At 46.8% G+C, this 144,179-nt stretch overlaps 1 protein-coding gene and 1 pseudogene across 1 annotated transcript; one reads left to right on the top strand and one right to left on the bottom strand.

Annotated features, from left to right (window-relative positions):
* Positions 1-69,178: 69,178 nt before the first annotated feature.
* LOC144177860 (uncharacterized) lies at positions 69,179-124,354 on the top strand. The gene is made up of 9 exons (XM_077705440.1): positions 69,179-69,254; positions 74,670-74,792; positions 80,358-80,562; positions 82,360-82,513; positions 90,872-90,993; positions 92,356-92,476; positions 103,839-104,015; positions 112,267-112,383; positions 123,067-124,354. The coding sequence occupies exons 1-9, from the start codon at positions 69,179-69,181 to the stop codon at positions 123,208-123,210; spliced, it is 1,239 nt and encodes a 412-aa protein (XP_077561566.1). The 3' UTR covers positions 123,211-124,354.
* Positions 114,348-114,755, bottom strand: LOC144177891 (ras-related protein Rab-1A pseudogene; annotated as a pseudogene).
* Positions 124,355-144,179: the final 19,825 nt, after the last annotated feature.

Below are 144,179 nucleotides of genomic sequence, written 5' to 3'. Positions count from 1 at the left end.
GCACTAAACAATCTAGAAAAGTCTGAATAAATGACTTCGTTCAGGTCGACGTGCCAATAGCTAGAGTAAACATCCAGAAAGCTGTTGTCTTGCTCTGGGTGCATTCGAAACTATTTGGTGGCATGCGCAGCGCCCACAAATATAGAAGAATGAAGGAGTCAGCGCTATGGCAGATGCCAAAACTAGCCTCCTATCTGCAACCCCATACGAAAGGTGTCCGCTGCATGCCTTTCCCACCAGGGCTCCAAAAGACCTTGGTATAATTGCGCATACCCGAGCTGAAAGGCGGGAGCAGAATATAGCAACACCGGCTTTTTAAGTGCGAATGCACTTCTTAAGCGAGCCTGAATCGTCCGCCGCCGTCGTCCGCATAGCAACAGCTGCGGGTGCGCGCGCTCCTCGTCTTCCTCATCGTCTTCCCTAGCAACGGGGGGAGATGGGCGCGCGCTACTCTCCTCCACCTCTCTCCGCTCAGTGACTGCGGGTGTTGGGCGCCTCCTCTCCACTTCGGGCGGGAGAGCTCTCGCTCGCGTAGCGGGCGCTCCGCATTACGACGCGTGAGGGCGCTCGTGTAGCCCTCGCCGTAACGGCGGGCGCTACTCTCCTCCTCCTCTCTCCGCTCAGTGACTGCGGGTGTTGGGCGCCTCCTCTCCACTCCAAGATCACGATATCCGCCGTAATCGCGCAATCAACAACCGTGCATTCGCACTTACACACTCTCCCCCTCGGGGAAGTGCGAGAGAATTTTTTTCTTCATCTCTGCCTCTCTAAAAGACAGATGATGCTCTCCAGCATGCTTGTGCATGCCCCACAACGTGCGCCTTTCATATGCAATGGGCGAGTAATTACAAAGTAGCACTGAGAACCTCCGCACACTAGAGATGTTTTTTCTTCCCCTTCCACTCACACGCCCCTAAACATTCTCGCTCTTCCGGAGAAGTGGATTTTCCGCGTGCCTCTGCTATCCCTTGATGGGTGACACGCACGTGTCGCACCCACCTGGTGCAGACGAGCCCCTGCGCGCACTGTGCGTCGTGGCTGCAGGCGGCACCGAAGCCCGCGCCTCCTGTCATTTCCTTGGCGTCCATGGCGCCAAGCGGACGCTCGCCAGCATTGTACACAGGCCGGGGAGACGGGGGAGCCTGCTCCGTCAGCGGGTCCAGAAAGGGCCTGTGAGAAGGTAATGCACAATTACACAACTCGGGCGTGGCTTAAAAACACAAAATAAACGTTCGTTTCATTAAAAAGACAGCTTTCTCTCCATAACAATCCCACTCATTTTATTGCGCACGCGAAAACAATGAGTGAGCATAGCGATTACACAAACGCTTTCTAGCAACCCGTCTACGACGTCAAAGAACCTTTTATGTGTGACTGGCGGCTGCGCACAGAAGACACCGCCAACAAAGACTACACCAGGGTGGCTGCACACTACTCCCCTTTAATCGTGTCACTTGAATGAGAACGTGCAGTTAACACATTTAGCGTATTCGATTTGCAGGGCCCACGGTAGTCCATGGGAAGCCCGCGGACTTCCTTCCGATGGCAGTGCAGAGTTCTTTAGGGGCTCATCTTGTCGTCGTAGCTCGTTCGCTGTCACGCTGTTCGATGTCAAGCAATGGCCAGAATCAGGCGCAGCGAGATTACGGACTTACGTAGAGCCCCACGGCGTACCGTAACGGCGTAATAACGAGGCTTCGAAAAACAAGCGGTTTATTTGTCACAGTCGATGGAAACTGCTGAACTACTGGCGTTTGACATACATCTCCCCGTTGTTTAGCGCAGAGTAAACCGCAGCTACGTTTGAGGTAAAATCTCTGTATATAACCATCCGCCCGCGTGTCCATTTAGTTAGGAGCACCCGTTGGGTTGGTCTTTGTGATAGTAAGCGAAAAAAGTGGCCGCCAAAAATAACGTGTTCCAAACTGCGCAGTACGGCGCCGGCACGTAAAACATGAAAGGAAGGAAAAAAGGAACGGAACTCTCGCTCGCGCTGTTCCAGGCAGGGGCCGCAGGAGCACTGCGAAGGCGGGAAAATTGAATTGCATTGGACAAACATCCCCTCTATTCATCAAGAGAGGAATCGGACAGGCAGGCGAAAAGCGGGATTGGTGGTTGCTTTGAGCCGATAACTGCGCTACAGACCGTTATGGCGACTCACTGCTCTGCACTTCTGACCGTTTTCTCGTTGCGTGGAGAAAACCGCATCGCCTTCCTGCCAGTACGCGCAGTGTTGCACCTATAATCTGCAAGTTCCTATTGATGGCTATATTTTCAGTACTGGCCTATTTTACGTTATTCCTACCGCTATTGTGTCACTTCCGGCCAAAGTTTGAAAGTTTTGCGACATCCATCGTGTTCTTTTCGGTTAAAAACATCGTCGGTGGTTTGAATAGAGCTCAGCGCGGTTGCGCAAATTAGTCCTTCCAAATAGTACAAGGCTGAATTTTGTCCATGACCCCTTTAAGCTGAACAACCAGCGTGTAAGCTGAACAGCAGTCTATACAGCGCTAAATTCGGTTAAAATCATTGCCTTCGGCGTTGAGACAGCACGAAAAGCCATTTCCAAGGACTGCTATGTCCCTGCGAAAGTTGGTGTGGAGTCCGGGAACGGCTCATGGTGGTTTATGCCCCCATGACGAACTGACGAACAATTCAACGACGAACACATTAACAAGTGATTACTCGCTTTGATTTGGGCCACATTATGGTAACCAGAAATGCGCACCCACAAATGAAGTTTCGACTAACTCATTTCACTACGCCCCTGGAAAACCATGCATCTTTTATTAAGTTTACGATGATTAATTCTTGACACACGTCAAGAAAACGCAACTTCAATCTGCATTTCATGCATAGGGCAGCTTTAAAAAATTATGCACCCCTCCGTCTTACAACGAAGATAGTTGAACGCAAAGCTTTCTCGTAATGGATTCTTTAGTTGGCCAATCACACACAGCGAGTATGTGCTACTCTGGAGGAACGCGCCAGTGTTGTGCAATACCATCAGCAACTCTCTGGAGGGCACTCGGTAGGCTTAACGTTTAGGTCTGGGGTGTACGGCGTGAATTTCCCACACAGTACTCCGCGCTATGCAAGTTTTGTCCACAGCTAGGTACCCTCCAGCATATAATTGTGGAATGCGCTCACAACCCAGCCCTACCACCCCTCTCCACCTGTTCCTTTCCTGAGCTGTGGGAGACACTGTTGACCAGCTGTCAACCGGAGGACCAGACTCTCCTGGTGACACGGGCCAAGACGGCGAGGGCAACGCATGGATTCCCGGACTAGGGTTCCACTCTCACATTTGAGCTCATTAAAATGTTTTGTCTCTCTCTCTCGGTACCTGCTAATTGGCGTTCGCTTCGACCGCATTGACATGGAGCAATCGGATGCCGGATTCATAACGCGAGGGTCCCATGTTCGATTCCACATGAAGCGTTTATTTCTTTCAGTTCACCCCCGATCATTCATCATCAACAGATAAAGTTGGCTTTCCTGCCGGGCGTACTGGCGTACAACGGCATCAGTGAAAAGAATAAAGGCTCACTTTGAAAGGGAGAAGTACGTACGAGCGGGTTGCCGCCTGTTCTCGACTGCGACGTATACGTATAACCTACTACTGGTTCACTGAGCATTACGGACATTGAATATAGTCTCTGGCTACGACGCTTATGAACTCGGTTCTTGTTTTTTCAATTGTAACCTTCTTTCCCCGAACATGTTTCCATAAATTGATGCTATTTATTGTTTCCTTAAACGAGGGTTTCTAGATTTTTGTGACGATTTAAGGGCGGAACGGGAGTTCCAAATAGCTTCTGCTTATCGAAAACGAAATCTCATGGAGAGCTTGTGTTACACTGACAGGCTGACATCATATGAAAGGGCCCTTGCTTTCTCTCATTCGTCAAATATATAAATTGACCGATATACCGATTGGCAATCAGTGCTCCAGGAATGCAGAATCGTCACTCGTACCGACGATGCTGAAAAAGAGCCGCTGTGGTATCCATGCAACTAATGTCCGCAAACATCCGAATCCTCCAATGCGGGGTAAAGAGGGGGAGCAGGCGCCGAGCATGGCACTTACTCAAACACGCCATGCTGGGCGAAGGTTAAGGGTAGAAGGCTGACCAGGAGACGCGCCACAGCTTGCCAGGACATCATCCTTCTTCATCTACCTCTTTCTTGAGTGAGCTGCCATGCGCAATCTTTTGGTGCTGGTGCTGCTACTAGCCCAAGAGAATGCAAGCGCTCCATCTCGGGCAATGGCCACAGAGCCATCCCGTGCGGCTCTCGGCTTGTAGACCAAAAAAGGTCCTAGCAAAATGTATGCCCCCCTTGTTGATGTTCGGTATACCACGCATAAAAATATTTTTGGTTGTGCATGACATATTGTTTCAGCAATTTTTTCCTGTTCTTCAGCGAGTGCCCCACGCCTTCAATAATGCCAAGTTCTTGCTTCAATCACCTCGATATAAATCGAACTCGAAGGCGCGAAATGGCTCCCTTCGACGAACGAGTCCGTAATATAAAATAAAATTTTCAAAGCTTCGATCCTGTGCATACCAAACCACGGATGTTCCTGATAACTTCGGCAGTGTGCATGGCCATAATCGAGGTACTTGGCTACCTGCCTGCACTACAGTATGTCGTGTCAGGCCTGCTGGTCCAGACCTGCGCAAATTCAACGCTGCTTACCACCGACACTGCTTACCAACGACGTGTAAGATAGATCAGAAAAAAATCTTGTACCCTTCCGTCTAAAGGACGACGATGGTTGAACGCAACGCTTTCTCACGATGGATTCTCTGGTTGGCCAATCCCGCTTTGCGAGTATGGTGTACTCTGGAGGTGCGCACCACTTTTCTAGAATACCCACAGAAACTCTCTAGTGTGCACTCCGTGTACGACTAACGCTCGGGTTTGGGGTGTACGGCGCGAATCGGTACCTGCTACTTCGAGTTCGCTTCGACTGTGTCACAATGGAGCATTTCAAAAAGTGGAAATGGAGGAATCGTGCGTGCGTGCGTGTGGGCCAGAACAATAAAACACTGCCTTGTTTTATTTCGAAAAAATAGGATTGGGATTAGGGGGATAAGGCACTGAAGCTACGGTGACGAGCTCCAGGCCTTCTTGCTCGCCCATTTTAATGAACGATAACTCGGCTAATACCCAACGCTTTTAAACCATTTTTGCGGCAGGACGTTCCTTGGATAGTAATCCAGTGATTGCGCGCGTAAAAGTTTAACCTTTCAAACTCTGTTTAAGGCCCCTTTAAGTGCCAACTACCCTAGCCGCCTCCTAGCTGACGCGAACACTTGCACAACAATCGCGCGAGGGAAGCAACGAAGGTAACTAACGACATACGAATGCCCATGCGTAACCTTTGGGGCTGCAGCTCTGCACACTCGTATCTCGCTGTAAGCGTAAAATGTACTGACTAAAAAAATCATATCGCCCTAGCGTAATATAAATATTTTGATTTGTATAACAACTACTATCATTAGCGTACCTCGGCCAAGTTGGAGCGGCTAAACCAAAATGTATTTTAAGTGCGAATGCACTTTATAAGCGACCCTGAATTCCGGCGACCGCCGTCCGTCCACATAGCAACAGCTGCGGGTGCGCGCGCTCCTCGTCTTCCTTGGCAACGGGGGGAGATGGGCGCGCGCTGCCTGGCCGCTGACATGGCACATACCCACGTGGGGGATTGGCCAGGAATCTCCTCGTCTTCCTTGGCAACGGGGGGAGATGGGCGCGCACTGCCTGGCCGCTGACATGGCACATACCCACGTGGGGGATTGGCCAGGAATCGGGCATGAGAAGGGCTAATGCACCCGCTTAAAGGAGTACTGACACGAAATTTCAAAGCTGAGATCCGCTCTAGCAATCAAGTACAACGACAACACAAATAGGTGTCTGTGAATAAATGCATCTTTCTTTCTTTGTAGTTGTGTGTGTGTGTGTGATCTCTCTTTCGCGAACATTACCGAACCGCGCAAATTCAACTCGTGCATTCGCACTTTCACATTCTTCCCCTCGGGGAAATGCGGGGAAATTTTTCTCAAGCTCAAGCAGGTACGTTGCCGAGCAACACATTTACGCTACGCCAAACTCAAACTCAAAGCTGGCACAAAACTCAGAACTCATTTAGTTTTCCAACTCACTCGGGCTCAGAACTCAACTAGGTATTCCGACTCAAATGGACTCAGAACCTGAACGAACTGACTTGGTCTCATACCTCTAAATGGACTCTGAACTCCCTAAACTAAATATGTACTGAGAAGAAACTCGGGCTCGGAACTCAAAATGGACTGATAGGTCACTTTGGCTCAGAACTCAATAAATTGACCACATCTTTCCGCGGGGGGAAACCATGGGGTGATGCGACGCATCTGGGCGGTGCTTGTTACGGTTGCGCCGACCATCGCGATAGCAGACCTGTTAGTCTCCACTCAAATCATCGGTGGTCATCGGATGTCATCGGAGCGGCGCCTGTGGAGCGACTGCGCGGAGCGACTGAGCGGAGCGGCGCAGTTATCGGGTTTATATGCACCGCGCGTCAACGGTGAGGGGAATGAGAAAGAGTAGCGCATGCGCATGTGTTAACCGAGCGCTAACGCGCGCTGACGCACAACTGGCATGGCGAGGGGAGCGAGCGCTAACGCAAGATGGCGCTGCGGTGAGAGCGGCGTTACCGCGCAGCTGGCGTGGCAAGGAGAATAGGGGAGAGGCGTGCGGATGGACGCCGGATGCATGCATGGAGGGACAAGGCGAGTTAAAGAGCTGCGGCGCATCTAAAATGTACACAGAACTCACTCGGCCTCAGAACTCCAAAGGGACTTAGTACTCATTCGGGCTCAAAATTAAACCTGGACTCAGAACTCAACTCGGTCTCAGAACTCAAACTCGACTCAGCACTCACTCGTGCTGAGGAGTAGTGAAACTCAGTCGGACTCAAGGTCACTCGGGATCACTTCAGCTGAAACTCACTCGGGCACACTCGGGCTCAAAATCATGATACCACAGTAGCCTCACGCTCACTAAAACTCAAACGCACGTTTGAGTTTCAACCGAAATGAGTCTCAGTGAGTGGACTCATGAGCGAGTCCTGCGACCTCTGATTGGGTATATACGTATAACGATGTGAACTCGGCCTGTGCTCCAATCTGGAGAAAGGAACTAGTCTTTTGGAAATGTCAGTAAAATTCATTTGTTAATGGTTTTTTCTGGTGTGCCTAGCTGTGTCTTTACTTACCTCATTTTTTTTGGCCTCTATGTGAGTTGTATTTGTTTCTAGACACTATATATCATTCCCGGCCGCGGCGGCCGCTTTTCTGATGGAGGCGAAAAGCAAAAACGCCCGTGTGTACGAGATTTCGGCGCACGATAAAGATCCCCAGGTGGTCAAAATTAATCCGGAGCCCTCCACTACGGCGCGCCTCATCGCCTGCGTTGCGTCGGCGCGTTAAACCTCACAATCAATCGATCAATAAGACACTATATATCACACAGAAGCACGCAGGTTCAATGACCTGCTACGCGCGCATTGCGTCCGCAACATGGGCCTGTTCTACCTGGACCGCGGCCTTGAGTGGCTACCCTCGGCACTGTTATTTGCTGCAGACGGCATTCATGCAACTATGATGGCGTCGCCATTATGGCCAACCCCTTCACAGGACCTTCATTAGGAACTTTGCATGGAGACAGTCGACATGCTTCTACATGTTGCCAGTGATCCATCCGAACAGGTTCAAGGACTGTCCCCACGTCCACCTCCACCTTCACCAACAGCCGTTGCTTTTGCCGCCGCAAGCTCCCCAACGAGGCCCCGATTTTCGGATGTCGTCCAGGGATCACGTCGAGACTGATTTTTGCAGAGCCCGCAGCTGCAACCGGTACCCGTTCAGTGTTCCACGAATGTCTAAGGCTAAGACGAGTTGTTCAAAAAATATTTCGATGTCAACATCACGTTAAAACTTTAATTGTGTACACGAAATCTGGTATTGCCCCAAAATGTTTGAGAATTAACCTCAAACCAGCCACATCTCACCTTTCGCCTATGCATGTAATCCAATGATCAGCGTCAGTGAAGGAGTAAAAGTGCGATAACATGCGTTGGTGTGAGTTTCTTTTATTTTTGATAACTCGTGCCGCATCCACAAGGCACCCACATGCCGCGGCACGTGCCGTGGGTGGAGCGCACCGCGGCGCGAGAGGTCGCGTGACGCTATCATGTGGTATTTAGTAACAATGCTGGGGTAAACAAGCAGCTGTGCTCGGTGAGTACACCGTCGGTCTCCGCCGTCTCCACGTGCGCTCGTTATTTGGTAAGAATAGGTAAAACAACGGGCTCTCGCTCCGTTTCTCTATCCGGTCCAGGTTTGATTCTTGGCGGTTCCAGTAATTTTTTATTTGTTCGCGGGAATTTTCTGTTGACGACGACGGTCACGACAGAACCGTTGGTTGGTAGGGGTAGGAAGGTTCGCTTTAAAATTCGTTCTGGTCCAGGATTCGAGCGGGGGCCACCGTCTATCTAGGGCAGTCGCTCTACAAACTCAACTAATCAGGAGAATAGCGGTTTGTAGGGTGAGAGCAAACTGATCAACTTATTGAGTGAATTGATCAACAGCTTACTGATACAGAGTTTCAGTTCCTGGACAACAGCAAAAAATTCCTGTGTTCTTTTTTTCTGTATCCAACTTTACAAGTTGTGGCGCTGTTCGCCTCTTCTATAAAATGTGTGGGCGGGTTTTTAATAAATTACATTGGGGGTAAGCGTTCGTCCTGTCTGTCTCGTCTGCCGCGCTGTAATTAGATATAAACACCTACCAACTCGCCAAACTTGCAACTTTTCTGGCAATATCTGCCGGCCTTTCTGTGTAAATTAGACAACTGACCACTCGTGAAGAATTTAGTAAGAATTTAGTTGGGTGATGTTCTAAAGAAACGATGCGCATACTCTGAGAAACAACCACAGTGAGTTGTAATTTGGAATTTTGCATAATAACCCAAAGGCGCCAAACCGCCCATGAGCAGCTGGATTCCCGCCCCTGATAAGACGGCAATGGTTTCCTCCTGGCAGATCCGAGAGATTCGGTACGCAAATAATGTATGACAGCGAAGGTGCCTTGGTATCTACTTTTATGGCGCCGTCAGCACGTTTTCGATTCTTTCTCACTTTCCCGTGCGTAGCCGTTCATGCGTTTGCCTTGGTTTTTTTTTTTGTCTTTTGGTTCGAAATTTGCTTTTAACGTCCTCTTTTGTTCATTTGCTCTTCGTTGCACCAACCCAGGCCATCTGGTTGGTTGTGCAGCAGTGTTATCATAACTTTGGCGCCTCTAAATTTTTTATGTGGCGATGTGAGTTTTTTGCTACCACGTAGCTTAACCCTCGTGGCGAGATTGAGACGCCGAGTAAGGAAGGAAAAGGTGGCATGGTATAAGAAAGGATATGGTTAACTCGTGTAACTGTCGGTTACCACAAAAGACATGCTGCAGAAGAGATTAAGAAAAGTATAGGTTAGAGCGCAAAGGGGAAGGCCATGTGTATTTTTTACTCCGACGTGCGTTGAACTGACCAAATTTTAGCGAACAGCGTAAGCAAAGTGGTTTCTCGCAACTGTTCGAAAATCACTTCGGCGGCTGAACCAGCGCATCGTTCGACAAAATGCGTAAGTCACAATTATTTCATCATGATGTTCTACCGGTATTACGAGGCATACCCATGAAATTGCAGGGGCTCAATCTCTTAGTCACTAAAAACCCCTCAACAGCATCACGGATGCCTTCTTCAGTGACGCGCTCCAGTGTTTCACGGAATATCGTGTGGTCAAGTAAAGGCATGCTCTCAGCGAAAAGGGCTAAGAGGAGAGCGGAAAAGCGTCACTGAAAAAGCCAGAAATATAAGGAGCTTTTGGCACTCCTACGGGTACCTTGTTCACAATCAAGGTGCATAGGTAGTACGGAAACGTCCAACTCTTAAGTTATATTTTTTCCAGGTTTATTTTCTTTTGTCAAAGGATCCTAGCTTGTACCGATTCGAACAAAACATTAGATGAAAAATTGTAACAGCGCGAACAAAACGAAAAAAAGCTTTACAAAACAGCTAGGACAAAGATGAGCGTTCAATTCAAACAGTTGATTTTCGCGCGTTCAGTAAATGTATGTTGGAAATAACGCAACAAAAAATTGATATGAAGACGCGGTTGGCAAAAGTAGCGATTGTACACACTTTCAACCGCCTACGTATTTGATCTCTTGATCAAGTAGCGACAAATGATGGCACTTGAAAAAATGACTTTTCTCGTAGCAAAAGTTGCCGAAAACAAGCCTTATGTTGCAAAATAAAGAAAACGCGGCAGGGGGCCCTCAGGAGCACGCAACTCCTTCAACCGATTTCTTACGCACGTTGTGCTTACATAACCACACAGTTGCGGCAGTTCTTATACCGGAAAGACAGGCTGATGCTATGATGAAAGGGCGAGAGAACATCGACTTAAAATAAACAGTAAATGAGGCTATCACATGGGCAGCGATCGTAAAAGATACGGGTGTGAGCCGCAACTCAGAAAAACAAAGTTTCGGAAGCGGCCCTCAGGCACAACCTAGAGAGAGAGAATATAAAATCTAATTACATATAAAAGCCAGTACAAACTGCATAGACAACCGTCGTGGCCGCTGTTTGATGGAGAGATCAAACTTTTCGACGCATTTATAATCCTGAAGCTATGTACAATCGATGCTTTTACCATCTGGATCTTGATATCCTAGAAAGTTTTGTTCTTCTTGATTCGAAAGGACGTAGAATGGGGCTAGTTGGTGATGCTTCATACTGAATTGCGCTAAGTGTACAGACGAAAAGGGCGCTAACAGGACTGGGACGAGGCGCAAACTTGCAACTGTTTATTTAAAAAGAAGAGAGAAACGAAGGACACCAAAATATACACACAAGAGCGACACTCTGCGCTTGTGCAGTAGAACCGATAAAACCTAAACCCAAACAATAAACCAAACATGAAGGTGCAGAAACACATCTGCTCTGACGACCACGAAACACAAGAACACCGGCATTGAAGATCATTGAAGCATATCACATTATCACAGAAGAGGAAGAGTGCGTCACTCTGTCAATCCTGCTTACTGGTGAGGAACGAAAATTTGTTCTGAGAGAGCCACCATGATAATAAAGATAACATATTGCAAGCAGACACTCCCACATTTTCTTGCCGGTGTTCTTGCGTTTCGTGGTTGTCTGAGCAGATGTGTTTCTGCACCTTCACGCTTTGGGGTTACGTTTTATCGGTGTTACTACACGAGCACAGAGTGTCGCTCTTGTGTGTATATTTGGGTGTCCCCCGTTGCTGTCGTCTTTTTAAATAAACAGTTGCAAATTTGCTCCTCGTCCCAGCCCTGTTAGCGCCCTATTCGTCTGTACACTTAGCGGAATTCAGTATGAAGTTCTTCTTGACATCCATATTCTTGGACGCTCAAAAAATAACCCGTTGGTATTCCGTACCCGTCTTTTCCCAACGTGTTTTCTAGTTTTTTATCCGGTTTTGTTCGTGCTGCTGAGATTTTTCCAGAGCACGAGCCAAATAACGCCCTCCAGGGTCATGCTAACACATTTCCGTCTAACTTGCGCATCAGAACGCATGGTACCATTAAGTAGTTCTGATTTAATATTCGTCAAAAGACTCCTACAGTGCTGCCACGAGGAACTACACATTGAAGGATTCAGAATCGAAGTGGTAAACCTTTGCACCTAAAGCACTTTGGTGAGGACATCTCTTCATTTTGTCTTAAAACCCAGAGGTTCGGCGGTGCGTGGAAGCCGTGCCTCTTCCGGAGATTGTTTTTCTCGTTGCCCTAAAAGCGTTAAAACTCAGAAAGGAGCCGATCGATTCTCTTCATTTGCTTAAAAGTATGAAGTATTAGCGCAGTACCAGGACAAGAGAGCATTAACTCAAACAATTTTTTTTTCGATCCCCCTCCTTCCTAAGCCTGAACCAAACTTCAATATTTAGCACACGAGGCAAGTACGCAGAGAAAAGACAGGCGAAAGAATACAGAAGGTGGTCTATGGCTTTAGAATATAAGGCTGGATGGTGTCCAAGGACGAAGGTCAAAGTGGGGAAAATGCTATTTATTGTCCTTGTTCTGTGTGTCAAGTTCAGCATTTCAGACCTACAGCTTTGTCCACTTGTTCTCGATGTCATGGCCAACCTCAATGACCAGGAGTGTGTTGCAATAGCAGCTTTCGGAGACGCTTCAAAGCTTCTTGCACCTAAGCCCATCTGGCTGTGGACTCGATTTCACCAAATACATTTCACGCTACCGGACGGTGCCTTGGAGCAAGAAAGACGGCTTTCGAAAGTTATCATATTTTTCCTTGGCTGCTAAACATTCCAAAAGAGTTTCCCCATATTGTAGAAAATATTGCTACCAACGCCGTTCAAACACACTTTGTGATCTCAAAGGAAGTAAATAGTCGTTCGACAGGATTCCGAAATCGCAATTGGGTGCATGTTAGGTAGTTTTTGTTTCAGCCGTACGTACGTAGAAGAACCGGTGAACGAATTTGCCGATTGCAACCTCGCCCGCAGAAACACTTCAGTTGGCTCGGAATAACAATAATATTCTTTATTTCAAAGCACTGAATACATATTCGTGCCAGCCCAAGCCAAAAAAGGCTTGTGGGGCCGTGCCCGGCAGTTTCTGCCCATTACGGACACCGCAATACAAATATTGTAGTCTTAAAAAAAAAGGAAAAAGAAATACAGAAGAACAGAAGTAAAAAGCAGTAAAAAAAGAAAAAAAGGGAGTCTGGGAATAAAACAAGCACCAGAAAATACATTCAGAAGCTTCCACCATTCAACATTCAACCACGTAACACAAAAACGGCGTCTCTAACTTGAGCACGAGAGGTAAAGGAAAACAGTTCGGAGGGAAGGGAGTTGAGGATAGAAGGGACATAGAAAGTGCGCAGCCGCTCACCATATTTAGTGCGAACCCTCGGCACAACAAGGCGATCTCGTAAGCGCAGGTCACGTTGCGACGTGTACAATATACAGTGTTCGTGGGACCAAATATATTTTAACCCCACAGTTTGTTTAAACAACACTAAAAAATCGGGCATCCTTGACAATTCAAAAACGTCTGCATGCGAACCAAGCGGTGCACCGTACATTACAGACCTAAGAACGACCTAAGAATTCAGGCTTCGCGAAGGAGACGCCAAAAAGTACCCCAGGAACCCGAAGCTTAAGATTGTACGCTCTAGCCCACTCATCGACACTGTTCTGGAGGTGGCTGCATTAGTGGAGGCGTGCGCAGTTCTGCAACACTTCTCTAATCAAGCTAGATTACGGTATGCTACCCACGGGCGACTACGCTATCCTGAGCAGAGATGCCGATATTGGGGTTCTTCGATTTACAGTCTCGGACTCACCGCTGACTCCCCGAGAAGCAGTCCGGCATTCGATTTTCCCATGTATCCCTATGGCTTCGGGGGATCCTTGGACTACCCGCGGGCTATCCGCGGTGAGTCCGAGACGGTAAATCAAAGAGCCCCATTGACGTGGAACCAAAGCCATTCTTCTAAAGACGACCGTACAATTCTTTCTTTTACACAATGTACCCACCTTGTCATATATGCTTTTTTACACGCTTTGTGACTGGAAAGGGATCTTCGCTTCCGCAAGAGAGCGCAAATCTGGTTGTATTGATTTTCATGTTCTTCGTGCTCGCACTCGCCATCATTTTTGTTAGTCTTTGCGTTCCCAGCCACGTCCATCCTAACAGATTGCCAGCAATTATCCCGTTCTTATTCACATGTTCTGGTTTTCCCGAGGTGGCCTGCGGTGGGTACCCCGTGTAGTTTGTACAGGACTTTCGAACACAGGTGGCTGGAAACAGCGAGGATGAGGTCAGGACCATCAGAGCGGAAGTGACGGTGATATAAAACGTCATTTCGTAGGGGGAAGTTGTGCACAGGAGGGTCTTGTGACGCAGAGCTTACTCGTTGAATGACTGAATGGAGTGACGGATCACGGCGCTGCTCTTCACCGATGTTAAGAAAGTCAGATATTGCAAAGATGCAGGCGACATCGGCAAGTTGGGTTGTCTCAGGGTGGTCAACAGGGTAACGTAAGACGCTTTCGGCGTCTTTATGCATGTGACCCGATATTCCTGCAGGCGCAATTCCCAGCGACCAAGCCGTCCTGTTCGGTCGTTCAAGTTGGTACGTCAGCACAGCGCGTGGTGATCGGTGATGACTGTAAATGGCCAGGCGTACAAGTAGGGTCGAAATCTTGCGAGTGCCCAGGCAAGGGCAAGTCGCTTGCGCTCTGTAACTGAAGAATTGCGCTCTGACTTGGACAGAAATCGGTTAGCGTACGCAGTGACACCTTTGTGACCGGCTTTTGATTGGGCCAATACGACGCCGGCCCCATGGCCACTTGCTTCGGTACGCACTTCGGTAGGAGCGGAAGCGCCGAAGCGACCCAAAATTGAAGGTGAGGTTATGAGGGAAGTCAGAGCAATAAATGCGTTGGCTTGATCGGGACCCCACGTAAAGGGGGCACCGCTCTTCAAAACGTCTGTGACAGGACGAGCTACGTGGGCAAAATTTTCAAAAACAATGGCGGAAATAGGAGTAAAGTCCTGTAAAGTAGCCGACATCGTGAGTCGAGCGTGGCGTGGGGAAATCGGTAACGGCTCGTACTTTTTCGGGGTCGGGCTGAACTCCAGAGGCTTTGTCAAGGTGCCGAATAATTGTTATCCGGTGAGGGCCAAATCGACAAGTCTTTGAATTTAGTTGAAGGCGAGCGCGTCGAAATATATCAAATATATCCGACTGGTGCTCCAGATACGTCACAAAGGTTGGCGAGAAGACGATGACGTCGTCTAGATAACATAAGCATGTGGTCAACTTAAAACCACACAAAAGAGAGTGCATCATTCGTCCGAATGTGGCAGAGACAAAGTGGCATAACCGGGCATTTATAAAGGCCATCGGGAATCACGAATTCAGTCTTTTCGCAATCTTTCCCATGAACGGCTACGGCTATCTCCCAGAATCCAGATCTCAAGTCGATAGAGGAAGCGTATCTTGCACCACGCGGGCATTAAAGCGTACCGTCAATGAGCTGAAGCGGGTAGACATCTCTTTTCGTGATGTTTAAATGCCCCTAATCGGCGCAAAAACTCCGCGTGCCGTCTTTCTTCTTAACCAACACGACAGGCGACGCCCACAGACTAGAAGACGGGTGAACGATTTCTTTGCTGAGAATTTTCTCAATTTCTTGTTGCAGCACGAGGCGTTCAGCATGATATACGCGATAGGGCCGTCTGCGCGCAGGTGCTGCATTCCTAGTATTTACGCGGTGCCTCACAGCGTGTGTTGTACTCAGTGGACGGTTGCTTATATCAAAGATTCCTTTACAGGACGTCAATACAGTGTGAAGTGTTACGGCGTCCACTTGCGAAAGACGGGTTCTACCATCGCGTTTATTTCATTCGCTGGGAGAGACGACTGCATGGTGCGACCGCAGTAGTTACGTCATGTGCTTCCATAGGGCACAGAGTTGAAAGCGTCATTCTCTTTCGAACGACTTGAGTGGAGGAACCGAAGTTGACGAAAGGAAGAATGGTCTCGTTGTCAACAACAGTTGCTATATTATGAGACAGACTGACATCGCCTGTTAAAACTACATCCATAATAGGTGAGACGACGTAGTCACCGTTGGCAACATGGGGAGCTTGGTGATAAGGAGACGTAGCTTAGGGCATTTGGCGCAAACGAACGTGTTTGGTGTTGCATCGTCTGCGCTGGGGGGCGTGAGGGGAAGGTGGGAGAGGAAAGTAAAGGCAGAGGAGTCCACTGGAGCAGTCGATGAGAGCGGCATGTTCAGAGAGAAAATGAGTGACCAAAATAAGGTCATGAGGGCAGTGTTCGAGCATAGAAAACATAACAACTGATTCTTGGTAAACGATCCGCACGCGAGCGGTACACATTCCTACGGCCGGAGGCTTGCTGCCGTCGGCGACTGGAACTACACTGGACGTAGGCGGCGTAAGCACTTTGCGAAATGGCGTCGGAAATCTGGGCTACCGTGTCAATAACTTAATTGACAAGGACGTCAAGTAAATTATGCGTAATCGGCAGTCAGTAGAGGATTTACGGGTCGGGTCGTTGATGCAGTATCACCTCCTTAAGCTACATGACTGAGTTTTTCGAAGGTGGTCGGGAATAGTCGGGCACGGACGATGGGTGGCGGGCTGCGGTGATCGGGACTGGCGGTATTGGGGCGACGGTAATCGCTGAAATCTGGTGCGAGAACTGTTAGAGTTGGTCGAGTTGAGCTCAGTACGGGAAGAGAAGTGGTTCTGCCGGTCATCGGAGTAACCAAAGGGTGGTCGACGACTATTACCGGTGAGATGTTTGAGTAGCGCCCCCTCGCGCATCTGTCTCGCGCATCTGTCGTCTGCTACACTCCGCTTGTGTGCCTGTGCTCAGAATCGCCCGCTTTGATGCTTTAGTGCATTAAAAAGCGCATTTTTAATAATTCAATCATTTTTGAAAGCTTCTGACACATTTGAATAATTCTAAGCTGTATCGCCCACAAGTTTGCGACACACGATAAGAGAAAGAACAACTTTCTTCAGAGCATCGGTCTGAAGCTCGTGTTCGCTTTCCTACAGTATTTTCGAGATCCTCTTATGTCGACTCAACAGTCTAGTGCTACGTACCCGCGCATCGCACAGCAGGAAATAAATTGACTGTCTTCTATTATATCGTTGTTGTTCACTTGTATCAGATTATTTTTTTCTCTGTGCCCAACGCAATAATTGTAATATTAATTAACCGTCACAAACGTCGTATTAGTAGGTTAGGGGATGTTTGGGATGCTCACAAAGATCGTGAGGATACTTTGGTCAGGCTGTATGCATGGCATACATTCCCTTCACAAATTGGCTTTCGTTATGGCTACTTGCAAGAAAGTGAATATCCGCAGATGCGTTCTTTATTCACATGCAAATACAATGAAAAGGTTTTTGCTACGCTACCGCGATCGCGCCCCAGGCAACGTTGTCCACAGTGCTCGAAGGCGGCTTTTATGCTCCGAATTTCTATCTTAACCATTGTTATCATAACGAACCGACTCTCAACCCGAACAATTATGACATGGTTACGGTGTTTAAGGCTTGACATACCCGCTAACGAACGCAATAAATAGTATACGTGCATATATTGCAAGAATCGAAACCAATGAATATTTCCAAGGAGCTCTCTTCAACTCTTTTGAACGCAAATCTGAACACTCGGAAGACATGGCTGTGGGGAATGTACTGAAATATCCCACCAGGTCTGAACATAGTGTTACTGTATCTTTACCGTAGACGTGACTAGTTTTGCTCAAGAAACCTACATACTGGTTAGAAGCCTGGAATAAAACCAGCACAGTGGATTATTCGGAATCCAACCCACAGTTCTTGCAGCCGCATAACGTATGTCGGCATACTTTCATGACAACGTAAAGTTATGTGATACAATACTTTCGAATGTTCGGCAAGCTTGCAAAAACTATTACCCTACATACGATTAACGGGAATCGTAATGCCTTCTGCCAAAGCCGATGCCCCTAAAGGCCTGGTATTTGTTTTGGTCTTGCAATTTCGCTACTGTCGGTTGTTAGAAGCTGGCTGTTCCGTTTGTTCGAAAGGTTGCTTAATACGGAAGCTGAACCCTAGCTCCGACTCTTCGCGCTCCTCAAAGGACCGGCTTCGCAAAGAATGGGGCGACGCCGGCAACGTTTCTTCCGTAGCGGTATCCAAAAATACACTTTAACTCATGCCTTGAGCTAGTGTATGCGATTTTATGTCTATTATTATGATAAAAAATTACGCACATGCCAAAGCTGGTGCGGACAAGCATCACACTTCAACCGAGCGCAAAGAAACAGCACGGAGAGAAAGCCCGAGTGAAGCAGACGACAAATGCGAGAATCCCTAAGCCTACGTCACGGAGGGGCGCTTTGCAGCGCCGCCCGTGGTCGCGCTCACCGCCAATAGTCGGCATAGCTGTTTCCGAAGAACAACGCCCTGTGGCTTCGACAGTACCGGTCAATGTGGCCATTTGCGGAGAAATTGAAATAAATGGGATTATCATCAGGGGTACGCCACTCAGCGGGATTCGGGCGTGGGTAGCGTGGAAGGAGGAGGACCTAAACCTCTGTCGGAACGGAAAGCTAATCGTGCTCACGGGATAAAGGTTCAGGTTGGTTATTTCGTCGCGGACGACGCCTTGGATGACGGAAACGGGGTGGAGCTCTTTCCGATCGGGCACGTATGGCACCGCAGTAGTAGGGGCCATATCCTCCAGTTCTCGGCGCACGACTTTAATTATATCTGCTGACGACGGAACGCGTTTTCGTTTTCGTGGAACACGTGTGCTGGTAGGCTTCCATCTTCACGCGAATATGTCGCGGCTGTGTGCGGAAGTCTTGTGGAGTTGTGGGCTAGAGGCCGTCCTTTGGCCTCTTTGAAGCGCCGACATTCTTTAATGTTGGAATCCACAGTGGCCCAGTCTTTGCATATGAGAAGTGGAAAGCGTCTTCCGCAATGCCCTTCAGTATGTGGCCCACTTTGTCGCCCTCCGGCATGGTGCTGTCAGCGTTAGAGCAAAGCGGCAAGATGTGCTAGATATATGCGGCGTAAGATTCGTTAGACTCCTGGGCCCGCGATGCGAGCTCCTTGAGGGCAGGAAGATGGCGACCAAGAGGCTTTCCGAGCAAGTCTCGCAGCTTCGCTTTTAACACCTCCCAGCTGCTCAAGTCAGTTTCGTGCGTCTCGAACCACTTCCGTGCGGGACTTCCCTCCTTCAGGTAGAAAACGACATCCGCCAGATTGATGGCAGAGCCCTACCTGTTGTAAGCGCTGTCACGTTCAGAGAGATTGAGCCAGTCGTCAACATCAAAGTCGTCTGTTACAGTCAGCTCCCGGGGATAAGACAGGATGACGAAGGGTGTCATCGACGCGGTCGCTCCATCGGCCAGCATTGTTGCACAAGGAGTGGAGCGTTCACTCTGAAGCTCCGTGCTGAGAGGAGCATGCCTGGGCGAGCGGTACGGTATGAGGTGTTGACACCAACTGCGCAACCTCACCAAGGATGTTATGTGGCAAGGATACGAATATTTACAGCTATATTTCCAAGTCAGAATAAGCTGGGGAGCGTTGGGGTAAGGAGCACCGTGATTCCGGGGCCGAGCGTGGTTGTTCTCGTCTTCTCCCACCAGCGGCACAGCGCCGATGGCCTGTTCGTCTCTCGAAAGGATTTCCCCGTCACAATATGTACTGTAGTCTGAATGTGGGGCTCTTTTCCGGCAAGGAAAAAGAAGAACTGTGCATTTTCCCGCTTTTGTCCTCGGTTGGCAGTTTACTGGGAAGTTAAAGAAAACAGCGGTTATTACTTCCCCGTGCTCGAAAATATCCGATCACGAATGTTTTTAATATTTCCTACGGGTTCGAGTTCCGGCCGCGGCGGCCGCTTTTTTGATGGAGGGGAAAGCGAAAACGCCCGTGTGTTCGAGATATTGGCGGGCGTTTAATATCCCCAGGTGATAAAAATTAATACGCAGCCCTCCACCCTCCACCACAGCGCTCCTCCTTGCCTCTGTAGCGTCGGCACGTTAAACTTCGTAATCAATCAATCAATCAATCAATCAATCAATCAATCAATCAATCAATCAATCAATCAATCAATCAATCAATCAATCAATCAATCAATCAATCAATCAATTTTAATGTTTGCAAGTACAACGGCATTTATCTGTTATCTGTTGTTTGTATCGGGGAGCCCTAAGTCTAAGGATGGCCAGTGCCATCCCCGTAGTAATATCGACAATTGGACACAGGTTGTAACAATGTGTTTCTATGCAAGGGCTTTAGTACTATTATCATCACTGATAAGCAGCGATAGCAGATTTTTAGGAATGGTATTACGCCTCCTCACGGAAGGGTGCTAAATTAGAGCAATACCGGAGTTGCGCGCGCTTAAGCTTCCTTAGGCTACACGTTGCGGTGAAGTGAAAGCGCAGGATTAATTTAGATCCCCGAGGAACCTTTAAAGTGCACTGAAAAGTCCAAATGCCGGAGTCTCTGTTTTAAACGCAGAGCATTTCTTTAACTCACGATGTCACCCGGCGTTGTCGGCATGCCTCGGCGTCCGCAACAGCTGTTCCAGGTGCGCCCTCTCCTCCACCCCTCCTCTCCCGCATCCCGCTAACCTCCTTGCTCTCAACAACAGGTCCGCACCCCTCCCCCTACACTATATAAAAAAATAATACTTACCGACGCCTGGTTTCGATCCCACGACCCTGCGGGCGGAACGCAAGGTACATGGTGCTCTACCCACTGCGTCACAAAGCCGACACAGAATGGAAGGCTACGAACGCGCCTTATATCCTTGACTCATTCAAACTACGTCAAGAAGCTGCTGATACAACGCATTCACTACCTGTGGGCGGAACGCGAGGTACATGGTGCTCTTCCCACTGCGCCGCAAAACCGACACAGAATGAAAGGCTACGAACGCGCCTTATATCCTTGACTCATTCAAACTACGTCAAGAAGCTGCTGATACAACGCATTCACTACCACCAACTCCCCAAACACTAAACGTTAACGCAATACACCCACCCCCTATGCGACGCATTTACTCGAGTCCCCCTCGCGGGGAGATGGGCCCTTTCTTTTTTCCCTATCAGATAAAAACGGCCACCGCAGCCGGGATGGCACCTGCGGCGTTAAGCTCAGTGGTACAATGCATTCTTGGTGGCGGAGTCATAGCGGCAGGTACCTGTCGGGTTTCGGAAAGTGGCCATAAATGACGTTTTAATGCATATGTCGTAAAATAAGTGCTCTCACTTCTCCAAATGTGGTTTTAATGCATATGTCAATTGTAAAATAAGCGTTGTCACCTCTCTTCGTTATATTGAAAGTAACACCTAGCCAAGACGTATCAAGAAACTCCTCAATACTGGGGTTAAATAAATTTTATGACGTAATGTACTTAATATTTTGCACAAAATTGACTAACAACAGTGCAATGACGGTGGCCTTTCCTTTTCATCGGCCTCTCACGCAATACAAGTCAAGTCAAGTCAAGTTTATTCGACATCGAAATACAGATATTACTACGGACCATAAATTCAGATCTCAGGAGCGCGGACAAAAAGCCAACAGAAGCGGCTTGACGGGGTCCGTGCGCACTAATGTATTTATAAAACAATTGTGTATACTTATGCAAACAAAAATACATACATAACTCAATGTAGTAAAAACATAATTCACATTCCTTGGCAGCAATATAATAAATCCAAACTTAATACACACTGACACAAGATGCTTGCACAGAATCTATAAAGCTTGTCACGAACTACGAAATTCGAAAATACAAACACAACATTGTTCATTGATTATTGATTACGTGAATTCAACAGACATGGTAACGTGTAGCACAATATTTGTTTTCCGTAATTGGTACGTGGGCGTGGCACAAACCATGCTTCTGGATGACGTGTGTTATAAATGCTATGATGTGGAGTCAGGTTCGACAGTTTTCTAATAAAATTACAATTTGTTCTTGTTTCACTATTGTAGCTCTTAAAAAGTTTTTCATCATGCAGACCTTGTACGGGGCGAACCCCGAGGCTTACGAATATTGGTTGTGTGTGAGCATCATAAGCAGAATTAGAGACGGCTCGCACGGCTTTCTTTTGTAGTAGATATAGTTTAGCAATATTAGTAGCGGTCGTACGTCCCCAGACTAAGAGGCAGTAGTTAAGGTGAGAGAAAAAAGAGAATGGTAAATGAGCAATTTTATTTTCTGCGGGAGAAAGAACCGTACCTTGTGAGGACACCAACGACGCGTGCAAGTTTGCTGGAAATATTATCGACGTGTTTGTTTCATGTTAAGTGTTCGTCGAAAAAAACGCCGAGGATTTTCACTAAAGGGACAATTTCAATGCTGGAAGTACCAATGCATAGGCTGTTGCTAATACATGCTTTAGAATTTATTGGTTTAAAGAGAACTGCCTTTGTTCTGGAAGTGTTTATCGTTAAAGAATTAACTGTGCTCCAATTATCCAGTTTACGTAGCACATTGTTTGCATCATGCAGTAATTTAGTAGCATCTTTACCAGAAATAAGTAAGGTGGTGTCGTCTGCATAAATAACAAACCTGCAAGAGTTGTCGATATTTACCAAGTCATTATTATAAAGTAAGAATAATAGTGGCCCGAGGATGCTCCCCCGGGGTACCCCTAATTTAACTGCCTTATAATCAGATATGTCATTGTCTATCACTGCAGTCTGGCATCGGAATTTAAGGTAGCTTTCTAGCAAAGTGAGATATTCACCTCTAAACCCATAATGCTCGAGTTTTTTTAGTAATATGGCATGGTTAATTCGATCGAACGCCTTCGAAAAATCTACAAATACGTCTAGTGTTAGCAGTTTATTCTCAATTGCCTGCAGAATTATTTCTTTACAGGTTACAGGCTATCGAGCCCGGATATCTCGTTTTGATTTCCAGTTCGGGTAAACGAACCGCAGTGTGTGAAGAAGCTGCGCCGTAGACAGATCGTTTTTAGCACACAAAAGGAACTGAGGAGGCGACTGGTAGTTTAATACTCTTTAAAATAAATACCGTGTCTCAGGGACTCTGTCGGCGGTCGTGCAGCCGTTAAAAGTACCGTTAAACATGCAGTACTGAATCGTGTACCGAAATGGGACGGTGGCGATCTTGCGGTAGACGCATGGTTCCCCTGGGAGCCGCTCATAGTGATATCTTTAGTGAAAATTGACGTTGAATTTTAACACACCCTTTTATTGTATACAGCCTATTTATTTTATAGAGCCAATAAAAAGTAACCTAAAAACTCCTCCCTTATACACTGTGCTCGTTAGAAAAATCAAGAGACGTTTTTATTGCACATACGCAACCGACATTTAAGGGCTTCAGGACACTGAGTTTTAATACACTCCATTTTGCCGTTTTATTGAGTGAAACAAAACTCCCATCTAAAAAACTCCGGCCTATATTACATCAATTAACTTTTTAGTGCAAAAATGAACAAGCATTTTATTGCCTTCAATTTATTGAGTTTTAAGAGATTTTGTATTCCATTTATTAGGGTCCATTAAACTCCCAAATTGTGGACTGTTGGCATTAGGCAGCAACTTTGTTATTATGAACACGCGGAAAGTATCTTATTGCCTTCACTATGTGGAGTTTCAATAGACTCTGTATTGTGTTTCTACAGCCCAACCATGGAGGCCTGGTAGCTTATCGGTGCATCTACCTGGAGTGCTATTGTGCAGCGTGCTCCGCCACATGAACAGAAATCGCGCAATGGACGGCCCGTCACTTCGTCTTCATAGCACTTGAGAGCGGGGGCGCCTCGGATGACGTACATGACCGCCGGATAGTGCGAGTTTCTAAAGAGCGCCGCTGTTAAACCTTGCCAGAAAACCTGACTCACGGGCAGCAGGATATTAAGACTATACTCAACAAGCATTTTTTTAGAAATCTATTTGAGATAAATTTAATAAAAGCGCATCAGAAACTCTATTCAAACTTCGGCCATATGCAAAAGGATTCTAGGACTGGGCAAAAAAAGATTTTTATTGAAATCTATGTGAGATATATTTAATGAAAAGGCATCAAAAACTTTATGCAAACCAAAGCTCAACTAACACGACGTTGCGACCACACTCAATAACAATTTTAAGAAAGCAAATTCAGGTAAATTTAAGAAAAGCTCATCAAAAATCCTATTAAAACTTTATTCACACGCAACAGGATGTTATCACTATACTAAATAAAAATTTTATAAAAAACTAATTGCGATAAGTAATAAAAATATCTAAGAAACACTTCAAACTTCCCCCACTCGCAACAGGATGGTACGACGACACTAAGAATTGTATGGAAAGTTTATTGAACATGTTTTTTGAAAACCCTACGAGAACCTCATGAGAAACTAAATTCGGAAGTGGTAAGGCCCATTTACATGGCCGTATAGACTTTTCATTAAAACGTGGTGGCGAATTTGTATTGGAAACTTAATAGAAATATTCTATAAAATGTTAACAAAATGTTCATAGGATCCTTTTGAGAAGTTTATTAAATAAGAAGATAACCCTCTATATGAAGTTAAATAAATCTCGGTAAACATTTTTATGAGGTATAAAATGCCACGATCATCTGCATCACGTAGTTCTTCGATTTTTCTAGTGCGGCAGCTCGTGCCGTCTCTCTTGTGCACTTTTAGTCCGCGCATGATAAGAATACATGTAGATCCGGCATTTTCAGAGGCGATTTTTCCTCGCGTCAGGCGCCACGAGCGCACCGACGCATAGCGCGCATTTCTCTTACACTTCTCTTCAAATTCCGGGTAACAGGCCTAGGCGGAGCAGTGCAAGAATGAACGCGACCCAGAAATTGACCGGTGCACCAAGCGGTTCCAGGCTGTGGGCAGAACGTGGGCGAAATTCGCGGCTGGGAAGCACCATCGAAGGCTAACTGGCCGGGGATCATCACTGAATACTTTGAGGAGTACCGAAAATACTGGCCAGAATGGGTGACGGCATTCCCGGTTGTACAAGAGAAAAAGACAGCCACTTCAGGAAGGCCATTTAGGCCAAGACTCGCTATGTGGGCTGTGGCTTCACCAACTACTACACAATTAGATTTACGCCTGCAACTGCGCTCCATGTTGAAATGACGAAACAGGCCCTGGGTGCCAGCAATGCCTTACTGGCAACGCGTGTCCCGAATCCACTCTCTGCGCAGCGGCCACGGGACTCTGCGGGAAGCCGTCAACCAGCGGCGGTGGTGCTTATGGTGACAGCGGTACTCAAGGTGACGTTAGCGGTCATGGCGACAGCAGTGAAGGCGATAGCGGTGGTAGTGAGGCCACAGTCGCGCTACTGGTGCTTTCAAATCATGTTTGAAGCTTATGACCCCATTTTTTAAAGTGCGAATGCACTTCTTAAGCGAGCCTGAAGCGTCCGCCGCCGTCCGCATTCCGCCGCCGTCCGCATAGCAACAGCTGCGGGTGCGCGCGCTCCTCGTCTTCCTTGGCAACGGGGGGAGATGGGCGCGCGCTGCCTGGCCGCTGACATGGCACATACCCACGTGGGGGATTGGCCAGGAATCGGGCGTGAGAAGGGCTAATGCACCCGCTTAAAGGAGTACTGACACGAAATTTCAAAGCTGAGATCCGCTCTAGCAATCAAGTACAACGACAACACAAATAGGTGTCTGTGCATGGCACATACCCAAGTGGGGGATTGACCAGGAATCGGGCGTGAGAAGGGCTAATGCACCCGCTTAAAGGAGTACTGACACGAAATTTCAAAGCTGAGATACGCTCTAGCAATCAAGTACAACGACAACACAAATAGGTGTCTGTGAATAAATGCATCTTTTTTTCTTTGTAGTTGTGTGTGTGTGTGTGATCTCTCTTTCGCAAACATTACCGAACCGCGCAAATTCAACTCCTGCATTCGCATTTTCACATTCTTCCCCTCGGGTAAATGCGGGGAATTTTTTTCATGGCATGGTGATCGCCGTCGGAGGATTTGTTTCTGTTTGGTGGTTCTGCACAAGGCAATAGGGAGCTCCAGACGCCCAGGATGTTCCCGACACTGCCGCCTAGAAACCCCTAGGAGCAGCCAAACAACCTACGGCAACGTCGACCGTAACCTTGACAGCTACCCCGTAGGCCGACGTGTACACGTTATTTTCATAACTTGTTTCAATTAACACTAGTTAGTATTTTATGTGCTCCAAGAGTTGCATGGCTACCCTGCATATTTCGACCCTGCACTAAAATTTTGGAAAGAGAAACGCACTGGTTTAACACCAGTGTGCAAAGTCCAGGACGGCTGCTCATTTTTATTGCAATATCAGGCAGAACCGATCTCCGATGTATGTCAGTGTTACAGCTTTAGCTTGCTTTTGACTCTGTGAAAAAAGTTCTACTTAAAACTGAAACCGCTTAGTGAAATTACTCCTTGCCACCACCACTTAACTGGACGTTCATTTCTTCCCATCTGTGTGCACTCACTTCATCTTCGTAAGCTTTGATGGCGAACTCATTCCCAACGTGCCTGAAAGGGTCCCGGCCGCGGTGGCGGCTTTTCTAATACAGTAGGAAAGCTTAAAGCCCATGTGTCCAGATTACCGCGTACGATGACCATCCCCAGGTGGTCAAAGTTAATCCAGTTCAATCACCTACGGCGCGCCTCATAGCCGGTGCATTCATTGATTGTGTGGTTTTTGGTTTAATTTTTACCACCAGGGGATGTTTAACGGGCGCCGAAACCTCGTACACACGGGCTTTTTGGCTTTGTGGCTCCATCATGCAGAAAAGCGGCCGCCGCGGCCGGCAATTGAACCGCGTCCTTGTGATTTATAGCCTGTTTAGCTGCTTTGGCGCATTAGACCCCATAACCAACCAATCAAGCTATAACCGGGACAAATAATGCCTGTCCAACAACTATGTGTAGTAGCTGTGCATTGCTTATTACATTAAATCATCATCTACAAGTGACCGCAACCTGCGTGTCCATGGCGGTGAGTAGGTGATTGCTCATTAGCAAGGTTTCGTTTTAACACGATAAAAGGTCAATAAAGACGAATTAAAACATAATTTTGCACGAACAAGCCTTTTATGACTCACACAGATCCAATTTGGACACGAAAGATATTTTCAAGCGGAATAAAGCAAATAGCTTTTGAATGTTTTTCAAATTCCCCCCTCCCCCCCCCCAGGGACGTAAAATAGGCATTATAATCGTAACACGGGAAGGACAACAACAATTGTTCTTCGTGTGCTAACTGCACGTCAGAATTCAAGTCGTTACAATGAATTAGAACTAGAGGTCCCATTACAATTGCTGCGTGTTGTTCCTTGGCGGCGGCGCAAATCGACGGCCGCCAATCGCAAACAAAATTCGTGATGTCATAAAGAAATAACCTGAAAGTACTTGGGAATCACCACTGGCTCATTTGTTTTATTTGATATCGGGATAACTTGTGCAAAGGCTTCAATCAAATTGGAACCATATTTATTGAGTCATAGCAGTATTTTCAATCAACCAAACATATTTTGTCTTCATACCCCGTTATGTTAGGAACCTTCATGCGCACCCCCATTTCGCGTAGTACTTCTGTTTATCCTAGATTATCAAAGCAAAATGTGAAATGAATATGTGGACACTCTAACCGACTTTGATCAAATACCCGACAAAGCAGCTAGCTGCAATGACTGCCAATAAAATAACCCTATGCCAGAAACCGCCAGAAACATTGTTCCCAACAGGAAGTCAATGAAAACCATTATATCCGATAAAACAAAACTAGTCGCTATTTCCACGTTCACTGTATGGCCTGCCCGCCTGGCGGGTGTGTACCATTGTCCAAATAGGTTAAAGGAGCACTGACACGAAAATTTTATGTTACACTTTTATTGCTTTTATCGATGCCTAATGGTCTGGCCAACCTGAAACAGCACTTCAAATACTTCAGCGCGCGATAGTTAATTACATTGAACGGCCTGAAAATCGTTTGTTTCAAATTCCCGCGCTTTCATCCCGAACGGCGCATATGACAGACTCCTTGCCTGACCTCACCGCTTTGTGCGGACGTCACCGGCGCCCGCTTGAGAGGGTGTTGCGCCCGCTCGCCGCTCGTGGGGCAGCGTGCGTGAAGTGACGTCACGAGTTTTTGACGAGCGCTGTCGTGTCACTTCTTTTTCCTTTCCTGGAGTGATGTCACGCTGATGTCCATTTGCTGAGTGCCGCTCCGCGCGCTGCTCCGTCGGCGCGATAAATGAGATCCAATTGAACTATGTTCTTCGCATCGCAGACCGCTCATATTTGAGCCAGGGTATTCTGTTGAGCGAAGGAAGCGAACTGTGCAATAATATTAACGCCGAAAATCGGTGTCAGTGCTCCTTTAGGGTCTGCGCAGGTGCAGAGACACGATGTCACAGGAAATTCCGGAGCCCTATCTATAAGGAAGAGGGGAGGATATTGTGCGAGTGACGCACCGGCGTTTCCTAACAAACACAACATTTTTTACCGCGTCTCGTATCTTTAGAATTGAGATTCCGCGGCTTTTGCAGATTTGTATGTTACGTAATAAGCGCCCATGAGCGACCTGTTATCAAGTGTACTTATATGTGTGGTCTGTCTAAAAATAGCTAAGAGTTCGCGCTCGTCCCCTCTTTCCTGTATGTGTCGTCTTTTTCACGTAAAGCGCGAGTTTGTTCACCGAAAATGCACCAACTCACCCAACAAGTTCTTCGTGGTCTTTTACACCCGCAAGAGGGAAGTCCGCGGAAGTGGTGGTCTGACTGGGTCATTTATGTTGGGGTATAGCTACATTGGTGATTAGCTGCACTGGGCAGTGTCTCGATATCTACGTCGCAGAATAAGGACAAACACGACTGTTGGGTATAGGCAAAGATGGTTTACTATACCATGGCTATGCCAATCCGTGCAGAGGATTTTTCACGCCTCACAAGTGGCCGCTAAGGAGCTCGCGGAATTGAGTATTGGCGAGCGGATGACAGACATCGCCCGGGACGACAGTATACATGGCTCGGGAAAGAGAGCGGGTGGGGAGAGGAAAATAAAGATAAGGTAGGGCTGTAACAATGCTCTCTCCGTAGATGGCGGTGCCTCAATGCGCCACAAAGAAAACGGGAAAAGCAGCTTGCAATGACCCAGCTTACACTGATTTTCTGTAAGTTGGCTTCACCTACAAATTAATATAATAAACATAAGATAATAACATAAAAAACAATAATAAAGTAAGATTGGATTGGCTCGTCTGGGTCTATTACATCCCACTCGGGCATCTAACGGTATAATGATTATCACAAGCATGGACAGCCCTTCAACTTCGGGCTCCGGCTCCGCACTGGCGACGGTATTGTATAAGCACTCACGAGGACCGGTGTCTAGCGAGGAGCCGCATCATGAGCGATTTTATGATGATGAGAAGGTCATGATATTGATGACACTGCGCTGTGACGTGTGCGTAAGACACTTTCTTCCATAAGCGCAGGATACATCACCGCCATCGTCGCCGTCATCGTCGTCGTCATTGTCAACATCATTATCATCATCCCCCAGTCTACACCCAGTGCAGGCCTACATCATATGATAAATAAATACAGGGATAATTCTTTTTAAGGAGCCCGGCAGCATACGCAATTGCATCGTCTGTGGCCACAGTAGGCACAGACTACAAAAGTATTCGAGCGGCCTGAACATCAGTGATTACGAATGCTGAGGGTATTACATACGACGTGGTGCAATCCCACCGGAATCGCTATCCGCACGACTTGGTAATTTTCCTAAATATAAGGTATTCAATTCAACCAGCTGTCGACAGCTACCGAAAAGGTACTGTCTCTCTTCAGCCCTTTGAAAATACCGCATAGAAGTGCACTAGAATGAGTGCTTGAAAGCGGCAGTTTCCAGACTTCAAAGCAAATCATTCGATGCCCTGGGCCGAGAGCGACGTAAATTGTATGATTCTACTCCACCTTTAAAATAATCGGTGCTGGTTGCTCTAGTGGTGCAAGGCTACAGAAACAGGAGCACCGACAAGTGGGCAAGTTGTTATTGAGACATGCAAAATAAAAGCGCAGAAAACGCGGGACAAAGAGAGAGAGAGAGAGAATAGTCTTTAATGATACTGGTGAGGTTAGCCTGGCCAAGGCGCCAAGGTTGCTACACCAGATGTATAAAAAAATGAAATCGATGAAGGGGTGATGATAATGACTGTGATGAAGATGACGCGCTCATTAAGAGAGTCCTGTTTAAAAAGTCTGATCAAGTCCTGTGCTTCGCAGGAAAGACAGTAGAGCTTTTGTCGCTCGAGATGCTCGTTTAGAGTTCGTCCAAGGGCCTAGTACGTCACTGAGAGTTAGGCCTCTAGACAGCGGAAGACCCAAGGACACTAAAAGGGACGTTCTGGCGGCTCTATACCGCGTACACTCACATAGCACGTGGTTCAAGTCCTCGCGCACGTCACAAAGAGTGCACAAGGGGGAAGCGGCCTGTTTCGTCTTGAATCGAAAGTAATTGGTGTAAGCGACATTTAGCCGCACACGGTGAATAACCGCTTCGTCATGCTTGGAGAGTCCTTCAGGCATCCTAAAGGTCCCGTGCGGGTCTATGGAGTGAAGCGGCGCGTAATTATGCGGCGCAACAGCCCACATGGATCGCTGAAATCTCCAGGCAGCCTTGGACGCAAGGGCAGAAGCGTCTTTTCTGGAGAACGGTATCGGCATCACTGGCCCGTGCAGATAATGCGCTATCGGTGCCGCAGTGTCCGCAAGAAGAACTACACAGGACAAGCGCTTCTTCTGTGTAGTTCTTCTCTTTGTCACGCGTTTTTCTGCGCTTTTATTTAGCAAGGCTACAGAAACAGCCCAGATGGCGGCACCTTTCACTTCGCCGTAGACCCTGCTGTTGCAGCGCACATGGATATCCGGACTTTGTCGCTGAAAGTTTTCCATGACTGGCGGGCCCGGACCGTTTTGTCCGGGGGCTTTCACATCTCCACCAAAGTGGACCGCGTTAGCACTCGATAGAACCCGCGGCAACGGGCTTCGCGAACTCGGCGACTGTAGCGCCCAATCTGTTCTGTGCTCTCCACTTCAGTTTCTGACGCACGTGAACTGGTGATGAGAACTGCACGTGAGAGGTAACGCCACCAGCGCTGGGCCAGTGTTCTCGAAGGTCGAGCTGGCCAACACCGGCGCTCCTTACGAGTAGCAGGTTCACGTGCGCTCGGCTTGGCTGAGTTTTCCGGTAGCACTCCTCGGCGGAACCAAAAGCCTAAACATCTGCGCTGATAAAACGTATGTTTGCCACCAAAAGAAACTGATGTATTTATTGCTGCAGAAAAAGCCCGCCATTGTAAAAAGGAAAGCTCTTATACCGCAGGAGGTGGTATTGGAACCCGGAGGCCCTGAACACAACTACAAGGCCTCTCCTTGGCACCCGGGAAGCAATGGGGCACTTCTGCTTCGTAACCGATGCATAATAACAAGTTCGGTCGCCCGTGTCTGCCCGCAGGCTACACGACGTCGGGCGTACACTCTTAATGAATAAAAATTGCTGCGGAAGCACTGTACGTGAATAACCTGCTCCGCGCTGGGCTATAGACACTACGCAATCAGCGACGAGATATACGTTCGAAATATTACAATTTAGGGGGAGGGACGTTCTGGGGCAGGAACGCAATAACAATTTCCTAGAACAAGGCGTACTCCATCAAAAAAATGTTAAAGTGGTAAAAAGAAATCTTTCCCGTCCGGCCGATCAGAGAAAAAACATGTAGGAAAAAACATAGTAGAACTGTAAAAAAAAAAACAAAGCAAACAATATAAAGGTGGCAGCAATAGGTTAATTACAGAGCACAACTTCAAAAGATAAACGAGATATATAGTGTTTTATACATGACCTTCAGGTAGATTGTCATTCTTATTTTTCTGCCGAAAAAAAATGTGGGTGGTCCCAAAAACAACCTTCAGTACTCTATTTGGTTACTGTCTACACAATTGCACAATTAGTCCAAATGCACTCATTACATACACCCAGTCCTGGTTAATTCCCTTCGTACCATAACTGCCGAGTTGAGTCCTAAGAATGCAATCCTTATGGACTGGCCTACCCTGGTCGTCGGCGCTGACGTGTCGCATCCTTGCGTGGCCGCGACTCGGTGGTAGCCGTCCTCGTCTCGCTTCGGTGCCGCCGTTTCATGCGCTTGGTCGTTCCTTGGACAGCGTGGGCTCCACGCGTCCTGACGTTTCCTATCTGGCTACCGCATGGTAGCCGCTTTTGTTGGAGGTCCTAGGTAGGTCTCGGCATGAACGTAGCCTTTCGGGGTGGTCGAAGTTAATGTCGACGGAGCGTAGACGTTGGCCGCTGGTGCCCGACCGCCGCGGCTGGGTCCACGAAGACGGGGTACGGACGATTCGTCGAAAGACAATTCGTAATAGGGCAATTTGTAATAGGGCAATTCGTAGCAGGGCAATCGGTCGCGTAGGGCAGTTCGCCATAGGGCTACTCGTCGCTTGGGCATCTATTCACTCAGAAAAAAACTTTTTTGTTACATTTCCAGGCTTACAGCATAACGGAATTCGGGAAAGACGGGCATGGTACGTGCTTGCATAAAAGATAAAGCTCAGAAGCCTTCCCAGAAAAGTCCAATTCACCCTGAAGCTGGCAGTGCACCGGAGGCTGCGCGTTCGCCGGACCAATATTATCATTCAAGAGAGAGAGAAACAACTTTGGCTGAGCCCATTTCAGGTGACGCTCGCAGGCGTCAGACGGGGTGGAACCCTAGTCACGAGTCCCATATGAGTCCAATAGCTCCTGGCCCCTGGACGCGAGCTCTTGCTGCGTCGACAGGTCGGGGCTGGACATCAAGATCTCCCATCGCTCGGGTAGGGGGGGAAGGGGAAGGGGGAGGGAAGGTAGAGGATTCTTGAGCTCAGTACACTCCGCCAGTATGTGCGGCAGGGTGCCTTCCGTCTTTTTGCAGAACGGGCAGATGGGGTCGTGTTCTGCCGGGAACATCTTGTTCAATAAAGCTGGGTGCGCCAGTGACCCCGCTTGTGCGCGGCGCACTATTGTTTGTTGCTTGCGGTCGAGTTGCTGGTGCGGCACAGGAAGCCTGCACCTGGCGCTCCTGTACAGCGTGGTAATCTCGCGGTAGCTCGTGACTGGGTGCGGTAGCTCCGACTCGTCCTCGGCCCGGTCTGCTAGTTCGCGGGCGTAGTGGTCGGCGAGGGCGTTGCCTTCCACTGTCGAGTGCGCCGGAACCCACACGAGCTCTACATCTCGTCCCGGTGGGCTGCGCTTTGCGAGAATTGCCATGGCCGCGTGGGAGACGATCCCCTTGCGGTAGTTGCCGTAAGCCGTCTTGGAATCAGTGACGATCGTATGCACGTCTCCGTGCGTGAGGGCGAGAGCGATTGCCATCTCTTCTGCTTGGCTGGCATCCGTCGTCCGTAGCGACGCGCTGGTCACCAGCTTGTCGATGGTCGTGACGGCGGCCACTGCTTTGCTGCTGTGCTGGGGAAGTGAGGCGTCCACGTAGAGGACCCGGGGGTCTGCTTCCAGCTGTCGGGCGAGTGCCTGTGCCCGCGCGGCACGCCTCTCGTCGTTCCTACCGGCCTGCATATTGCGCGGCAGGGGCTTGGTCTTGAGCGCTTCCCTTCACGGCGGAGGTAGAGGGTGCTTGGGTATCTGTGGTTCGATGGGCCAACCAATCTTCCGAAGGACTGCTCGGCCGTGCTCAGTCTGGCTCAGTCGCACTCTCTGGTTGGAACGATGAGCCTCTATGAGCTCGTCTACCGTATTATGTGCCCCCATGTCCAGCAGCTTCTGCGTAGACGAGTACTGGGGCAGGCCCATAGCCGTCTTGGTGGCTTTCCTTATGATCGTGTCTAGCGTGTTCCTGTTCGCCTTCGTTAGTTGGAGGTATGGGGCCGAGTAGGTGATGCGAGACACGATGAACGCTCTGACCAGGCGGAAGGCGTCGTCTTCTTTAAGTCCTCTGTTCCGGTTCGCAACGCGTCGGATCATTCCGGTGACCTGTTCGGAGGCCATCTTGATCTTAGCAATGGCCGCTGTCGCCTTGCCGTCTCGTTGTAGCAAGAGACCGAGGATGCGCAGCTGCTGCGTGGGCTTGACGTCTACGCCGTCGATGGTAACGACCACATTCGGCTCGGCATCGTTCTTGCGTCTTCTGGGCTGCACGATGAGGAGCTCCGACTTCTGGGGTGCGCAGCACAACCCGCAGGTCTTGGCGTATTCGTGGACCGTCGTTGCCGCCCTCTGAGTCCGAAAGTTGAATGAAGCTTCCAGAACGAACTATCAAGACTTACGCGATAAAGTTCACCAGGGAAATACCATAAAATAACTGGTCTAAGCGCTCGTTTTCGGGAGCACGCGGCAAGCGGGATCACTGCTACAAAGGTGTCGCGGAAGCAGCAAACCTACAACAAGCGCCTTCAAAGAATTCTTCAACGCTTCGATGGAACAGACAACATCGGTTTCCGCTTACAGCATTACGTTGTAAGCGGAAAGTTATATCCAGAGTTGCGGACGCAAATAGAACTCTCCGTGATCTGACACCAGTTTATTGCGGGGTACAAGTTCGCGCCAATAAACGTTATTTCTACCAAAATGTTGTATCGCCCATCACTGTGTGACAATCTTCTCGATAACAGCGAGATAGCTCTTCTTGATTCGGGATATAGGAATAAGGGTACCTCGTGATGTATTTGCGTCGCAGCGTGATGTATATAGTTTGAATAATTGTTCATGTTTTAATGTACGACGCGGTCATTTTGCGCACGCGCGAAGAATTTCATTTTCTTAAATTGTTTTTACTAAATAAAAATCCCTTGTTAGCCTGCACTGTGTCCTATGTTGTGTATGCCTAGGTCTTTGTTGTTTCGCGTAGTCATAGAATGAATCACTACCAACTAGTCCAGTTCACAGCACTCCCAAACACTCAAGAAACTTCTAATAGGGTGACGAATTGTCATCTTGACGAATTGCCCTATTACGAATTGCCCTATGCGACGAATTGCCCTACTACGAGTTGACCTGCTACGAATTGCCTTTCTACGAAATGTCCTACAGCCCACGAAGACGCAGGTTCGTGGTGCGCCGCGGATGCCGCAGCCGATGCGAAGTCGGACCGCTCACGGCCAAGCTTGGTAGGTAAAGTCGTTGGCCTGGCCACGTCCCCCTGGCTCGTCCCTGGAAGCTCACGTGCTCCTGCCGCCTGCTGGTTTCTTGCCTCCTCCTTCTCTTTGTGCGTCCGACTTTCAACCCCTCTGGGCTTAATCGCGACACGCTCTCATTGGCTCCTTGCCTTTTCATATCCATATATGGGCGTCGCGCCACTCGTCTCCGGCTAGGCGTTCTCTGATTGGCTGACAAGTGCGCTGCAATATTTGACCATGCTGCCTCGGGGTTTCGGCGCTTCGTTAGTTAATGGGTAACCTCTTGGTACGCACTTCAAATGTACGTTTCTTCGTTCTTTTTTACCCTTCTTGGAGGATTTTGATGCATCCCCTCTCCGGGGGTGCCCTTGACACATGACAGCCAGCTACCCTCAACAAAGGCATTCCTCGCACTATAAATGTGCATAACCCATGCTCCTTAACTTGGCTGTTTCCCACGCCTGCCCTTCAATTGGTCGACAACTGCAAGCCACGTCTCCCAGCGCTACAAGGGTCCGATTTTGTTGTGGTCACAATGACATTATGGTTCATGATTATCTCTCGCAGACCGGTACTAGAACTGCCGAGCACAGGATGCTGACAAATTCTTTCGGTCGTGCAGGCTTACCTTTCCGATGATGATAATGAGGTTTTTGTTGACGGCACATACCAAAACAGCGGGCGTGACCATGCATCAGTGGTAAAACTAAATATTTCACTTGAGTACGAGGTCCCGTGAAAGGGAAAATTAAAGCGGCTGGAAAGAATTTTGAATTTATGATCGGTCAGAACTAGAGGATAATGTACTGAGTTTAGAGTACGCACATTGGAATGAGAAAACCAATTTAGGTAGAAGAAATCATATTGACTACGTAGGGGCGAGAAAAGAAATAGGATAATACGGATCAGCAGCGGAGTCCTGTGGTGGCCATGTTGAACTCATGAAGGAGGTGAAAATTTTTTTCGCTGCTTCGGCAAGGGTGCTAGTTAAAAAAATTACCTTACCTTCCCGTGAGGGGAACCCTGTGGAGATGCGACGCATCTTGGGGGTTCACTTGGTGTTTCCTTTGGGTTGATTCTCTAATTGCGTGAAACGTGTGAGGAAAGCGTATGATGTATTCTTTATTTATTTGGCCGGTGCTGGAATGACCGCGGCTACGACGCAACGTGGCGCGGCTATGACGCAACACAATCCAACACAATCCACTTTAATCCAATCCAAATCCAATCCAATCCAATGCCCCTTGCGAGAGAGAGTTCGCTATAGGAGAGGAGAGAGGGTGAGCGGTGGAGAGCGCAGCTCGCGCGGCGAGGAGAATGGGCGAGGGATATGGACGGACAACAACAACGCCGTATGGAGGGACAAGGCGAGTGAATGAGATGCAGTCGCATCTAAAATTTGTTCTTCCCTAATTCGCAGCTATAGCACCGCATGAAAGAAGCATTGATTTTTAGCTGAAAGCGGAGGCGTGTAAAGAAGTAGCTAAATTTTACATGCGCAGTGAAGCGGAGTCGTTCAAATAAATGGTGTCTGCGGATTCAGGTTGGTGACAAAACAAGTAAAGGTCTGTTAATGCCAATGCACGCTTGCCCAAATATAAGTTTAATTTGCAAACCGGCTTCTCATGACTGTGAGAGCCCCTTCGCATTAACAGGAAAGACAAAAGGACGAATTCTCCTTGAACGCTATGAGAACGTAGTCTGGCCTATCAAAGATAGTGTTGGTGCGCCAACTAAACAAGATATGTCGCCAAGCTAGTGCCATAGATGAACGTTTTAAATAAGGTGACTAAAAATTTTAAATAAGTGATTTTAAAGGTGATTTTAAATAAGGTGACTAAATCCGTTTATGTGTATAAATTTTCGGGTTTTTCCAACGCTGCTGCTGCCTTTGCGGCAAAGACACCATCTGTGTACACCTTTCTCCAGAACTGAGACTCGCACGAGACGGAGCCGCCATCTACTGACCAGCAGCGCATGTCACCTGAAATAGTACCTCATAATGCTCACCAGCTGGCGACGCAAGCACCGAGTATTCCTTCTAGACAGACGCGGAAATTATCGTTTCCCACTGGCGCGAAAACAGGGGCGGGTGGACAGCTTCCCTCTAAGCATGGAGGAAAGAATACTCAGGAGAGGCTCCTAGCATCCCAATGCATTGCGAAAAGTGTGGAGGAAGTGATGTCATTTTTCTTGAGCCCATGGACAATGTTGCTTATTTGTTTACAACTGCGGTGGCCAAATTTGGGCGAATAGAACGGACCAATTTTTTAGGCGCTTTGTATGTGGCTGCCTCGCTACGCTTGCAAACCAGCGCAGTCGCTACAACAAATTTTTAGATTAGGCCAGTTTGAAAACTCCGCCATCAGAAACGGCCTTAACTCATACCCCGGCCGCAGCGGCGCTTACGTCGCGTCGAGATTGGCGGAGCGAGCGGCTGCCGCCGCCGGCGACCTGCCGGGAAAATCCCCTTCGCTCAGCGTTGGCGAGAGCCACAGTTCGTTCTTTGCTCACTGTGTGTTTCTTCGTTGTGAAGTGAAGTGAAATTCATCGCTGCTGAGACGTAGCGCGCAAAGACCGCAGTGATGTACCACCCCAAACAATGCTCCCGTCGTCTGTGTTCGCCATCCCGCGAGCCTGTTGCTATGACGACGACAAACGCTACTTTGGCAGGCTTAAAGGAGCCATGAAGAGAAAACACAAGTTTGGTTCATTCAAAAGATTGTCTCGTTAGAATCATACTGACACCACTTTTAACGTAAACTTCGCTCAAATAAGCTACATAATTAGGAAAAACGGGAATGGTTATGCGACCCACCAGCTCATTTCCCGCAACAGAACCTGTGATGTCACATGGGCTAAGCTCTGCGATTGGCGGAGGCTGGCAGAAGCAGACGCAAATTAGGTAGAGCTTACAAACTAGACGAACGAGCGATTTGCGCTTAAATTTAGGGCACATTCTTTACAAAGCAATAGGAATGATGGGACAAACAGTGGAAGTTACGAAAGCACATGTAAACATAGAAGTACTGATGCGTTCTGCTGTTCGTACTGCGCACAGCATGCTTTGGTTTAGCTGCACAGCACTATGGGGCTTGGGGTTGTCTCAGACGACACTGGCCGATTGACGCAAGCAACGGTGTCTTACGTGACCCCATTTGTCGAGCGAGCACTGTTTCAGGGAACGAATATTTTCTCCCAGAACAAAAACAAGCCAGGTTTAAATGCGGGCAAAAACAAACCAAACGCTTGCCACGGTATGGTGGCGCCATCTAGGTTACGGAACGTAAAGAAACGCGGGAACAAACCAACACCGCTACAGGGTGGAGACAACCTTTGAACGGTCCCGTGCCGCCGCAATTGGGCCAACGGGCTCAACGCGTTATTCTTTTCGTTTCCCACGAGACCTAGCAATGCGAAACAGACAATATGATTCAAACTTCTTCAGTACACCGCGTTGCGGCGATAATTTTAGCGCGGTTTTGACACAATGACTTGCTTCGGCTGCGAGCGAGCAACCGAACATGGCGGCGCCAGCGTTACGTGTCTCTACCCTGTACGGCGGATGCGTGAATGAAGGTACTCTAGGCTGCAGAGCGGTCGGTTCCCGTGATGTCACTTGGGACCACGAAAACGCACGATTGAGCGGGAAAATCAAAATTTTAACCTAAATTGTTTAATTTCTCAGTGAATAAAGCACCGTTTGTATCCGGACAAGCGCTGGGGGCACTATAAAACACGAAATCTTTCGAATAAAACCAACTTGCATTTTCTCTTCATGGCTCCTTTAAGAGCTGCAAAATCGTCCTTCTATCTCAAAAATGAAGGCCGTTTTTCGATTGAAACTTTGGGTGAGGGTTAGAATGGGCAAATTGAAGGCGAAATCAAAGGCGTAGAACATGACATCGCACCGAGGAATTAGCGACGAAGCTGTTTTCGCTTAGAAGCGGGAGGGCAGGGCGACGCCATGTTAGTCAAATCAAACCGGAGATAGCAAAGGATGATGGGATGGAGTGCTGGGCTCCGTGGGCTCAAGTCATGACGGGACTCGGCTTCACAAATGTGACGTCAGGGCCTCTCCTAACCTTTTCTTAACTTTTCTTTCCTCCACGCCTCTAAGATATGGGAACTATTAACAACCAAGAGAAGGTGACTGTTTGGAGTTGCCCCCTCGTTATCATTATCACAACTGCGAGATACACCATTTTTAGACCAGCATTAAAAATATTGCACCTGCCAAGCCACCCGCGATGTCATGTCTTCAAAACACCAACTTTGTAGCGCTGTCAGGTCAATAACTTCTAGCTGTTGTTAAAGAGATTTATGTTACGCAATTCTTTCCCTCTCTCTCTGTCTCTCGATATATATTACCATGCATAATCATGTTCGTCTTTTCTGTGCTTGTTTTTTTGCACAAAGCATTTTAGCCGTATCATTGCACATTGCTAAGGAGCCGCTTCTTAAGTTTGGTCAATATCCTTCGCGTGTACAGGCCGCTATGCAGCAAACAAAAAATAGCTTCTTCGATGGAATTGACGTCCAAATAGGGTGAACAATTTGTTCACTTATTTGGGCGCCGACAAAGAGACAGACAGACATGCAGACGGACGTAAAATACTGCACAAATCTCTACTTCAGCCTCTACAGCGTTTTATTTTTGTACAAACAAACGCAGGCAATATTGAAAGAGAAATTTTACTCCATAGAACGTGAGCAGTTCCGCCCTAGAGGGGACAATGAAACGATGTTATAAGCTTGAAAAATGCGGGTTAGCATTTAAGTGATACGATGGAACGAACTAGAGGCCCAGCTACGCTGACACGGTCGGATTTTGCGATATTCTGTTTCTGAGTGAGACAAGGTAGGGCACTTCCTCTATCGCCTAGCGCCGTCTAGTGGTTGCTTTTTTGAAGGCTGCTCCAATATTCTTCGCAAACTTATAAAATACGTTCACCCTTAGGCCAGTGTGACCTAGGAGGTTGCGTACCGTCTTCTGACGTTTGCATCCTCTATTCGAACAGCAGCAATTGCGCTTATTTTGTTTTTATTTTGAGGTTTCTATACTGAAAAAATCTTTCTTAGAACAATTGTACACCCCTTTAGTCTGGTTTAGTTGTAAGGAGGAGCCAATCACAATGTTCAAGTTCTGCGTTGCCCTGGATGTGACCTGTTGACGCGCGCTGATTGGAAGTGGATAGTGATGATAATGGTGACGATGATGATGATGATGATGGCAGTGGTGGTCGTGGTGGTGGCGGTGGTGGCAGTGGTGGTACTGACAGAGGTGCGTGATTCAAAACGCTTCGCTGCACAGAGACGCCACGTGGTATGTGTGATGTCACTGCGTTCTCTATACTTTGGATCGCCTGCTAAAACGAGCCTACCGTTCGGACTCTGTGGCCTCGATGTAGAGTACTGAGTACTGGCGCTGACGGCTTGGGTTATCTCTCTTAGTTTTCTTTTTTATAGCCTAACTTTTTCTTCTCAATTTTTTTTCTAATCTCAAATCTACGTACTGTTTTTGTTAATAATTGTGATTTGGCAGGGCTTCGGTCAGTTTAGGTTTCCAGCACAACCAAGGACGCCGTTTAGTTACCGTTCTGCATCGCGCGAACAGACATTTCACATCGGGGCCCTGTGCAGCGAAGCGTTTGGAAATACGCAATAAGGGTGGGGGTGGTGGGGGTGTAAACTTTCGTTTGCGAAGAGTAGGGGAAACGAGGAAGCGTAAGCGGTAGTCTTATGTCGCTCATGTGTCTTGGGTTAGGATTTCGCTGGCGTACACCTATTGTAGAAGCAAAATCCTTCAACATAATAAGGCCCGGGGTGAGAGTGTTTGTTGAGTCAACACAGCTTCATCTGTTTTTTTATAATATCGACATTACTTGTTTGATGTTGGCAAGAAATAAGGTGTCATTGTAATTTGGACCAGGCAGTCATTTTAGGTGCCCTGTCCAATTTCTTTCACAGGATACGCGGTGCTCAAAAGGGCAAATCGGCAAACCACGCACCGCGAGACAAGGAACGCTCGTGCCTCGCGCTCCCAGTCCGTTGTCTGCCAAGCCGAAGACAGGAAGCTACGTCCGCGCACCCGAGCCTCCGAGAACCTCCCGTTGCTCCGTCGTCAACCGGGCTGCGTCTTCTGGTCGCTGCAGCGCTACCTGTCCTCCGCCAGCGGACCTTCCCTTGCCTCCTCGTTGACCGCACTGGTGAGTGGTCTCTTTGTGCGCCTTTCCCATTCGTTCCATCGCGGGATGATCGGGGCTGCTTCCGCAGAGAGGCCTAGCATTGTAGCATTCGTAATGAAGGGGGCAGCTGAAGTTGTGTGTTCTGTTGGGTTACCGAAACAAACAGTAAATGCATTCTAAACCCCTAATCAGATATATTCTAATTAATCCCTTGAAATAATTGGACGAGTTTGATTGATTGATTGATTGATTGATTGATTGATTGATTGATTGATTGATTGATTGATTGATTGATTGATTGATTGATTGATTGATTGATTGATTGATTGATTGATTGATTGTAGGGTTTAACACGCCGACGCAACGCAGGCGATGATGCGCGCCATAGTGGAGGGCACAGGATTAATTTTGGCCACCTGGGTGTCTTTAACGTGTGCCCAAATCTCGTACACATGGGCGTTTTTGCTTTTTCGCCTCCATCAGAAAAGCGGCCGCAGCGGCCGGGAATCGAACCTGCGGCCTCGTGCTCAGCAGCGCAACACCTTAGCCATTGAGCCACCGAGGCGGGTATTGGATGAAATCGAAAAATTGATCAGTGGCCATGCACGTTTCCCGACAGTAATACCATCACTACGACGATGAAATTTGTTATATGTAGGAAGGAAAAAAAAGCTTAAGACAGGCCCCGACGTCACGTCTAGGGAGCAGCAAACGCCATTTTAGAGAGTCTAGCGTCGCTCTTGAATCTTGCCCACACCCGCTTCTTCTTCGGCCTTTGCTCCATTCTTTGCTCTCTTGTTCCATGTGCGTTTCTCGCAAGGCCTCGGTAGGCTGCGCGTTTTGTCATCACTGATTCCATGCCGGTACCTGTGACATCTATGGAGGGTGAAAGAGTCGCGTGAATTTCACCCCAGATTTATCCCGATACTTCGGATGGCTAAGGCGGCCTCGTCTAAGTATCTCTACCACCGCGATTGAAACTTGTGTCCAGGCAACCGTGATAATTACCGTCAGACATTTCTCACGGCAGTGACCTCTTATTGGCTAAGCACGCTACGCGGAGATTCTATGCAATAAATATTCGATTAAACGCCGTGTTTGCAATTGGCCCTGTAGGCTGTAACGCTGTGGTGTAGTACTTGGTTTTAAACGAGAAGGCTCAGGTTCGAGTCCGACATTGCGATGTTTTTACTTTTTAGCTGTTAAACTGTTTCTGTCATCGTGATTTTGTTAATACTCATTTTTACTCTTTTTTTAACCATTTCAATAGGTCGACGCAAAGGACTTCTCGAATTTGATGAATTGCATTTAATATGGGTTCTGTTCTGTGTCGTTGGGCTGGGTTAGATTAGGTTGGTGGCAGGGTAGGTTATGACGCGTTCGGTTATATTGCGCAAGGTTCGGTGAGGTTATGGTATGTTAGGTTTCGTTGGGACGTGATATTATTTAGCAAGTTTTCGGCCAGCCAGCTTTTACGTAAAATGCTTTGAGAAATTTCCAGACGTGATTCTCACGGCTGCCGTGAGATTAGACGGAGCCATGAGAGAATCCCTATGTGTTCTTGTCTCACGACTTTTTGCTGTATTTTTACTTTTCGTAGCTGTCGACAAGTGCCTTTTTGTTTTCAAGTGGAATGGAAAAAGTCAGAAATGCACGTGGTTTAACTCAATGCTCAATTTAAGAAAATATACATTCTACCTCCGTTAAATATACCACAAAGCAGTTTGTTTATTGAAAAGAGTTTGTGTTTAAAGTGGGCAATTGTACTGACAAATTAAAAATTTATGCCAAAAAATTACGTCTCCCGCTGGATCGTGTATTTCGGGACGTCAGTGATGACGTATTCAACAGAGGTATCTAAAATGAAAATTGGTGTGTTCGCTAAAGCTGCATAGAACAGCAAAACGGATAATTTTCATTCTGCAGGGTATTATGTTGCTTTGAGTATCGTCTATCTGTATACACTGTGAATCGGTACCGCTGAAGGACGGTTGGCCGTGCTGGCTTTGTATTTTTGATGGGATTTCTGCCCGCCTTATTTTGTTGCCTTTAATCGTAATCGCGTCGTGAAATACTGGGTATGGTCGGAAAATAGGGTAACGTATATAAAATCGCCGCTTACAGCACTTGGCCAGTGTAGTGTCAGACAAACGCAACGCTCCCGACTGCTGTGCAACGTCGACCGGCATGGTACAGGCCATACGCACTTGTGCGTCTATGTTTACGTGTTCGTTTACAACGTTTTTTGTTTACCCCATCATTGTTACAGATTTTCAATAAAAATTAAGCGCACAGAGCTCATTCTGTAAACTTACATCCGTGTTCATTTGCGTTAATTTTTTATGTAATGGAACGCTAAAACCTCAATCACGAGACGGAAATCCGACGCAGAATAGGTATGCGCTAGGGTGCACGCGGGAAGCACTGCCAAATATAAGGGAGGAACTTTGAGCCGGTCTTCGCCATCTAGCATGTGTAATCATGCGAAAGGCCATTAAATTTCGCCATTCCTTATCTCGGAGTACGGATGCGCTAGAATAACTCTGCCAAATAAAACCCCGTACAAATACGATTGCGTCTAAATTTTCAATACAATACCTGCTTACTGAAACCACTTCAAAGTTACTTATTCACTGTTAGTTAATTAACCCACCGACATCAATAATTAGCACTTATTATGTGTCCCCCTAGTTGCATAACCTCACTGTAAAGGTGGTCTTCACATAAATCTAAGCGCCGAATTGAAAATAAGCCTGTCGGCTTCATTTTCCCCACCCTGTATAGGTTATTTCAGTGAAGTTTTGGTTTGAAAGTTGTGTCATCGTTATTTTAAAAGCGATCTTTCCAATTATCCAAACTAGAATTTACTGTTCATGGTGCACCCAGGTCAATTTCATTAGCCGCAGCCGAAGGTTAAGTTCGCAATATCAACCCAACCTCCGAACGCCAATGTCACCCCGCTCACGTTGTTATATAGGGTGTATCAGGGAAGACTTCGAGTAATTTTAAGAATTGATTTCTGAGGAAATATTTTCTTGCGCGAAATGTTCATGGAATGTAGCTTACAGAATTAAACGAGTTCATATTGGTATTGAGGGCAACAATTGATCAGTATTTCTTTAATTATTGCAGTGTTATTGTAATGCGGAAATTGTAGAATATAATAAGTCAGCCTTATGTACACCATTAAACTTGCGAAAATGTGATTGCCCGAGGAACTATGGAGTGAGTAGAGTAAGAAAGACCTTTTTTTGGGCTGAGTAGTTCAGTCCTCTAAAGACGTGCATTTGGCGCGCAGAAAAGCGCCGCATAGCCATGCCTCCCTTGACGTCACTCAAAGCTCACACTTCACATGCACGCCGCGCTTTATCACGGCCGGGCTAGAGAGCGGGCGAGTGCCTAAGCTCTAGCCGGACTGTTGCTTTATCTTGCCCCGAACGGAATGAAGGGCGGCGTTCTTAGTGACGGCAACACGTGGGCATGGTTTCGCGGCGCCAACGCCACCAGTATAAACATTGCCTAACGCGTCGCGCGCTTTTCAATGGGAGGGGTAGGGACTCTTAGTTGAGGCACTCATCCGCTATGTGGCGCGCGCCGGCGTACATCTCGCCTTACGTCACTGCTCGCAAGTTGCGAACGCTGCACCCACTTTTCCGACGTGTGTCTGACAGCTCGCCTGTTGGGTTTTAAGAACCGTTTCGCGCACATCTTAGTCGTGACGGGGTGATATTTCTGGGGCGCACTGGGGATCTCCTTCAACGTGTCCTCGCTTCATACTTGCTGCATTTTTTAAAAAAATATCTGGCGGAGGCGGAATAGAAATAGTGTAAGAACATATTGTCGGCTAGACAAAGAGCGAACAGAGAAATGATATTTTCGGATGGTGGAGCCAATATTTTGCTGATGTTTTTCCCTCTGGAGGATTTAGGGAAGAAATACTCCCACCTCCCCTCGCGGGAACCCCTGTGTAGATGCGACGCATAGAGGGTTCCGTTGTTGTTTCCGTTAGGTTGATTCTCCCATCGCGTGAAACGTGCCGTGAACCCCCTGCCGCGGCTATGACGCAACGTGGCGCGGCTATGACGCAACACAATCCAACACAATCCACTTTAATCTAATCCAATCCAAGCCAAGCCAAGCCAATCCAATCGAATCCAATCCAATGCCCCTCGCGAGAGAGTGTTCGCTATCGGAGAGGAGAGGGATGAGCGGCGGAGAGCGCAGCTCGCGCGGCGAGGAGTACGGGGCAGTGGTGTGGACGGACAACAACAACGCCGTATGGGGGGACAAGGCGAGTGAATGAGATGCAGTCGCATCTAAAAATTGCTTCCACATTTTTTGTTCAGGCGCTCACTTCTAGCGTTACTTTCCAAAAATATCACGTGCTCATCAGTTTCAGAAGATTAGAGAAAACAAAAGGATAAGCATCAGAGGGTCCCTCCACGCTGTCCGGGCGCTTCTACAGTACAGTCCTCAATTTTAGAAGTGCGTACCGATGCGGAGTGCGAACAGCGGGCACAAAACAAGACCGAAATGCGGAGGGGACAGAGGGGGGTGCCCCAACGTTTTTAGATTAGGTCAGTTTGCAAACTGCACCTCGAGAGGCGGCACCATTTTGTCGCCATTCCGAGAGGTGGCGCTGGCGTTGCGTTGAGATCTAGTTTGGGGAGCGAGGCTCGCCCCGGCCTGTGTTTACGCTGGGCTGTTGGCGCTCGCCTGTTCGTCACGTCTGTATTAACATATTAGCTCTGTGCTGTCATCGTGCATACACACTGATCTCCACTTAGTTGCTGGATGGCGCTTCGCCGCTGTCGCGGCCGGGCGCGCGCACGGCCACCGGAAGTTCAACGGCTCGTCCCGGAAGTCGGGCGTCTGCTACGCTTCTCAAGCGCTGATAATCGTTCCCATTGGCGCATTTTGGCATTTTGTTCTTACTTTATTGCATTTTGGCTATACAGATCGCGTTCAGATCGCATCTTATGCTATACCGAAACATTCGACGTTAATATGAAGCAGAATTTAATTGCGAAGGAGAACGAAAATGTAACTTGGTTTGAGAGGAGACGACGCAGCTCTAACGGGATTTATGCTAGAAATTTATGCTAGGGATATGCTAGAAAGAAAACAACGTGGGCACGGCGTCAGGCTGTAGCCTAGTTTGTGCTCCCGTTCTGTCAAAACAGTTGTCAGTAAAGTGGTCACTGCAGAGCCTGCTGCCTGGGGGCGGAGCCCATTTGTCCCTTCTCAGTTACACGGGCACAGTTAACCACGGTTAAGCGAACCGCGGTTCGACAAAACCGCAGTTTGCTACGTTACACGACAGACGAAACTGCGGTTACATCGCTAACCATGGTTAACGCAAACTCAGCTTGGCCACCTCAGTTTGGTCACGCTAATCGCAGTTTCCGCACCGCAGTGCTCAAAATCTCACAAGTCAGTTCGGACGCAAGTGGCGGCGCATCAGCGGAAGCGAAAAAAAAATCACCTGGCGTTCGGAAGAGACGAAGATTCTCAAACAGCGGGTGCCCCAAAGCTGTCCCCAAGACGCGCTTGCGTTCTTTTCACCGCTCTCGCAATCAGCGCGACTGCCCGTCAGCAGCGGCTCGTTTCCCGATCCGCCCGATCAACTACGACAAAAGCCGTGCTAAATTTGTAAATTCCGCGCGTCGTTGGCCAAAACTGGATATAGCAGGCAATCCTGAAGCGTTTTCAGCACTCGGAAACGATCGGCGCGCGCGTCGGCCGTGCTTGCAAACACGCCGGCGCACCTTCCTCGAATCGGCCCAGACCACGGCAGCAACAGCTTATCGCCGCCCTTCGAAATCAATCTGGTCGCGGAAAAGAACTTCCACTTGCGAGAAAATGGATGTTAGTGCGGTGAAAAATTGTGCTATGTGGATTGTAATTCGCAGTTGTAAAGGTCATCATCATCATCATCATCACCAGCCTATCTACGCCCACTGCAGGGCAAAGGCCTCTCCCATTATTCTCCAATTACCTCGGTCCTGTGCAAACTGTGACCAATTTATCCCCGCAAACTCCTTGATCTCATCTGCCCATCTAACTTTCTGCCGCCCCCTGCACCGCTTGCCTTCTCTAGTTGTAAAGGTAGCGGCGGTCAAATATCTACCGCGATGCTAAGCGTAGAGTTCCCAACCCCGAGCAGACCTAAGCAAACCAAGCCGGTTGCGAGCTGTTGGGGAAGCCCCTCTCCTCGCCGCGCGCGAGTGCGTTGCGTTTGGTTCAGAAGCGACTGCTTTAACGATACTTTTTGTTGTCTACACAGGTTCTCTTAATGTTTTTATCGTGAATTTATTTGTGTGGTAATTTATTTTTGTTACGCTCACAATCAAGTGACCGCGGTCACCAAACTTGCAATTTCGCGTGTAACAGCCAAAACGCAGTTTGCGATAACCGCGGTTAAACTTCACTGCGGTTACTTTCGCCGTGTAACTAGGGTATAAGTTCGCCACCCAACGCCGGTATAAATCCGGCTTAGAGCGAGGGAATCTGCCTAACAAGAGCTAGCCGCAGCTTAAAAACGACACTGATATGACATTTGCGTTTCGCTGCGTATCACGCACGTCGTACAGAATATTGTAATACTTCCAAGTGGAACGTCTTCCCAGACGACTACTCTGGTCTGCTTGTGCAGTTGACGGCGCAACAAGCAGGAATTTTTAGCGGAATGCGTGCGAAACCAGCCCATGTGTAGCATGCGCTATGCTGGAACGGCCCGACTTCCGGGACGAGCGCTCGAACTTCCGGCGGCCGTGCGCCGGAGAGCTCGAAGCGCCATCCAGCAACTCTAGTGGAGATCAGTGTGCATACATATTTTAGTAGATCTCTGAAGTGTAGGTGCGGTTTGTTGACGTGCTTCGCGCCGGGCTGCCGTTCGGGGTATGCTTCAGAAGCGGCCAAGTACGTGCCGCGGCATTTCTTCAAAGCGCCGAAGGGTCCTGACGGATTGAAGGCGTGGGAAAGCGCGATTCCGCGGAAAAACTTAAAGGTTACGCCATAAACATACGTTTGTGACATTCATTGTTTGCCTTCAGACATCGTCAACAGTTACGAACACGCCGCGAACGGTCAAGCTGTAAGGATACCGTAAGGCAGGTGGACTCTGAGGGACCGCGCGGCGCCCCGTATTTTCCCTGACATACCTGAGCATCTGTCGCCACCAAAGACGTCAAAGTCATGCCGAAAACCACCCAAATGGATGACAGTGGTTCCCACCTATGTGGCGTCCTGCCAAAATGATGGGTCTTTGCGCGAGGAAACTGGCGTAAGTGGAGCGAGTGGTGTAGAAAGCGCCGATGTCTGCACATACGCTGGGAACTAAGCTGTGGTTCGCGGTTATGCAGGAATTCAGCAAATGTCCGACATTTCAATCGTAGAATGTGAAGGCTTCGCTACCCAGGTTATCCTCTACAAGCTCGAAGATTCTGGGCGCAATTGTGCTTATTGAGGAGGGTGCAGTAGTCGGGCAAAACTTGTCGGTTGAAGTTAATTCAAGAGGTTTGCTTGTTACGCCGTGTAGCTACAGCGATAAAAATGGGAATATTCACCCTCAGCTGACAAGGCAGAAGAATGTAGCAACATTTATTCGCTACATTGTTGCCTTAAAGATCAGCCCTTGGAACAAATGTTACCTGTTTCCAGACGTTTCATCCGCAACAACTGCAGTGAAAGGGCATGCAGTGTGTGTGGCACAACATATTCCCGGTGCTGTCAGATCAGATCCCAACCCAGCGCGGTCGGCGCGGTGGCTAAGACGCCGTGCTGCTGGGCGCAAGGACTCGGGTTCGATTCCCGGCCACGGCGGCCGCTATTCTGATAGAGGCGGAAAGCGAAAACACCCGTGTGTTCGAGATTTCAGCGGATGTTAAAGATCCCCTACGTGGTCAAAATTAATTCGGAGCACTCCACTACGGCACGCCTCATCGCCTGTGAAGCGTCGGCACGTTAAACCTCATATAAATCAATCTGACTAGTCAAAACTGAGAAGTGTTGCCTATCTGTAGATTGCAAAAAGAAACGAGCAGGAAAAATCAACGCAGAAGACAGCATAAGTGATGGCTCAGCGGAAAAACTACCAGGCTAAACGCTTTAAAAATCGGAATATCAGGACTACAAGAAGACAAATGAAAGTTTCTGTGACCCTAACAGATTGTCCATCAGATTTACAAACCAACAAAAAAGAATAGCAGTACGACAAACATTCTCATCCGAGAAAAAACGTTTATTTCTTTTAAGAAACCACATTTATACCTGTCAAAGAAATAAAAAAAAACTGGTTTAATAATTGGTTCAATTTTCTTTGTTAAGAGCGAAGCTGTTTAACAAATCGTAATTTTTTGTGTCCGCAGTTAAAATACCAAGAATTTGCTGAGCGCGGGAACGTGAGCGCGTGCGCGTGAGCGCGCACGTCAGCACTTGGTTTCCAATCGGCTCACTCGATCAGTTTTGTTGGGGTTGTAAATACGTTCTTGTGAAAACGTACCTACTGCATTTACTTCCAAAGCTGCATAAATAAAAATTCGAGGAGTCGTTTCTTGCTTCCAAGTAGATGGCTGACTATTGTAGGCTTTCCCGCAGTTTCAGAAGTGTAAGGCGTGTTCGGGTATGCTTTAAACATTATTGAGCTATAAGGGATCCCGTACTGGGGAAAAACTAAATAAATGGAACGGGAAGCAGCCGAAGACAAGGGGACTGTGCAGTGTTTGCCTAGCCTTTTTTTTTTTCTTAAGTACAGCTTGTTTCTCGTTATAATGTCGATGAAAATGTAAAGCTCTTGTCACTAAAGCGTAAGAGTAGAGCGAAGTTGGATTTCTCATGTCAAAGAAGAACATTAAAGGTGTGCGGTGGTCGTTCACCGGCGCCTTTCCAAGCAAGGAGTAGCAGACGACGCGCCGAGACCGATCTGAACGCTACCGCAACGCCACCGCCTGGTCGGCGACAGCACCGGCCCGCGCCGCGGTGCTTGGAAGGCCGCGCTCTTTGCCAACTGACGTAATCTAAAAACATTGGGGTGCCCCACTCAGAAAATTTCGGGGCCCATGATCCAAGTAGATAAGCGCGCAAAGCCGGCATCAGCCTGCGGCAGCACAAGTGATTTTGCTCCGAGGCAAAAGCGGTTTTATCAGCGACGGACCAAGACAGACAGGCATGGTGAAAAAGAAGGCGTAGGAGCGCCGCCTCGGGAACGCTAAACAAACTTTCAACTATTTTGCATAGTTTCCGAGAAGCGGCGCTGGCCGGCGGACATTAACTGGTCAGCAGTAGGTATTACTAAGCAGCGGCTAGAGTATTGGTGGAAAAAAAGCAGGGAAGTCGATAAAATAAGATCGCAGCCAGGGGTAGCGGCAGGGCAGAAGTAAAAAGAAATCCGAGTTGAGGGACTAAATTTAAATTCAAACTACTAAGATAGACTAGATGGCGCACGCCATCACCCCGATTCAAAGGGGAGGCCTTTAATCATCATCATCATCATCATCAAAGCCCGCAGGAAGGCTACAGAGCGGGGAAGGGTAGGAGAGAGCAACAGGAGAGTGGCTGTTTGGCGATTTTTCGCTCACGCGAGGCACATTCCCACTGGCGATTTGTCTCGTCGCGCGACGGCGCGCGTCGCGCGATGAGGCCTTGAGGGGGTGTTCGCACTTGCGATGAGCGATGATGCGACTGCGTTCAGCGCAGCTGCTTCCCGACTTGTACGACCTCGTTGGTGCGTCAACCATTCGCAGTCAAAGAAAATGATGTTACGCGACAAAAGCAGGTACAAATCAAACTAAAACACATGCTACTAACCTGGAGCAATGCCGAAAACATTTGCGGGTTGCGGGAGGAGCAGAAAATAACTAACTCAAGAAGGCTCTTTTCAACATATTATTGCACGAAGAAATGCACACGCTTGCTTTCACGCCACGACACCCGCATCACGGCCCACAAATGTCGCTTCTTTTCACAGGCGCAAAGTTCTGACGCCACCGAACTCTACGCGTGTTTACCAGTCGTCGATATAACGATGAGGCTGCAAGTCAACCTACCGTCTCGCTGTCCACCTAGCTCTATACGATGATTACTTGCTTTTACAATCCATACACGCTCCTCCACACTGATGAGTTCCACGCTATTCGTTGATTAGTGCACGCGTACGCTGAAGCCACTGACCAAAGAACCGATGCACACGGGAAGTTGCTTGCCGGCCCGACCCGGCGGGTACAGCGATAGCGGTAGGCACTATAATAGCGGGCCAAGCGCCTGGCCGAGCGAGCCAGCGGCGGTGGCGGCGGCGGCTCGTCCTCGCCCACCCGCCCGCAGCGTTTGCATACCGGATGTAAAGAAATGTTTCGTTTCCGGCTACGTCAGCCTACTCCGCGGCCATGATTGGCTTACCGGTTTTGCGGGGCCGTCGCGCGACGAGGAAATTCGGACCGAGAGCGATCGGCTCCGCCGTCGCAAAACGCCGAAAAGCGACGGCCGGCTCGTCGCTTTGCGACGTCGCTTTTCGTCGCGCGACGAGGCGCATCGCCAGTGGGAATGTGCCTCGCTTTGCAACCGCCGCGGTTCAGATGCGCGTGTTTGGAGGACTGAAGTACTCAGCCCCTAGGTCGGCGGGCAATTACATTTTCGGAAGTCTGCATAGGGTTGGCTGATGATCCTCTACGATTTCCACATTACTTACAATCACACGCCTAAATGCAATAATTAAGAAGTTGACTAACGAATACTAAATATACTAAGGCCCTAGATGAAATTCTAACTTGTTTTATGGGGTCCGCCACGACACATGGTCACTTCACGAAAAAAATTAGTTTTTACCCAGAAAGGGTTTCTTTTGAATAACTTCGCCTTCCCTGAAAACCCATGAGTAAAGATCGTTTCCCCGAAGTTCGGTGTCGATCAGGAACCCAATCGCCCGGGCTCCGGTTGATTTGGCAGGAGGTTGGCAGGGCGATGGTGTAAAAGTAATTGGAGATAGCGGTCGAATGTACGAACTCGAGGCGTTGGGGTTGGTTAAGTGAAACGACGAGTTTATATACAGCTATTTACAGTAGGAAAACTGGGTACATGAGTAATGAGAAGAAAAACTTCGAACTTCAGCTAGACGCTAGCTCCGTGTGCGCACAAATCACTCGAGCTCCTGGACTTTGTCTAACTCTCCTATTCTCGGACCGCACAAAAACATCTCGAGAAACAATGGCCGAGACCCTGTCTCGCCGCTAGATCCGTCTAGTTACCCGGTACGGCGCTGCACCCTTAACTTCCGACGCGATCTTAACCTCTAGCATAGGGGGCTCACAAATCCCAACCTAGCTTCAACGGTCGAGACTCCTTGTCCCACCGGGAACTGCCCAGCTCGGTGCTCAGACAAGAACGATTTCAAACGGTCAAGTTCGGCCTTATAAATCCTTGAGATCACCCTCTCTCGGGAACCCCCTGTAGCGTTCGTACACGCGTATGGGAGTGCCCAAATTCACGTAGACAGCTGTCACTCAGCACGCCACGGAATTTTCAATGAGGCGCCGCCATCTTTGGATCAACCGCACGCTCGCAGACGAGCAGGCACGTGCGACCCCGCGGGGTGAAAGCGAAGGACGGCGACAGTGTGTCATGCTGACCAGGGCGCGCTAACAGTGGAGACTGGTACGGGGCTCGTCCCGACGCCGGTAATCACACCACCTCTGCGCGGCAAAGCGTTCCCGGAATCGGGCGCCGCCGTCTGCTTTCTCAATGGGGGATTAATCCAGTGGTATGCGGTGGGCCAGACGATCCGTCTCCCGTGCGCGCCGTGACGAATTAGCGACGACTGCAGCGTAGAGTCCACCGTGCTGGGCCCCCAGACAGAGCAGCGGGTTCTCACGCGCAGCTCGGGCGCCTAGCCGCTAATCTCGTAAGTGGACCTTACACCCATGTTTATTTCCTTTTCGCAATCTGTGCTCGGTGTAATATCGGATATTACACCACACGAATGTTTCGCGTTATCTGCCACAAGCCCGCTGCTCTGTAGGCTATCTTCAGGGAACACGGCGGAATAAACGTGTACGTTGTTCGGAATTAAGGTGTCTTCCTTTCTCGTCCAGGCCGTCGTAGCTGTCACTTGAGTCAAATCGAGCTATGCTAACTGCACTATTGCTTTAGAACAACATACCTACTATCTTTATGGCATTTACCCAGCCTAGTGACTATACTCTTCTTGCACGACATTACCCTGTTTTAATATACATTTCAGGTCACCTGTTTTTCCCAGCAATACATTCGTCGAAGAGGACGCCAAGATGAGTAAGTATATTCTTGGTGGATTTTACCCTGCATTTCTATATGTGCAAAGCTCATCATTACTATTTTTGGCGCTTTAGCTTCGGAAATATCGGGTAAGCATTTGCAACTATACGGCAACAAAATGTGTTCAGTGCACAGATTGTAACGATGTGCGCTAACCTTGCTTATATGCTTCCAACAGCTATGTCGGGTAAGCATTTATAAATATGAAGCAACTACCATGCTGAGCATATATAGCTCACTATTATGTGTTCTGACCTTGCTTATAAACTTCTAACAGGAATGTCGGGTAAGTATTTGCAACTATGAAGCAAAGTTCATCCATTAAACGCATTTGTGCTAACTGCGTGCTATTCCAACTTTTTAAACCCTTCTAACAGGATAGTCGACTAAGCTTTTGTAACTTTGATTAAAAAGGTCTAGTTATCGCATTTTTTTTTTGCTCAAAGGTTACAAAGGAGTAAATCATAATATCGAAGCAGACGTTTGGGTACCACACAAAAATTTAAATATTTAATGCATTCTGCCTGCGTCGTTTTACAGGTATCGACCAGAGTGAGGCGTGTAAGTACCACACAAATGTGCCTCCATCGTATACACAATTCAATAGTTTACCTTTTCGAGCTTCTTCCGAATGTCAGGCGTAGTATATAACATTGTAGTCGAACGAAGCCGAATGGATTCCAGCATTATCGTCTACAGAAACTTTTATTATTGTAATGCACAAGTTCTAATGTGTCTCAAGAAACATCGCAGAAAACATAGCACTGATGAATATTTAAGCAGACGAAACAATGTCCACTTTATCGTAATTCGCAAGTCCCTTTGAGAGTGCATGGATGTAAAAATTCTGCAGAATTTCAGATAATTATTTACTAATGCGTATCATTCCTATGCCAATTGTCTTGAGTGGGAGTTTCTTCCTGCCAAATGGTTTTTGTTTATCCAAATCCTGCCCGACCAATTATCGCAATTTACGCTATTATAACTATTAGAAGTGGAACGTTCGCGAAATCTGCATTACTGGGGAAATGCATGGCGTTACACGGTTCGCCATTTCCCGTAATTATTTGATATTTTTAAGTGCGAATGCACTTCTTAAGCGACCCTGAATCACGCGTCCACCGCCGTCCGTCCGTCCGCCCCACATACCCACGTAGGGCGATTGGCCAAGAAGAGTTCCTAATTTCTTTAGCACATACCCACTTAGGGCGATTGGCCAAGTAATCTGAATCACGCGTCCACCGCCATCCGTCCGTCCGCACCACATACCCACTTAGGGCGATTGGCCAAGAAGAGCTCCCAATTTCTTTAGCACATACCCACTTAGGGCGATTGGCCAAGAATCGGGCGTGAGAAGGGCTAATGCACCCGCTTAAAGGAGTACTGACACGAAATTTCAAAGCTGAGATCCGCTCTAGCAATCAAGTACAACGACAACACAAATAGGTGTCTGTGCATGGCACATACCCACGTGGGGGATTGGCCAGGAATCGGGCGTGAGAAGGCTAATGCACCCGCTTAAAGGAGTACTGACACGAAATTTCAAAGCTTAGATCCGCTCTAGCAATCAAGTACGACAACACAAATAGTGTCTGTGAATAAATGCATCTTTCTTTCTTTGTAGTTGTGTGTGTGTGATCTCTCTTTCGCGAAAATTACCGCACCGCGCAAATTCAACTCCTGCATTCGCACTTTCACATTCTTTCCCTCGGGGAAATGCGGGGACCTTTTTGCCTACTTTTTTAATTTTTCAAAATATCGTTCCACCACTCTTCCCCACTTGCGCTATTATAACAATTACAGGTGGAACTTTTCGAAATACGCATTGTTCTGGAAATGCCTTGCGATACACCTTTTGCCATTTTCCGTATTTTTTAAACATTAGTCTTTTTTTCAAATTTTTGTCAAACCAAATTATCTTTATTTACGTTATTATGACGATTACATTTCGAACTTTCCCGAAATCTACATTATGGAAATGCAGGGTGTTACATGGTTCGGCAATTTCCTTAATTATTGTTTTGTATTTAATTTTTCAAAATTTCGTCCGATTACTTATCTCGATTTACGCTATTATAACGACTACAGTATAAATACTGCGAAATCTGCATTATTGTGGAAATGCAATGCGTTATGTGTTCTGTTTCCATAATTTTGTAAAACTTTTTTTTTACTTTTTCGAAATATTGTTAGACAAATTATCTCCCTTTACGCAATTATAACGATTGCAAGGGGAACGTATGCCAAATCTGCATTATGGCGGAAATGTCATGTGTTATACTTTTTGGCTTTTTCCGTAATTTTCAAATATTTTTTGTATTTATTAGTTGCTCAAGATTTCGTCTGACCAATTATCTTCATTTACGTTATTTTAACGATTTCATCTGGAACTTTTGCGAACTTTGCATTGTTGTGGAAATGCAGGGCGTTGCACAGTTCGCCATTTCCCTTAAAAATTTTCAATTTTTTGTATTTTGTAGTTTTTCCAAATTTTTCCATTTGCAATAAATATTTTATTGTTTTATTATTTGTTAGTTTTCCAAAATTTCGTTCTACCAATGATCTTCATTAGCGCTAATGTACGGTTACAGGTGGGACTTTCACAGAATCTGCATTATTGGCGAAATGCCATTCGTTATACGTTGCCATTTTCAGTATTTTTTTACTTTCATTTTTTTAGTTTGTGTTATTACAATCATTACGTTTGGAACTTTCCCGAAATCTGCATTGTGGAAATGCAGGGCGTTACACGGTTCGCTACATTCAATAATTATTTTATATTTCGCTATTTTTTTAATTATTCAAAATTTCGTTCGACCGATCACCTCTGTTTATGCTACTATAACGATTACCGATTAAACATTTGCGAAATCTGCATTATTGTGGAAATGCTATGCGTTACACGTTTTGCCTGTTTCTGATATTGTTTTAAAGTTTTCTGTATTTTTAGTTCTTGACGTCCGTCTTCCAGATTGTCCTCTTCCTTGTACAAATATTCCACTTGCCCCGTGAAAAGCCGCCCTCGCCGTCTCGGTCCATGTCAGTGTGTTGTCCATCCATAAGAGACGCTACGGGTTCACTGGTGCCGCGCAATAGTGCCTGTCCGAGACGCAGCTCCGCTGATGCCCCTAGAGACGCTGGGGACGACATCGCGGAGCTGCTGCCGCTTTGCCGGGGCACACGCCTATTGCTGCTCGTGGCTTGTGTCGGTGCTGGTGCCGTGCGCTCGTTGTCGGTGGCGTCGCAGGGAGCAGTTACGGCGAGGTGTGTAGGCGCCAAGCCTAACCCGGGTGCAGATCGAAAGAATATTCACTAGCGTCCAGTAAGAAACTCTCACCTGGCCGAGTGCGGTATCTTCGTAGTGCTTATTGCCGTAAAAAACAGGACGCACGTTAGGCACGTTCGCCATTTGAGAACGCAGGTGGCGCCCTCTGGAAAGGCAAGGAAAAACAGAAATTACAAGAAAAAAATTAAAAAGAATGTACAAAGATGAAGAATCAGCAGTGGCTTAGCTCGGCTATGCCAGGAAATATGTAGCGTGAGCTAAGGTTCAGCATTGCAATCCAATACAATACAATCTAATCCAGTCCAGTCCAGTCCAGTCACTGCTGCTCGCGCATGCGGAGCACGGCTCTCCAGGAGCCACACGAAACGGCTATGAAGAGGCTCGTGCGTAACGTCAGACTTGGCTACTGCGCAACAAAGTCGCACAGCTGGGCACGCGCGGGCGCCAGCGCATTTGCGGTGGCTATGACGTCACTCATCTGGAATGCGCAGACCGGCGAATGTGCAGACCCAATTCTCTACCCACCCAAATGGATTGAGTTGCGAATCCAATCCAATCCAATCCGAAATAATCCAATCCAATCCAATAGTCTTCGCGCTTGCGTAGCACCACCCTTCAGGGTACAGAAAGGCTCAACCTAGGCCAGTGTAGCTTACGCAACAAAACAGTTTGGAAACAAAAGACCCACCAGAAAATACATTCAGCCGCTTCAACCACGTAATACAAAAACAGCGCCTCTAACTTCAGCACGGGCGCTTAGAGGAAACCGTTCAGACGGGAGGTCGTTGAGGGTAGAAGAGAACTAGAAAGTATGCAGGCACTCACCATACTTCGTGCGAACTTTCGGAGCAACTAAGCGACCTCGTAAGCGGAGGTCACGTTGAGGCGTGTACAGTATAAGGGTTCAAAGGACCAATTATGTTTGTGCGGTGCATTCTTTGCCGAGCACCCCCCCAGCAAGGACCGTGTAACGCCCTGCATTTCCACAAAAATGCAGATATCGCGGAAGTTCAACATGTAAACGATATAACAGTGTAAATGGAGATGACAGGTTGCACGAAATTTTCAAAAACGGAAAAAAGAAAATGGGAAAAAGTTACGGAAAATAGCGAAACGTGTTACGACCTACATTTCCAAAATGCAGATTTCGCAACAGTTTCCCCCGTCATCGTTGTAATAGCGTGAAAGGAGATGAAAGAAGAGAAATGGAAAAAAAGAAGAGAAGTGTCAAAATCACAGAAACTGGCGAAACGTCTAATACCCTCTATATCCACAATAATGCAGATTTTCTAAAAGTTGCAAATGTAATCGTTATAATAACGTAAATGAAGGAAATTGGTCGAATTAAATTTTGAAAACATAAAAAATAAGAAAAATATGCACAACTATGGAAAAGGGCTAAATAATATAACGCATAGCACTTCCACAATAATGCAGATATTGCGGAAGTTTCACACGTAATCGTTATAATAGCGTAACTGGAGATAGGTCGAACGCAATTTTGAAAAACTAAGTAATTAGAAGAAATATAAAACAATTACGTAATATTGCCAACTGTTTAATGCCCTGCATTTCCACAACAATGGAGACTTCAGAAAAGTTTCATATTTTAATCGTTAATAAAACCTAAATGGACGTAATTGGGCCGACGAAATTTTCAAAAATAAAACGAGGAGAAAAATATTAAATAATTACGGAAAATGGCGAACCGTTCGACGCTCCATTTCAACAATAATGCCGATTTCGCGGAAGATCCAAATGTACTCTTTATGATAGCGCAAGAGGAAATAATAGTGGGACAAAATTTTGAAACACTAAAAAAGAAGAAAAATATCGAAAATTACTGAAAATGGAAAAAACGTATATCGCAAGACTTTTCCACAATAATGCAGATATTGCGAAAGTTCCAACTGTAATCGTTATAATAGCGTCAATGCAGATAAATGGACGAATGAAATATTGAAAAACTGTGAAAATAAGAGAAATAATAAATTTAATCAGAAATCCTTATAATAGCGTATACGAATATTATTGGTCAAACGGAATATTTTAAAACGAAGAAAATAAAAAATATATTAAAAAAATGAGAAACTTTTGAACCATGTAAAGCCCTCCATTTCGCACAACAATGCAGATTTCACGAAAGTTCCAAAATGTTATGGTCATAATGACGTATATGGAGAGAATTAATGGCAAGAAATTTTGACAAACTGAAAACTAAGAGAAATATTCAAAATTACGGAAAATGGCTAAGCGTATAACGCGTGGCTTTCCACAAGAATGCGCATATCGCAAAAGTTCCACCTGTAATCGTTACAATAGCGTGAATAGAGATAATTTGTCGAACCAAATTTTAAAAAACTGATGCAGGAAAAATAAAAAACATTTACGGAAAATAGTAAACCATGCAACACGCTGAATTTTCAGAATAATGCAGACTTCGGGGAAGTCCCAAATTTAAGCGTTATAAAAACGCAAATGGGTTTATTTGTTTAGACGAAATTTTGACAAACTTTAAAATAAACAATTTTTAAAAATTAACCAAAACGGCAAGACGTACAATGCACGGGATTACCACAATAATTCAAATTTAACTAAAGTGTCAACTGTAATTGTTATAATAGCGTAAATTTATTTACCTGCTTGAAACAATTTCGAAAAACTAGAAAAACAAGAAAAATATGAAATAACTATGAAAATGGCAACCATGTAATGCCCCCCATTTCGACAATAGTGCAGTTTTCTGAAAAGTTCTAAATGTAATAGTTATAATAACACAACTGGAGATAATTCGTCAGAAGAAATTCTGAAAAACTGAAAAATAAGAAAAATGTACAAAAAAAGTACAGAAAAGGCAAAATTTATAACGCATGGTATTTTCACAATAATGCGTATTGGTCGGAAGTTTCACCTGTAAACGTTATAATAGCGTGAATGGAAATACTTGGTGTAACAAAATTTTGAAAAATTAAAAATTAAGAGAAATATAAAATTATTGTGGAATACTGGAAAACGTATAACCCATGCTATTTATACAATAATGCAGATTTCTCTAAAGTTTCACCTGTAATAGTTGTGATAACGCAAATGGAGATAATTATTCAAACGAAATTTTTAAAAGCTAGAAATAAGGAAAATGTAAAATAATTACGTAAAATGGCGAACCTTGTAATGTCCTGCATTTCCACAATAATACAGAGTTAGGGAAAGTTCCACCCGTATGGTTAAAATAGCGTAAAAGCAGATGACACGTCGAATGAAATTTTGTAAAAATATTTAAATTGCAAAAGTATTTAAGATACTCAAAATGGCAAAGCGTATAGCGACCTGCATTTCCACAAGAATTAAGATTATGCGGAAGATCCACCTAAATTTGTTATATTACCGTAAATGAGATAAATGGCAGAGAGAAATTTTGAAGCTCTAAAAATATTTAAAAGTTACGGAAAATTCCGAACAGCGTAACACCATCCATCTCGACAATAGTGCAGATTCCCCGAAAGGTCCAAATGTAATCGTTATAATAGCGTAAATGGAGATACTTAGTCGAAAGAAGAACTAAGAAATAAGAAAAATATTAAGCAATTGCGGGAAATGGCAAACCGTATAACGGCCTGCATTTCCACAATAATACAGATTTAACGAATGTTGCACTTCATATCGTCAGGATAGAGAAATGTTAATAATTCGTCGGGCAGAATTTACAAAATCCAAGAAATATGACTGTAGACTCATGACAAGCGGCGTAAGAATGCTGCGGCTTAGTACATACTTCTCTCAATTTGTGCTGAATTTTTTCAAGACGACTCTTTGTTTTAACATCACAAAGAAATCACGCATTCCTGACAACTGCAATATGTCTACATGCGACTCTAGCGATGCACCGTACATAACAAACCTAAGAACTGTTTTCAATACACAGTTTATATTGTTTTTCCACAAGGCGATACGGAAGAAAAAACTAGAAATGCCATACCACAAAACGCTATAAGCAAGTGCACAGGATATTTGTTTGCGTATGTGTACCGGCCATAAGGCTTTAATCGAAAACAGGAGGCAAGCAACCTTTCTAAATTCGGTACATACGTGCGCTGCATGGATGTTACAGAACATACCAAAATCAACACTAAACCTGAGTATTTTACAGTAGATAATTGGGCAACAGGTGTACATGCACATTGGACAAAATTACTAGTATGCAAAAAAACTGGAACGTGGGGAGGAACAAGCTTAGCTGGATTATGGAAACAGACTAGTTGTGACCTATTTTTGTTTATTGTAAGTACATTATCACTGTAACAACGATTACTTCCATACAGTCATGCTGCAGGTATTCTATTGCTAGTTCATAGGTATGTCTGGATGCAAGTACCGTGTCGTCCGCATATTGGAACACTCTGCAATGTGCGCAAGAACAGGTTGTTAACGTATATATTAAAATACAAAGGAGCAAGAATAAACCACACGCTGAGGAAAGCGTGTCGCAAAGGAAAGGGCCACTTAAACTCAACTTACCAACTGGTGATGGCCCGGGCCAGTACAAACCCTATGAAGGAAGCTGGATAAGAAGCGAAAGACACCGTCGGTGTTAACTCTACCATTACGCTATGGCAAGCGCCAGCAGCGGCGCAAAGCGCAGGAGACTGATCGAAGCCATCTGGACAAGTTCAGGTGGACTGCAAAGCAACACGCGTTAAGCTGCAAGGTTACAAAGTTCTTCGCAACGCGAGGCAAAGGGTTCTTTCATTTAAAATGTAACAAATAATGCGTGAAATGATCCGCTTTAAATTGTTGAACAGTCGGTACCAGTGATTACATCCGTATGAAAAGTGTTTTATACGTTAACGTTATGGCCAGTAAATTAGGTCATTCATAAAATGTTTTCGCTTATCTACGATTTTTCTCTTACATTTCAGCAACCGTTGAAGGAGTCCCAGCGTAAGTCCATTTGCTACGATTTCCATCTCCTGTACGCTGGAATATATCACACAAAGCGTCTTTTCAGTGTACGAAGTAACGGCTAGCTTTACTGTGTGGAAGTATGTCCCTTCATAAAATTATGTATACTGAGAAATTCAACGGTGTGCACCCTTGCCAGATTGTGGTTCTCGGAGTCGATACCAAAATTCGCTCTCTATATGGGCAACTCTCTTCAGTAAAGTGCCCAGACCTTCCCTCATGTGCCTGTACAATACCCTTATTTCATTTAATCTTCTAGTATTTGCCTATTGAACATTTGACTAAGGTAGTGTACGAATACGTGCGCCCAGACGATCATTAAATCATACTGTGACCTTTGTTTGATCAGCAAAAAAACAAATTAGGCGTTCTTACACATAAGATGGTATCAAGAAAAAAATTAAACAATTTCCACTCAACGTGAAAGCCGGAAGAGGAGACCAATGAGTAATGCGGTGGAGGGGCAGTGGTGTCATTATTCGCTCACTGCTACCACCCCTCAGGCTCATCCCCTGCCTGTCTCACTCGTCTCTTGATGAATTGAACAGAGGTTTTGTCAATGCAATTCAAATATCCCGCCTCCGATGTGGTAGCGCACCCTCTGCCTGGAAAAGCACGAGTGGGTGTGCCGTTCTTTTACTGCGAAGCAGTATACCTCTAACTAGCCGAGGAAATTTTCGTGCCCGCATCAGCGGAAATTCCAGGCTACTATTGGTTACGCAAACAAAGATCCCAGGCTACTACTGGCTATATCCAGGCTAAATAAACTATTGCCACCGCCAAGGATCAAACCTTGGCCCTTAGAAAAACGGAGTAAGAGCCCGTCCTCTTGCCGACTAGGCTATGCCCACACGTGGAGATGAGAGACAGACGGTGGCTTGGATTCACCATCAGGGCTCTACTTGGCGGCGACACATAAAACAAGGGTGAGGGGGAGGCAGTGAGATTTAGGACGTCATAGCCGCGCGTCCCGCCCTCCTCCTCACTCTTCGAAAGACGTTCCCCTTCATTTTCTTTATGCCGACGCTGCTGCGTTTGGGACGCCGCCTCCGCGAATCCCAGTTAACGGCTGGCAGTCTCTTGTTTCACTCTTTGTAATGCCGAGTGTGTCAATTCGAGAGACGCCGCATGGGTAATCGTTGCGGCGGTCGTTTACAGCTTCGTAATCCAGCCACCTTTTTTTTTCTTGTGTGGACGCTTTTTTTCGCCTACTATAATCGGAAAAACCAACACAAGAAGCGTTCCTAACTAAACGAACGGTTAGACTACGGGTAACGTACATCAATTTTACCTTGAATGAACCAGCAGCTTTCTGTCCGTTAAATAATGGGGACGTGTAGTACCAGTGCCAGCGGTTCAGAAGTTTGGAACGGTTATGAGAATACAACCGCCTGTTCAAGTATCCTGTTGACTGTTGGTCGGATGGCCGAAAAGAAGGACCAGCGGGTATCTTTTCGAAGCCTGTTTGGTTGCGTGACGCCATGTAGCCCTGTTTGGGTTCGTGACGCCGCTTGATTGCGCGTGGCAGCGAACGATCCACGAAGACAAGCCGGGCACTTAAAGTGCTCTGCACTTAAAAATGGCCGCTTATTTGCTCAGTTTGCTGGGAATGTCGTCAATGCCTCCCTTCTCTCCCCCGCCCACCTCTCACACTCTCCTTTCATTCCTGCCACGATAAACACCGTGCAGGTTTTGCTGAAGCCAATGCAAATTTCCCACGTTTCACTGCTCGCGCACCGTACGTACATTTCGTAACTTTTGAAGGTGGAGCGCCGAAACAATGTAAAAGATTAGGCGCGAACTCTTTCAAACCGAAAGCTTTCTTAGTTGAACCAATGGTGTTGTGTCAAAAAACTAATACCTCTTCTCGTAGACCAACAGGGCGACGGACAGCTGTAAGAAGATCTCTGGACACACGAGACGTACGCGAAACCTGGCGTCCATTGTGTCAAAACGGTGACTTGAATATCGCGAAAAGGGAACGGTTCTAGACAAGACAGTACACGCGTCGATTATGAAGAAAGAGTATAATAGTTTGCCTTTGTCTCGTAATCCCCACGTATCGGTATACATTCAGGTCGGTCGTCCGTTTACTTAGTACGTCGTCGTATGAGTTTGTTCTACGTTTGCCATTTGGGTGTTTGAAGGCTTGAAACTCGATTGGCCGCACTTTAAGCGAAGGTTGAGCGCAATTTTAGCTTTCGTATTTCTTTCTAGGGATAATGTTTTTTTTTATTATTTTCTAATCAGGATATTGCTTGCGGTGTGTATTTTTCTATTCGCTCTAGCAAATATCAGGAACCCATTATTTTAAATTAAAAGAACACTGCCTAGTACTAGTTTTGCATTGATAATTTGCGTCAAGTATGCCTAATGTTATATTCTTACTCAACAAAGTTGACATATATTTAACGTGGAACCAAAGTTGATGGTTTGGAAAGGTTTCGCATGTGTAAACTTTTCATTTGAGGATGCTTTTATTTTTTGGAAGGCTGGATGAATCCCGTGACAGGCCTACACGCACTGACAGAAGCCAAAATTCTGGTGTTTAGGTAACCCATGCCGTTATCCCGACTCTAATAGTACGGTTAGAACACTTCCTCCAAAACAGTGCCACTTTGTGAAGCTCAACGTGCACGAGGGCATGCATAAGTTCATAAGTGCGTGCATGCGTGTGCGTGTGCGGTTGGTCAGCGTGTGGATAGATAGCTTGATGAATGGATGGCTGGATGGACGGACGGCCGGACGGATGGGTGGGCGGATGGATGGATAGGTGGAACAATGGTGGATGAATGGATTGGCGTACGGGCTGACAGACGGATGGATGGAGGGGTTTAGTGGTGGGTGGGTAGATGGATGGATAGGTGGGTGGGTATAGGAGTCGATGGTGGATGTAGTGATGGAGTGATGGATAGATGGATGGATAAGTGGGTGGGTAGAGGGGTGGGTGGGTGGGTGGATGGATGGATGGATGGATGGATGGATGGATGGATGGATGGATGGATGGAGTGATGGATGGAGTGATGGATAGATGGATGGATAAGTGGTTGGATGGATGGATGGATGGATGGATGGATGGATGGATGGATGGATGGATGGATGGATGGATGGATGGATGGATGGATGGATGGATGGATGGATGGATGGACGGATGGACGGATTGACGGATTGACGGACGGATGGACGGATTGACGGACGGATGGACGAACGGACGGATGGACGGATGGATTTACGGACGGATGGACGGACGGACGGATGGATGGATGGATGGATGGATGGATGGATGGATGGATGGACGGACGGACGGACGGACGGATGGACGGACGGACGCACGGATGGACGGACGGACGGACGGACGGACGGACGGACGGACGGACGGATGGATGGATGGATGGATGGATGGATGGATGGATGGATGGATGGATGGATGGATGGATGGATGGATGGATGGATGGATGGATGGATGGATGGATTGACTAATTGGGGTGTGCCCGTGTCAGTAAAAAACTAGAGATCGCAGTCTCAGCGCAGGGAACCGTCGCGTTAAGAAACAAGCGTTGTTGTAAGTCTTACGTTATACGCATAAATTTCGGTGTGTGACTTGATTTTGGAACACTTTGCGTTCCCCCATCGTTGCTCTTTCGACAGAGCGGTAATTGACTTTTTTTGTTTACCCAACCTTATTATAACTCGTGTACTTCTCATTTCGTCTATCTGTGCAATCTTCTATTTGGTTCGACGTGGTTTCGTTTCGCTGTATTTTCCACCGACTTGAGTCAAGCAAAATGTTCGCATTAAAATGCGTAGAAATTTAATTGTTTATTGTTTATTGTTTATTGTTTATTGGGTGGTGCCCACCAACAGCACTAGGCTTTCTTGGGGGGTGCACACAAAAAGGATAGGGCGACGCACAGATAAACAAACGGTAAAACATGGAGTGCAGGGATCACAAAGTACATAGTACCACCGCACACGCGCGTGCTCGCAGGCACGCACACGCACTCACACACACGTAAGCACGCACGCATGCGCGCACGCACACACACACACACACACACACACGCGCACACACACACACACACACACACACACACACACACACACACACACACACTCAATTTATACATTTAAGGAATTGAGATTACAGTCAGGTACATTAGCACGCGCTGAGACAGGGCTTGTGACAAGGTATACTACAAAGTACATTGGCATACACGCAAGTTCAGTACAATCCACCGTCGTAACTTACTGGGGAACATGGACACTGGTAATAAGTACATATAAAGCAAAATTTATATGTATGCACGGCACATACGCTCGTGAGTGCAAACAAAACATACATACACGCATGCCCACGCGGGTGCATGTGAAGGTGAACAAGTGCAGGCAAATGCGCACGTGCATGCATGCACACACACGTGCGGACACACATACATAGGTGCACGGGAGTATGTGTACGGCAAACGGTGCAAGTGTAGAAAATGGGAAGGGAACGGAAAACACGAACACGAGATAACTTCTATACCATACTGAATGGGCAACAGCGGCTTCAAATGCATGCATTTTTCAGGGCGCGTTTAAAAGAGTTAACATTGCCGGAAAAGACGTCCAAAGATGCACGAAAGTCATCATTGTACACACGTTGCACACGGCACACTGGAGACAGCATCTCTGAGGTGGTCACATGAAAGCAAAGGTGGGGGCGGAGAGCTCGAATTGGTGCCCTTAGCCGAACAGAGCTCACTAATTCCGGGCTGTCGAATCTGGAGTGGATACACTTGAACAAAAACACTAAATCGCGGTTTGTGCGTCTAGATTGCAGTTCTTCGAGCTTCAGCCGCTTGATGACATCCTTGTAAGCGTATTTCTCGTGTAGGGTGTAGCGTCGAGAAAAGATGCGCGTGAACCTTTTCTGAACCCTTTCCAAGCGCAAAGACGACGACGCACTCATGCAGTTCCAGACTGCCGATGCAAACTCCAGCTTTGGGAGTACAAGGGCTTTGTACAGAGCAAGGAAACACGAACCTCCTGAGAAGTCCCTTGTTGCACGAGAGATGGCGCCCAAAGTCCGAAGAGATGAGCGTGCGAGGTAGTTTACATGCGGTGTGAATCGTAGTTTCGAATCCATCAGAACGCCCAAATCACGTGTTTCGCTTACTCTTCTTATCGTCAGAGAGTCGAGGTGGTATGGGAAGGTTAAAGGAGAGGTTTTTCGAGTGTCTGTAATTGTAACGGTCTTCAATGGATTCAAATCTAAGTAGTTAGTTTTGCACCAGGGGAGATTGCTTGTACGTCGCGTTGAAGCTGGGCGCAGTCCGCCTGTGATCCCACTGCGCGATAGAGTTTCATGTCGTCTGCAAACTGCAATAGAGATGAATGCTTTATAATTAACTGCACATCATTCACAAATAAGTTAAACAATAAAGGACCGAGAATAGAGCCCTGGGGAACCCCGGACGGTACAGTGAAGCTGCGAGACTTAGCACCAGCGTACTGAACAAAGTTTGTTCTCTGTTTGAGGTAGGTTGCAAACCAGTCGCAGAAAGCAGGAGCCAAGCCATAAGAAGACAGTTTGCGAAGGAGCAAATCATGGTTTACGCGGTCGAAGGCCTTGCTGCAGTCGAAGTAGATGGCATCCATTTGTTGACGTGAAAGTATGTACTTGCTGGCGTCACTCAGAAAGCAGGCAAGGTTTGATTCGACGGACCGGGCAGGTATAAAACCGTGCTGATTACTATGAATGAGGGGCCGGATTTTGGACAAGAGATAACGGTGTACTACTTTTTCGAAAACTTTTGAGAAAGAACAAAGGAGAGATATTGGTCGGTAGTTCCCAGGCACCGACGCATTTCCGGACTTATGGAGAGGAAAAACAACGCCGGGTTTCCAATTTGTCGGAAAGTGCCGCTCTTCAAGCGAGAGACAAAAAATGTGGCAGAGCAACGGCGCGAAAATGGCAGGGCAGCCTTTTACAATGAAGCATGGGATGTTATCATGGCCTGAGGATTTCTTCGAAGGTAGGCTGCGGATAGCAGCCGTGACATCCTCAACGGTTATGTTGGGCGTGTGTATGACATCACCTATCTGCGCGAGCCGAAGCGGGAAGCCGCTGTCGCGTGACGAGGAGTACGCGGACGAGAAGTGTTTTGTGAATATTTCAACAATGCTGGCTGGGTCGGAAACGATGGTGTCGCCATCCTGCAGAGTAATCCGCTCAGGGGCCTTTCTTGTGCGCGTGCTAAAGATCCGCCAGAAGTCGCTCGGGGATCGGGTGAGCGAAGATTCTGTGAAGTCCGAAAAATGTTTTTTGTCGCGAGCGAGCAGCACTTTCACAAGTGAGCGCTGTTCTTTGAAGTTAGTGTCGGCGGACGTGTGGTTTTTAGCTTTCCTTAGTTTGTGGAATCGACGCTTACTTAGTAGCTTACTTAGTAGTAGATAAATTGTCTTAGTAGCTGAGCATTCTTCCGCAGCTTGTCTTTATTCGGGCTTTAGATAACCGGTTTTCCCTATGGATAGCTAAATACGTTGGGTTATTTTACTGCAACAGCGATTGATTATTTGCCTTAATTGCCTTAATTTTACCAAATATGCATTTTTCAGTAATATGAGGCGTAGGGCAAGGTTTTTTTTTCATGTATGCGACTTATTTATTTTTGCTTCGGTAGTTGTTTAACAGGCGTTCTTATTTTTGTTTTGTTTTTGGAGGCCGTGCTGACATGCATATATTTGAGCCGTTAGTTCACTCCTAATTTTTGCTTTCATTTTTTTATAATTTTGGTATGTCCATATTTTGTACCTCGAATTTTCTTTTTGCGGTTTTATAACGACTCAAATATGTCGATTTCGCGAATTATCCTTTGTGTGCGACTGCAGGCTTTGTCTCGTTTTCGATGTTTTTAATTTGTACGTATTTTGAACTTTTTTTTCTCGGGCATTTCTAGTTCATTTCTCGTTTTTTTTTTCGGCGAGCGGTGTATAAGGTGCATTTTTTTCCTTAGTTTACTCTTGGAAATACTTTATTGTTCTATTATCTTTTTGTTCGTCACAATTTCATTCGACCGGATATCTTCGCCACGTTATCACAATGATGAAATGTGTCAAATCCGCCTATTATGCAATTCTGTACATATGCAGGGCATTGCAGGGTTCTTTTTTCGCTTTCGCGATTTCTTTTATTTTTCACTTTTCCAGCCGTGTTAGTGGGGGCCCTTTTCGGTATCAAAAAAAAAAACACTAAACGCCTCAGGAATGTGCCGCGAACAGGCACCACATGTTTCTTTCTGAATACCCGGATTGGCGCCAAACTGCAACTGTGGTCAACATCGCCAAGATGGCCACCAGCTTTAGCATAGGCGGAGATCGTTTTTATTTCTTCCCTATTGCAGCAGGTAACTTGAAGGCTTGTTGTTGGAGTTAAACAAGATAAACCATTAAGTTTGACCTACGAGTAAAGTGTCAGCGCCAACGGAGGAGTGATTTGCTCACTGATAGTGTTTAAACACGACCGTTTATTGATGTAACACATTGCATACGAGTGTTTATGCAGCATTCGTTGCCACGCAAATCAAAACATTTCCCCACAAAACCTGCAGGGGTGCCAGCGAAGGGCGAAAGTGGGTCATGCTTTTCGGTCTGGTTTTCGCCATCCTCGTCCTCGGCATGGCCTTGGCGTACGCTATGGCTGCACTCGAAATAGGTAAGCGCACTGTGCCTAACATAAGACGCACCTTAACCCTGGACACGTGGAAACATGGGTTACACCTAAATAATTTGTTACGTCCAGGTGAACGGGTAATGCTTACTCTTAAGTTGTTTCCCGCTAGAATGTGTTCAAAATTCCTCAGAATTACCCATAGCATGACTGCGAGCCATAGACCGCTACCACAAGTTTGTTACTCTTTAAAAGTTACTTTCGGTCACTTCTGATTCAACCATTCCCCGCTCACTACAATAGGTATACATGATTTACACTTGGAAACACCTGTAATTATCAAAAATAGTCCCTACTATAGATAAGGAAGACTCACTTGAGAAGATTCTTAGGGGACTTTCTAATTCATCACCCACGGGCTTCAAAAGCAATGCAACACAAAAATGTTTGAAAATTTATAGAAATTTTCCTTATAGCCTAGTTTGGTTCTTTTAAAAAAATATCACTTCTTTGCTGAAACAAAAAAAAATGAAGAAGAAACCCATTTTGGTTTCTCTACTTTTCACTAAATGGTACTAGCTGGCTAGCAAGTGAGGTTTGTGCCCTTATTTCCATACAGGAGTAACATGTTTCCAAACAGAGCAAAGTAGGCCGTTGTAAACATTTGAATGTATTTCTAAAACCTCTCGCTTTCGTGCACGATGATTTTTAAAGGGACAGTGAAGTTATTTATAAACATTGCGGGACTACTAGCGCAAATTGTAGTCCGAGTTCATAGGCCATGTTTTGACCACTCTGACTGCCTTTACGCGAATTTATTTACTAGAAAAATCAATTCGAAAAGGATGACCTTCTCACTGCATCCTCGCCATTTTCTGTGACTTTCTCGTGTGACGTCAGGAGGAAATGACTTGGCTTGACTGCGGTACTGCACGGCTCGCCGACCCTCCTACAGAGTCAATCGGCCAGCGCTTTAGCCCGCCGGCCACCGACGGGTTGTCGCAATTCATTCGCTCAGTCGAAACTAAGGCACGACACTTTTGTGAATAGAAGAATGTGCCTTTCTTTACGTTGTTAGTTTGTACACTGTTTCAAGCTCCAAGTCCAGGTCGCTCCACACACACAAGCGCACAAGCAAAAACGCACATGCGACGCTTCGCTGACTGGTACGCTAGTAGGAAAACCTAAGGCCACCTGAGGGCGGGAGAAGAGTCATCGAAGTCAATATAGGTACTAAGGCAATACAATGAACCGAAACTTTTCCCGTAAAGCGTAAAACTAGGGAGCAGGGAGAACTTCTTGCACTGGGTGAACAATCACAGCCGTCAGCAGAACGACTGCGCATCTGCGAACGCTTTTCCGTCTAAGAAATGCAATTTCTAGACGTGAAACACTGTTGAAATTTTGGGGATACTTACTGAATGAGCGCTACACAACAAATATTCACCTCAGCTGCTTCAAATGCTAAAATATAGCAGTGGCTTAGCTTGGCTATTCCAGGGTATACGTAGCGTGAGCTAAGGTTCAGCTGGTTATTTTTAGGTTTCCTGGTTATCTAGGATTAGCTGATTGTCATGCTTAATGCTGCTAAAACAATCTCCAATCCAATCCAGTCCGGGACAGTCCAGTCCAGTCCAATTCAATTCAATCCAGTCCAGTCCAGTCCAGTCCAGTCCAGTCCAGTCCAGTTCAATCCAGTCCAGTCACTGCTCCTCGAGCAGGCGCAGCGTGGCCCTCTAGGAGCCACGTGAAACGGCTATCAAGCGGTTCCGGGGCACCGTCAGACTTGGCTACTGCGCAGCGGTGGCGCACAGCTGGGCATGCACCGGCGCCAGTGCGTCTGCCGTGGCTATGACGTCACTCATCTGGAATGTGCAGACAGGCGAATGTGCACACCCAATTCTCTAAACAGGCGTACTCCAATTTTGGATTAGATTTCCAATCCAATACAATACAATTTAATACAATAAAATCCAATCCAATTCAAATCCAATCCATTCCAAGCCAAGCCAATTCGATCCAATGCTCCCCGCGCTTGCGCAGCACGGCCCTTCAAGGTCCACGCGAAACTGCTCAACCTCGGCCGGTGTAGCTTACGCTACAAAACTAAGTAAACGTTTAAATTGCTTACACATTATACACGTTATATTTCCAACGCCAGCAGCGCTGGCCCGTGGCCGATTGGTCTTGAGTGCTAGGTATGTTATTTTGCAAGCTGAAAGTTCGAATCCCCGAGGATAAGTTGTTTTTGGTAAGTTTATTTTTTTAGTTTTCGGCCGATCTTTTCTATACTGAGTTCACCATTTTTGAGGCGAAACGTTTACTGCTCCACGAGCGATTTTGCAGAACGCGCGCAGACTAACACCGACCATCTAGCGAGTTCTCGTTGGCGTGCTGTTGCCATAAGCACCGACTGTTTGCGGGCAGTGGGCACAGGCCAGAACGGGCCCTTGGCCTTGTCCGAACACGCTTTTTACGATACAGCCATGAGTGAGGCAAACTCACGAAATGGGAGAAAAGCGCATGGAATTTGAGCGTCTGCGGTGAAGCGGAGGGCGTTCACCCACTGCGTAGACCTCGGCTAGTGATTTCTACGATTCCAAGCCGTCCTGGTAGGATTATCTGACACATTTTACAGCCGACAAAATGGCAGAGGCGCGCTGTGGCGATTACTGAGATATCGAAAATGCCCCTCCAACGATAACGTCGGATGTCAAGCATGTTGTTTCACAGTACCGAAACGGAAACATGTTTGAATGCTAATCTTGGACCGTTGTCCAATCACATTGCACCTCCTCTCCACGTCACAGCGTTTAGTTGGTGTGACCGCCGCAAACCGGGCATGGTAGTTTTACTTCTTTCGGGCTTTATAAAAGAATTACCGACTGATCAACCGGGTGAAGGATAAAAAGTGTTAAATTGAGCCAGTCTACGCAGTGGAAGCAAAAACTGGAGCTTGACAAATTCACTTCAGTGTCCCTTTAGGCCCCCCGTGGGTCATGAAGTAGCGTCCCATCGGAATGTTAACAGGTGAATCCCCGTTAACCTAGAATTTGAGCCTCCGAATTCTTCCTTGTGAGCAGCTTTTCTGTCAGCCATTATGACAGCCCCGGAGTCTTTAACTAACACACACATACGCACACACGCACACACACGCACACACGCACGCACACGCACGCAGGTACGTACACACACACGCAGGCAGATACTCATGCACGCACACCCTCACGCATGCACGCACAGACACTTGCGTACAAATCTATTTCATATATAATCCCCGAAGCGCACTTAACCGAGCCTACACCTGTTAACGTGTCATTAAAGGTGGATTGGTGTGTGGCGACGTACTCCAGCAGATGCGCTGGCTCTTAACTCAGAATGGGCGGGAACGCTTTTGACTGCTAGCTGACCGGTTTCTACCATCGGCCTGTGCAAAACAAACAGTGCTTACAGCCGAAGATCTCTTGGTTAATCTTTCTCTTGGTAAATCCTACAGGTGCAACTCCGCTAGGTTAAACCCAGTAAACGAATTTAGATCAGGACATTAATTTAAATTTTATTCTTGAAGCCACCATTTTGTAACGTCAAGACCAATTCCCAAGAGATTTCTGTGCAGTTTGTGAGCGTTCGTCAAAGTTGTCTGTCATGTTCTGCATTGTTTATTAAGTCTCGCTTTGTTCTAAAAATCAGTTTAGAAATGGTATTTTAACATTTAAGAGTGATCAAAGCCACCACGTCTAAAGGCATAGTCGCACGTTTACTCAAGACAAAATTTGCGAATGCAAAATATCGACTTGATAAACCCGTTTTACAAGGTTACGACAAACAGCACGCAGACTCCCTATGGACGAACATATCAGAGAGCACACTTCGTTTTCCTAACCCTTTCAACAGCCACACATCAACAGCTGTGCTGACGTAGCTTTCATTCTACCCTCAATCTCTTGGTGACTGCCAGAGCAAGTTAAATACTGCATTGCGGGACAATATATCGATGATGCCCTTCACGCTTTACACTCGGTATTTTACTGCTCAAAATCCTCATACAGCAAACTCCGCTTAAGACTAACTCGGTTAAGACAAACTCCAAGGTTAAGACGAACAACACATTTGGCCTCTCGTAGCGTGCACAATGCCAAAAACCTGCGCTTAAGACGAATTTCTGGCAATGCGAACACATTGCACGGTCCCTTCGAGTTCGTTGAAATGAGAGACTCCTTAATGGAGAATCCAACCGGAGCTGGGCGGGAAGCAGCATAAGGCGAAACTGTCATGTTGGCATACCTCGGTTGAAATAAGCTTGCATTTTTAGAGTGTTTCTGTAATCGGCGGAGGTTTTGATATTCTGGAACGGCGACGGTCCCCACGGTATCGAGAAATACCAGGCGAAAGTAGAAACGTGTAGTCTCAATGTCCCTGGGGAAGGCGCCACAGACTCCAAGCGCAGATGAGGGAATAGAGGAAGGAACTGAGACTTCAACGGGAGTTGTGCAGCTAGTCGTTATTCCCCCAGGCCTCGCGGTAGCGCTATAGGAAGACCAGCGTTATTCGGCCTCACATTCCCACGTTCTTGTAGCTTTGCCTCACTGTAGGGGCGGGGATTGGTGCCCGAAGGCTGCGTTATCTGATGTGAGATGAATCCAGAGGAACACCCAGCATGCACGCAGCAGTACCAGCTCCATGAAAACCATGAAAAGGGCCAAACAAAGCTTCGCTTTAGCAGCCCTTCTACAGACTGGATAAGATGTAAAGCGATTAAAAATATAGAGACCTGAAGCACAGCGTCCTGTAGCCAGGCATTGCACCAGGCATACTCGTCATGCATCCTCCATTTGAACCCTGCTGATATTGCTAACCATTCTTGGGTCGCTTCCTCCTCATGTTTCGGTCTAGCCGTTTGTGCAAGCGCAGGAAGCTGCCTGCCAGCTACACGTCACTGCGTTGTCGCTCCATGAGACTAATCAGTTTTCTACAAGAAGTCGAATAGCATTCTTCATTCATTCAAAAGAAGGCAAAATTTGCGCCGCCCACACCACGGGTTGCAATATTACCTGTTCCTCATACTATTATTGTCATTATGTGCATCCCAGCCCATTTTCCCTTTATCTACAATAGGAATTTCCACCTCGAGGTGCTTAAAAGTGTATCTGGAGTAACGCACTTCCCATCAGCCACAGTACAACTGTCACGGGTTGGCCGGTTCCTTCGCCCTGTCTGTCACTGCTTCTTTCGTGAAGCTAAACAAGGCAAGAAAAATTATCGAGGACCTCTAAAACAAATACTCAGGAATACGCTTCTAATTTTTCACTATTTTTGGACATCTGCTCATGTTTTGACTATAAACTCGTTCGTAAACAAACCCAGATTTTACTTCAGCTCCGTTTACTCTCGCCATCGGAGATTTGAAGACATTCAGCTGCTTGAGAACATTACATTGTTGTTGCCCCCGAAACTATGCAGGGGTTGAAGACGTCGAAGAAGACGTCGAAGGGAAAGGTGGCAAGTCATCGAAGTCGCCAGACGACGCTGATCCAATCAAGATTCCTACAGATGTCACAAAGAGACGACACGGAAAAACAATACGTGAGTCGTGGAAATTCGTTTTTGTTACGCCACCTAACTAAAAAACAACTTCCAAACCAGTAGAATGCAGAAAATCTCGAAAAAGTGAGAAAATTGTCAACAAATGAATGGAAGTATTACGACTCTTGCCTAGATTGTGAGTTTTTTGTTAAACATTTTGCTGAGTATCCATATGTTCGGAATTTTCTGTTAGTAACTTTTCTTCAGCTTATCTTTGCAAATTATTTAAATACACACTTGTAATGATAAAGTGCCTTTTCTTCCATATTTCTGTATTTTTCTTCTGCGAAGATTGAAACCGTAGTACAGGCTTGGCCCGTTGAAATTTTCTCGGGTTTTCCTCCTTTTTTTTTCTGGGGTCTCTATTTAAGTCCTACCTTTTTAGAGCGATGCACATTATCGATTTTTCCAGTTACTTTAGTAAGCAATGCCTTTTTTCTATTTGCGGCATTTTCTTAATGATCAAAATTTCTTTTGGCCACTTATCTCTGTTTACGCTATCATGACGATTAAATGTTAGTTCCGCGAAATATGCATTCTTGTGTAAATACAGGATGTTGCCCATTTGGATCAGTTTCCGGAATTTTTTAGTCGTATTTCCAAAGTTATCTTTTGTGCTCCATCGGTTTAGTCTTCGTTTTTTAGAGGCTATGCAGAACATGTATGATTTGATTCCGCCAGACCATTTTAAAGCGAACCTATCCGCATTTCACTGATGATTCCCATACGCAAACACGCACTCCAGGAAGGCAATGTTGTATGGCGATTATTATGATGGTGGAGCAAGTGTAGAAAATTAGAACGCGGCCGTGCGGAGCCTAGCAACAGCTCCGTTAGGCCGCCAACTTTAAAGGTTCACGTGCAGCAGAGGAAGGAGGTGATGGAGGCATGGGACGGCGCGACGTATATAGGCCTAACGTTATGTTTTGAGGTGAACCTCGACCTCCGTTACCCACAGCTCGATGAACGGTGAGAAGGACGTTGCTTTGTATGCAGGAAGACAGTTATCCTCAGGACGTTAGGCCTAATGTCGCATTTTGAGGTTTAGGACGTATAGCTTAAGGTCACGTTTTCAGGTTTAACACATTGCACTGGCACACACTCAAAAAAGTACGCACGGTACGCCAAGCAGAAGGCACCGTTTCACCCATAATATTCCCAACCCAAACGTTAAGTATATGTAGTCCGTTCACTGGAGGTGTGTATAAAAATTTTACCGGTTCTATTTTATTTTTGGTTGTTCAAAGCTTCATCCTATTAATTGTCTTCACTGACGCTATAAAACGAATAAATTTGGAAAAAATGCAGGGCGTTACACAGTTGGCTCATTTCAAAGCAAAAGGTACCGACCGATTCACGCAGTAAATCCCAAACCCGAAGGTTATCTATGTCGTTTGTTCGCTGTAGGTGTTTGTAAAACTTTTACCTGTTCTATATTTTTTTATTTTTCGTAATTTCGTCTATCAGTTCTCTTCGTGAATGCTATGAGAAATATTATATTCGTAAAAAATGCAGGGCGTTACAAAGTTGGCTCTTTTCCTCCTATTTTTAATAGTACATCCAACGTTCTTTTTATGGCTTTATTAGTTTAGATTTTGTTCTTTGGAGGAGATGTTTAAGATGCACATTTCTGAATTCGTCAAATGTGTACCGTACACGACTTCTGGAATCTTTTTTTTTTCTTCGTATTCTTTTAGTCATCAAAATTTTGTTCAAGCAATCATCGGCGTTTTCACTATTATAGCGTGTAAACGAGTTACTTCCCTCCAATTATGCATTTCTGTGCAGATTGAGGCCGTTGCACCGTTGATGCACTGTTATTTTTTCCTTCCTATTTTTTCATTCCTATGCAAGAATCGTCGCAACAGAAAACATGACAGCATCGCGGCTACATCTGGAATCACTAATCATTCAGACCACATCTAACATAATCGTAACGACCGAAATCTAAACCCGATCTATGCACGCTCTTTGCAGCGATTACTCAAGCCCACTTAAACGACCCACTTCCTGTGATGCATTTATTGTGCACAAGGCTTCTGTGCTGGAAGCCGAAACGTCAGTACATTTTGTTTAGACTGGTCGGCGCCTCTTTTTTGTTCGTAATGTACCCTCCCGGCCAGGCGGTATTCCGTCATGCTCTCGATTTCATAAGGAATACCTCAGTAACCTCAGATCTGCTGATGGCGTTACCTTGCTAAGTAACTGGGGCGATGAATTGCAAAGCATGATTACCGCACTGGACAAGCAGACTAGAATTGTGGGCCTGAAAATTATTATACAGAAAACTAAAGTAATGCTCAATAACCTCGGGGGAGCACAGCGGTTTGAATTAGGTGGCGAAGAAGTGGAAGTGGTAAGCGAATATATCTCCTTACGCCAATTAGTGACCCCGGATCCCAAATATGAAGCAGAGATAACTAGGATAAGAATGGGGTCGAGTGCATTCGGCGGGAATTCCCGGATTATGAATTGAATCTACGATTGTCCCAGAAGAAGAAATTGTATGTCAATTGCACTTTACCGCTCCTCAAATACAGGGCAGAAGTTTGAAGGATAACTGAAAGGGTTCAACTTAAATTGAGGGTGACGTAGCGAGCAATGGAACGGAAGATGATAGGTGCAACATTAAGGGACAAAAAGAGAGCGGACTGGGAAAGAGAACAAATGCGTGTTAAGGACGTACTAGTATAAATTGAGAAGACTAAATAGGTGTGGGCAGGGCGTCTAATGCGAAGGCAAGATAACCATTGGTAATTAGGGGTAACAGTATTAAGGCTAACAAAGTGGATCCTTAGAGTAGTTAAGCATGGCAGAGATGCGGTAGAAAGTTCAATAGACAGGTGAGATCAAGAAGTGTGCGGGGATAAATTGGTAGCAGTTATCACAGACGGGGATAATTGTCGATCTGTGGTAGAGGCATTTTCCCCGCAGAGGGCATCGATGATGATGATAATGATTATCAAAAGCAGGACAAATTGACTTACTCTTCTTCTTTGCTTTGCCGAAACAGCTACCAAAAAAACCACCACAGCAATACCGGACGAAAACCCGCGTGAGTATTTCGCCTTCTGTTTCTAAAGCACAAATAAACACAATAGCACACTCTGCGAAAAAGAGGAACATTACTATGACTTGTCGCTCCTCGCTCGACGATCTACCATTGTCGCAGAAGAAAAAAGTGTATTTCAGTTGCTCCTTATCGGTACTCAACTACGCGGCAGAAATTCGAGGGCTCACTAAAAGGCTTCAACTTAAATTGAGTGCGACTTAACCAGCAATGGAACGCAAAAATATAGGTGTAAAACTAAGGGACAAGAAAATAGCGGATCGGGAGTGTGAGCAAATGCGCGTTAAGGACGTATTGGTATAAATTAAGAAGAATAAATGGGTGTGGGCAGGGCGTCTAATTCAAAGGCAAGATAACCATTGGTAATTAAGGGTAACAGTATTAATCTAACAAAGTGGATCCTTAGAGTAGTTAAGCATGGCAGAGATGCGGTAGAAAGTTCGATGAACAGATGATATCAAGGAGTTTGCGGGAATAAATTGGTCGCCGTTATCACAGACGGGGATAATTCTAGATCCGGGGAGAGGCCTTCGCCCTGGAGAGGGCGTAAATGATGATGATGATGATCAAAAGCAGTCCAAAGTGACTTAACTCTTCTTCTTTGCTTTTTCCCGAAACATCCACCAAAGCCACAACAGAGGAGCCGAGACCAACCCCATGTGAGTATTTCGCCTTCCCTTTCTAACGCACAAATAAGTACAATAGCACACACTGCGAAAAAGGAAAACATTATCATAACTTGTCGCTCCTCGCTCGACGACCAGCTAGACATAAATTTGCAGAAATATGCGTCCAAAGGGGGTTGACAGGTAATCGCGAAAGCGCCTACCGCTTTTGAAACCAGATATGGTGCAAGCCGCGAGGGATCAAATGAAACGAATGGGGGGAATAAATGGCTGATAAAGTCTCTTTCAAAAGACCTTCGACAATTGGCCATCAACACCACCGCAATTCACATCTACATTGCATTCTAAAGACTGTCTGTAGTTTATTTACAATGTGAGGAGGCGGCTACCTAGGGGCCCCCAGCCCAATGCATTTTGCGTTGGACCGAGAAGACACGCCACAAGGGCGACCGCGATGGGGCTGATTTCTAATCTATAAGGTCTGGGCACAGGCTGGCAACAAGACGCGGCAACGTATTCAGGGATTTCAGGCTTAGTGCATGAGTTGACGGTGGGCAGATTGCCCCGTCCAGCGTCTTCTCTCTCATTACAAGTTTCAAAAAGCTTTGATTACGTGCTCGAGCATCCATTAGCCAATTGCAGAGTTGTAGGGTAGAGCTAGACCTGAAAATACTGATGACAGAGACAGGAGCCTGGCCTTACTTTGATGAGTTCAAAGAATGTCGTCCTCCCAAGAGTTCATTTGCTTTGTTACTCCTCGATTAAATGGGACATGAAGACAAGATAAAACTTTGGTTTACTAATGACACTGGTCCGCACTAACGCCACGCATGCAAATTTTGTGCGACATTCCTGAAAAATATAGTTGCAAAAGAAAACATGAAGCAGCGCTGAATTCCAAGCCACTTTCCGGTGACATCATGATATCGAAGAATCTTGTTTGCGCGTTTTGCGGCCGCTGAACCAAGCTGCCACTTGGTACCAATGACTGGGTAGTTGTAGCGGAGCCTTTTGTTCTGTTCGATAGTGTCTCTTAGAGTCTAACGCACAGTAACTATTTATTTATTTATTTATTTATTTATTTATTTGGTTTCATTTATTTTATTTTTAATTATTTTTATTTATTATTTATTTATCTCTTTGTATGTTTGTTTATTTATTTATTTATTTATTTATTTATTTATTTATTTATTTACTACAAGTACCTACATCGCCCATTGGGCATTGTTGTAGGGGGGCTACAGTATAAAAAATAGAAAAACGACAAATTATAACCAAACAACAATTACACATGGCAGCATACAACAGAAATCTAAAGAATTACAGCACAACACTGGAAAGAACGTAGATAATCCATAATTATAACAAAGGAGTAATACATAACGTAAAATAACGAGCAACCAAACTAATTAGTACACGTTGAATATAACAAATATATAACATTTGTTGAATATAACAAATGGGTTAATTTATCAACTCAAAATGTTGTTTCAATGGCTATTACGAAATTAGAATGTGAGAATATTGCAATGTTTAGTGCGTTGCAATGGTTAACATTGTTGGGAAACAAGAGTATTTAGGTACATTCAACCTGGAGTTATATTCCTAATTTTTGGGTTTATCCAGTTCCGTTATTCTAGCGAGCAATTGATCGCTGTAATGCGCATTTTGAAAGTATTTCGTTATTTCGCGTGTTTTTTTTCTTCTAAAAACAAGTCTTGTGGACCCAATATAGCTGAGTGAAATACCAAAGGCCAGTCTATCAAATTGAACTAAGCTGTATTTGTCTTCATCGCGTCTTTAAACGCTGGTGTGATGTGTTCCAGCGGCCATAGAAAGGACACCCTTAACTCACCCTTCGTATCACAGACAAAGAGCTCATCTGCACCGTGGGAGCCGACGCAGTCCTGCAGAGTATGTACCCAGGCGACGGACTCTGCGACTACCTCTACTACACCGAACTCACCGTGGACGGCAAATTAACGACAGCATGGCAAGACAAGGGCTGGCTGATGTTCCAGAAAATGTTGAAGTCAATGTCTAATACTGCCGGAGGAATCGCTTTCGACATACAGTGAGTAAACGTCTTTTGCAGTCAGTTTTTCTGTGAAGGATCTTTTGAAATCATCATTTGCAGAGCCTACTCAGATCCACTCCAGGACGAAGGCAGCTCTCTCGTTACCTTCCAACCGCTTTAGTCTTGAACTCCTCGCGTCCATTGTTTGCTACTGAATTTCCTTGTTTCATCCTTCTATGGAAATACTGCCCTTCCCCTTCTTCTACTCCCATCTGCTCGTATCCACTCTGATACCTTGGGACACCACCACTCGTCATTTAATCTCACTATTTTTGTCATTTTTCTCACGGTTTTTGAACAAAAAGTAAGGCTTAATCTTGAAAGACAAGGAAACTTGCGAAAAGTAGAAAGCCCGGCATGCAGTGTGTGCGAGCTAGGCAAGAATAATTTCTAATAACCATTCAAAACTGACTCGCGTTTTTAAACGGGCAGGACGAAGATAGTGTACGCATGAAAAATCAGTCTAACAACGGCAATCACTGAATGAGCAGAAGATGCAGCAGTAGCAGTATGTAGGAAACACTCATAACTTACCTCAGAAAACGAACCAACTAATCGCGAAACGTAAGAACTTGAACCTGTGGAGTAGGGCGGATCATAATGAATTAGCCGATCTGTAAAAATTAAAAGAAGTAAAAGGAATGACATTTCTGCATAGAACATGGAAGTGGGTGAGGCAATGCGGGAAATAGAACGAAGCCTCAAAGCAACTAACAAGAAGCTAGCCGTGGGAAAAGACAATGCGCGCACTCAGACCTGCAGGGCAACGTTACGATCAGCATGGAGGAGGTAATAAAAGTCGCACAACTATTCTACACCAGGCTATACGCCAGCGATAGTAGACCAGGGAAAACTACTGAGCGTACAAGCTTATCTTGCTAGGTCCTACTAGTAACTTAAGAAGAAGGAAAGGCCCCCAAAGGCATGAGAATCGGTAAAATTGCCGTAAACTACGGCATAGCCTTTCACGTTTTAAAGAAAGGAGGAGACAATGTACTGGAAAAGCTTACCTCACCATTTTCAGAAGCCATAAGAAGGCCCTAAAATTGGCCATAAAATGATAAAAAAACGCCAACAAAATTCTGATTCCAAAAAAGGAAATACCAAAGACGTTAAGAATTATAGGCCCACCGGCCTCCCAGTAGTTAATTATTTAAGCACATAAGTGAAAGCCTAATTTTTTAACAACCGAGACAGCAGGTGAGGTTAAGGAAATAATTGTCAGCAATGGATCCCATCTATGTCGTCTATCATATAATAGACCCGCCTTCTACACGACACGGATCTGATTTGGTTCCGATCGTCTGAGCTGCAGTCGCACGCTATAGTGGCACTACATCATCATCCTTCCGTAAAGGAGGCTCCTTTCCCTTACCTGTCAGTGTTGGTCTCCCTTCACGGCTGACAGGCAGAGAATGAAGACCCAACCACGCCTCAATGTCGTAGCTGAGGAACAATTGTGAGCTTTTTACCCCAACGAGGACGCTACGTCCGGTACGCTGTGCAGGGTGTTATTCAGCATTTTCTTGTTCTATTGATACAGCTAACATTAAAAATGTTATCTGCACTGTGTAATCTTCCCAGAATATTTTTCACTCGAAATATTTCAGAAATATGCGATAGTCGCATTCTTTCTGTTTAGCTATTTCATAACGTTCCACGTTTGCCGATTACGTTCTTCGCTGTGAATGCATACTCATTGTGAGTGAAACAATGCTCTTCTCTCGCCATTTAAGTTGAAGAGCGCCTAATACTTGCTCACTATCATTGTCCTTGTGGTGACATACTTTTCAGCTATGTCTCCCCGGACGCTTTAGGACAAGACGCAGTCGTTGAAGAACTCGGCAAACTCGCCGAGCAGAAAGTGGCGCATTACGGGCTGCTAAACGTCATCGCCCATCACTCGGGACTGGCTGGACTGCTGCAAAAAGCTCAAACCCTGCTAGGAGTGAGTGCGGCGGCATGACACAACCACCTCGACGCATTGGCTAAAGAGCGCATATGAATTGACTGCTTCATGCCCCTTTATAATGTTTAATGACTACAGTCTATCTTGGGATACTAGCTACGAAAATTTGGTGTGTCTGTCCGTGTCTGTCCCACTACAAACAAGATGGTTCAGCGATAAATAATTACAGAACGACAACTTTGCATAGGCAAAACGTTTCCAACCCACTAAATCTAGAAACATACCCCATATTTGTTACCATTGTTCAGCAAAAAGAAGACATTTGTCCTATTTGAGCCAGAACGTAAAACATGTGGTATTTAAATATTCTTTATTAAAATTACATGGCTGCTTGATTTTCTCCACTGCAAATCAAATACTACGGGTTGAAAACAATGTTTTGCCAAGTAATCAAAAAAGCGGTGGCGCCCAAGCCCTGACCTCATGGCGGCATTCAAAGAAGTCCGTAAATAACGGAACGTTCATGGCGCCCGAGCAGCGGAACTCGGTGAAACTAAATTGAATTGTGGGAACCTCGCCATGTTTAGCGTAGGGAGGAAAACCGAGAGGAGGAGGCGGGAAAAACATTCATAATTGTGAAATAACCATCGCTTTTATAAAGCGGTCGGAAAAATCCCGGTTCATTTACATCAAGGTGAAACCTAGGGGGAAGCGAAGCATGCACTGTATAAGCGCATTTTTGGCGCCTTGGTGTTTTTCCCACGGAGGTGAAACCGTAACGTGAAACCTGGGAAGGGGCGAAACCTGCAGTTTTAAAGTGTATTCTTGGAGCCTCGGCGCTTTCGCCCACGGAGATGAAACTGTTAGGGGGTAGAGGTATACAGCTTTTCTGTAAGTCTTAAAACACGAAGCCTTCCAGCACGACGCGATGTAAAACGACTGTCCCGGTGTGTTCTTTTAGTTGGCGTTTGCGACCTTGGAAATGAAACGTTCTACCGCGAGGCGTTTCAAAAGGAGTGTCCCGGTGTTTTAGTACCATGACTACATGAAACGACGACGACGACAGGAGAAGCAGACAGCCCGAGCGCTTAAAGGGACACTGAAGTGAATTTGTCAAGCTCCCGTTTTTGCTTGCACTGCGTAGACTGGCTCAAATTAGCACACTTTTCATCGTTTATCCGGTTGACAAATCGGTAATTATTTTACAAAGCGCGAAAGAACAAAAACTACCATGCGCGGTTTGCGGCGGCCGCACCAACTAAGGCTGTGACGTTGGGAGCAGGGGCGCCGTGATTGGACGATGCCCAAGGTTAGCAATCAAACAAGTTTCGGTTTCGGTTTCGGTTCTGTAAAACATAACCAATGGCGTTGTTGGATGGGCATTCTCAATATCTCAGTAATCCTCGTACCGCGCTTCTGCCATGTTCTCGGCTGTAAAATGCACAAGATAAGCCTCCCAGGACGGCTTGTAGTCGTAGCATTCAGTAGCATTCACGCAGTGCATGAACGCCCTCCGCGTACCCGCAGACGCCCAAATGTCATGCGCTTTTCCCCCATATTTGGAGCTTGCCTCCCTCATGCCTGTATCGTAAAAAGCGTGTTCGCACCAGGCCAAGGGTCTGTTCATTCTGGCCTGTGCCCACTGCCTGCAAGCAGTCGGTGCTTATGGCAACAGCACGCCAATGAGAACTCGCTAGCGCGCCAGTGCCAGCCTGCGCGCGTTTTGTGAACTAGTTCGTGTAGCCATGAACGTTGCGGCCCCAAAAAAGGTGAACTCAATATAGAAAACATCGGCGGAAAACAAAAAAGTTAACTTACAAAAAAAAAAAAGCACGTACCCGCGGGGATTCGAACTCGTGACTCGCAAAATATTTGCGGAGAATTCCTAGCACCTCAGTCCGCTAGGCTACGGAGCGGGACGCGAATGCCTTGCTAATATAGGGTATATATTATACAACCGGTTTACACTTTTATTTAGTTTTGGCATTTCAAGCCGCTTAGGTGACTATTTGTTGTACTGCGATCGTGCAGTAAGCGTCGCCCGAGTTTCCACAGTAGCTCACGTCTAGCAATTGCATTTCGTAGACGGAAAAGCGTTCGCAGATGCGTAGTCGTGCTGCTGACCGCTGTGCTTGTTCGCCCAGCGCAAAAAAGTGCTTCTCGCGCCCTAGTTTTACGCTGTACGGTAAAAATATCAGTTGATTTTATTTCCTTAGTACCTATATTGACTTCGCTGACTCTTCTCCCGCCTTCAAGAGGCCTTATATTTTCCTACTGGCGTACCAGTCAGCGAAGCGTCGCATGTGCGCTTGTGCAGCGCTTGTGTGAAGCGACCTTGACTTGGAGCTAGATACAGTGTACAAACAAACCAAGTAAAGAAAGGCACATTCTTCCATTCACAAACGTGTCCTGGCTTCGTTTCAACTAAGCGAACGAATTGCGACCAAGCAATTTTTTTTAACCTCCTTGATTGCGACGACCCGCCGGCGGCCGGCGGACGAAACGCTGGGCCGACTGGCTCTGTCGGCCGGGGAGCCGTGCAGTAGCGCAGCCGTGGCGCAGCCAATTGCCAGCTCATCCCCTCCTGACGTCACACGAAAACGCCACAGAAAATGGGCGAGCGTAAAGAGAGGAGGACAGCGTTTTCGAATTAGTTTTTCTACTAAATAAAATCGCGTAAACGCGCCTAGAGTGGTCGAAACATGGCCTGGGGACTCCGGACTACAATTTGCGCTAGTAATCCCGCAATGTTTACATATCACTTCAGTGTCCCTTTAAGAGGCTTCGACAATAAAAAAATGCGGACGTTTAGCGGGCCGGGATGGCAGACGACATACGCAGTGGAGTGAGCAAATAATCGCGGCTAATTTTTTTTAAAGGACGCGCTGAACACTTACCACAACGAAATAACTATTCAGCATACCTCAGATGGTTATCAGGGGAGCAGCCTTTGAGAATAAATTACGCGCGACGTCACTAAATGCATATTGCCCTAATTCTGATTTTTTTCTGATTTTTATTTCTTCGCAAAACCAAGGGGAGCCTGAGAATAAAGGCGGACGACGCCTGACAGGAGCCTCAGCCACCCGATTTACAGCGTGCATAACACGTCTGTTCACGAATTCTACCCAAATGTTCAAAAAAACTGCTTTCAGCCCGAAGACCAAAGTATATAATAACCTCAACAATGCCTCCGTGAAAACGTAATAAACACTAAGTAGTACATGAAACATTACAGGGTATTTAGAAAAATATCTGATCAATCGGCAGCCGCAAAATAACCCTCTGAATGCGGTACACTGTGAGAAGCTGATCCCTGTGATAGATGCTGTTATCGTAAATGTGCTTACGGAGTTCCCCCTTAGAGGGACGGGCCCTAAAACGGTGACTACACTGATAGGAGGTTAGCTAATAAGCAGTACACCTGGAAACAGTGGCAGGCTGAACCTGGAGACATGGCGTAATGCAATTACCGCCACAGGATTTTAAAAGGCACTGACACAAAAATTTTGCCTCTTGTGTTTTTTTTTTTGCGATAAGTAGCAATTGACCTATTTATCACGTGTAGAAATCTTCTTTGCTCGAGCGGGCGACGGGCATTTAAATAAAGACGATTTTAAAGCGGCCAGTCGCAGTTTCGGTTTCAGTGGGTGCCGGTAACGGCTGGATTTGGTGTAAGCAAAGCTGCCCACATGACTGTCGGACCGATATCGCAGAGCACAACTGATGTAGCGCTCTGGATTGCCCGTCGGCGGCAGTTTCTGCTAATGCCCCTACGTACTGATGTTGTCATCCGCTTAATTAACATGTGAACATGAACGTGGTGCAGGCGCCGCGAGTGCAAATTGCGGCCGCGGCTAGAGAACGACCCGCGACAGTAGAAGCAGTGGATGGGGAGAGAGGTTAAGAAAGAAAAATTTTATTGTCTGGTGCGTCTCAGTCCCAGCGAGTGTCCCTGAGGTGGGGAAGGCGCGCCAGATAATGTTAAAGGAGTACTGACACGAAATTTCTCGCTTTAAGTTTTTATGCTACAAAGAATACCTATTGGCCCAGTAATTACGAAAATCGAACCGAAAGCCGTAAGCCGCTAGCATAGAATGAATTATAGCACGTTTATTGCAACCAGTTTCAAATTTGGTTGCCGCGCGGGCAAATGGCCGTTCGAAGGCCAGCCTGCAAGCGGGCCAGCCTTACGTCACGGTCTCACCCGTGACGTCAGGGACGTTCGCCGCATCGTCTCCTACGATTGCAAGTGGTCCGCGACTCGCCCGCGCAGTCGACATGTCGTCTGAATCGTCATACTCGGATGAGTCGCTGCCACCCGACAGACATAACAACTTTATTTGGCCAGGCGATTAGGCCGGCGATGTCTTCGCCGTCGTCCGTTTTTTTTAATATCACTGCGGCTCGAACCGGCGTAGACCGTTATAGCAAGAGCTTGTCGCCACTCTTCTAATCAATGTGATCGCGAAAAAGAAGTTCCACGTGCGATAAATATGATGTTAGTGTGTTGAAAAATTGTGGTAGGGGTTGCTATCAGCGCTGAATTTTAAAGCGGCGTTCAGATATTTGCCGCGATAGTAAGCCTACGCTGACCGGAAGCGGAGGTTCGGCGCTCCGACCGAGCACTGCCGGCACCGCGGTGCGGCGAGCGGCCGAAAGATGACGAGACCTGCGCGCTAGAATCAAAACAGGCCACGGCAGATATCTTGGTCACCGATCGCTGAAACGGAAATTATCGCCAAAATAAAGCTCCATATGCGAAAAACGGGATGATAGTGTGGTGAAAAGTTGTGTAAGGGATGGCCATTCGCAGTTGTACAGATACCAGCGATGAAATAGTCGCCACAATACTAAGCCTGTAGTTCCCAACACCCAAGCTGACCAGAGCAACGCCGAGCCCGCTGGCTTGAGCGACAGTTCTTGCGGCCGCCGCCGCGCACGAACGCAGTCCACGTTTAGCGCTGCATGTCGTCGTATGGAAAATAATGCATCTTGGCGTCGTCGTCGATTTTCTCGGACAGGCCTCCACGAGCAGTACTTCGCATTCCGCGAGCTTGCCATAGCACAAATTGGCTGAGCTCGGCGACGCGCACCGCGGCACCGCGCAGTTTTCGGCACTAGTGCAAGGGAACACCATGCGCCGGCCACGAATTGAAGAGCAAAGACGCCAAACACGCAAAGTTTACAAGCATTGCTCACACAGCTACGCCCACGTCCCCTTCCCAAACGAATACCACCAACAACAACAGCGCAGGATATCGTTCCCGGTTCCAAAAACGACTATATGACGTCACCCTGAACTGGCCAGATACGCAGGCCGATGTTTCGTCACGCCGAAAGCGGTTTCGCTAGTGCTGGTGATTTGTGGAAGCTCGCGGCTGGGACAATCAAAATCGGTTTTAGATGTGATTCCGGCCTCGGATCGCTGCAAACATTTCTGTGAGGCATCTGTGCAAACTACCGAAGCAAATTATATTATTTTTAGGCGTCCAAATTTGGTGTCAGTACTCCTTTAATCCCTAGTTGCGGTCAGTAGCTTTTGCTCTGGCAAGGAGCTCTAGGTCAGTGGGTGGGGAGACGCGCGCTGGGAGCAGCCGGCATGTCTGCCCACAGGTCTGCCTACAGATGTGTTAGGTTTAACACTGGGGTGGCAATTCGATTTCCATTCTAGTAAGGGGTGCAGATGACGATTTATAATGCAAGTCGCCATGGCATCATTAACTACTTTCTCATATGTGCTGCCTTTTTTGAGACTTGAGTCCCATTTCACGCGGCGGTAACAAGCTATCGCTCAAGCTACCTGCGCCGGCGTGACCCACGTCGCAGCAGTGGCCGCCGCCTGCCTGGCGACCATACGCCTCGCTCAGTATACTTATCGTGTCCCCGGTGCGTTTTCGCATCCAGTGTAATAAAAAGAATAAGATAGAGGGCCTGGAAATCGCTGCAGAACTTAGGTCGTGGCCAGCTACCGGATGAGCCAACGAAATCCCGGCGCCTCCGCCGCCAACGATCGGATCATTCGTTGCTCGAGAGCAAAAGTTCCGATCTGCGATAGGAGTGGCGAGCCGGCGAGAAACGCCGGCAGTGCAGAAGCAGCCAACAGAAACTCGTGATGTGTTTGGATGTTTATTTACTCCACATCCAAGGAATGTCTACTGCGCGAGTTCCTCCACTGGCTTCACGGTTGCGTTTCGCTCATCTCAGAATTGATTTTAAATATGTTCTATACTGTATTTGTCACTGATATTTTGCAGATGGTGTATGTTTGTTGAAACCATTCTATCTCCGAAGTTATGTCGTATTTGTTATTTTGTGTCAGTACATCTTTAAGCAAGGAAACCATGCTTCATTATCAGCAGCAGCAGCAGCAGCACGAGGAGGAGGAGAGTATTGTTTCCACTCCATAACGAAAGCCTCTCCCATAGACATTCAACTGTCATATCTTGCACTCTAAGAATCCGAATTCATCAGGCAGAACGTTCCTATCTCCTTCCTAATAACGGTGATTGGCCTTTTACACCTCAAAGGCTGCCTTTGGTTACCTATCTGCTACCCCGGGGGCCCACAACATAACATAGCCGGCCGGCCGATTTTCCCTGCGCCTAGAGCAATATTGCGGCAGTAACGAACGTCGAGCTAGTTGGTATGGTTGCAGAAGAATGCAATAATTGGGGCGTACAGGCAAACATATCACGTCTCTCCACTGAGTAGCGACGTTACCAGCGAGATGACAAACCGAAGCACGGTATGCCAGCTGCCTCTGGAATCCTGTCCGCATCAATGACATTGCGGCGGAAGAGAAAGGAATGCAAATGATGGAGACGAAACGCCAACACCGGGGGACCAGAATATGAGCGAGAGGCAGCAAAAGCCGCTGATAAAACCGGCAAACGTGACCTCACTTAGATGGTTCGGGCGCTAGGCTCGGTGTGCAGCTTGTACGAGGGACGCTCGAGAAACGCCCGCTTGCAAACTGCTCAAGGAATAACTACTTGAGCGAAGAGGAGAACATTCTCACGCATTCATACAATCACCATCAAAAATCTGCGGAAACGTTTTTATAGCGGATACCTTCCACGGCCGTTTTTTTTTTTTCAGTATCCTATATGCTCGTTCTAGTATACCGAAGCAGTATGGTTCTTTCGGGGGCTCGTAGAGGTTAAGTTTTCTTTTGGGGCGCTAGTACGCCACGTTTCTTCGCCATCATTCACGGTAATACTGATTGTCATCAAATATGTTCCTGTATAAAAAATCCCGTAAAGGAGTTTTTACGCATCCGCACCCATTGTCCACCTCCTCAATACGTGCTCGATATCCCAACGGACCTCAGATAAAAAGGAAATTGTCTAAGAAAACATTTTAGCCGTTTTAACTCTCCCCGGCATGTACTTCTGGTAAAAAGTAGCAATATTGAACTCCTACACCATAACGGGAATGTACTACTTAAATTAGAACTCTTTTGAACCAGCAGTTTGGATGGGTGTTGACATCACGTGTTGGGCCTTTTAGACCAGTCAGGGGTGTAATTTAAAAAAAAATCCTTATCGCCCTTGTAGTGGCGCTGAAGGTCGCAATCATTAAAAATGGTTTTGTGACTTCGTATAAGTCATTTATCAACAAAAACCACTTGAATGTGTCAATCAGTGCAACATATATACGAAAACAGAAACAATTTGTTCTGTATACAATGCAGAATCGGACCATCAGTGTTGTGTAGGCTAAACGCTGACTGGATTCGAGAGATTTTTACTCTTCATATATATGCCCAAAGGGGCTTCGATGTCTGCCCGCGTTAGAGAGATAATCAAAAACATGCGAAAATACAAAGTTTGCCTCTTCCTCTGTTAGGGGTGACATTTCTGAAAATTCTGCTGTATTGAGTCTTTGCGCCGTGAAATAAACGAACTCTAGAACTGTCAAGGCTCCAAGTCCCGCCGTTTCGGCGGAGCATTGGTGAATCAGTCAGTCGGTCGGTCTGTCGGTCGGTCGGTCAGTGTATCGGGCATGAAAAGATAATAGATAAAAGTATATAGTTGTTCTCCGGCCAGGTGAAAGCTACCATTTTGCACTGTTTCACCCCACTCAGACAAATGTCAATGGTGGATGTGCCGGCTACTGGTTGAATTGTTGGAAATAATTGGATGACTAATTACTCAACATGGCTAACCCATTAGTCATGTGACCTAAAAGAGGAAGAGGGCAATTGGGAGGAGAGAAAATGAAGAGAAAGAAGGAATGATTGAAGAGTTTTATTCAAAGAAAGGATTGAAGAGTTTTATTCGTCCACCCTGAAGCTTCGCACACCTGTCAACTAAAGACAGTCATCACATTTTGTGCGCATTTTACAACAGTCACGGAGTTTTTGGACCTCACACACTTCGTTTTCCAATGCAGGTAATGAAAGGCATTCAAGCCAATCACCAAGGTGGCAAGACCATCCTAGCAATGGGCCTGCATGACTATAGCGATCCAAGTGCCTGGAATACGTACAAGGATCTGTTCAAAAGGGCGGTTGAGTAAGTGCATCAGTCTGGTCATATTAGACAGTTTTAGTTTCACGTGCGTACAGAGTTCACGTAAGCTAACGTGAAAAGTACACGTGGCCCACTCGCATGTAGTTCGAAACCGTTTTAGTTACACGTACGCAACGCACTCCCCGCTGGTCGTTTGGATGCACGCGCTCTCCGCCCATAGCCACGCGTTACTCCTAGCGCCAGCTAGCCAGCTACTAGCAGACCCAAATACTGCTGTAGCCACTCGTGATCTCGAGAGCCCGTTGCTATGACAACGACAAACGCTACTTCGTCAGGCTTGACAGCTGCAAAATGGCTGTGCATCTGAGAAACAATAGCTGTTTAACGATTTAAACTTTATAGGTGAGGGTGAGAATTGGCAAAGTGAAGGCGAAATCAGGAGCTTAAACACGATAACGCACCGACGGATTACAGACGAGGCTCTTTTCGCTCCGCATCGGGAGGGCAGGGTGTCGCCATGTTGGTCAACTCTACGTACGGAAGCAACGTGGACGCCGCAACTACAGGGAACTAGAATACCGCAAAGTAAGTCTCACCTACGTCCTTGAGGTTCACGTAGGCCCTTTGCGTTCTGAGTCTGCGCACTGGCCGCCGGGGAAAATTCTTAGTACGTGGAGCGTCTACGCACGTGAAACCAAAACTGTATATTGACGAAAACAAAACTGCAGCGCGCTTCTCTGTTCAAGACAATAGCTCTGCAATTCTGAGCATCCCATCGTGGAGAGGTCTTCAACAACCGTCTCTGTATTAAATACGGAGCCACACGATCACAAAGTCTAGGGTATGTGTGCTTCTAAAATTAATTTTGTGCACACTGGCTGCGTGCAACCCAGCTCCTCTGGTTGCCAAAAGTATGACGTCATCCGGCGCGCAACTTGTGAGTATGGCGCCAGGTTCTGGGGGGGGAGGGGAGGGGGAGAGGGGGCGAGTTTTTTTTCTGACAACTAAGGGTGAACACCGATGGCGACACGCGTCAGCCAATGCAAGTTTCGCTCGAAAAATGGGCGCAGGATGCACTCACTGAAACGCGTTGTATAAAACTCTCAACGGGGGGCTAAGGAACCGTCAGGCTCTTAAAAATTAGGAACCCGGCTTCAACACTTGCGTGAAGGCTTCTTTAAAGTTTATTTCTAGGGAGGGGCTTTTCTCACACCGGTGTTTGAAACAAAACAACTGAGAATTTTCCCATCTTACTTGCCAAACCCTTAAGATTTGACAACATTGACACTGAAAACCTCTTTAACCTCTGTGATTCCTATATAAGATCCGTTGAGAAGCAGGGTTTCGAGCAGTATACGTTACGGTGTATTCACTGTTTGCATCGCCTTGCCTTTTCGGCTGAAGGGTGTTACAGGTGGACACTGTGATCGCCATCAGTTCCTCCGGGTATTTCGACACCGAAGGTGATTGCAAGGCTCTTCCTGTATCGGCGATCACCAGCCACGACTCTTCCTACCCATCTCTGGTAAGTTATTTGCGTGCTGCTGAATTTTTAAGAGCACTGAGAACCACTTTGGAAGCGGTAAAGAGCGGCGGAGGAAAAACATAGCCACGATTTATGCCTTTTAATGAAGGACAGCCAGTATTGACTCAGTACCTTTGAGTCGGCTTCAGTGCACTCGTCTAGCAATGGTAGGAACTTAGCGCAGTAAAATATCATCTGACAATAGAATTTGCGGAACCGAAATGTGAGTAACAGCTACCTCTGTCTCTGCCATTAAAGGGGTACTGAAACGAAATTTCGAAGGCGAGATAACATCGGAGATAGATTGGTGTGAACACACATACATCCATTCCGCAATAAAAAAATTCAGCTTTGAACATATTTAAACTCAAAGTCTGTGTGAAACGCAACCGAGCAGCTAACGGAAGACCACGCGCAATCAACATTCCCTGGATGTAGAGTAAATAAACAAAATCCAAACACGTCACGAGCTTGTGTTGGCAGTTTCCGCACTGCCGGCGTTTCTCGCCGATTCACCGCTCCTCTCGGAGGTCGGCATGCTTTTTCTCAGAGGTTGAGTAGTTCCTTTTTACGTTTGACAGACCACTTCTGGCATAGGCGATTACATTTTCGCAACTGCTTTGCTTTTGGACGAGGAAGGCACCCAAGCCTAATCACTGGCGTTCATCTGCATTTCCGTTCCGGCGTTTTCGTCGAAATGAGCGAGCACAGGCGGGCTTTGCAATCATGGTAGCAGCTCGCAGAATTCTTCCTGTTGGCCGGTTTCCCAGCTGAAAAAGGTGCTATCTTTCGTCAAGTGCATGAATGGCTCTGCATTGCGTGCGAAGTTTTCCGCAAAGCGCCGGTAGTACGCGCACCGACCCAGAAATCTTCGCACGCCCTTGTCTTTCCGCCTTGGGAAGTTCGCTATGGCAGAAATTTTTGCTGGGTCAGGCAGGAATCCCGCAGCGTTGACGACGCGTCCGAAGATTTCCTCGTACGTGAATCAGCACTGTTCACGCTTCAACGTTAATCCCTACGCACGAATAGCCTCGAGTACAGACTCCAACCTGGCAAGGTGTTCGTCGAAATTCTGGGAGAATACCACACCGCCGTCGGGGTATACGATGCAGGTGTGCCTTTTCAGGCCAGCTAGCACAATGTGAATGACTTTGAAATGTTGCAGTTACAATGCCCAGCCCAAATGGCATCGCCCTGAACTGGTATAGGCCGTCCGGGGTTATGAATTCCGTCTCTCGGTCTTTCTCGTCCACTTCAATTTGCCAGTAGCCTGTCTTCAGAAACAACGATGAGTATTACTTCGCGTGGCAGAGGTGGTTGAGGTCGTCATCGGTTTGTGGCCGGGCGTACACGACCTTTTTGGTGATATTGTTCAGCCGCCCGTTGTCATCACAGAACCTAATGTGCTGTCTTTTTTCTTCACGAGTACGACCGGAGCAGCCCAGGGGGTTTTTGCCGGCTGTATGTCGTCGCTGAGTATGTTTTCGACCTGTGTACGGCTGGCTTCCCGCTCTAGTAACGACACGCTGTACGGTGACTGTCGGATAGGACGGGGTCCTTCTTCGGGTAATTTTCGCTGCTTTGCTAGATGCGTCTGGTGCAGTTTTGAGTTTGACAAAACGCACTTGCTGTAGCGATGCAGCAAAGCCAATAATTTGTTCTGTTTCTCTTGTGGCAGCCCCGGGTTCACGTTGAAGGGATGCGTAAGCTTGAAGGTATCTTTGGGTCCGCGTTCAATGTCGGCGACCAAGATCGCGTCACTGACTTCTTGCGCTTCTCCGAGGAACGCCACTGCAGCACTCTTGTTTAGAAGCTGGTACTCCTCGGTGAAATTAGTGACCAAAACGTGGGATTGGCGTTGCTTTAAGCGAGCAATGCCTCTTGCGACGGAGACAGTGCGGTCGAAAAGCAAACTTTGGTGACTCTCTACGATAGCGTCGACGTCAGGGACAGCATCCTCACAGTATACGGTGATCATCAAGCTTGAGCGGGGCGGAAGGGCGACGTGATCATCGTCGATCGTTACAGCAGCACGATTTTCTGGGTTCGGTTCAGGCGCCATTGGGTGATCGGAGGGAAACGTTTCCGACTTGTTCTGCAGATGAATTATTACAGCGTTGTATGTCAAGAATTCCATTACGAGAATTACGTCGCGGGGATCAGTTAGGCAAAATAACGAACGCAGCAGCGTACGTTGCGCCGTCCATAGTGATGCGTAAATTCCACGTTCCACTTGAACTTACGAGGTGCCCTCCTGCTGTGAGAATGTGTGGACCGTCTTATTAGATGCAACGCATCTCGCCCGCCCCTCTGTCCTTCCTGCGTCTGTCCGGCGTTGTCCGCACAGCTGCGCCTCTCCTCCTCTCCTCTCTCCGATAGCATACACTCTCTCCCAAACAGCTGCGGGTTGGCGCAGCGCGCTCTCACTCCGTTGCTAGGCGCCGGTTGGCGGCGCTGCGCTCGGCACTGCGCGCGGTGCGCATGTGGAGTACTCTCTCTCTCGGCGCTCTCCTCTCCTTCGGGCGCTGTGAATAAAAGCGGCATGCCGTGCTCCGAAGGTCTCAGTCTACGGTCGTCCGCATTAAGGCTAGAATACATGGAGCGATCTTTCACGACAAAGTTCGCGCGGCGGAAGACCAGCCGCGTCACGACGCCGAATGTTCATCGGGCTGCGCTACATGTAGCAAAGTACGGCGGCCGCCGCCCCCTCGCCGCTGCGCTGCTGTCAGTGTGGCTAGACGAGACAAATACATTGAAGTGAAACACAGGAGAAGCAAAAAAGCCGTCAAGACTATTATTATTGCTTTTTAGTTGCAAAACCCTCTAGAAAGGCGTAAAATGTTGTGTAGAAGAAGTTTTTAATGTTTTTGTTGTGTTTGCTACGACGACGACAGTTGCTATGACGACGACAAACGCTACTGCGTCAGCCTTAACAGCTAGAAAAACGCCCTTCTATCTAAAAAAAGAAGGCTATTTGTCGCTTGAAAATTGATGTGAGGGCAAGAGTGGGCAAATTTAGTTCGAAGTAGACGGCTTAGAACACGATATCGCATTGAGGGATTAGCGACGAAGCTGTTATCGCTGTGAAGCGGGCGAAGAGGGTACCGCCATGTTTGGCAACGCTTTGCTGCTGCCGTCGACGGCTACGAACTTTTTCTGCCCCGGCTAGATCGGCGGCGGACGATGTTTTTCCGCCGCCGGGCGTCCAGCGGACGCCGCCGGGCGAAGTTCGTCGACTATTCGTCGCATAAACGCTCCATGTATTCCGGGCTTTACGCTTGCACTCTGTCGCAGTACTCGACGATTTTTTGATGCAATCGTCGAGCCCCTAACTGTGCACTTTACGGACCACAAGGCACTCATGCTCGTCTGCAATAAAGACCATACCTGAGCATACGTGTACTGAAACAAGGTGAAATTATGTACTGAAGGGTATGAAACAAGGTGAAATTGACACTTGGAAATTTATATCATGCGCAGATGAAGAAAATGAATCCTCGGATTCAGACAGCAGCAACATAAGCAGGGAAAACAGCGAAGGCGACAAAGAACCGCCGCACCAAGGTGCTACGGCTCTACAAGAGGCAAACTTGGATCGGAAACTAGCCATGGTTTTGTGCATGCTGGATACCGTTGATAAGAAAGTTGACAAGCAAAACATAACAACGCAATCGATAGAAACCTTCATGGAAGTGTTGTCAACGAAGTATGACGAACTTGCCAAAATCGACTCACAGGGAACTGAAATCGCTCAACTCAAGCTAAAAACCGAGGAACTTGAGAAGCAGCTGACAGAAAAGGATGCTGAAATTGCTTGCATAAGAGACAGCATAGAAAGTGCTGAGCAGTACTCGCGTCGAAAAAACCTTGAGATTCATGGCATAGCCGAATCACCAAAGGAAGACCTTTTCCAGGTCTTGGTGAACCTGAGCGGTAAAATGGAAATTGAGGCGCCGGAACGGCATTCGGTAGAAGCAGTGCATAGGTTGAAATCGCGCCAAGACAAAGTTGCTCCAATTATAGTAAGATTCACGGACCAAGCAACCAAAGACCTCTGGATAACTAAAAAGAAAGCTCTTCTGTCTGAAGAAATATTCTTGAACGACAATCTCACCAAAGCCCAAGGACATTTTTTCTGGCAAACTCGAAAGCAGGCAAAAGAGAAAGCGTACAAATTTGCATGGACAAAGAACGGCAAGGTGCTGGTCAGAAAGGAAGAGGGTTCTAAGATAATCGGTATCAATGGAGCGGCTGACCTTGCAAAACTAACCTAATGGGGTAGTTTGAATCCTTCAGTGAATGGGACAAGCACGTCCTCGAAACACTAAAGGAAGAAACGCTGCATGGAGAGCTAAGATTGCTGCATGTGAATATTCGTAGCCTGCAGAAAAATTGGGACCTACTATGTACGAATTTGCGAACAATGCCTGATGTGGATGTCATCGCGTTATCCGAAATAAACATCACGGCTGAAAGATTAAGCTTGTATTGATTGCCTCAGGGGTTATACACAATATGCCGTATGCCGTGAAAATCGGAAGGGTGGCGGTGTTTTGGTGTTCGTGAAAGATGGCTGGTTATCATACAATATTGATGTCATATTTGATAATGCCGAGCAGGTTACCTTGTCGATCAGTAAAATCGACACCACATACATTCTGTGCGTTATTTACCGACCCCCTAACTTGAATCCACACAAATACATTGAGGAACTGCAGGCTTTACTGAACACGTATATGAATGAGAAACACCTGATTTTAGTTGGGGACATAGATTCCCAAAGAACAGTAAGTGATTGATTGATTGTGGGGTTTAACGCGCCGACGCAACGCAGGCGATGAGGCGCGCCGCAGTGGAGGGCTCCGGATTAATTTTGACCACCTGGGGATCTTTAACGTGCGCCGAAATCTCGCACACACGGACGTTTTTGCTTTTCGCCTCCATCAGAAAAGCGGCCGCCGCGGCCGGGAATCGAACCCGCGACCTCGTGCTCAGCAGCGCAACGCCTTAGCCACTGAGTCACCGCGGCGGGTAAAGAACAGTAAGTGATTACCTGAATTTGTTAGCCGAACATGGATTATATACCGTAATAAAAGAGTATACAAGAGAGGAACACTTGGGCTCAAAAATTTGTAAATCATGCATTGACCATATTATCCTTCGCCTACCTAACCAGCGGTACACATCAGGAGTCATTAAATCCAAATTAGCTGACCATTATTTTGTCGTGTTAGCAGTCATGTCAGAAAAACTAATGAACAAAGAAGAAACACTGTTTACAAGACCGGTTATCGATAATGCAAGGGTTGACGCAAAAATTAGAAATACAAACTGGAGTGCACTTTTACCACTCGATCACTTAACTATGTACAGTAGATTTTTTGAAACACTCAGCAGAATATATGATGATTCCACAAAAATGGTGAAGATAAGGCAGAGAAAGCCTGTCAACAAATGGATCACGCCAGATATAATAGAATTGATCTACTTGAAGGACAAGGCCTGGCAGAAAAGCAAGAAAGAACCGCAGGATGCTACAAAAGGAGCAGAATACTGTTCACTAAGAAACTTGGTGACGGGAAAATTGCGGCTTGCGAAAAGAAGGTACTTATCGCAACAGTTCTCGTTAAATAAAAATGATACAAAGAACACGTGGAACTTGGTGAATGACCTAATGGGCAGATCTAAACCCGCATGCGTTGAAGACACGATAAAAAAGAACTTCCCCATGCTGGACGAGAAAGTAATGTTGATATGTTCAATGACACGTTCTTGCCTGCGGCGGAAAACCTAAGACAAGGAAATTCCGATAAGCCAACTGAATACAAGCCTAAACGCACATGCGCGAACACGGCTTTCCTGCCAGATATAGGCGAGGTCGAATTGTGGAATATTATCAAGGGCTTGAGGGGATGGAAGTCACCGGGTTTCGACAGGATCCGTAATCGAGATTGCGCAGTAACTTTACGATGCTTAAAGAAGTACTATCAAAAATATTAAATGGAATATTCCACGCTGAAGATATACCGAAAGAAATGAAGATATCTGTTGTTAGGCCAATCTACAAACACAGAAAACAGAGTGACTGCGGAAATTATAGACCAGTTTCCATACTCTCAGCGCTTGCACACATAATGGAAAAGTATGTAGCATCTGTGCTACTTTCATTCTGCGATCGGTTTTCACTAAATAACAATGCTCAATTCGGCTTTACACCAAACAAAAATACAACTTCCTTGTTAGAACAGTTATCCGATTGCATCAATAGTGCGATAGAAAACAACCGAGTAGTTCTGGCTTTAATGTTAGATTTAACAAAGGCTTTCGATACCATAGACCACAATATTATGCTGAAGAAGTTGCAATATCTAGGCTTTAGGGGGCATTTTTCGAAATTCTTTTCAAGCTACTTCACTGAGAGATTTCAGTGCGTTAGACTAGGAGAAACGTATAGCAGTTTCCAGCCACTAAAATATGGAGTACCTCAGGGCAGTACATTAGGGCCATTGCTTTTCAACATTTATGTTATAGACCTCGGCCTTCTACCATTAAATTCAAACATTTTTCAGTATGCGGACGACACTGCAATTATTATAAATGTTCCCAACGTTGATAAAAGGTTTGAATGTCTACAAAGCGATATCCTGAAACTATTTGATTGGTTTCAGGAAAATTGTATTTTTGTAAATAAGCAGAAAACAAAGCTTATCTGCTTTAGGAATCCACATAAAGTTTTAACATTAGGGAGCAGGATTTTATTGCATTCTTCTGACTGTAACCCCTGCCATTGCCCGCCTTTACCACTTGAAACAACTGTAAAGTATTCAGGTATGTATTTTGATCAGTGTCTAACATGGCAAAGCCACGTTAAACATAAATGTAACAAATTAAGGTCAATTGCTGCAATGATGTATCACCTCCGAGGTAGAGATCCATTCAAAGTTAAGCTTACAGTGTATAAGGCGCTAGCTGAATCTTTGCTCTCGTATGGGATCACATTATACGGTACTTGCTCGGAAAACAAAAAACAAGAAATTAATCGAGTCATTCGAAAAACAGTCAAAAGCATAACCTACGGTACAGCGTTAGATAGCGTTGGTACAAAGGAAAAATACCAAGCCCTGGGTATACTACCAATGAAAGAACTGTTTAAATCTGTAGTGTTGAAGAATCACTATTTCACAAAAGAGTTTCGAGTTGCGGTAAGAAAGAGTGTGGCATTGCGAAAAACCGAAAGGTATTTAAAACCACGAGTGTACACTAACTACGGAAAAAGAGTACGGAACTACGATGTTCCGGAAATATTCAATGAATTAACTGATGAACTATGCACGATAAACACGCAATGGAAACTGAACAAAGCAATTGCAAAATGGTGTGGTGGTTTAATAAACATTGAGTAGGTAATACCACTTGACATGTGGGGATTTGTTTACCGCCTTGTGTTCAGTTTGTTTGTATTCATGTTACTTTGTCTGTACCCTTTCTAAGTCGAATTGAATTGTATCCCTGTAAGTGAGTGTGCTATTGGTATATTCATTTCATAAGAGTTCTGTAACATTTAATATGGTTTGATGAATTTTCTGGAGCAAGAAGACGCTCCTTTCGTGGGTGAGTTTTATGTGTTGTTTTGTTTTATGCACTGCGAAGTGTTCACTGCATAAACGAAGATATTATTGCGTTACTTTTCATGAAAATGTGTTGTTTCACCAACTGCCTGGTCTCTTTACAAGCACTGCGTGCTTAGATTGACCAGAAAATTAATCCTGTACAGAATACGGATAAATAGAAATGAAATTAAATGAAATGAAATGCATGTGCATTGCATGGTGAAAATGGAAAATTACGACCACCTCCCCTTCGCGTGAGAATCCCTGCTATAAGCGTAATCAATACGATGGAAAACGCCAATGGAACCCCCCATAAGATGCGTTGCATCACACCAGGGTTCCCGCGAGGGGAGGTGGGCGTAATTTCTTGTCGTAACTTTCTTCAGCTTAGATGCGAATGATCCGCTCATTACTGACTAGTCGGCTCCCGTGCCTATGAGGGCGACTACATCAAAGCCGTCGATGGATAACTGGACTTCGGACGCCGCCTTCTTCGAGTTCTGGGTGCGTCGGGGCGTCGTATCTCGATTTGTGCGTGTTGAAGGTGGGGCACAATGCGCCGTCATTTTCGTCGTCTTCTCAGCGGCAGGCTGGGTCATGTCGGGTACACGTCGCGCCGTGTGACTATCGCCGGGTTCGGGAGTCACGTCAGGGTTAGATCGCGTTGTCGGGCTGATGGCATGTCGTGAATCCCATTCATCGGCTAGTCACTGCGTCAATGGAGCGTTTTCGATTTCCCGCTGTTGTGCAACTCCACCTCCAGGAGCTCCTGCTTTTAGTTTCCTCTTAGTGGGCTAGGGGATCTCCCACGCATGAAACCGTCAACGCAACGCGTCAACGGCTTGGCTATCGATATTGGTAGGGCGACGGCGAACGGCTGAAGCGCGGTGGACCTTGGTTGGCGTTGGCCAGGTACTCCTCGATCTAACAAGGCCGCTGGCCGAGTAGTTGGCGTGGTGCATCGATGGATAACACTCGCCAACCCAGCCTCTTGTAGGAGCAGCGATGGTAGATGGGGTCAGCCTCTCCGTAGTGGTAGCGCAGCAGACCATTATCGCGGGTTCGCAATTCGTCCGTCTTCTTCGACATCTAGTTTTGGACTACGGGGGTTCGGGCGGGTGCCAGTGGACGGCACTACGGCGGGGCCTCTTGACAACGGGATGGAGTAGGGTGTGGTCGATGAACAGCTGCGGATTAGGTCATAGCTTGTGGCTCGCTGCCGGCTTTGGACGACGTAGAAGTCACCAAAGCGTGTTGAACCTCTTCCCATATCACGTCGGTCAGGGAAGCGACTTGTGGTTGTGCCGTGGCTGAAAAGAGTTCCCGAAGATCCTCCCTCGCCACTGCACCGATGATCAATCTCGCGTAGTGTGTCGGGGCCACGGAGAATAAAATAATTATTGCTCCATGGTCGGGGCTCATAGCCCGGCCCCTGATCCTCTCCGAAACTAGCGCATTGGTGGGCGGTCTTACTGCCTCGTTTGTATTTGAAGCGTCTTCTACAATGCGACCGCCTCACAGGGGTATTGTGTAACAACCTTCGGGGGTTTGCGAACAAGGCATGCGAAGTGCTCTTGCTTTACCTAGTCTTGTTTTTGCCGAACAAATTGACAAGTAGAACATTTGCTACAAGAAACGTTTCACCGATACAAATGTTTCGTCTAATATTTCTTTGAACGTCTACCCGTGTGGTTAAATAGAGGGACAGACATACAAGCAGACCAACATTTCATTTCAAGTAGCCCAGGAAAGACTGCAGTATCCCAATTTCACGTAAAACTTATCAGGCTCTATTCAGTTATCCAGCGTGAGGCGTTCTATATTGCACGCTTTATTTCGGCAATAGCTAAAAGCGGCAGTCAACTTCGGTAAGCACAGATGAAGTTAAAGAGCCGGAAACTAGACCAAGCGAGTGATCCCAAACGCAGCAAAATCTACCACACCGGTCAACTCTGCCAAAACATGGCGGCTGGAACAAGTACCCGGGGGACATGTAGGGGACATATCGAAGCCATTTGAAAGCGTAAGGCGAAGCGAATCGTGACAGGATAGTGTAACTCATCAAGTGGACGAGACCCCTCGAGAGCGCGTGGCAGAAATACATCTCCTGGGTTGTTCGATTAGACTTCAGCGCTCTTTCAGTCAGAACCGTTTAAAAGGTATTAGGCGTTCTCACACTGTCTCACTACGTGGGCTAGATGCGATGCCGCCACCCGCCTCGTCGTCGTCGGTGTGAGCCATGTAAACATGTCGAAACGGGAAAAGGGAGGGGCTCACGCGTTTCGTGTTCCAATACACACACGTGGCCGGGTGGCCAAACACATGACACAGCAGCATATGTGTGTCGATTTTATATTATCCAAGAATGGGCCTGCAGTTTGGAGTACACCGATCAGGGGACATCATACTATCATAGCCACAACAAAGCCATTCTGATCGTCATTACTAAATGAGAATGAGGGACGCAAAAAAAGTTACAGCAGGTTTCCTTGCAACTTGCAACCATAATTACAGTTTTGGTGTTCGTCAACCTTCGCACGGCGGAATGGCTTTATGATATTAGATGCGACGCTCAGAGCATCTCTTGTCGGCGGCCCTGTCCTTCCTGCGTGCGTCCGTTGTGGTCCGCGGCGTGCGTCCGTTGTCCGCAGCCACTCTCCCGCTCTCCTCTCCGATAGCGAACACTCTCTTGCGAGGGGTATTGGATTGGATTCGATTGGATTGGCTTGGCTTGGCTTGGCTTGGGTTGGATTGGATTGGATCTGGATTGGATTGGATTAAAGTGGATTGGGTTGGATTGTGTTGCGTCATAGTCGTGGCAGACGCACTGGCGCCGGTGCGTGCCCAGGGGCGGTATTCTCGAGTTTTGTCCCTTTTGCGTCCTTTTCAAAAGTGTCCCTTTTGACCACCCCTGTTTGGCTAAAAGGAAACAACCGAAAGTGACGTGGCGCATGCGCGGCCAACCTACTGCCAACGCCCGCTGCTTAACCGGAAGTACGTCACGATGAAAGGGACTCCGCCCCAGGTGAGAACGTGTGCGGCCGAGCGCGCTCTCACTCCGCCGGTGGGCGGCGCTGCGTGCGGTGCTGCGCATGTGCAGTACTCTCTTTCTCCGCGGTTTCCTATCCTTCGGGCGCGCTGCGCATATATGGTGCCTAGAATATAACCATTCTGCCGCTTTCCAGCGGCCTTTCGGTCGACGGTTGCTCTCCGCTTGCGCTTGAATCCCCTCAGCGTCGCAACACACCAGGGTTCCCGTGAGGGGAGGTGGGCGTAATTTTTATTTTCATCGAGCTATATATGTTGGAGGACGCGATAATTTGAAAGCCCAATGGGTGAGTGTAGTAGCACAAATGTGACCTTTCTGTCCCAAAAATCATCCAACAAAAGGGCTTCTCCCTATTCACTTATCCCTTACATGTTAAAGACAATTCGGCGCAGTTCGCACGCTCTAAACATCCTTGTTAAAAAGTGCGTGTTTTGTTCTCTACCCGGCTTATTCGAAATGGATCTCAGCAATAAGGAAAAATGGTAGAAAATTTCGCCACACTACGATTCCGATAAACGCAGCAAGAACCCTTGTCACTTTACGAAAGTAAATCAATAACAGTATGCGTTGTTTGGACCTCACGTTAACCTTTGATATCGGAAGCATTCCATCCTTTTATTCTAATATTTTTCGTTGAGAATTGAATGCGTGATCCCAACTACAAGTCAAGGCTCTAACTGGTCACGGATGCCTTCGTTCGCAGGACCGCGTCGGGGAGCTCGTGAAGGAGGACTTCGAGTACGGCAACAAATTTACTGCCGTTGTAGGCCTTTCGTACCAGTTGGGCGTCCTCACGTACCAGCTAGAGCAAGGAATTGACGACGTCAACCAGATTGCCTACAGCAAATGCGTTGGTAGAGGCCTGGGAGACCAGGAAATTGTAAGTTCCCAGGCTCGTGTGCGCTGTGATGTTCATAACTAAAATATTCTTGGCCTCCTTCACTATCGTGAAACCTGGGGAGGAGCAAAGCATGTAGTGTATAATAAGTATTCTTGGCGCCTTGGCGTTTTCCCCAACGGAGATGAAGCCATTTGGGGCAGCGGTATAGCTTTGCTGTAAAAGTCTCTTGTGTGAAGGACGAAGCTCTCCAGCTTGAGGCGTAAACGAGTGTACCGGTGTTTTTTTTTTGTACGCGTTACGTTCCAGTGCAAGGCGTAAGCGAGTATTCCGGTGTTGAAGTTCCGTGACTACGTGAGGCGAACGATGATTACGATGACGACGACGACGACAGGGACGCCAAGAGCCCCAGCCCCTAAGGGGCTTGTCCCTTAAAAGTATACTCATTAATATTTGATATGGCAAAGCGAACCTCGTTTGCCTAAAAGATCACCGGATCACAGCAGTTGGGTGCACCAATCACAAATGCACGAGGCGGCTGCGCCGGTCCTTCCTTCAAGTTTCGCTTCATGTATTGCTGTGGGAAGAATCACAGCTCATATCCTTAAAGGGGCCCTGAAGACAAAATGCAAATTTGGTTTATTAAAAGCATATCGTGTCGTTTGGTACCCTCAGCACTTTCCCGGCAGAAACGTTGCTTAATTCACCAAGAAACTGAACAATTTCACCCAAAACTCCAATTCTGCCGCTGCATTCTGTTTCGTGACGGCATGTGGGCAGGTACCCGAAATGAAAGCTGCTATGTTGATTGATGCTGCCACTGTCTCAAACGCCGCTTTAGTTGCCTTCCGTCTGCCTAGATGGCGAAGGACCGCTTTTCGCACTCTGCTTCTGACCGGAACTCTATATCTGTCTTATTTTTAAAACCTTTGATAATAATCCTTTTGTGGTACATTGAGCATGAATCGACAGTGTCGAATGAGTGGCCTTGTCGCTTATGTCCGTTGGCCAGTGCCGTGTTTTGCCTGTGCTACAGGGTAACGTTCAATTTACAATTGAACATTCACCCTTAACTTCTCCTTATGCATTTTCAATGGGGCACACGGTACACAGTATCTTCAACAACCCTCCGAAGGGCTTTCAAACGACCGTGCAGCACAGTTGTTCGGGAAACCGAATGCGCCCGACGGCCGTATTAAACCCGCATAGAGTCACATAACTGTTTCTAAGCTCGCGCGTTGTTCCTAACACATTTTGACCGCAGCATTCCTACTACTAAAAATATGCGAATTATACATATGTGAAACAAGATCGTTCTGCATGCCCAAAATGCCTGTCATTTTGCGTCACATTTTGCCGGTCTCAGCCGGTCGCAATTACAGTCCCAAACTACGTCATAATTCAGAGCGGAAAAGTAGCGCTGGTGAGCGGCATGCATCTCTGTTTTCATCATTATATAGTACCTAGTTGAGTAAACTGCACGTTAAAAGTGATTGATTGATTGTATGATTTAACGCGCCGACGCAACGCAGACGATGATGCGCGTCGTAGTGGAGAGTGCGGATAAATTTGACCACCTGGGGATCTTTAACGTGCGCCGAAATCCCGTACACACGGTCATTTTTGCTTTTCGCCTCCATCATAAAAGCGCCCGCCGCGGCCGGTAATCGAACCCATGACCTCGTGCTCAGCAGCGCAACGCCTTAGCCACTGAGCCACCATGGCAGGTCACGTTAAAAGTGGTGTCACTGTTGTTCTAAAGGGGCAATTTTTCGAATAAACCAATTTGCATTTTGTATTTACTATAGCTTAACGAGAAACAACACCGCGCCATCCACTCTTCACGGACTTATGCGAGTAGCTAATTAAGGAGCAGGAGTCGTCATCGTAATCTACTGAGGTCTACTGAAGGACGAAGGCCTCTCCCACTGACCTCCAACCGCCCCTGTTCTGCGCTGCTTGAGTCCACAGTTTACCCTGAATTGACTTAATTCATCCATCCATAGGGTTAGTGGGTTTCCCCTTCTTTTATTAGACCCATCTCTTGGTATCTACTCTGTTACCCTAATTTTCCACCGCTTGTCGGTTCGTCTTACTACATGACCAGCCCAAGCCAATTTGCTTTTCTTAAACTATGATATAGTCTACTCGAGTTTGTTCCCTGATCCCGGAAGCTCATTTCCTGCCCGTGAGTGTTATTCCATTCCTAAGATAAGCTTGCTTTCTTGTTTTTTAGTAATAGCCAAGTTTCAGCTCCATAAGTCATCATCGGCAGTATGCACTGGTTGTAGATTCTTCTTATCAGGGACAGAGGTAGCTTACTTTTCATTTGCCGGAAGCAGACTCGGTTGCAACGGCTGCACCTTCCTACATTTCAGTGGAGAGCAGCGAAGACGAGCGACCTACCAGCTGCTCAGTTGCGTGCGATCTGTGTCGCGCGGAAACGGTCACATACCAGGCCGCGCACCGCTAATCGTGATGGTGGGACGAGTTTGAGATGATGATAGTGGCGCTGAGAGTGTGTGAAGTGTACTCCTTTAAACATTATTTGGGAGTGCTTGCCGAGTGCTCCCTAAACCCTAATTCTCTCTCGTGGTTCTGGTCAGCACTAACCATCTGTCCGAGGTAGTTATGTTACTCATTCTAGCGTGTCGTTTTCTAAGCTGAAGAGGACATTTGTGGCATGACTATTCCTCGAATCTTAAGATCTGCTCATATTTATTTTTAGCCCCACAGCCGTGCTTTCTGATTTCACTTCCTCAAGCATTGTTTGCATGTGTTCTGAAGTCTAGCTCAGCAAGATTATGTCGTCCGCAAACCTCAAATGGCTCAAGTATTCCGCTTGTATCCGTAATCAGATGTTTTTCCAGTCAAGCTTTCTAAATACCTCCTCCAGACATGCTGTTAATAGTTTTGGTGAGATGGAATCTCCGGAAATTTATCGCTTTGCTTGTGGAGGGCTGTCCTCCCCATGCATTCCTTATATATTTCTTCTGGAAGTCTTATGTAGGGTTCCTCTATCCCCTAGTCTTTTACTGGTTTCTGGGACGTTTCCGGTGAGTATGGAATTAAACGCTTTTTCATAATTTATCAATGTCAAGTAAAGGGGTTTAAGGAATCGTATGATTTGGGTATTTAGGGAATCGTATGTGAGCGGATTTTTCTATCAATTGATTGGCGACACGGATGTGGTCCATGGTTGAGTCATCATCATCATCACCACCTGCTTATCTACGCCCACTGCAGGACAAAGGCCTCTCCCATTAATATCCAATTACCCCGGTCTTGTGCTAACTGCGACCAATTTATCCCCGCAAACTTCTTGATCTCATCTGCCCATGTAACTTTCTGCCGCCCCCTACAACGCTTGCCATCTCTAGGGATCCACTCTGTTACCCTTAATGACCAACGGTAACTTGCCTTCGCATTACATGCCCTGCCCACGTCCATGGTTGAGTACCCTTCCTTAAAACCAGCTTCTTCCCTTTGTTGTTATTGGGGTTCAAGGTGTCACTTATGTGGCTAACTATAACTTTGGGCAAACAGCTTGGAAACAACTGAGAGTAGGCTGATGGGTCTGATTCTTGAGGACCTTTGGATCTCGCTTTTTATATATCAGAATAATGTTGACGTTTTTCCAGGCTAGAACTTTTTGAGTCTTCAAGCATTGTGAAAATAGCCCGGCAAGCTTTTCCAGTACAATATCTCTTCCCTCTTTCAAAAGGTCCATGGTTATGCCGTCGTCACCTGCAGAGTTTTTTTCTATTTTCATACCTTTGAGAGCCTTTCCAGTTCCTTTACTAGTTACAAGTGGAACATCCAAAAGCCTTTCCAAGTTCCAAGTTACACGTGGGACATCGCAACTTGAAATGATACTCAGTATTTCCACCTGGTCTAACGTCACTGGCATAATGCCTGGTGTAGAATCGCTGTGCTACTTTAGCTATCTCGTCCACGTTGTGCGTTATGTTACCCTGCTCGTCTCTGAGTACGTACATCCCGTCATTGCCGATGGCTAGCTTTCTTTTTTTTGCTTTCAAGAGTCACACTATTTGCACCATTTCCTCGATCATTGCCATGTTGTATGCACAAATGTCCTTTGGTTTACTTCTGTTAATCAGGAATACCTCTGTTTATGTACACAGGAGACAACGAAATCTTGATCACAAAGTAATGATACAAACGTACCATTTATCTTTCGCTTCAAAGAAGAAAAAACAAATGAAAAAAGGGTTTTCAGAGCACTCCTCCTTCGTTCCACCACAGAAGCTGTGTTGCGTACAGAAATCAATACGTTCAAAGCAGCCTGGCCTTCAACATCTTTCTTCGTCATCCCCAAATAGAATATGCACTCCCAGTTGTGATAACGTGCATGCTGCGGGATCAGAGACGAATATAAGGTGGGCCACGACACACACTTCAGCGCTTCAGACACAGCTTTATTTCAGACTTACTTCAGATTACTTCAGACACAGCTCTAGTGTGTCGGTCATAATGTGGGTGTTCGCGTTTCTACTAGAATTTAAATAATATATAAAATATCGTGAAAATTACTTCCACTTCAAAAGATTACCTACTAACAAAAATTGACTGTGTTTCCTAGACAATGCGTCCGTCAGCCTTTTAAGTGTAACTCCAATATGGTACCGTAATGGCCCTATGTATAACTGCATAAGCGAACATAGTCTTTATTGTAATTAGGTAATCTTCTCCACAAAACGCAGGCATGTTCAATTGGATGTTGATTTAACAATACTGTGTGTCCAATTTCAGAATCCCCGCTAAGAGATTAATCAGTCTTGCGAAACAACGTCAGCTTCAGTAAGACCAGCATCGGTTCCATCCCGTCTAGGCGCCACGTTCCGGTACTTTAACGTTTGCTGAAGCTGTGTAGATTTTTTCACATGTTGCCCCACGCCAACGTAATCTAATGCGAGCACACTGGTGATATCGGGGACTGTACGCACACTCTAGCTGTGACAAACACGGAGTTTAGAATTGGGGCCCAGCCGTGATTCCACATTCTCAAGACATCCTGCATTGGTCCTCTCAATGCTCTGAGAGGCATCACTTAGAGCAGAAGCTAAGCCATGTTGCACGCAATGCCTGTCTGAACCGCGGTCTAGTGCTGCTCCATGAGCAATTGGAGATGTGTAGCCATTCGGAGCAAAGGCTAACTATGGGACAGTCGCCCGTGGCAATTTTCAAGTGACACCATACAAGCTAACACTCCCCCTAAAATATCCTTAGTTCCCGTTTATTTCTTTAGTCTTATGCTGCTCCTAGGGTCAGTGATCAGATTTCGGGAGCACGCCTGGTCCAGCGCCTTGATCTTCATGTGAGGAATGGTACAGAACCACAATCCCCCAAATTAACGCACTACTCATTTACCGCACTACTCATTTACCCTCATTACCGCACTACGCGGGTACACACTAGTGCGTACCCGCTCCACCTTAAAAGCAGCGAAGGCCTGCGACGTCTACAGCAACGTCGTTAAACTCTGAGGCGGAATTGGTAGCGTCATTTAGATCTTACGGAATTAAGTTGTGAACTCAATTTCACGCCTCAATTAACCACCAAAAAAGAAGGCTAAATAATTTCATTCTCTGTGTTAGATACAAGAAACCCTTTATCGGCATGAATCGTCCCTGTTCACAACGCGTGCACAAACCGCGCATTCGTTTCGTTAGCATTAACGGGCGCCTCTACACCCGCAGAACCAGGCCTTGTAGCGAGAAATTTCTGCTTGCCTCAGTACAGCCTAGTTCCTCTTTTGGACGTATTTCTTAATCAACAAATGGTGTTCAATAATGTACTTGATTGGGGCAACAAGACAACATTAAAATGAATGTGAAAGTTTTGTTGCGCCAGTTTGTTGGGACAATTTGGTGGTTTTTAGTAGCTTAAGTACCCGCTGCGGTGGCTGACTGGCTAAGGCGTTGCGCTGCTGGGAACGAGGTCGCGGGTTATATTCCCGGCCGCGGCGGCCGCTTTTCTGATGGAGGCGAAAAGCAAAAACGCCCGTGTGTGCGAGATTTCGGCGCACGTTAAAGATCCCCAGGTGGTCAAAATTAATCCGGAGCCCTCCACTACGGCGCGCCTCATCGCCTGCATTGCGTCGGCGCGTTAAACCCTACAAATCAATCAATATAGTAGCTTAAGAACTTGCCTCGTAGCAAAGAATACTTTATTCACAGCGAAATTCAGCAATTACTAGCCAAATGTTGGTGCCCTGCCGCGCAGTTTGTTTTGCAACATTAGCAAGGATGCACTTGTGGTAGGTTCCTAAAACAGGTAGGTATTATGTTGACTACCATCCGAACACCACCATCCAAAAGGAACCGGAACTGAGTCAGGCAGGAGGTAATGCCAAAATGTGGTTGGTCACCGTCGGATTTCCTCGATGGCGAAGCGATGTAGCTCGGTGACCGCTCCGCGTGAAGTTTGCATCTGAACGGACACGTACTTGGCGTATGCAGTTATTGTTCATAAAAGGCAGAGCACTTCCAACCCGGGAAGATGGAAGTAGAGCGAAGCTGGCGGTCTGGTTGCATTTGTTGTGCAGCGGCTTAGTTACATTGGAAATTTCCTATATTGAATTACAAGTACAGGCGTCCTATCTCAATGTTAGACTTATTACACACGATTGTTGCGTAGAAAAAAAAGACTTCGTATTATAGAGCGGCTACGCCAATCACAGCGCATAGTACGCTGCACAGGTGGCCGCCAAGAAGCGTGAGGATTTTGCAATGACAAAAGAGCGAGATGTCGCACGTGGCGCGCAGTATACGTGATTTGGGAAATAGACGGCGGAGGTGGAGAGGAAAATAAGAAAGGGTGTGGCAATGCCCCCGCCATAAATGGTCATGCTTCACTGTGCAACACACAGTGTGGGAAGCCCGACTACAAATACTGAGATCGAAATACTACTACAGATACGACTAGAGATACGACTACAAATACCAAGAGTGGGCATGGCACAGTGAGCAAAACAGCAATGCTGACCATGTCTGTACAGTCCTTTTGCTATCCAGTCAATCCTGCTTGCTAGCATTTTCTTGCTACCAAGCAGGATTGCACGTGCGGGTGACGAGTGCATTAGCATTGCATCGATATCTTCATCTTCTAAAGAAATCGCATTTCTGGATGACAATTGACCGGTCTGTGGCTGCTTGCGTGTAAAGTGAATAAGTGTTTTATCTGTTTGAGCTACTTTGTTGTTGTTTTTTTTGTTCCCACGTGCCGATTGATGGAGTATATAAGCGCGCGGAAACAAACCCATTTTGTTAGTTTGCGCTGTGTGTTGTCTTCCTTCGCTTGTCCCGTCCTTACTTGCGCATTTTTATTACATCATGTCAATACACCAATTAGCCCCTCGGATAGCTTTGATGATTTTTCACAACCTTCCGCCGAATCCATTTCCCGTTTCCTTGTAGTGATCTTTCGCTTATCGTCATCCTAAGGCGTTGTTCACTTTGACTGGAGCATTGCTCGAGTATTCCCGTGCTTAAAAAAGGAAATAACACTTTTTGGTCTAACTGCAGATCAATATCACTTACAAGCACTTGTTGTAAACTTCTAGAGAACATAATGTCTAACTATATGATTAATTTTCTAGACGACCGCAACCATTGAAGCACGGTTGTCGTAAAGGTCTATTCACTGCAACCCTATTAATTTCTTGTATACATTTTCTCTCCTCAGTCCTAGATAAATCCGGTCAAACTGACGTTATCTTCTTTGCTTTCAGCAAGGCATTTAATAAAATAACCCACCCCAAATTAATTCATAAACTTAACGTGCTTGCTTTTCCCTCGACCATTGTGAAATGGATAACATCGTATCTATCTTCTCGCACACAGTTTGTTGATATAAGCGGGACCTACTCCAATTCTCTTCCCGTCAACTCCGGTGTTCCCCAGGGTAGTGTCCTGGGACCACGAGCGTTCTTAATTTACGTAAATGATATTACCTCCTGTGCCAAACATGGTGTTGAACTGCGGCTGTTTTCCGAATATTCCCTTCTGACACATGAGTTGCTGGAGCTACGCGATAGGAGAATCCGCCCCACAGAATTCAGTTTGGAGACGCGAGATGCCCGAGCTTTTAAGTTTGTTCTCTAGTAAGCATATCGGTTTCATGGCCGCTGTGATAATCCTAAATATGTGATTGATAACGGCGCGGTGGTGTTTCGATGAATACAAGGCGGGGCAAAACTCTGATGATCATTGAATAATGTAGCTCTATGAGCCCAACACGCCTTAACAGTCCACGCCCATTCTTGTTCCAGTTATGTGACAACAACAATCGCTATAAGGACCTGGCTTTTGGAAGAGTTGGCTTCGTCGTAGACGGCGACAAGGAGCACGTCTATATTGGCGACATTAAGACAAGTGTGACCGACAAGGTTTGTTAACCTTTTATAGTAGTTGCCTTTTTCCTGGGAGTACCCGCCTTAGCTGAGTTTCACCAGCCACCGATGTATTTCTGAAAGGGGTTGGTTCTCGGTGGTGGACGTGGTTAAACGCAAAGTTAATGCCTTTAGGCGCACAAAATTAATTGCGCGAAGGGCGGGCAGGACAGGTTGAGGAACTAACTTTCAAATAGATTTTCTTTTCCGCGCGAAATTCAGAAATTGAGCAGGAGAGCAAACATTGCGTCAGCATCACCTATGAAATTTTCACTCCGAAACCGCTGGTTTCCTAGGGGCGTGCATGTATTAGGAGGATGAGGAACGAATGCGCGCCTGTACGCTGAGCAGCTAAATGGTTTCATCCTTGGTTAGGTGTGTCGCTTTAACCTAGGCGTTTAAGGCGTTTTTTTCTCGAAATGAGCCAAAACCACAAACCTAAACTAAGTCAGATAAAGCTGCAGTGACAAGAAAAACTCCGGCAACTTTCCCATAGAAAAGAGCTTGCAAGAAGATACACTCGGTGACAACTTAAGAACGGCACCAGATGTTGCCGCTGTGCCTTATCACCGTAGCCGGATGTTTCTCCGTGCGGCGCAAGTAGGGCGTTACTGGGAATATTTTGAACATGGCGTGAACCGTTTCCGTGATTTTAAATGCATAGCATTTTAGTAACTCACAATGTCACGCGGCGTTTTTTGGACTTAATATGCTTATAAACTACTCCAGTGATGACAAACAAACTGCGTGAGACATAGCAGACGATATCACGCATTCATAGCACACCCCTTTCAAAACGCGCGCGCACTGACGTCACGGGTCCGGCGCTTTGGCGGAGTGATGCACTACATGAAGTGGTGCCGTTCTTGAGTTGTAACCGAGTATAGGTGACCTAACGCCCTGCATACTTATATACATGCCGTATTTCGTATCGAAAATGAGCCAGGTCCTGCTGTGGCACGGATCAAAATTAACCAAATCCATTTGGCCAAAGGGAGTTTGCGTTTGGCGTGAATATTTACTCGGTTTGAAAGCAAAGCTTCCTAGCTCTACCAGCCAACGGTTCTTTCGTGGGGTGCGGGACAACAAACTCCCAACGCGGCGGATGCGGTGGCAGGGGAGGGCTGGGTGGTGTAGGCCCAAGCTAGCGTATCGGGACGGCTAGCTCCCGCTGTCTCATCCTTCAAAAGACGCTCCTCTTCGTTTTATTTCTCTCGACTCACGGCCGGGATACACCGGCGGCGGCCGCCGTTGTAGCCCGACCGTGGCCGACGCTGCTGCTGCGGTCGGGGCGCCGCCCCCACGAATTCAACGAAACGCCTAGCAGAATCTCTGGTTTCACTCTTTTTAGAGCCACGTGCGTGAATTCAAGTTACCTCACATAGGCATGCAGATGTTGTGGGTGTCGCTTAAAGCTTTGCTATCCAACCACCTTCACAGCGTAAATTGGAGCATTTTTTTTTTGGGGGGGGGGGGGTGGGGGGGGCGGGGGGGCTGGAGAGAGGCGTTCTCAGAATTTTTTTCTTTTTTTTTCTTTTCTGAGCCACCTTATTATGAATTCAGACCGAAATTAAGATATCGGCGAAATATCTGCTCCCAGTGGTCGAGCGCAAAGTGGACAGAAGTGAATGAAACAAAAGTGAGATGTGATTTCATCATTTAATGTCGCCTTCCCCTTCCCAACCGAACAAATTTGCTTGTTTTGTTTGTTTTACTCCAATATTTACTGTTTTAGTTCTTATATAGCCGCCTCTTACGAACCCTGGCAATCTCGTACCCTTCTGTAGGTACGAGCCACTTCCTTCAGGTTTAGCAGGTATGAGAAGCCTTCTGGTGAGGCGTTTTGGAAATTCATGGTAAGGCCACGAAGGCCTCGCTTACTCCGTGAGTGTCTTCAGGTGTGCCCACCAATTTTTCCTGCGGAGGAATTCGAAAAGAGCTGCTTGTGCTGCCTAAAGGATTCACCTACTCATCATGTATAGTGTGAGCACAGGCGTCATCGTTACGAAGGCGTGCTCCATGTTGGTGGCGTTCTTCGCGCTCGTCTCCAGGAACGGAATGCCCAGCTGGTCCGCAAACTCCTTTGCCGTTGTGTAGTCAACGACCTTCTTTGTCGTCAGGTCACTCTTGTTGGCCACCAAGAGCTTGTTGACGTTCTCGCAGGCGTAGCGGTCAATCTTCTGCAGTCACTGCTTCACGTTGTTGAAGGACTCCTGGTCTGTGACGTCGTAGGCTACGATGATGGAAAGCTCCTTCCACGTTTCATCGGTCCTTACAGCGTTCTGGCGCACACCTCTCCAGTGAACTATCTGGTGGCTCCTACTCGCCCCACGTCCGATCGTCGGCGCCGCGGAAGTGAAATTACCCATGTCTCGCGCCTAAAGCCATTTTATCGGCGCCCCTCGTCTCTTTACCGCTTCCGCCGGGGATTGGGGGGGGAATAGTGTGAGCACAGGCTTCATCGTTGCTATATAACTGTTACTGTAGTGGTCAATCGCACCTAGCAACTCATCATCAGTATGACACAGTCGAGCACTACACCGTCTTCATCTATCATCGTCGCACCTTCACCAGCTTCGCTTTTTGCAACGGCTTCCCGGCAAGGCTGCGTCGTTCATAAACGCGTCCTCCAAGCCCAGTGACCGAGTCTTGCAATAGTTCTACTGTTCTCGAACTGGTGTTGCATATATTTTTAATGCCTGCTCAGTCAAAACTACATAGTAACATTCTGAAAGTCAGCTTAAATAAAGTTCACTTAAGAATGGCGATTGAAATTTAATTTTCAATTCAATACAAACCAAATCCAAACATATCACTCCAGATTTGTCAAATTCAACGCACAATTTTTAATTACTTCTAGCCATCAATTTCCCCCACCTGTCCTGTAAAGCATAACCCATATAGCCTTGACAGCGTTGCCTTTAGGTCCGGAAACAAATGTTCGCTTTTTCTCAAATTACCTTTCGGTGAATTCGGATCATTCGGAAGAAACTCCAGATATGTCCCTTTGAAACCAAACTTCCGTTGGAAGTTAGCACTTGCTCCTGGCGTTCACGTACTTTGTAAAAATTTTGTTTGCGCCTAAAGGTGTTGAGGATGTAGAGGTACAACTAGCTCGAACATACATGTTGTTATTAAACCAAAGGCCCTTCTTAGCCAGGTTGAAAATCGTATAGCCTTATACACCTATCGCTAATGGCGCCCCGATAATGCGAGATTTCATAGCTTCGTTATCTCCCAAAACATCACCAAAGTAATGGAACTTCGGAAAGTGTAGCATAGTTCTCCCTGTACGCCATATCCAGAATCGGTCATATGGATGCCGCAACGTAACAAATAATAATAAAACCTGCAGCTTCTCGGCGTGTTGGCTCAGAGTATTCGCATAAAGATTGAGCAGATTTACAAAGTAAACACCAGAGGAACGCCGCGACTGGCACTGCTGCACTGTTGCACTGATGCAATGTTGCTGCGTAGTTCGGGAGACACCCGCGGTACGGAGCCACCGTCCTGATGCGCGCTGGGTATATGGCTCTTGCTTTTTACGATTCCATAGCTGTTGCATATTTACAGAGAATACACAATAAAGACGGGCAGGACAGACGGAAGGGACCCGTCTTCATTGTGTATTCTCTGTAAATATGCCTCACCTCTGAAATCGTAAAAAGCAAGAGTCATATACCCAGCGCGCCTCAGGATGGTGGCTCCGTACCGCGGGTGTCTCCCGAACTACGCAGCAACAAATCGTACATAGTACGATCCGATGTTGCTTTAGGACTACCCCGTAAAAAAATACTACGACACTGGTGTGCTGCAACGACTAAAAACCCATGGGAAATTACGTTTTATGGACACCTATCCCTCGCAGTTTCACAGCAAATAACATTGGTTCCTGTAGAGGCTTGCGGTTACAAACAACGCCGGACGCTGTCGCAAAAGATGGCGTTCGAGCTCAGCGAACGCGGGAAAATGTAACTCTTTATGTGAGTTCCCAATTTTCAGGGGTTGAGCGTGAAGGGTAGGCGAGTTAATAAAAAGAGGTAGTTATTTGTAAGAAATAATCACACGCGTGTGGTTACAGAACCACCACGAGGTCCCCCCCCCCCCTGATATTGATGTGAAGAAACTGAATATCAAGTTACAAACTCGTTTTTTCTTTCATAAAAGATGGGAGAGCGAGAACATACGTGCAGAAGAACATGAGAGGTGGGAGAGTGATAGAGGAGCTGTATATAGTCGCGTTGCAGGCACGGATGAAAGCCTCATCTTTTCTACGATATTTTAGACGATGCAAATGGATACGCGGCAATTGTGTTCGTCTTTTCTGCCATATTTTAGACGAAGCAATTGGATACCCGGCAATTGTGTTCGTCTTTTCTACGATATTTTAGACGAAGCAACTGGATACACGGCAACTGTGTTCGTTACCTTAGGGCTGTTGTAAAAAAATAGGCTTAATTCAGCCCTTCAGTCCCAGCATTTCGTGTAAGATTGATATCAAAACTCAGTCATGTTTTACTTCGTTAGAGCTATAATTTGAGAAATCTCACTCAGACTTCCACAACTTTGTTGGGACAAAATTCTCGAGTTGTTCTTCCTGGGCATTTGTGTGGGCATAATTTGCGGCAGAAAAAGGGGGTAAGGCGTTGCGCTGCTGTGCCCGAGGACGCGGGTTCGATTCCCGTTGGCGGTAGCCGTTTTCCTGATGGAAGAAAGATCCCCCTCGCGAGGGGCACGATCAAATGCAGAGCATTTCCGGGGGCGCACGACTAAGTAGTTTGCGTTACGTTAATGTTGTTGCATATGTTGTCGTGTGTATATATATATATATATATATATATATATATATATATATATAAATGTGTATATATATATATATATATATATATATATATATATATATATATATGTATATATATATATATATATATATATATATATATATATATATATATATATTTATATATATATATATATATATATATATATATATATATATAAACGAGGTTTTTTTATGGGCGGGCATGATTGCAAGAACTTTGGGAGTATGCGCCATTCGCCTAATCGTGTTGATGGGAGCCAGTTTATCATAGCGCAGTGCACCACCGAGGACTTGTTCCTTATCGTTGCATACAACCTCGCTTGAAGGTGACCGTCCCTGTAGAAGCCCAGTCCGCGGACGGGCACAGTAACGTTGAAGGGCAATATAAAAGCGATGAGGTCCTTGCCGCCATGGTTTGAAGATGATTTGCGTGAACCCTGGCCGCAGAATAGCGATTCGTGCAATAGCCGAGAAAACTTGTTGAAGCCCTTGAAGCAACGCCGTAAGAAAAGCCGGGAGGTCACGGCTACGTGTTTATGGTCTGGGCTGCTCTCGTCTCGTCTTGATCGTCCTGTCCCAAGCGGGGGAGTACCGGCAGGTGACATTGATGGGCTTTTTCGGCGCGCCGTGGAGATGGGGCAGCCCGATACGACCAACGTAGCCTCCACAGCAGCTTCAAGGCAGATAAGGTGTGGAGCTGGAGACACACGATGGAGATTAACAAGGCCAACTTGACCAGGCATATACCTCACATGGCTGCTGGAATAAACGTCAGGAACTATGGCTCAATTGCAGGCAATATATTTACATGATGCCGCTCACTCCAGCACTACGAAGATACCTTTGTCGTCTTCATATTCTCCTTTTGCGATAAAATTGCCTTTTACGCCTTTTGATTTCTCTGCACGTTTTATTCCAAGAATCGTGCTCGCCCTCTCAGCGGCGTCTTTAGGCGAAATTTTTTTTCAAAGATTTGTGTATTTGTTTGAGTAATATTTATCAGTTAAAATCAATTCAATATATTAATTATTTAAACATACATGGTATAATCTGCAAAACGACACAATATTCTACGAAATCCAAATTCGCACCCTATGGGTTCGTTAGGCTGAATCCTCGAAGGTACTTTCTGGAAATGTTTTACTCGCCACGAATATCAGCAAAAAAAATTAAAGCAGCTCACAAGATGACAGCGAAGCTTTACGCAACCTTCACTGCCATAACGAAGGTTTAAGTCCACGATTGCAGCCGATTTGCTTCTTCTTCGCTGCCGCAGCACGCCTTTACTCCATCGTTGCCACTATAAGTGTGAGCGTCATTCATTTTTTGGAAGTGATAATCATTGGGCATCACCCAGTAACGTGTCTTTCTGGTTCCGACCAAGGGTTGCCACTATTACGGCGAACGCTGGAGTTCTTTTTTTTTCGAATCTCGGCCAACTCCTGAGTAGGTATGCTGGCTTGACAAACATGCGCCGGGACGCTGGGCGTTCGACGAGAGGCACACACACAAAATTAGGTCTATTTCTCAAATTTGAAAAAAAAAAGAAAATCAAAGCCAAGACTGACTGACTGCAACGGCTTACTTGCACGAATGCTTTGCTCTGTGGACAGCCAATGCACTCGCCATTTCTAAAAGTGCGGCACGCCCACACACAGCTGGCTGGCGCCACATCTTTTCAAAGTGCTACGAGTTGTGCCCCGCCTCCACCAGATGGCGCCACGGGTCCCGCGACCGAGAGAAGACGCAGTGAAACATCCCCCTCGCGAGGGGCACGATCAAATGCAGAGCATTTCCGGCGGCGCACGACGTTAAGTAGTTTGCGTTACGTTAATGTTGTTGCACATGTGGCAACTGCTGACGAGAGAGCGCCCGTCAGCAGTAATTTGAATGAGTCAACGATATAAGGCGCGTTCGTAGCGTCCCATTCTGTGTCGGCTTTGTGGCGCAGTGGGTAGAGCACCATGTACATGTACCAAGCACCAAGCACCATGTACGTTCCGCCCGCAGGGTCGAGGGATCGAAACCGGGCGCCGGATAGTATTTTTTTTTATATAGTAGGGACAACGATGGTTCGGACTACGGACGTCAACATTGTGCGGGTGACATTGTGAGTTACTGAAATGCTCTGCATTTAAAAGAGCTGGGCATTTTCTTGGCTTTTAAACTGCCCGGCGGTATCCGCAATCTTGGCCCATCTCCCTAAGTGGGTATGCTTGGTCGACAAACGTGCGCAGAGGACTCTGAGGGGTCGTTGCGAGACGCGCACACACGAGCGCTAGGCATTTTTTCGGTTTTGTTAACTGCAGGGCGGTCGCGGAGAGGCCGCGCTCACGTGTGTGCGCTCAGCGATTTCCTAGTATTTTTAACTGCGGACACAAAAAATCACGATTTCCTAAACAGCTTCGCTCTTAAAACAACTCCGATATCTCAATGTGCGAACCAGATAGTCACCAATGTGCGATTACTATTTAATGTACGCATTTTCCTCCAATCAGGGCGGAATTTTAGATAATTACCCCTCATTATGCACTAACGTCGTGATGCAAATGTGTTCTCGAAATTTGGAGTCTCTAGGCCCAGCAAGTTTGAATGAGCTACGAGGCATCAGGCAGTCAGTCAGCCAACCAGTCCAGTGAGTTGAATTCAAGCCAAACCAGTCAGGTGAAGTCAGTAAGGTCAAGTCAGGTCAGTGAGGTCCAGTCAGTCAGGCCAGGGCAGGTTACGTCAGGCAAGGTCAGGTAAGTCAGCTCGGAAAGGTCAGGTTCTGTCAGGTTAAGCCAACTCCGGTATAGTCAAGTCAAGTCAGTTCAGCCAAATCGGTCAGTAGGTCAGGTCACTCAGTGAGTCCAGATCTATTACTCGGTATAGATTATAAGGTCCATCTCGAATGACCTCGCCGTCAGCACGAATGATGCCCAAATAGAAGTCAACCAAGAAATGTCAAAAGTACGGCTGCTTTGTATAAGTGATGAATGGGTATTGCATGTTAATGATTGATTACTGATTGGTAGTAATGAGTAAGGTGGAAATGAGGGTTTCAAGCCAAGTCAGGTCAAGTCAGTGAGGTAAATTCTGGTCAGGTCATGCCATCTCAAGTCAAGATACGTCAGGCGAGGTCAAGTCAAAACAGCCAGTTCAGCAAGTCAGGTCAAGTAAGCTGAGTCGGATCACACGCCAGGTCAGGTAAAGTCAGGTCAGTCAGTCAGTCAGCCTCGATATATTCATGCATAAAGATTAAAGGTTTTCATCAATGGCTAAGCTGTCAACAGGAATCATGCCAGAACTTAAGTAAAGCAATGAATGTCAAAAGCATGGCAGCAATGTATAAAATGTGAATAACGATTACATGTCAATTACACCTTACGCTTTACTAATGGCAGCCTGTCAAAAGACTAATGCCTTCCCTTATAGACCACTAGGTCGTCCCAAAAGCCCTGATAAGATCTCTGGACATACAGCACCTGCGCAAAAACGGGCCTTTAGTGCCTCATAACGGTTACTTGAAAACTGAAAAAAAGGAACGGTTCTAGTTAAGGCAGCATATGCATAAATCATGAAGGAGTACAATAGTATACCTTAACTCATAAACGATGCACCGCCTACATCTGATCGTTCGTAGATGTGCTTACTTAGTGCGAGAAAAATCGTCGCATGCGTTCATTCTTCGTTTGCGATTTGTTATTTGAATGTTTGAAGATTGGACTCACTTTCAGAGAAGGTTGCGTGCACGTTTAGTGTAGGCTTTGGGGCACATTTCCCGCAGTTCTGAATTCAAAAAAATTTTGATGTTTTTATTTATTTATTTATTTATTTATTTATTTATTTATTTATTTATTTAGTTAGTTAGTTAGTTAGTTAGTTGTTTTTCCTCAAATAGCCCAGTACGGGGTGTTACATGAGGGCTGGGCTGTAGTAGAGATTTCTTTCGATGTGGGAACTTTTGAACAGAATGGGGCTTGAGTGGTGCACGACGTCGGGTGGAAGATCATTCCAATTATTTGCTGTTTGAACAAAAACGAGCGAAGGTGGGCAGTTATGCGGGCATGCGCAGGATAAACGGTGTTGTGGTGGCTAGTTCGAGAAGAGACTCGATGTGCGGGCATGATACTGGATGCGTCAGACAGTGAGGGAAAGAACTCGTGAAAAAGGGTTAGTCTAGCGGCCTTGCGTCGCAATTCCAGGTTCTGAAGTTGGGCTTGGTTTTTCAGAATAGTGACACTTGAGTGATGTGAATATTCAGAGTGAATAAACTTTGCTGCCCTATTCTGAATAGATTCCAATATTTTAGATAAAATTATTAGATTGGTGCGGGTCCCGGACGGCGCAAGCGTATTCGAGTTTCGGGCGTACTAACGTTAGGTAAGCTAACCGTTTTACAGGAGGAGGGGCAAGGCGTAAAGCGCTAACCACAGGCACGCGCCCGCGCGCAGGATTCCACACGCGTTCTTGTGTCTACGCGCCCAAGCGCTTGACGAGGACGAGGGCACGCACCCACACGGAGGCGACGGAGGCGCGCGAGCCTGCCCCGCGCTTCACGGGACCGCCTTGTCGATATGGCCCAACCGTACAGCGCCCAACACTGCTACCCTGTCATCGTAACACACACAAACGTCGGCTTTTCGTCTTACAGCAGAGCAACATTACCTTTAAAGCCAGCTTCGGACTAAAACACAACAGCATCGCCGCGTCGCTAGGCACACACGACGGCGGAAAGCCATGTTTGCCTCCGGCTGATGGGCGACGAAGTTTGTTCGCGTCCGTTGTTATTCGCCAATGGCGTATTTTGCTGGTGCGACACGAAGGAAGCGCATGCACCCAATAAATCTTTGCGGCCAACGAACCAACTACGCCGACTTATCACAACGAGGAGACGGGAACTTTGCGGCAGCGACGTTGCCGGCTGCGGCCACCGGCGGATTCACCCGCGGGCTCCGCAGCCCGCCCGGCCAGGGAAACGCAAGCGCGTCGAGTGGCGGCTGTGATTGGTGCCGGCCGGTAGGCGCGCAGAAGAGCGCGCGAAATATCTGGCCATGACATCTTCGAGAACGCGAGCGACGCGCTTAGCCTCGCGCCCAGTCTCCGGCCGTCGCGATGTAGCGCACGGGCGCGGGAGCACGTGGAATCGAGCGCGCAAACGCGTGCGTGTGGTTACCGCTTAAGTTTTGTCTGAGGTAGCCAAGAACGTTATTTGCTTCGTTGCAGATATTTATTATGTGGGGTGTCCAATTAAGGTCGGGTGTTATGTTTATCCTATTTACCTATAGGAATCCACGGGGGATAGCGTAGAGCCGAAACTAAAGTATGTTAGAACCGGGTAATTGTTTGGATTGTTAATGGGTCTTTAATATATTGTGTGGGAAGGTATAGTGAAGTTTTTTTTTTCCGCCATGCGTAGTTATGTAGGGAGGCGTTACCGTGACGTTTCCCGCCTTTATGAGCTGAGACGTGGAATCGTAAGGAGACAACCTACGGGTCGTGGGATCACACTCGTTACTCGTGACAGAAAATGAGTACCTGGCATTTGAACAACGGCTGCTTCTGGCACTATTCAAAATGGGGGAGGAGCACCCAGTTTACATCGACGTGCCACCCTCTGCCTCCTTAAGTATCGAACCACCAGCTTCTTCCTCAACCCACCCGACCACTACTATTCTTGAGGAACGTGATTGTGTTTCTCTCCCTCCATATGTCCAACATAAACACTGATAAGTCATCAGCACTTCCCTATTTAGAGGATAGGTTTATGTCTGGTATTGCACTTGTTTGAGTGAACCCATCCCCTCTGTGTTTATCGCCCACTTTCTTAACGTGTATTTGTGCCAAAGTGGAACAAAGGCCTTTCTTCGTGCATGCAGGCCAACTACATCAAGAACATCGGCGTCCGGAACAGATTCTCCTGGCTGGTCTTCAATGTGCACCTCACAATCCTGAGAGAGAACATGTGCCTGAAGCCCTTCGAGGTACTCCAAGCCATCAGAGACGGCCTGAACGCATACTGAATTACACGGCTGTGATTGACCATGCCGTCACGACTTTTTTTCGATTCTTGAAAAATTTGAGTTCCACACTTAAGCCTAAAGCTTCTGGTTGCGCTCTCGCTTAGTGGCAAAATTTTTAATCGGCGTCGCTGAAACCTAGAACATGAAGGTAGAATGAAATAGTCGTCACTCTTTCAAGAAGTTTGAAAGAAAATGTGATTGTGTTCGTATGATTGCTTGCAGATGAAACCATTTGCGCGTGTAAAACAATAAAATAACTTATTCACTTACTCAGCGGGCAATGGAGCGGAAGATGATAGGTGTAACATTAACGGACAAGAAGACAGCGGAGTGGGTCAGGGAACAAACCCGTGTTAAGGACATATTAGAAGAAATTAAGAAGAAGGAATGGACGTGGGCAGGGCATGTAATGCGAAGGCAAGATAACCGTTCGTCCTTAAGGGTAACAGAGTGGATCCCTAGAGAAGGCAAGCATGGCCGAAGGCGACAGAACGTTAGATGGGCCGATGAGATCAAGAAGTTTGCGGGGATAAATTTGTCGCAGTCAGCACAGGACCTGGGTAATTGGAGATTAAAGGGAGAGGCCTTTGCCCTACAGTCTTCATATTTATTGTCACGTGGATATTTATCAAGCAGGGGATCGCTGCTTGATAAATATCCACGTGACAATACGATGATGATGATGATGACAAAGTATCCGCTGAATAGCGAAGAGGGTGGTTCCATCCAACAGCTATAGCTTTCGCTGCCTGCCCTGCCCTCAACCTTCATTTCTATCTGTTGCCGCCAAGATGGCATTTGTCCTCTGTGTGCATTGGCCTATACATGGCAACTTTATTTCTATGTATACCTTGCAGGCATCAATAAATGTAACTGTTTTTTATACAGTGCGTCCAGGCTACCTGATTTCAGCTGAGGGTGCACTGCCTTTGTTTGCTGTCAGGTGTGCAAACATTTCCTGAAACTGCCATACTCGTTTGATGTTTGAACGACCCTTTCTCAATTCCTGTTTGATGTGCAATTGGTTTTCTACTTGTGAGAGTGCAATTGTTTTGTTGTCTACTACACGTGAATGCCGATTATCCAAGGACACTGAGCTGCTTCTTTTGTTAGCCCATGAGTTGAGTACTTGCTTTTCGTCAGCCCCGACCTTTTGCAAGTCAATAATATGCCTTAGTTAAAAAGAGGCTGAACATTGCTTACAATAAAATAAAACGTTTGACGTACTGCTGCTTCGCTTTTCAATAAATGTAGCTCTGAAAAAACGTTTTACGTTTTTTTATCCGAATCAAGGGAAATAGTAGCAGTGTCGTGCCACGGCTTCTCCTTTTTTCCCATTATTAGAAGCACGGTGCAAGAAAACCTGCTGTGGCCAGTAAATATTGGCTCAATTCAAGAAGCCTTTATCCGAGCATTTCTACAGGTACTAAGCTGTGGTGTTCAGTGGCTCAGATTTGCACAGGCTTTCGTCCCAGTTTTGGTGGCACAAGCCTATTGTGCCTTGTGAGGCGATAAATATTCCAGGCGTTGCGAGAAAGCCTTAGAACTCCGTGGGATCGCGTGAAACACCTTCCGAATGACAGCATGCCCAGAAGCGATGCCCAAACGAGCATGCACGAACCGTGGCGCGGTGCTGGCGAGAGGAGAAACAAAATGCGTCCATGCACACCTTGCCGAACCAGGGTTACGGCTAGGTGCATCGCTACTCTGTGCGCGCGTAATCAACATTTAGGGCATTATGGTGACGTTCTTGTGTGTGGCAGTAAAGGCCGCCATCCTCGATACGGTTCTAGAAGCCGGAGCGTGTTTGTAGCCCGGACCCTCTGCGAAGACTCGCGCCCGGCGAGGTTGCAAAATCAAAAACAAGCTGGTTGTAGCAGAGGCGTGTTCCAACCCGCCTTTGCGAGTGGACGCCGCCGTTGAGAATCCTTCTAGCACCCCTCTCTGATACAACGTGCGCCGGCTTTCGGGATACCGGAGGGGGGCGTTCTAGCTTGTACTTCATTCGGGACGTCCGTAACACGCTGGAAGGCTGTGAAACGCTGGGGCACTTGGTGCATAAAGTCCCCCCGCAAAAGGCTTGCTCTGCCTGAGCACACCAGCGCGCTGCTGTTTCTGCATCAATGCTACTCTCGTATCGCCATGCATTAAACAGTGAAATTTGGCTCTCGGCTCTTTGACGTCGACACTGAGGCAATACTCGTGCTCGCCGCTCGTCTACCACGCTACAACTACATGACGGAGGCTACGGAGCTTTGTACGGGTACGCCTTCGCCAATGTAACACCAGCGAAGCAGTAATACGTAGCTGGTGTTTACACGTCTGTTGTGTTCCCTCCTACGTACCGTTCCTACATACTAGTGTCGGAATACCCGACAGTGCAGCTACGTCAGTAATACACCCAGCCAATCTCTCCCTCATAACTCCTCTCCAACCTGCTTTTTAGCGCTTGAGCAGTCCGTTGCGTAGAGAGAGTATTCTGCGCGCACTGAAATCCCGCATTATCCTTTCGCGTAGCCATAAAGAGCTTCGAGTTACCAATAGCGAGAGCCCTTCTCGGTTTCAACGAGAGAGCGCGACTCGCGGAATCCTAGCGAACCAAGGTACGTAATTCTCAAGGGACGTAATTCTCAATGACACTCAAAGGATGCGTTCCATGGCCCATGAGATCTTCATGTTTTGGTACTATAGGAGGGCACCAGGTGTTGAGCGTATAAAATATTTTCCGAGTACTTTCTTGTGGAGCGTTGTTTTGAGGCTTTACGGAGTTTCAGCATTTCTCGCCATCGTTCGGCGGTAATTTCATCGCCTCTACGTTACAAGGTAAGCATCGGTGATAACCCCTAATAGGGCACTCTGATGAATACTACGGACTATATGACAATTCGTAAATAAGAATTTCCACCCAAATTTTAGTCTGGTGGTTACAGCGATTTGACACCCCCAAGAAACTCGCCTGTGTCCGTTGATTGCGCGCCGCTTATACGTGTCGACAATTAACATAAGGCTGAAACTCGCATATAAGGTTTTACGCTAACGGCTACCTATCAAATTAAGTGCTGCTCGCATTCGCGTGCACCAACGGAAAAGGTAAGCTTAGAAGTGAGTGCTTCAGAATCGTATACGAAGCAGACGAAACGCAAAATACGCATGAATATTCACTCAAAAACAACTGTTTCAGATTTCACAAGCGTGGATGTGGGTTTACTTATATGGAACTGAATCGATAGACATGCGAAGAAACTATTGTACTCCCGAAGAAGTAAACCCAACACTTTGAAAAGCGCTACGAAAAACGAGTAGCTTCATCAATCGCAACTTTAAAACACACGTAATTCTGGTCTGCAGGGATTTCTTTGTGTGGTGACGATATGTCATTAGTCAATGTCACTCTCTTCTTAGAAGCAGCAGTAGCTGAAAAGTGGTACCAATAAAATCCAGTAATTCTGCAAAAGCAGTTCTAGAAATCTTTTTTTTTTCTTTTTTGTAGGCGTGGGGCCGTGTGCCTTCGAAAGCCGTACTCGCGTTATCATGTTGCTGCTCCGATAGTTTAAGATAAACCAGCTCGCAAACACCGTCACCGTACGGTTTAGACTTTCCCATTCATGGAGGACGCGTCCTGGAAGTAGCGCGCGAATTTTTCGCATTTTGGTCAGGAATTAGCACGTCTGTATCAAGATCGAACCCCCAACCACAAATATATATATATATATATATATATATATATATATATATATATATAGCTCTGTCTAATTCGCTTAAGGCAGCCTGTTTGCGCTTAAGCATTTTTAGCTGTTCAGCCAGCTCACTAATTTGTAGTAGGGTCATTTCCATCATAGCCTTCATCTGGCTGAATCTTTGTAGTCGAGGCGCGGATCACACCACGTTTCCGTTTTAGGCAGTCGCTGATGGGGCTCTATACGCAGAGACGCGGCTCGGGTGGGAGATGATGCGATACTTCCTTCTTGGACGATTTGTCCTCTTCAATGGGCTTGCCTCCATCCTGGTCATGCACCAAGTTGTTGAAGACCAGGAACAGAAGCGGTTAAAAAGGCACCGGTTTAATGGCGACCTTCGCGCAGTAAGCGTTATTCGATCGATTAAGATGTCAAAAAGCCGCACTCCTCGTGCAGTGGCTTATCGTCTTGGCTTTCGTGTCACTATCTTCCCACGAACCAGATCACATTTTTTAACGCACACAAAAGGAATAAACGGAAACAGGAGGTGAGTGGTGCGTGGGCCTTATGCTTGCCCAGTTTGTGGTCGGGTATTGAGTCCCGACTCCTGGAGGTATGTGCTGACGAGACTGAAGGCCTCTCGGTGCAGCATGAGGGGCACCTGATGATGCAGGATCTTCTATGCGGTACTCGAAGGTAGCCCTAGCCTCTGGGCCCAGACAGTGTGCACAGTTATCTCAGGCCTTGCGACCCTGCTTGTGGAGGCGTACTAGCGCTGCTGTGTTAAAGTCGGAGGAGGCGGGGCCACCACGTTTGTGCTATACCACGAATGGGAAGGAGCCGCGGATCTCGCAGGAGGCCATTCGTCTGCAGTGGTGGCATGTGGCCACCTCTCGCCCGTTGGCATCCAGAGCCGCATTGAGGCGCCCCAGGGACGTACAAACTGGGACCATGGGGGAGTCGTGAGCTACTTTTTTCAGTGCATCTGCAGCCTTGTTCCCTGATATGCCTTCCATAGAGTTTCATACTAATATACACTAGAGGGAAATCTGGCGCCACTGTCTAGGGGAGCCGCACTTCAGCCAGCATTCCGTCATGTACCGGGCAGGCACGTTCCACTTGTCCTTGGCATGGCTCGCGAACAGGCTGGAAAGTTGCCTCTGGCTGCAAAAAATCAACAATATTACTGGAGAAGATTAATGAAATTAGTTTTGTTATTATAAAATAAAAGCTCCAGAAAGATTGATTTGTCAGGGATTATTTAGAAGCGTCATTGGAAATGAACATGAAAACAATGTTACCCATTTTGTTGGTTTTGTCGTCGAGACAAAAAAGAAACCATGTGCCTAACCAAGCCGAGTAGGCGAGGAGCGTCGCTAGCTGCAATGACGCCGCCCATGGCGGCCCGCGAATGCAGCGCCAGATTTCTATCTAGTATACATTAGTATGAAACTCTATGATGCCTTCCTCAGGCGGAGTAGCGCCGTCCGGGAGTCGAAGATGGTGGCCGCTGGTGGTGGATCCTCTGGCAACATGTCCGCAGATAAATGTAGGCCCGCCAACTCGGCCTCTGAGGAGCTGGTGGGGAACGGCAGATGGCATTGCGGTGGGCTGCTCTGGCCGGAACAGTGCGGGCAGCAGCGCCTCCGTGCTCGCTTGGAAGACCCGACCCGACTGTGTAGACCCGGAGTTGTCCCGGCCGTTCCATGTATATAAGGGCGGCCGCTTCCTGGCGAATCCCGACCTCTGGCAGTCTCGCCCGGGACTTAACTCCTGCGAGCGCGGCAGCGACGTCACGGGGTACAGCTGCAGGTTTGGGGGGGGGGGGGGAAGGGGGGAGAGAAGAAAGGTTTGCATATAGGGCCCGCAAATACAGCATCCATGCTGCCCTTGAGGGATTATCCTCTCGAGCGAAGCCTCGCCAGCAGGTGGTCGCCCCCGTGTTCTCGGTGCTGGCGCTCCACATGCTTCAGCGCGGTCTGCGCTGTAAACAGCTGGATGGGCCACCTTCCGGTTTCAGCCAAAGTGCTGGCCACGGGGGAGTCTCTTGGAAGGCCGACGCAGCGCCGCAGGGTCTTTCGATAAGCCAGCTCCAGGGTCTTCCACTGAGCATACCTGAGATTCACCAGGGGGAGTCCGTAAAGTACACGAGAGGTAGGACAGGCTATGTAGATCCTGAGCGGCCACTGATACGAGCCCCCTCTACCCTGCGCCAGGAGCTGGTTCATTCCACTGACGGTGCGGGTCATCTGGTCCAGTTGTGCAGTAACTGCAGTCCTCCATAAGAGGGTTTCTTCGATGGTCAAGTCGAGTTAGACAACTTTGCGTCACCAGGGAAGTGATCTGCCGTTGAAATGAAGGGGAGAGTGCATTGGCCTTTGCTCTTGGGCTGGGCGCGGATGGATCACGATGGCCTCCGCTTTGTCCTCGGAGAGTCGAAGTTCCTTAGTCGTCCAATAGTTCATCACTGCATCAAGGGTCACCGTTGGGATCGACCGTACCCGCCTGCCCACCTTGGTGGGGCCCAAGCACCAGAGTGCCACCGCATACTCCGGGGATTCCGTGAGTAGCCTGGGAAGATCCGCCATGGCCAGGTTGAAGAGAAGTGGGCTCAGGATGCTCCGTTTCGAAACACCGGTGCCCACTTCGCGGGGAGCCCTCAAAATGATGCCGCCGCGTTCACGCAGTGAACGGTCTCTGAGAGAGCCATTGGCCTATTGCCTGAGCCTCCCATCCACACCCAGGCTGTCAAGGGCACCGTGGTTGGAATAGTGCTGTAGCACGTCAAATGCTGACTTTGCTTCCAGGAGCAAGAGGTACGACCCCTCTTTCTCGTTTCCAGCCTGCCCTAGGAACGACACCACATATGCGATGGCGTCAGCGGTGCAGCGGGACCTTCGGAAGCCGCTCCGCGTTTCGTCGAGAGCATCTCGAAGGCTTGCTAGCCATTCAAGTCTTCCCAGTGCCACCGTCTCTGTGAGTTTCCCCACCGCTGAGGTCCGGGAGATGGGGCGATACCAGAAAAACTCGCTCGCTGGTTTGCTAGCCTTCAGCACTGCTGTCACAATAGCCATCATCCAGTCCTCAGGGATGGTACTGGTTCTACACACATGGTCGGTGGTCGGTGTCAAGGTTTCCAAGCATGGTATATGTGATGCCGTTGGCACCAGGGGTGCTGTGCCTCCAGGGGGGAGAGCCACCTGGAGCTCAGCTAGTGTGATGTCTGGGTTGCAGGCCCCTTCCACCCGAGGGTCAGCTGGTCGCCATGGTGGCTCGGTGAGGGGGACACTGTATGGCAGCAAGTAGCAACCTGGTCCCGCGTGGGCCAGTGCGCAAGTAGTTTTGGAAGTGGGTGCACAAAGTTGACACATGGGTCAAACTGTTCCGCAAGGAGCTCGGCGAGCTCTTGCCACTTGTCCCTGCCCCTGTGGCCATGGTGTGGACTGGGCGCTGAGCGCTGGCCGGCTGTGTGAGTGCCTTGAGGAGATTTCATTCCTGGTCAGGCTACCGGATGCTGTACAATGAGCCACAGAGGCTTTACCAGCATCTCTTGCGCTGCTACCTGGAGTGCCGTCTGGCTGCCACGTGCAGTCGTCTGAATGCTGAACCTGGTGCAGTTTAACCCTAATGCTCTGTCTCTCTTTCTATTTGTTAGCTTGTTTTGCACGCGTGTGGTTACCATGTGTTTGTGCCCCTGCTCTAGCAGTTTAAGAAGCCTTTGCTGCCCAGATCACCTGCGCGGTGCCATCTGGTGTTCCGGGACTGCAGGGCTGTCGTAGTGGGGCTGTCTCGGCTGCATCCGGGTCCCGGTTCTTGGACTTCGAGCGGATACGTCATTGAAGCTTGCTGGACTTCTCGTTGCGTTTCTTCCGGGATGACGAACCCACCGTAGGAAGCCGTAGAACTTTTTAAAGAATGCTTAAAGAAAGTTTAAAGAAACCGTAGAATGTTTAAAGAAACTTTAAAGAAACCGTAGAATGTTTAAATAAACTTTTTTTGGTAGAAGCGGCAAAACTCTTTCGAGTATGAAACTCTACGAAGTACCAAAGATACTAAATTAACTGGAATAAAATTGCTCCGTACCAATTCAATAATTTTCCAAGGCCGTTTTGTAAATTCCACTCCCAAGGTGGACCGTATTAGCAATCGTTACAACCCGTGGCAACGGGATTCGCGAACTCGGCGACAGTAGCGACAAATCTGCTCTGTGCTCCACACTTCAGGCTCTAACTCACATAAACTGGCGATGAGAACAACACGTGAGAGATCACGCCACGAACGCTGGGCATAGCATTCTCGAAGGTCGAGCTGTCCGACGCAGGGAGCTCTTTATGAGTAGCACGCTAATGTGCGCTTGCCTGGGCTGAGTTTTCTGGTAACACTACACAGCGGAACTAAAAGCTTGAATACCTGCGCTGATAAAAAGTTATGTTCGTAAGCAGAGGAAAACTCGCCATTGTAAAAAAAATGGCCGCGTATGTGCTCCTTTCGTTGCAAATGTCGTCAAAAGACAACAGTACTTGTAGACATTTGCCAAGGAAATGCTCCCCTTTGCTTTCCCGCTCACCCCACCTAGCACCATCTCACCAATTTTGAGTGCAGCAAACAGCATCACGTTCGCGAAAAGGCGTCCTTTCAGCATAAGTTTGGTACTTGAAATGCATTAAGGCGCCGAAAAGTGTCAAAAGCAAAAGCGGTACTTAAGTTTCGTTTGTGAATACCGGAGTACATGACCGTGCTTCTTTGAAGTTCCGTATAGTGGCTAAGCTCGTGGAAAAGCAACCGGCGCAAACCACGCAGTTTTTTACTGTGAAAAAAAAAATCATTGAAGAATGAGTTCCCCGTCACTGATTCTTAGCATTAGGGTCTTAGTGACTGGTCCATTCACGCGAGCCTTAACTCGAAGCCTGCATGCATGTAACAAAAAAATTGGCCGAAAATCTGCCCCTTTCGTTGCAAATGTCGTCAAAAGACGATAGCTTTTGTAGACATTTGCCAAGTAAATACCCGCCTTTGCTCTCCCGCTCACCTCTCCTGCTGTTCCTGTACCCAAGGTAAACACACTTAAGGTTTGCTCAAGGCGATTTGAATTTACCGCGTTCCACTTCTACCGGCCGGGTTCCTCGATGCCAGCGCTGCAGATGGCGGAGCCGCGCGTGAATCGAGGCGGCCGACTTCAAGGTTTATAGAACCGCGTGGCCGTGCTCCACTTGCGTTCCAAGCAGAACGTGGAACCTAGGTAGTGGAACCTTTCGTTGCTTTTCCCGCGTGATTTTTCATATGCCGCCAGGAGGCAGCTGTTTCCTGCAGCAGATGTAGAATATCATTTGCGATCGAAACATCAACCATCCGTGAATTTTCTAGGAAAGGAAAACTGTAAATATCCCTTGTGTACTAATTTCCTGTCTTATATTTGCGTAACATCTTGTTCTTGTTCAACGAAGTTGACAAGTATGAACATAAACCGGGCTTAGACGTTTATATTTGGCTGTGAGTATATAAGACTATTGCGCAAAATCTATTTTACCTTGGCCGGGTGGCTGAATCGAGTCACAAACAGACAGACAGACAGACAGACAGACCAAAATGTCTCGGTTTAAATACCCCAAGAAAGACTATCGTCTATAAAAACGGTAACTGAAAAACCCCAGGAGTTAGGATTGCAACCCAGAGCCCCTGCACAGAACTCGAAGGCATCGGCTTGGCACCAGGAAAGCAATCGGTCACTTCGGCTTCGTAACCGACGCACAAGAATATTTGCGGTCGTGCGTGAAGTCATTGCCGGCGAAGTCATTGCCGGCAGACTACATGACGTCGAGCGTAGAGCCTTAATGCGATAGAAACTGCTGCAAAAGAGTTGTACGTGAACAACCTGCTCCGCGTTTGGCCATAAACACTACTCCACCACTGACGAGAAAGATATTCGGACTAATACAATGAAAGGGGCGGGGACGTCTTGGTTTATGAACGAACTATTACTCCCTGGAAAATCATGTACGTGGGGAAAAGTAATCTTTTAAGTAATGAAGAAAACAAATCTTTCCTGTCATGCCGATGAGAAACAAAATATGTACTAAAACATAGCATAACTGTAAAAACAACAAAGCAAACAATAGAAAGGTGCTAGCAACAAGTTAATTACAAAGCAAAACTTCAAAAGATAAGCGAGATATATATACTGTTCTATAGATGACCTTCTGATAGAGTGTCATTCTTTTTTTTCTTTTCCCTAAATTAAAAGCGAATAGTCATAAAAGCAAGTACCAGTACTCTATTTGGTTACTGATAGAGTTAACAGTTATAGCCACTGTAGCTGTGCGCTTCGCCCCTTCTTTCCGCGCGTTTTGAAATCTTCGGCATCCATATATATTGAGCTTAAGTGTCTTAGCACTTTTAAATAATTTTTCTTCTTGCATGAAGTGTCCTCCTTAATACGTAGTAAAGAGAGCTACTCCAAAACAAAGGCATTCCTAGCAATATAAATGTGCATAACCAAACCTTCTTAACTGAAATGTTTCACACGCCTGTCCTGCATTGGTCGACAACTGCAAGCCACGTTTTCCACCGTTGCAATAGTGCAATTTTGTTGTGGTCACCATGACATTATGGTTCATGATTATCTCTCGCATACCGGCACTAGAACTGTCGGTCAAAGGATGCTGACAAATTCTTCGGTCGTGCAGGCCTACCTTCCTGATGGTGATAATAATGTTTCTTGGTGACGGCGCATACAAAAACAGCGGGCGTGCACAAGCATCAGTGGTATTACTAAAGATTTAACTGGAGTAGAATTTCCTGTGTAAGGGAAAATTAAAGTGGCTGAAAAGAATTTTGAATGTATAATTGGTCACAGCTTGATAATATTCTACTGCGTGTACAGTATGCACTTTGGAATAAGGAAACCAAGTTAGGTAGAAAAAAATCATAATGATTGCGTAGGGGCGACAAATAAAAAGGATAATACGCATCAGCAGCGGAGTCCTCTGGTGGTCATGATGAACACATGAAGAAGGTGAAATTTTTTTCCGTTGCTTTGCCAAGGCTGTGAGTTAAAACTTTGTTCCTCCCCCATTCGAAGCTACAGCGCCGAAAGAGAGAAGCATAAATTTTTAGCTCAAAGCGGAGGCATTTGATTGTAGAAGTAGCTAAATTTTACATGCGCAGAGAAGCGGCGTCATTCAAATAAATAGTGATCTGTGGATTCAGGTTGGTTACAAAATGAGTAAGGGTCTCCTGATGCCAATTCCCGCTTGCCGAAATATGAGTTCAATTCGAAAAGCGGCATCTCATGACTGTGAGAGCCCCTTCGCATTAGCAGGAAAGACAAAAGCACGAATTCTACTTGATCCCTAGGTGAACGTACTCTGACCTATCCAGGATAGTGTTGGAGGGCCAACTAAACAAGATATATCACCAAGGTAGTGCCATAGTTCAACATATTCAATTTGTACACACATCTAAAATACGGCTACCTTAGGTGACACTAGGTAACGAATCCGCCGTCTCATTGATCAAGATACCTTTATGACTAGGCACCTGCAGAATCTGTACAGAAAGGATCTGATTTGAAATAAGGTGCCTAAATCCGTTTATATGAATAGATTTTCCGATTTTTCTGACGCTGCCTTTGCGTTCGAGGAAATGCGGTGCCCCAAATACTCCACCTGTGTCACCTTTCTCGGGAACTCAGGCTCGCACGAGACGGAGCCGCCATCTACCCACCAGCAGCGCATGTCAACAGGAACTCGTAATGCTCTCCAGATGGCGAAGCAAGTCCTGGAGTATTCATTCCAGACGGACTAGAGAATTTTCGTTCCCCACTGGCGCGAGAACTGGGGAGGGTGGACATATACAGCTTCCCTTTAAGATATTGAAACAATTAACAACCAAAAGGAGGTGACTGTTGGCAGCTGTCTCCTCGTTATAATAATCATAACTGCGAGATACACCATTTGTACACAAGCAATAAAAGGATTGCACATGACAAGGCATCCGCGCCTTCGTCTTCAAAGCACCAACTTTGCAGCGCTGTCAGCCCACTAACTTCCGGCTGTTTTCAAATGAATTTATGTTGTGCGATTTTTTCACTCTTTCTCTGTCTCTCAATATATATTACCATGAATAATCATATCCGGCTCTTATGTGCCCGTTTTTCCGAACAAAGCCATATCATTGCCCATTGCTGAGTTTGGTCAATATCCTTCGCATGTACAGGCGGCTATACAGCAAACAAAAAATAGCTAGTTCGATAGAGTTGATGTCCAAATACGGTGAACACATTCTCACTTATTTGGGTGCCGACAAAGAGGCAGACAGACATGCAGACAGACGTAAAATACTGCACAAAGCTCTATTTCAGCCTTTACGGCGTTTTACTTTTGTCCATACAAATGCAAGAAAAATTAAAAGTGAAATTTTACTCCATATGACGTGAGCAGTTCCGCCCAAGAGGGGACAATCAAACGATGTTATAAGCTTGAAAAATGCGGGTTAGCATTTAATTTATACGATGGAACGAACTAAAGGCCCCGCCACGCTGACACGGTCGGGTTTTGCGATATTCCGTTTCTGAGTCATACCAGGCAGGGCACTTCCTGTATCGCCTAGCGCCGTCTAGGGGTTGCTTCTTTGAAGACTGCTCCAACATTCTTCGCAAACTTGTAAAATAAGTTCACTGTTAGGCCTGAGTGACCTCGGGTGTTGCGTATCATCTTCTGACGTTTGCACCCTGTCTTCGAACAGCAGCAATTGTGCTTTTTGTTTTTATTTTGAGGTTTCTTTAGTGAAAAAAAATCTTTCTCAGAACACTTGTACTCCCCCTTTAGTCTGGTTTAGTAGTAAGGAGGAGCCAATCACAATGTTCAAGTTTTGCACTGCACTGGATCTGACCTGTTGAAGCGCGCTGATTGGAAGCAGATAGTGATGATAATGGTGACGATGATGATGATGATGATGATGATGGTGGTGGTCGTGGTAGTGGCGGTGGTGGCAGTGGTGGTGCTGACAGGGGTGCGTGATTCCAAACGCTTCGCTGCAGAGACGCCACGTGACATGCGTGATATCACTGCATGCTCTATTTTTTTGAGCGCCGACTAAAACGAGCCTACCGTTCGGGCTCTGTGGCCTCGATGTAGAGTACTGAGTACTGGCGCTGACGGCTTGGGTTATATCTCTTAGTTTTCTTTTTCATTGCTCAGCTTTTTCTTCTAAATTTATTTTTTTTTTTGTAATCTCAAATCTACGTAATGTTTTTGTAATAATTGTGATTTTTCAGGGCTTTCGGTCGCTTTAGGTTTGGGGCACAACCAAGGACGACGTTTGGTTACCGTTCTGCATCGCGCGAACAGACATTTCACATGGCGGCCCTGTGCAGAGAAGCGTTTGGAAATACGCAATAAGGGTGGTGGTGGTGCGGGTGGTAACTTTCGTTTGCGAAAAGTAGGGGAAACGAGGAAGCGTAAGCGGCAGTCTTCTGTCGCTTATGTGTCTTGTGTTAGGATTTCGTTGGCGTACACCGATTGTAGAAGCAAAATCCTTCAACATAATAAGGCCCGGGTGAGAGTGTTTGTTCAGTCAACACAGCTTCATCTGTTTTTCGTAATATCAAGATTACTTGTTTGATGTTGGCCAGAAATAAGGTATCGGTGTAATTTGTAACAGGCAGTCATTTTAGGTGTCCAATTACCTTGACAGGATACGCGGCGCTCAAATGGGCAAATAGGCAAACCGCGCGTCGCGAGACAAGGAACGCTCGTGACTCGCGCTCCCAGTCCGTTGTCTGCCAAGCCGAAGATAGCAAGCTAGTCCACGCACCCGAGCCTCCGAGAACCTCCCGCTGCTCCATCAACAACCGGGCTGCGTCTTCTGCTCCGTGCTGCGCTAGCTGTCCTCCGCCAGCGGACGTTCCCTTGCCTCCTCGTTGACCGCAACGGTGAGCGGTCTCTTTGTGCGCCTTTCCCATTCGTTCAATCGCGGGAAGATCGGGGTTGCTTCCGTCGAGAGGCCTAGCATTGTAGCATTCGTATCGAAGGGGGCAGCTGAAGTTCTGTGTTCTGTTTGGTTACCGAAACAAACAGTAAATGCATTATAAACCCCTAATAAGATATATTCTAATTATCCCTTGAAATAATTGGACGAGTTCGATTGATTGATTGATTGATTGATTGATTGATTGATTGATTGATTGATTGATTGATTGATTGATTGATTGATTGATTGATTGATTGATTGATTGATTGTAGGGTTTAACGCGCCGACGCAACGCAGGCGATGAGGCGCTGTAGTGGAGGGCACCGGATTAATTCTGACCACCTGCGGATCTTTAACGTGCGCCGAAATCTCGTACACACGGGGGGTTTTTGCTTTTTCGCCTCCATCAGAAAAGTGGCCACCACGGCCGGGAATCGAACCTGCGGCCTCGTGCTCAGCAGCGCAACACCTTAGCCATTGAGCCAGCGCGGCGGGTATTGGACGAATTCGAACAATTGATCAGTGGCCATGCACGTTTCCAGACGGTAATGCCATCACTACGACGATGAAATTTGTTGTATGTAGGAACGAAAAAAAAGCTTAAGACAGGCCCCCGACGTCACGTCTAGGGAGCAGCAAACGCCATTTTAGAGAGTCTAGCTTCACTTTTGTATTTTGCCCACACGGACTTCTTCCTCGGCCTTTGCTCGATTCTTTGGTCTCCTGCTCCATGTGTGTTTCTCGCAAGGCCCCGGTGGGCTGGCGTTTTGTCATCACTGATTCCATGCCGCTACCTGTGACATCATTGGAGGGTGAAAGAGTCGCGTGAATTTCACCCCAGATTTATCCCAATACTGCGGATGGCTAAGGAGGCCTCGTCTAAGTATCTCTACCGCCGTGATAGAAACTAGTGTCTATTATCCCGGCAACCGTGATAATTACCGTCAGACATTTCTCACGGCAGTGACCTCTCAATTGCTAAGCACGCTACGCGGAGATTCTGTGGAATAAATATTCAAAAAAAAGCCCCCGTTTGCAGTTGGCCCTGTAGCGCTGTGGAGTAGTACTTGGTTTTCAACGAGAAGGCTTAGGTTCGAACCCGACATTGCGATGTTTTTACTTTTTAGCTCTGACATTTTTCGGTCATCGTGATTTTGTTAATACTTCTTTTTACCCTGTTTTTCTATATCAAGAGATCGACGCACAGGACTTCCGGAATTGGATGAATTACGTCTAATATGGGTTGTGTTCTTTGTCGTTGGGCTTGGTTAGATTAGGTTGGTTGCAGTTGGGCTGGATTTGAGTAGCTTATGACGCGTTCGGTTAGGCTACGCTAGGTTCGGTGAGGTTATGGTATGTTATGTTATGTAGTGACATAATATTATTTAGCAAATTTTAGGCCACCCAGTTTTTATGGACACTGCTTTGAGAATTTTCCAGACGTAATTCTCATGGCTGCCGTGAGATTAGACGCAGCCATGATAGAATGCCTATGCGGTCTTCTCTCACGACTTTTTGCTGTATTTTTACTCTTCGTAGCTGTCGACACGTGCCTTTTTGTTTTCAAGTGGAATGGAAAAAGTCAGAAATGCACGTGGTTTAACTCAATGCTCAATTTAGGGAAATATACATTCCACCTCCGTTAAATATACCACAATGCAGTTTGTTTATTGGAAAGATTTTGTGTTTAAAGTGCGCAATTGTACTGTCAAATTAAACAATTTATGCCAAAATTTTACGTCTCCCGCTGGATCGTGTATTAAGTGAAGTCAGTGATGACGTATTCAACGGAGGTATCTAAAAGGAAATTTGTTGTGTTCGCTAAGGATGCATACAACAGCAACACATGTAATTTCCATTCTGCAGGGTATTCTTTTGCTTTAAATATCGTCGGTGTTTACAGACTGAATCGGTACCACTGAAGGACGGTTGTCCGCGCTGGCTTTGTTTTTTTTTCAGGGGACTTCTGCCCATCTTCTTTTTGTTGAATTTAATCGTAACCGCGTCGTGAGATACTGGGTATGGTCGGAAAACAGGGTAATAAAATCGCCGCTTAGAGCACTTGGCCAGTGTCGTGTCAAACGCAGCGCTCCCGAATGCTGTGCAACGTCGACCGGCATAGTACAGGCCATACGCACTTGTGCGTCTATGTTTACGTGTGTGTTTATAACGTTTTTTGTTTACCCCATAATTGTTACTGCTATAAACAGAATTTACAATAAAAATTGAACGAACATAGCTCATTCTGCGAGCGTAGAATCCACGCTCATTTGCGTTAATTTTTCATGTAAGGGAACCTTAGAACCTCAACAAGGAGACGGAAATCCAACACAGAATAGGTATGCGCTAGGGTGCACTCGGTAAGCACTGCCATATATAAGGGAGTAGCTTTGAGCCGGTCTTCGCCGTCTAGCATGCGTAATCATGCGAACAGCAATTAAATTTCGCCGTTCGTTATGTCGGAGTAAGGATCCGCTAGAATAACTCTGCCAAATAAAACCCCGTAAAAACACGATTTCGTATAACTTTTCAATACAATACCTGCTTACTGAAGCCACTAAAAAGTTACTTATTGAATTGTAGTTATTTCAGCCGCCGATATCAATAATTAGCACTTATTACGTGTCCCCCTAGGTGCATAACCTCACTGTAGAGGTGGTCTTCGCGTAAATCCAAGCGCCTAATTACAAAAAAGCCTGTCCCCTTCATTTTGATCACCCTGCATAGGTTATTTGAATGAAGTTTTGGTTTGAAAGTTGTGTGATTGTTATTTCAAAAGCGATCTTTCCAATTATCCAAACTAGAATTTACTGTTCATGGTGCACCTAGGTCAATTTCATTACCCGCAGCCGAAGTTTAAGTTCGCAATATCAACCCAACCTCCGAACGCCAATGTCACCCCGCTCACGTTGTTATATAGGGTGTATCAGGGAAGACATTGAGTAATTTTAAGAATTGATTTCTGAGGAAATATTTTCTGGTGCGTAATGTTCATGGAATGTAGGTTACAGAATTAAACAAGTTCAAATTGGTATTTACGCCAACAATTGATCAGTATTTCTTAATTATTTCTTTAATTATTGCTGTGTGGTTGTAATGCGGAAATTTTAGAATATTAGAAGTAAACCTTATGTCCACCTTTAAACTTGCGAAAATGTAATTGCCCGCATAACTATGGACTGAGTAGAGTAAAAAAGACCTTTTTTTTTGGGCTGAGTACTTCAGTCCTCTAAAGACGTGCATTTGGCGCGCAGAAAAGCGCCGCATAGCATGCCTACCTTGACTTCACTCAAAGCTCACACTTCACATGCACGCCGCGCTTTATCACGGCCGGGCTAGAGAGTGGGCGAGTGCCTACGCTCTAGCCGGGCTGTTGCTTTATCTTGCCCCGAACGGAATGAAGGGCGGAGTTCTTAGTGACGAAAACACGTGGGCATGGTTTGGCAGCGCCAACGCCACCAGTATAAACATTGCCTAACGCGTCGCGCTTTTCAATGGGAAGGGTAGAGAGAGAGAGAGAGAAAACGTTTATTTGGGCTTTCTAAAGTGGGAGTGGTTCCCTAGTCCGGGAATCCATCAAGTGAGCAGAGAGCCTTCGCTCTAGATGCCAGGAGCTGCTGGACGTCCAGACGGTCGCTGGTCAACAGGTTCTCCCAGGGACGCTTAGTTCAGGCACTCATCCGCTATGTGGCGCGCGCCGGCGTACATCTCGCCTTACGTCACTGCTCGCAAGTTGCGAACGCTGCACCCACTTTTCCGACGTGTGTCTGACAGCTCGCCTGTTTGGTTTCAAGAACCGTTTCGCGCACATCTTAGTCGTGACGGGGTGATATTTCTGGGGCGCACTGGGGATCTCCTTCAACGTGTCCTCGCTTCATACTTGCTGCATTTTTTCAAAAAATATCTGGCGGAGGCGGAATTGAAATAGTGTAAGAACATATTGTCGGCTAGACAAAGAGCGAACAGAGAAACGATATTTTCGGATGGTGGAGCCAATATTTTGCTGATGTTTTTCCCTCTGGAGGATTTAGGGAAGAAATACTCCCACCTCGCCTCGCGGGAACTACTGTGTAGATGCGACGCATAGGGGGTTCCGTTGTTGTTTCCGTTAGGTTGATTCTCCCATCGCGTGAAACGTGCCGTGAACCCCCTGCCGCGGCTATGACGCAACGTGGCGCGGCTATGACGCAACACCATCAAACACAATCCACTTTAATCTAATCCAATCCAAGTCAAGCCAAGCCAATTCAATCGAATCCAATCCAATGACCCTCGAGAGGGAGTGTTCGCTATCGGAAAGGAGAGGGGTGAGCGGCGGAGAGCGCAGCTCGCGCGGCGAGGAGAATGGGGCAGTGGTGTGGACGGACAACAACAACGCCGTATGGGGGGACAAGGCGAGTGAATGAGATGCAGTCACATCTAAAAATTGCATGCACATTTTTTGTTCAGGCGCTCACTTCTAGCGTTACTTTCCAAAAATATCACGTGCTCATCAGTTTCAGAAGATTAAAGAAAACAAAAGGATAAGCATCAGAGGGACCCTCCACGCTGTCCGGGCGCTTCTACAGTACAGTCCTCAATTTTAAAAGTGCGTATCGATGCGGAGTGCGAACAGCGGGCACAAAACAAGACCGAAATGCGGAGGGGACAGAGGGGGGTGCCCCACTCAGAAAATTTCGGGGCCCATGATCCAAGTAGATAAGCGCGCAAAGCCGGCATCAGCCTGCGGCAGCACAAGTGATTTTTCTCCGAGGCAAAGGCGGTTTTATCAGCGATGGACCAAGACAGACAGGCATGGTGAAAAAGAAAGCGTAGGAGCGCCGCCTCGGGAACGCTAAACAAACTTTCAACTATTTTGAATAGTTTCCGAGAAGCGGCGCTGGCCGGCGGACATGAAAGCCCGCAGGAAGGCTACAGAGCGGGGAAGGGTAGGAGAGAGCAACAGGAGAGTGGCTGTTTGCCCATTTTTCGCTCACGCGTTAGGCAATGATTATGCAGACGGCGTTGGGCGGCGCTTTGCAACCGCCGCGGTTCAGATGCGCGTGTTTGGAGGACTGAAGGACTCAGCCCCTAGGTCGGCGGGCAATTACATTTTCGGAAGTCTACATAGGGTTGGTTGATGATCCTCTACGATTTCCACATTACTTACAATCACACGCCTAACTGCAATAATTAAGAACTTGATTAACGAATACTAAATATACTAAGGCCCAAGATGAAATTGTAACTTGTTTTATGGGGTCCGCCACGACGCATGGTCACTTCGCGAAAAAAATTAGTTTTTACCCAGAAAGGGTTAATTTTTAATAACTTCGTCTTCCCTGAAAACCCAGGAGTAAAGATCGTTTCCCCGAAGTCCGGTGTCGATCAGGAACCCAATCGCCCGGGCCCCGGTTGATTTGGCAGGAGGCTGGCAGGGCGATGGTGTTAAAGTTCTTGGAGATGGCGGCCGAATGTACGAACTCGAGGCGTTGGGGTTGGTTAAGTGAAACGACGAGTTTATATACAGCTATTTACAGTAGGAAAACTGGGTAAATGAGTAATGAGAAGATAAACTTCGAACTTCAGCTAGACGCTAGCTCCGTGTGCGCACAAATCAGTCGAGCTCCTTGACTTTGTCTAACTCTCCTATTCTCGGAGCCCACACAAACATCTCGAGAAACAACGGCCGAGACCCTGTCTCGCCGCTATATCCGTCTAGTTGCCCGGTACAACGCTGCACCCTTAACTTCCGACGCGATCTTAACCTCTAGCCTAGGGGGCTCACAAATCCCAACCTAGCTTCAACGTTCGAGACTCCTTGTCCCACCGGGAACTGCCCAGCTCGGCGCTCAGACAAGAACGATTTGAAACGGTCAAGTTCGGCCTCATAAAACCTTGAGATCACCCTCTCTCGGGAACGCCCCTTTAGCGTTCGTACACGCGTATGGGAGTGCCCATATTCACGTAGACAGCTGTCACACAGCACGCCACGGAATATTCAATGAGGCCCCGCCATCTTCGGGTCAACGGCACGCTCGCAGACGAGCAGGCACGTGCGATCCCGCGGGGCGAAAGCGAAAGACGGCGACAGTGCGTCATGCTGACCAGGGCGCGCTGTCAATGGAGACTCGTACGGCGCTCGTCCCGACGCCGGTAATCCCACCACCTCCGCGCGTCAACGCGTTCGCGGAATCGGGTGGCGCCGTCTGCTTTCTCAATGGGGGATTAACCCTGTGGTATGCGGTGGGCAAGACGATCCGTCTCCCGTGCGCGCCGTGACGAATTAGCGATGGCTGCAGCGTAGACTCCACCGTGCTGGGCCCCCAGACAGAGCAGCGGGTTCTCACGCGCAGCTCGGGTGCCTGGCCGCTAATCTCATAAGTGGACCTTACACCCATGTTTATTTCCTTTCCGCAACCTGTTCTCGGTGTAATATCGGGTATTACACCATACCAATGTTTCGCGTTATCTGCCACAAGCCCGCTGCTCTGTACGCTATCTCCAGGAAACACGGCGGAATAAACGTGTATGTTGTTGTTCGGAATTAAGGTGTCTCCCTTTCTCGTCCAGGTCGTCCTAGCTGTCGCTTGAGTCAAATCGAGATATGCTAACTGCACTATTGCTTTAGAACAACATACCTACTATCTTTATGGCATTTACCCAGCCTAGTGAATATACTCTTGTTGCACAACATTACCGCGTTTTAATATACTTTTCAGGTCACCTGTTTTTCCCAGCAATACATTCATCGAAGAGGACGCCAAGATGAGTAAGTAAATTCTCGATTAATTTTACCATCCATTTTTATACGTGCGAAGCTCATCATTACTATTTTTGGCGCTTTAGCTTCAGAAATATCGGGTAAGCAATTGCAACTATAAGGCAACAAAATGCGTTCAGTGCACAGATTGTAACGATGTGTGCTAACCTTGCTTGTATGCTTCCAACAGCTATGTCGGGTAAGTATTTATAAATATGAAGCAACTACCATGCTGAGCATATAACTCAATATTATGTATTCTGACCTTGCTTATACACTTCTAACAGGAATGTCGGGTAAGTATTTGCAACTATGAAGCAAAGTTCATGCATTAAACGCATTTGTGGTAACTGCGTGCTCTTCCAACTTTTTTAACCCTTCTAACAGGATAGTCGACTAAGCTTTTGTAACTTTGATTAAAAAGGTCTAGTTATCGCAGTTTTTTGTTTTGCTCAAAGACTACAAAGGAGTAAATCAAAATATCGAAGCGGACCTTTGGGTGCCACAGAAAAATTATTTAATGCATTCTGCCTGCGTCCTTTTACAGGTATCGAACAGAGTGAGGGGTGTAAGTACCACAC

Source organism: Haemaphysalis longicornis, unplaced genomic scaffold, assembly GCF_048455015.1.
Source record: "Haemaphysalis longicornis isolate Haplotype H1 unplaced genomic scaffold, Haemaphysalis longicornis Haplotype H1 scaffold_33, whole genome shotgun sequence".
Classification (NCBI taxonomy): Eukaryota; Metazoa; Arthropoda; class Arachnida; order Ixodida; family Ixodidae; genus Haemaphysalis; species Haemaphysalis longicornis.
Note: the sequence above shows the minus strand (reverse complement) of the source record. Positions and strands in the feature narration are given on the sequence as shown.

Coding starts and splice junctions, on each gene's coding strand:
- LOC144177860 (XM_077705440.1), top strand. CDS start 69,179: ATGCTTTTCGGTCTGGTTTTCGCCATCCTCGTCCTCGGCATGGCCTTG. Junction 82,514..90,871: donor AAGCTCAAACCCTGCTAGGA/GTGAGTGCGGCG, acceptor TTTCCAATGCAG/GTAATGAAAGGCATTCAAGC. Junction 104,016..112,266: donor GCCTGGGAGACCAGGAAATT/GTAAGTTCCCAG, acceptor TTCTTGTTCCAG/TTATGTGACAACAACAATCG.